Source organism: Lonchura striata, chromosome 23, assembly GCF_046129695.1.
Source record: "Lonchura striata isolate bLonStr1 chromosome 23, bLonStr1.mat, whole genome shotgun sequence".
Lineage (NCBI taxonomy): Eukaryota > Metazoa > Chordata > Aves > Passeriformes > Estrildidae > Lonchura > Lonchura striata.
In genome coordinates this window covers 8,540,686-8,645,620 of record NC_134625.1, presented here as the reverse complement: position 1 = coordinate 8,645,620, position 104,935 = coordinate 8,540,686, and the positions used below count along the sequence as shown (strand labels likewise).

Below are 104,935 nucleotides of genomic sequence, written 5' to 3'. Positions count from 1 at the left end.
CCCCCAAAAGGAAGGAGGGTCCCTCCTGCTGTTCCTGTCACGCACAGCCCCCAAACTGAGCCGAGGTTTGAGTTCATTTCACCGCAGCCCCGTGGCTGGGTGGGAGCCTTGGTTTCCCCCAGGCTCCCCACCCACTTGCTTTGCGCCTCCTGCTCCCTTTCTAAAGGTGCTTTTTGTTTTATTTTTCCTGCCTTTTTTTTTTTTTTAATTAAGTATTTTAGAGCCTTCTTATTTTTTCCTTTAAAAAAAAAACAACCAAACAACCAAAAAAAAAAATTGTCTTTTGCAAAACTCGTGTCCAGGTCTTGTTATTGCTGGAAACCTTGGGGGAAATTGTGATTTGTGTTGATTTAGTGGGACTTTTTTACTTCTTTTCCTCTCCTTTTGCGTTTTATCTTATACCAAATAATAACAAGCTATTATTGAGATGCCTTCTGGTCTTTGAGCTGTAAGGAATTAATTTTCTGTTCTCTGTTGTTGTGTTCACGTAGTATTGCTTGAGGTTGGTGTGTGCTAGTGCTTGGGAATTCCATGAGATTCCAAAGGAAAAGTCAATTTTCACAGCCTATCACCAGGAAAATTATGGTTACAAATCCACTCTTATTTTTCCTGTATTTTTAATTAATTTTGGCTGATACAGATATTTATATTTAAAGATTAGCAGATAAGGACAAATTTAAACATCAGTCTGAACCTTTGGGCCACTCTGTCTTATTTTACTTCCTGCATGACCTTGGAGAAAGGAGTTGATCCCTGATAGGCAATGGTGATGAAAATCCAATTTCCTTCTCCCAGTGCTCAATTGTGTCAAAGAGCAGAATTTAGGGGAGGATGAACATCACAGCTGATTCTCCTGCCACCCATCACCGAGGACATTTATTAACCCAAACCTCAGCACAGCTGTAGTTTCCAGCTTGTTTCAACTGTGAAAATCTCAAATTAATTCATAGATTATCAGCAATTATTCCAACAGTGAGCACTGGTTGTCTTCAGAACCTCGGCCTGCATATTTTACCCAGGAATTCCTGAATTAACTCCTGGGACCTGAGCTGCAATTTGTATTTTGCCTTCAGAGTTAAGTGACTTGGTCCAGACTTGCAGAGGTTTGTGAGACCTTTAGTCAAAAGGGATCAAAAATAAAGTTAAATCAGCTATTTCCAATAATCTATTTACAATTTACTGTACATCAATATGCTCTTAGAGCCTTGAGAAGATACATTAAAATACAAATCTGGCTTCTATTCCAAACCATTGAATTTAGTTCTAAGGAATCCCTCTAAGTAATTTGCTCCCCACCTGCACGAATTTTGGAATAATGCTTCAGAAAACTGGGAGGGAAAACCACCAATGTATTAAAAGCTGAATAACAGCACCTGCACGTGAATATTTCTGCTGAGATCAAGATGTGCCAGGCGTTGTGCAAAAACATCCTGAGGCTTCATCTCCTCCACAAAGTTTATAAACACAACGACAAATCCCCGGGATTTATTGATAAACCGGCCCTGAGTGGGAAAACAAACACCAGCAGTTTGTTTGCTCCACAAAAAGCTCCAGCTGGAAGGGAAAAATTTCCTTCCCCTGCCACCCAGGAACGCTTCCAGCCTGGCAGGAGAGCATCCCAGGGGTTGAAAATAAACACAGCAGGGAATTGCAGCTTTCCACGGAGAACTCGCTGACTCCCCAGAGCTGAGCAGCTCCTGTGCTTGCCCCTCTCCAAGGAGATCCAGCTCCAACCAGGGCCACCTCATAAATTGATATTTAGCAGTGCCCAAGTTCAAGTAAGGCCTGGGGAGGGCTGAAAAATTGACAAATTGTTGTTGGTATTTAAGTTTTAATTATTTTAATTTTTTTTTTTATTCACTCATTCATTTTTTCCTCCTCTAATTTCCACCCGTGAGGAGAGGGAGTGCAAGCTAAGGGAATTTTCCTTACATTATATTTTCCTTATATATATTTTCCTTATATTTCTTTAGTCCTTCCCAGCTTTCCCTTGTGGCCTGAAGTGACATTTTGAGCATTTCCCAGTGCCCAAATGGTGCCACCAAGTTCCCTCATCATTCCTGATGCTCACAGCCTCGGGATTTCCAGCTCTGGTAGACTCGGCGTGGATCCTAACAGTCCAATAAAATATTTTAGCTGAAATTCAGGCTCAGCTTTACAGATGCCAGCAGGGATTAATACTCAAAACTGCAGTGGGACCCCATTTCTCTGTGCTGGGGGTCCTACTTTAAAATGCCAGAAAAGGAGATAAAAATCAGCAAGTTTTAGCTCAAATATGAGAACAACCTATAATCTAGGAGCCAGTGAAAGGGATATTTGAATGTCTAACTCCCAGGAGCATCCTGTGGAGTGCAGATCTCACTGGGAAGGGCTCTTGTGCTCTCAGTTGTTTCACTCCCAGTGTAGAGCTCTGGCTGCAGGGAAGAATTTGGGTTGTTTGGGGGACGCAGTATCGGATTTTAAAGTAAACTGAGTCAGGAATGACACAGTGCTGGCAGCGAGCTGGCTGGCAGGGCTTGGAAAAGCACAGCCCTGTCCTGGTTACTCACTCCTAGCCATGAGCTTGGCCCCAGCTCAGCTCCTGGCTCACTCGTCCTGTTCTGCACGTTCTGTGTCACATCTCCCTGAGCACCGAGTGGCCGGCACCACTCCCAGCCCGGCGCGAAGCCTCTGACTCCTGCCTCAGTTTCCCCTCCTCGCAACCCGCACAAAGGTGCTCCCTGCACCCCTAGCTGGGAGAGACATCGGAACAAGACTCCAGGACACTCGGCCAAACAGAAAAGAAAAAATAACAAAAAGGAAGAAAAGAAGATAAAGAACACCAGCACCTCCCATCTTGCCTGATCCAGCTTTATTCTCCATCACCAGAGAGGAAAACGCCAGAATAAACTCCGGGCGCCTCCGGGACGGCTCCAGCCGGGCGAGCCGAGGCTGGGCGGAGGTACCGAGCGCCTGTCCCCGTTCCCCGTTCCCTATTCCCCGTTCCCCGTTCCCCGTTCCTCGTTCCCCGTCCCCTGTTCCCCGTTCCCTATTCCCCGTTCCCCATTCCCCGTTCCCCGTTCCCCATTCCCCATTCCCCGTTCCCCGTTCCCCATTCCCCGTTCCCCGTTCCCCATTCCCCATTCCCCGTTCCCCGTTCCCCATTCTCCGTTCCCCGTTCCCCATTCTCCGTTCCCCGTTCCCCGTTCCCCGTTCCCCGTTCCCTGTTCCCCATTCCCCATTCCCCGTTCCCCGTTCCCCATTCCCCATTCCCCGTTCCCCGTTCCCCATTCCCCATTCCCCGTTCCCCGTTCCCCGTTCCCCGTTCCCCATTCCCCGTTCCCCGTTCCCCGTTCCCCATTCCCCATTCCCCATTCCCCTTTCCCCATTCCCCATTCCCCGTTCCCCGTTCCCCATTCTCCGTTACCCATTCCCCGTTCCCCGTTCCCCGTTCCCCATTCCCCGTTCCCCGTTCCCCATTCTCCGTTCCCCATTCTCCGTTCCCCGTTCCCCGTTCCCCGTTCCCCGTTCCCCGCCCCGGGGCTCCGCGCATCCCCGCCCGCCTGCGGGGCAGGGAAAGCGGGGCTGAGCCAGCGGGAGCGCGGCCGAGCATCCTCGGGGGATGCAGCGGGGGCCGGGCCGAGCCGGGCCGGGCCGGGCAGGGCAGGGCAGGGACGATAAAAGGCTCCGGCAGCCCCGGCACCGCCTCCCCGCCCGGGCAGCCCAGCCGGGCGCGGTCCCGGGCGCGCAGAGCCGGAGCGGGTGAGGATTTGGGGGTCTCGGGCTCTCGGGTACCCCCAGCCCCGTGCTGGGATGGGGTCAGGTCCTCCCTAGAGCCCGAGGGCAGCGGGAGGGGCGGGGATATGGTTTTCCTGCTGGGGAAATTTGGAAACGGTGCTAAGGGGGGTCGGGACAAGGTTTGTTCTGCTCCTTTGGGTTGTTTGTGGGGTTTTCCTCCATCCTGCCCGGGATTTCCATGGATGTGCTGGGGTGGATGCAGAGGATGGTGGGGATGAGCGCGGCTTGCCGCCCCTCCTGACGCTGTCCCTCCGTGTGCAGCAGGATGGTTGCCATCGTCCTGGAGGTGAGCTGCAGCTTTGTCACCTGGCTGTGTCTCTACAGCTGCTTCTGCCGCTGGAACAGGCGGCGTTCCTGCAAGTGGAGCTGCCGCCTGGTCACCCTCCTGCACGGGCTCCTTGTCACCTGCCTCTCTGGCTATGTCATGTTCCTGGACGGCCCCTGGCCTCTGACCCATGCAGGTAGGTTTGCAGTCTCACCTGTGCTCACCTGTGGCTCTGTCACAGGTAGAGGTAGGGGCTGATTTCCTCTCCTTTTACAGCAGTGTGTTTGGGGCTAAAGTTTATTTAATTCTGTTGCTTCTTTTTCCACCACTTCTCACTGCTCATCCTTTTGTTATTTTATTTTTTTTTTTTTTTTCCTTGTCCATGTACAAATTGGAAGTTTCCAGGTTGGCAGCTTGAGTTTATTGCAGCATGAGGTGTAGCAAGGCGTGGAGAACAAAGCGCTTTCACATCTTGAAGGGTGTAATAACTCCTGAAACTCAGCTGCAGGGTTCTGCTGGCTGGTTTCTGTCGTTAAATCTCAGATAGTGCTGCTGATGGAGGTCTGGCTTTTCTAAAAGGCTGAAAGGAGAAGGGAAGCAGCAGTGGGGCAAGATGGGGAAGGGTCTGCTGGGCAGGCTGGGATGTGACGGGGAAGCAGAACCAAATACTCCTATTGGGATAAGGCTGGAAATTTAGGAGGAGAGAAGCACCTGTAGCGATCTGTAAAGTAGAAAAACATCTTAAATATGATTTGTGAACATCTTCCATTCCAGGTTCACCAAACACCCCTCTCCAGATCCACGTGCTGTCCCTGACTTTGGGCTACTTCATCTTTGACCTGGGCTGGTGCCTGTACTTCCAGACGGAGGGGGACCTGATGCTGCTCCACCACACCCTGAGCATCTGTGGCATGATCCTGGTGCTGGGGCTGGGCAAATCCGCCACGGAAGTGAACGCCGTGGTGTTTGTCAGTGAAATCACCAACCCCCTGCTCCAGACCCGCTGGTTCCTGCGGGAAACGGGCTCCTACCACACTTCCCTGGGAAAACTGGTGGATTTCCTCTTCGTGCTCCTCTTCCTGGTGCTGCGGATCGGGGCGGGAGCCTGCATCATGTATGGGATGGTGACGTCCCCTGAACCCAACTGGCTCCTCAAGGCTGGGGGCCTGGCCATGTACGTGGTGTCCTTGGGGTTCATGGTGGAAATTTGCCGCTTTGTAAGGAGGAAAATGTGGGAAACAAACCCTTCCCTGGACACGCAATCTCTTCAGGAGTAGGGGTGCACCTGTGGAAACGTCTTGGCTGCTCGTTAATGGGTTGTAGAGGATGATCCCCTGGGTTTGGGGCCTGGCTGCTGGAGCTTGTTCCTGTGAAAAAACTCTTAAAAATGACATGGAATAGACTTTGTGCTGCCCCTGGAGGAGATGGATCGGTGCTAGGAACATGGAAAAGCAGAGAGAAGAGGGATTTGAGTGGAAGCTGAGGAGCCTGGCACTGATTCCCTGAGTTCTCCAGCAATTGGTGCAGTCCCGAGGAGGGTGGCAATGCCAGAGATGATCAGTCTGCAACCAATATTTGCACAATCTTTATGTTCTGTCCTCATTTCCAGTGCAGAGTTCTATGAGAGCGTAGAGAAAATCGAATATGAAAAATCCCATTTTCCTGCCAGTTGGACTGGGTAAGGGGCGTGACCTGGCAAAGATTTCCTGAGCCTCACCTTCCTTAATAATCCTGGATTATTAATCCAATGTGCCTGGCTAAATACTCGAGTGAAAGACTCTGAACAAGACTGAAGTGCTTGCAGGGGTGTAGTGGAGTTGTCCTTGGAGAGTGTGGAGTGATGGTACTCAAGGTGAGGCAATGTTTTACCTCGTTTCTAATGACACATTTCCTTCACTTCTTTTTTAACACTTCCACTGGGGCAGGTGCTGATCTCAGAGCAGAGCGATTTCTCTGGGACTGACTCAAAAAACAAGAGTCAGGAATTAGATTTGTGCCAATAAACTCTAGGAGCAGGTGTTGGCCTAGGCTGGGATTGCTTAAAAAGAATAATCAGGCTTTTTTGTGGGAGAGGGAGGATAGTGAAGAGCCTCCCTGGACGTTCTTGCTGTTCTGGGGTTGGCTCATTTGCAAGCCACTTAAGCTGAATTCATGGTTAATAAGTCAAAAATGTGGCTCTTTCCAGGGCTGACAGAAATGTTTAGGCAGATCTCGGTGTGGCATCTGCTCCACACCAGCAGGCCTCAGAGCATGGAGCAGTTCTCTCGTTTTCTTTACCTCTCAGAATCGTGTTCTGACATTTTCCCTGGGGTTTTAATGTGAATTTCCCTCTGCTCAAGGCCACAGTTCAGTCTCCTCCAAAAGCCTCACTGAGCTGAGGAGCAAATGCAGAGGTGAGGGAGGGGAGCAGCGGGGATGCAGCTCCTCCACTGCCTTTATCTCCCTGAATTTGGCTCTGTTCAGGGCAGATACCAGCCTTTGGCTGGGGCTTCTCAAGGTGTCTGGAGAGATTAAAAAATAACCTGAAATAACCTCACTTTGGACACATCCACTGAAGGCACTGCAGCTGTGAACCTGGGCAGGTTCCTGGGCCAATATTTTTGGGAAAGCAGGAGCTGGAGTGGCACTGCTGAGGTGTGGGCACCTGCCAGGCTCGCTGTGTTCTTCCAAAACTCCTCTGAGTGATGGGACTTCTAATAAAGCCAAGTTCTCTTGTGAAAAAGAACCGACTGCTGTGATGTTCCTTTGTTCTGGGTCTTGAGGAGGCAGCTGGAGTGAGGGCTGAGGCCAAGGGGCTTGAGGGGAGGCTGGGGATGCCAAAGTGGCTGGTCCATTCCCTTTGTGCAGCTCAGGAAGCAGAGAGGTGGTGAGGAAATGAGCCCAGGCTGAGCCAGGAGCTTGAAGCAGGAGCTCTGCAGGTCGGGCTGGAGCTGTGAAGGGCAGGTGAGGCTCAGCTGCAGCTCAGGTTTGGGAGCAGTGCACCCACAATTTGCTTTGCCAATCAATCTGTGCTGCAGAGGGATGACGAGCCCCCAGACTGAGGGGTTGGCTCTTGCTGAACACAAAAATAATTTCAATTCTGGCCTCCTCCATGCCAGGCTGCTTTTATTTTCCTCTGCCTCTCTGGTTTCACTGGGGCCATGCCCAGTTCTGAAGAGTTGCAGGGTAACTTGTCTGTGGTTTCTTTGGAGAAGCAATCAAAAGCATGAGAACATCATGAGGGGTATGAGATGTCCTAGTCACCACTGAGTGCCTGGTTCTGGTTGTTTCTGCTCCTGCTGGAGTTGAGGAGAGCCTGGATTGGTTTCCAATGAGAAAAACCTCTTCCTTCAGCTGAGGGACAGAATTGGGAAGGTATCCCAGTGCACCCAGACTGCTTGTGGGCCACCAGAGTTACCTGGGGAGGTTTGGTATAAAATAAGTACCCTCAGGTTTTCATCTGCTAAATCTCACCCAAGGATAATTTTAGTGCTGAACCCTCTAATGTGATGCTAGAAAATCACCCAGCTCCACTAGCCCACTGTATTTCTTATTGCAAAGAATGTGATTTTTCATGGAGGTGTCTGCTTTTTATCTGACAAATATCCCTGAGGGCTTTTACAGCCACAAAAGCTGAGTTTTAATAACGTCCCGTCGCTCCCAGGTCTCCAGTTCTTGTTTATTCCCAGTTCAACTGTGGACAAGGAGTTTCCCAGTGCGGGTAAGATAATAAATACATTCTGTGATGCTTTTTATTGCTGTGAGCTCTGGTTAGAACAGGTTCAGGAGAGCAGAGGGAAGGCTGGGGCTGTACTAAACTTGGCAGCAGTGTGCAAACAACTGTGTGCAGAGGTTCCTGCCCTGAGCTGTTTTGCTGAACTCTGTTCATCTGCAGGCCAAACGAGGCAGAGCAACGCAGCCCATTGAAAGGGCTGACTCTGCACAAAGCAAACAGGAAAATTGGTGTATAAAGCTGCACCTCACTTCTGGTATAATCCACAGGGAGATGATTTCACTCGCTACCTTGCGCCTCACCGTGCAAAGTTTGTGCTAGAAACATAAAAACAACGCACAGCTTCTGTGTGTCCCACCTCCTGCATGAAATGCCTTGTTAAGGCTCCGAGTGCTCTTCTGTGAACATCTCTGTTTTTCTTCCTGGCTGCTCATAGAATCCCAGAGTGGTTTGGGTTGGAAGGGACCTTAAAGATCATCTCATCTTATCCCAAAAATCCTCTGCTTCTATTCCAGGTTGCTCCAAGCCCCGTCCAACCTGGCCTTGGACACTTCCAGGGCAGGCAGAGCTTCTCTGGGAATTCCATCCCAGCTCCTCATCACCCTCAGAGCCAAGAATTTTTTTTTTCTCTTAATATTCCACCTAACCATGCTCCTAATGTGATAACATCAGCCCTATAACCTCCTGTCTGTCCATGCTTTCCTTTGTCCTAAGCTAAATATTAAAGCAGCTCCATCTCAGGTGTTACTGAGGCTACTGGAGGGCCAGCAAAGGTGGAGGGAAGCAAGATGAGACCTTAGAGGCAAACGCGCTATTAATGCTCACTAGGATGTGCTGAAAGAGCAGGAGGATGAGCATTTTTTAGCAGTAGGAACCTGTACCTGGCCTGAACTGGAAAAGTAAGATCTGTATCTTGTTGAACACCCAGCTGAAAGCACTAACGATGAGTAAGAGGCAGGTCAAGCCACTCCCACCATCTGCATTTCAAAAGGTAAAACTTGACGGGATGAAGGAAAAAACCAACCCCACGTTTTTTGGGCGTGAGAGGTTGTTTTGACTGTAGCTTAGGAAAGGTGGAGGAACTTTTGTAGCTGCTGAATTTGGGATGTGGAAGGTAGGAGAGAGAATGGGCAGCGCTGAATGCCTGCAGTGAGAAGAAATTTCTGGGTTTTGTACCTGCTGCATAAGCAGGGGATGGAGGGGATCTCCAGGGCAGGGGGTGAGCTCTCCCAGCCCGCTGCAGCTGCACTGCTCCGTTCTGGGTGACAAATCCCCTCGGGGGATGTCACCTTGGGCGTGATGCTGCTCTGAGTGCTCCTCTGTGAACATCTTTTTTTTTTTTTTTTTTTTTTCTTTTTTTTTTTTCTGGCTGCTCATAGAATCCCAGAATGGTTTGGGTTGGAAGGGACCTTAAAGATCATCTCATTTTATTCCAAAAAAATCCCTGCTTCCCCTGGATTCAAAAATTCCCCGGGTGTGCATCTTTTTCATGAGTGGGTGTGGAAAAGGCCTCGGTATTTTTGCAACTCGTTGCTCTTCTTTCCACCAGCCTTCTCCAGCTGGTCAATCCCTTTTGTCACATCAGGATTCTCCCTTCCTGACCTGCTCCGAGTCTGGCCCTGGAGCAGCAGGGCTGTGACCGGAGGATGCACAGACATCCAGCCACATCCCTGGGCAGAGCTCCGGAGCTCTGCAGCAGTTCTGCTGACACCAGAACGAGGAGGGCAAACTCTGGGTGTGCTTTGTCCCGTATCTCTGGGGTGATTGCAGCGGGCGGGGTGGGTGTGGGACTGATTCCTGTGTCCCCGGGCTACCGACGGAGCACGGCCCCATACAGGGGACACGACCTGCTCCGGCAGCGGGGCTGAACGACTGAAGGGTTTGGAGAGGACACTTGGCTCGGGGACACAGTTTGGGCTCTGCAGCTTCCTCACAGGGAATAGGTGCTGCTGATCTTTGTGATCGGGACAGGCTGGAGCTGTGCCAGCGGAGATTTAGGTTGGATATCGGGAAAAGAGGATGCTGGGCGCTGCCCGGGCTCCCCAGGGAACGGGCACGGCCCTAAAGATCTCCAGGAGATTTGGGGCACCACTGTGAAGCACAGGGTGGGATTGTCGGGCTGTGGGAGCAGGAGCTGCGCTCACAATCCTGGTGGATCCCTTCCAGCTCAGGGCATGGCGCAACAGGGATGTGTGCTTTCCCAAAAATGCATACAGGATGGGATTTTTGGGCTGTAGGAGCAGAAGCTGGGCTCACAATCCTGGTGGATCCCTTCCAGCTCAGGGCATGGCGCAACAGGGATGTGTGCTTTCCCAAGGATGCGCTGCAGGACCGCGGCTCGCCTTTCCTGCCACCCTACCGCCCCTATTCCCTCCTCCCGTTCCTCCCCATCCCCATCCCTGCCGTCCCTCCTCCCCATCCCCATCCCCATCCCTGCCATTCCTCCTCCTCCCCATCCCCATCCCTGCCGTCCCTCCTCCTCCTCCCCATCCCCATCCCTCCCGTCCCTCCTCCTCCTCCCCATCCCTCCCGTCCCTCCTCCTCCTCCCCATCCCCATCCCTCCCGTCCCTCCTCCTCCTCCCCATCCCTCCCGTCCCTCCTCCTCCTCCCCATCCCCATCCCTCCCGTCCCTCCTCCTCCTCCCCATCCCTCCCGTCCCTCCTCCTCCTCCCCATCCCCATCCCTCCCGTCCCTCCTCCTCCTCCTCCTCATCCCCATCCCTCCCGTCCCTCCTCCCCATCCCCATCCCTCCCGTCCCTCCTCCTCCTCCTCCCCATCCCCATCCCTCCCGTCCCTCCTCCCCATCCCCATCCCTGCCGTCTCTCCTCCCGGCCGCCAGGCGCCCCTCGGTCGCCGCCGCTCGCTCGGTGATCGGGGGCGGCTCCGGCAGCGCGGCCCGGCAGGTGGGTGCTGGGGAAGGGTCCTGTCCGTGTCCCCGTCCCTGTCCCGGTCCCCGGGGAGCGGCAGGGATGGGCGCGGGGCCGCTGCATCCCGCGGGATGCGGGCTCTGCGCGCAGGCGGTGCCCGGGGATGCGGTTCGTGCTGCTGGCTTGGTCCGTGAGCTCCTCCATCTTCCCGCTTGGGCTAGAAAAAATGGGGATAACGGGATAACGGTGCTTTGCTGGAGGTGCTCATATGGGTTTTAATCGTTTTCTGCACCGGGTTTTTTAGGCGCGTGTGTTTATTGTAGAGGCTGCTTTCATTCGGGGCCTCCTTGCTACTGGTGATACAAATTATCATATCTATTATGTATAATAGATATATAATAATATATGCAATAACACAATATAATTTTATATATGATTACATGCTATTTGTTAATTTATTGTTTATATGTATATTACATATAATTATTTGTTGTTTATTTTATAGATTTTTTTGTTATTTATTTGTTATTTATTGTTCTGTAATTATTGCTGCTTTTTAAGTTATACTGGCCTTTCTAGTGTCAATCCCTTTTGTCACATCAGAATTCTCCCTTCTTTATCTGCTCTGAATCTGGACCTGTAGCAGCAGAGCTGTGAATGGAAATATCTGCTCAGAGCAGTTAATCCCATCCCTATTTCATCTCTCCATGTTCCCAAAGCCCATTAAAACATAATGGTTTTGTTTACCCAGCCTCCAGTCATGCCTGGGAATGCTCCAACAGGCCAAACAGGAAGGTTGGGCTTTGCAGCTCTGACTCCTCATCCTGTGAAGTCCCCCTGGTGCTCCCCAGGCCTGGGAGTGAGGCCAGAGCTGGGCAGCAGGTACCAGCTGCTTTGGCTGTTGCACAACTGGAAACTCCTGCATCCCAAAGCCTGACTCAGCTTCTGCTGCCCTGACTGCTCGGGAGCAGTGAGACACACATTTCTTGGGAAGGCATTAGATGAATGAGGTGTAGAATAGAGTAATGTGTATTTGGAGGGTTTTAGCAACATCCACAAGTGTTTATGTGCTGTAATTTTGTCCTGGCAATTTGTCTTTTGCTTGTTTGAGAGATTGTTGGACAGTGTATGTGAGGGAAAATGTGTAAAGGAAATACTGCTGAAAAAAGAAATCTTTTTGGACATATATTCTTGTTCTTTTGCATCCAAAAGATGTGGGGGTTTTGGTGCCAGTAAGGATGAAATGAAGCCTGCAGTGAGGAGAATAAAGTGGTTTTCACACAGAGAAAATGTGCCAGGAGCAAGCAGCCCCATCAAGAAGCTGCTCTGCACACTCAGGATTACGGAGCAAAGCTGTGGTGGGTTGTGCTGACACTGGCACAGGCTCCATCTCCTGCTCACTGTGTCCTTCTGTCCTGTGTCCTGCTCTTCCCAGGACAGGATGCTGTTCCCGCTGCCCCTGCGCGCAGCCTGCAGCCTGCTGGCCTGGTTCTGCCTCTACAAATGGTTCTGCCACCGCTACCGGCACCGGAGCCTCGAGTGGAGCTGCAGGCTGGTCACGCTGACCCACGGCATCCTGGCCACCTGCCTGTCTGCTTACATCGGCTTCATCGACGGCCCCTGGCCCCTGAGCCACCCAGGTCAGTGGGGAAATCCGTGCTCCCACCTCCCCCAGGGCTCCTCGCAGTCCCCAGCCCCACTGGGGGATGATGCCCGCAGTGATATCTCAGTCACTTTGTGGTGGAAAGCCCCAGAGGAACGGAGAGCCTGGTACTGTGTTTTGCTGCTGTAATGCCCCTCCCCAGCTGCAGTTTGGCAGAGCGTGTGACCCTGTGTGTGCAGCTGTCCATTACGGACCAACAGCTGTGGCATCGTGACTCGGGGGGACTTCCGTGGCCAGGCTGTCACCAGTATGAGCCGGGGTGAACACCCCTGCCCTGTCTCACATCCTGTTGCCTCCACGCTTTAAAGCTCTGTTTTTACCTTTCAGGGACACCCAACACGACCCTTCAGGTGCACGGGCTGTGCCTTAGCTTGGGCTACTTCATCTTCGACCTGTGTTGGTGCGTGTACTTCCAGACGGAGGGTGCCCTGATGCTGGCCCACCACCTGGTGAGCATCGTGGGCATCGCCGCCTCCTTGGCCCTGGGCGAGTCGGCCGCCGACGTCAACGCCGTCATCTTCGGCAGCGAGATCACCAACCCGCTGCTGCAGGCCCGCTGGTTCCTCAAGGAGCTGGGCCGCTACCACACCTTCACGGGCGACGTGGTGGATTTCCTCTTCGTGGTGCTCTTCACCGGCGTGCGCATCGGCGTGGGGGCCTGGCTGATGTACTGCGAGCTGGCCTCGCCCAGGCCCCGCTGGTACATCAAGCTGGGAGGGGTGGTCATGTACGTGGTGTCCTGGGTGTTCATGGTCAGCATCTGCCGCTTCGCCCGCAGGAAGAGCATGAGGAAGTACCAGGCCTGGAGGAGCCGCAGGAGCCGCGAGCTGGGCTTGAAAACCAACGGGCACCTCAAAAGCCACTGAGAGGATGGCGAGCAAAGAGTTCCTCGAGTTCGCGGGCTGGCGAGGAGGGGGATGGTGCCTGAAATGCCACTGTCGGGAGAGGAGCCAACGCACGTTAGCAGCTCCGGAGCCAAATTTATCCCTGGCCTAACTCCACTGAAATCCATGGAGCTATGCCATGGATTGCCTGGGTCTGCAGAGCTCGGCCTGGCAGAGCTGGCGCAGCACAGCCTGAACGAGGAGGGAAAGAAGGGCTAATTTTATAGACTAAGCATGACTAGTCCAGCAGTGCAGGTGTAAATAGTGATGTCTGTAGCCAACTCCTTCAGGATCTCAGAAGAGAGGAGGAGGTAACACTAGGTCTCCGTGTCCAGTGTCCTGTGCAGCCTAGGCAGCTAGGGCGACTCTTCATGCTGGTAGGAAGAAGTGTCCTAGTGTTGCATCCGAGCTGGGATTCCTGGCTCTTCCACCACCTCGTTGTGTGACCTTGGGCAAGTCACACGACTCAAACTCTGTGCCTAATTCCCCCTCTGTGACTTGGGGGAGGTGGAGCTGCTCCATCTGTTACGCACTTTCAGATTTTTACTTGAGAGGTGCTATGTAAATGCAAGGTGATGGTTGTTATCTGCACTTGGTTCATCACCCCTGTGTTTCCCTTGGGAGAAACAACTTTGGTGGTCAAGCTAGAGCGAGACTCTAGAAAAAATCAGTATTTTAGGTAGGTTGTTGTTTCCTACCCTTTCTAACTCCTTTTAATAACTTATTAAGTACCATATTGATAACTTATTTTCTGTAGTGTCCAGAAGCTCTAATCAGCACTGGCGCCATACAGGACTAGGTGCTCTGTGAATACACCCAAAACAGACTCAGAAGGGAAAATTTTTCCTGATTTTTCCCTCTTCTTCCCTGACTGTTAAAACTCCCCTACAAACACTGCTTTTATCTCCTTGGGTAACCAGCACATTCCACTTTGAGAAGCCCCATCAGGATTTGCCACTCAGGGGTTTTCTTGCTGATGAGCTAAGCTCTGATTTTGTCTCCAGAACATCAAAATTCCCTCTGTCGTGCCCAAAATCCAAACTGGGATTTTGGAATCTGCCCTGTGGAATCTGCCCTGTGGAAGCCACAGGCTGACCTTGGCTCTCCTTCATCTGAACTGATGCCTTGACCCCTGGGCTTTGATTTCCCTCTGACTGGCTCTGAGTCACTTTATAAAAGTGAGCATTTAGAGGGTCAGAGAGATTTATTTTACAGCTTAGTAAGTAAAGAACTGAGAGGCCCAGAATCTGGTCTTTTTAAAGCAAAAATAAACCTGACTGGGAGAAAAGTAAGCATTACTTATCCAGTCCCATTTGTAGGGAAAAGCCATGCCCAGTTGGGAGCTTCTGGAGTTTATTTCATTGCATGTCCTTAAGCTGTTCCTTTGCTGTTGCTGCAATTTTGAGCATTTCCTTTGAGCCTCCAGTGCAGCTCAGGTGCCCCCTTTTGCTTGAACCTTGCCTGCTGCAGCCAAAGACCTGAAGAAGCCCCAGAAAACCCCTTCAGATGAGCAGAGCCAACTGATGAGCTGGTCCTGGAGAGGAGACTTGACTCATCCAGAACTACCAAGCCTTGAAAGGAGACCAGAAGGGCTGGTTGGGGCTTGCTGGTTCTTTTTCCCAGCTCTGCTGCTCTGTTGAGCACATCCAGGAGCCTTTTTGCCTCACCCTAACCCACTTTGGGAAGTGGGTCCAGGCTTACCTACCTCATAGGCTGTTTCCATTTAGCACCAAGCCACATTTGATGGATTCTCAGTGGTTTGTGTCAGGCTGTGCTGTAAAAAAACTTGCTTTGAGTGAAGCACTTCTGCTATGAGCCATCAGCAGTGCTTTGTCACCTGAGCTGGGCACTTCCCAGTGTCCCAAAAACAGGAGTGAGGTGTTTTGCTGAACAGCAGGAGTCACAGGGAGTGAGCTGGACATGCACAGAAAGGTCAGCTGTGCTGCTGCCTCCTCACAGGGAGCCCCAAGCTGAGCAAAAGTTGTCTGCTGGGTTTTCCCTGGTCAGCGTTGCAGGAATCTCAGCCAAAAAAGGGTTTCAGGCACTGGCCTGAGCAGGGAATTAGGGATTTCAGCAGCAGCTCCTGCAGAAATGGTGAATACAGGTCCTGGAGGTGACAAGAGGCTGGTCCTTCCTGGTGAGCTGCTGAGCTGCCCACCACGAAGAGTTTCCAGAGCAGCCCTGGTGGTTTGGAAAGGTCAGCAGCCCTGACCTTTGCTGAGGGTTGGGGTGCAGCTTCATGGGGTTCCAGCCCTTACCTGCCCAGGTGGATGAGGCTGGCAGTGACTGCAGTATCTGTGAATCACCTGTTTGGAGATATTTTGGAATACGATGGTTTGAGTGGTCCCATTTTCTGAACAGGGGGGGAAAATTGGTTGGAAGAAGGAGAGCACTGCTCATCTCTGAGGCTCTAGAAAGTAAAGAAAACAAAAGGGCATTTAGAAATGGCTTTATGAGGCAGAGCAAGGCCTCATGGCCCATTTAGTGGGCTCCAGCATAGAACCACAGACTCAAAAGTACAAATTCCAAGCTGTGGAGCACAGGGTGGGACCTGTCCTCAGGCTAGTCCATAGTGGCTAGAGCAAACTGTGAGAGGAAACTGCAGAACTAGTGTGAAATAATAACTTGTGTCTGAATTACTGTGTAATAGCAACTAATGTTCCACCAGTGAATGGTGTAGATGCTTTGTATGAAGTTTTATAAAAATAAAGATTATTTAATTATATGAGGAATTGGGTTTCTCTGTTTGGGTGCTGCTCTTAAGTCACAGGTTGCACTTGATGGTTCTGGAGGGCTTTTCCAACCTCAAAGATTCAGTGGTTCAGTAGGATGGAGCAAAAATGTTCCCTTTGTTTTCCATGCCCTGGATGCCACGGGAGAAGGCTCTCCTGTGTTTCCACTCCGTGAGCTCTTCTCAACCATAAATCAACATTATTACCTATCAAAAATCAATATTATTGCCTATCAAAAATCAATATTATTGCCTATCATGAATCAGTATTATTGCCTAGGAAAGGCCTGTGTTGGTAAGCAGCCACTCTGCTTGCTGATGGCCACAGCCAGAGATCCAGCACGCCAAAAGTCTTGGCTTCTATAAATAGTTAAGCCAATTTAGTTGTTTGCATGTAACCCTTAAGTCCAGCTTAAAACCCTCCAGCCCTGGGAGCAGCACTGAGCCCTCTGGAGGTGTTTTTTTGTGTTTACAGAGCCCAGCCTGGGGGTGCAGGGGTCTCGGAGCCTGCAAGAATTTGTGCTGGGACTTTGCTGAACCTCGGAGGTAGTTCCAGAAGCAGAGAAGAAAGGACAGCAGAGTTCTGGAGCTTTGCTTTAGAGCTGCAAGTGTCTCCCAGGTCTTGTGTCTTCAGAAGTAACAAAATCGGGCATTGCTTTGAAGTGCTTTGTCTGTGGGAAGTGAAATCTGCCCCTCTACACCCAATTAATTTCATTTTTTATCATCCTATTATTCCTTTACAGGCAACCCTGCTGCCTGCCTTTTGCTTCTCCTGCTGGCCCTGCAGTTGAGCTTTGTAAAATTAACCTCTTCTTTCCATCCTCTGCCCTTTCTAGCTAAACTTATTTGTACTAGAGAAAAATTGCAATATGTTGAAATTCACAACTTTATTCCCTTGCAGCAGTAGTCCAGGCGCTGATGTAAAAGCAGCATTTTAAGTCTTTGAAATCTGCTATTACATTAATTCCATGGGTTTTGCTATATCCAAAAAAATCAATGCCCTATTTGCCTCAAATTCCAGGGGCACTTTGGCAGCTGATAAGTCAACAATGTAAAAGATCCTTAGAAAAATACTAAAGGAAGGAATCTAACAGATCAAGGTACATGGAAAAGTGTCTGTAAAGTAATAAAGGTTTACAGGTAGATAATTTTGTATGGGAAGAAGGAAGTTTCAGCTTCTGCAGCTTCTCAAATGTTACAAACCACAGATTTTCAGCAGAGTTGTGCTGTTTGAATTGTGCTTTGTGTCAGGAGATTGAGATCTCTCTAGTGCCACAATCCTCAAACGTGAAAAGAAATTATATTCTCCATTTCTTTAGATGTTACCTCTTTCTTTTTAATCCCCCGTCCTGCCAGAGGATGGAGAAAGAGAAGGAAACTCAGGGCACGATGTCCAGCAGATTCCTCTGCCCTTGCTGTTTTCATGATGCTGATGTGGAACAAAAGCTCAGGGCTCTAAAAATGCTGACTGCCCGTGGATTATCCAGGTTTAGGAACTGTAATAAGCTGTCACTGTAGAAGCTCTGCTAGATTAGGATCTGTGTCTCAAAATCAGCAAAACCCTGTGTCCCAATACCAACTCTGGGGAATTTTCAGCATTTCCAAAACTGCAGGACAAGCTGTAGGGAGAAAATCTGGTGCCTGTTTTAAGGTGGGAGATGAAAAAAGGTTTGGAAATAGTGCAGGAATGTGGAACACAGCACCAATGTAATTGTGTTTTCTGGGGTTAAGTCCTCTGCTCCATAGGCACATTTGGGAAATGAACTTGGGAATCATTTCCCCTGTGCTTTTCCCCTCCAAGGTGTAAAGGTTTGGCAGCTGGCTTCCAAAAGCAGCAGAAAAACAGGAGCTGGCTGAGCAATTTGTACTGAGTGTAAAGAACTGTTCAAAATACCTGAACATTCTCTCACTGGCTTGAAATTGATGATTTGTAAGGAGCAAAAGAATCTTTATTTTTGTGGTGGAGCTCAGCGAAACTCAGCCGATTATCCCATCTGAAACACAAATTGAAATTTTTTTCTGAAAGAAAAATGCATCCAGGCACTGTTTATCCACACTTAAAACCTTAAAGCATCACTTTTTGCTGATTTTCCTCGCTGTTTATGCTGAGCTGACAGCGGTGCAAACCCCCCTCGGAGCTCCACGATCCCAAAGCGCTTGGAAATGCTTTTTTTTTTTCCCAAATTCCTGAGTTTTTACCTGCCCGGCAGCTCAGGTTAGAGGAGCCATTCGAGGCTTTCCCAGCAGATGGCAACAGCTCCTCGGTGCGAGCCTGGGAAAGGGGATTTGGCCAAAGAATCCTCACACTTTATAAATTTATTTTTACAGGAGCCCCTCTAAAGCACCTCCAAGGATCTAACCGTTATTTTAAGGCAAAATAAGAATGGAATTGTACTCCTTAGGAATGAAACTCCTCAATTTTAGGGTCCTGCTTAGCTCTGCTATGGACTAAAAAAACAGATGGAGGAGGTTGATTAGAGAATCACAAAATGGTTTTGTGTTGGAAGAGACCTCAAAGGTCATCTTGCTCCAACCCTCCTGCCATGGGATGGTTCTGTGTGTAAATTCAGATCAAGTGACAGCTTCAGAGCGCCAAAAAAAAAAAAAAAAAAGTAATGGGCACACTGTAATTACTTATTGATTTCCCTACCCCATATTTCAGGCTGTAAAACAGAATTATCATAAATGGACATCTATCTTAATCTAAATATGTAACCAACTCCCTCCAAAAAAAAAAAAAAAAATCAGCATTTGCAGAGAAGAGAAGTAGAAAATCTATGTCTTAGGATTTCCTCCAGCTAATTGTTCTCGTTATGTTGTCATGCACAATAAAATATAATTAAAGTAATAAAAAAGCATTGAGGCCTAATATGCAAATGCTGGGCCTGCCAGGAATCAGATCTCCCAGGATCTTTCCCCTCTCCAGGCACAGTACTCGATGTTCCCAAAGTTAAAAGCAGGGAGGGATTTATTGCAGAGAAGATGCAATAAAGAGATATATAATAAATAAATATAGATATATGGAGGCATTCAGTCACTTCATCAGCACTGATGACTCTATTGCACACAGCTGCAGAAGGAGAGGCAGACGTGGCCGCTTGTCTCACACTCCCACACTTTATTTATTTATTTTTCCCCCCACCAAGCCTCCGTTTTCCCCAAAAGGAAACCAAAAAAGGAAGTATAAATGTCCTGCGCATATATGTGAAATATCATGTAGAAAATGATTTCATCCCACGCTTCCCCTCTTTGCTCTGAACTCCATCAAAACAACAAATTCTTCGGGCGCTCAGACTTCGGGCTGCCGGCTTCCTGATGCGCGCGGCGAGCAGGACACAGCTCCGTGTTCCAGAGGTACGGTCCCGTGTGCCCAGCCAAAACCTTTCTTTTCCAGCCTCTTTCCAAGTCCAGTGTCCCAGCTTTGAAGTCTATCCCGGCAAGATTAATTAAAGGGAAGAAGCGTGGTGTCCTAGATGATTGGGATTAGCTAATAAGGTTATTTTAGTCTGCTGGCATTTTGCTGGAGGAGGCTGATGTTCTGTAAGTTCCTTTGTGCAGAGGGGCAGGAATTACTGGCAGGGGAGATATCCTGCTTTTCATTCCACATCTGTGCTGCTCACGAGCTTTCATTTCTGGAGGAGTAGCGTGGAAGTTTCCTGAAGTCCTCAGGTGTAGATGTTATTTCCAGGTGTTTGAGAACAAGTGGCTTGTAGTGCCAGGACAAGGGGGAACGGCTTCACACTGACGGAGAGTAGCTTTAGGTGGGATATGAGGAAAAAATAATTCCTTGTGGGGGTGGTGAGGTTGCCCAGAGAAGCTGTGGTGGATCCTTGGAAGTGTTCGAAGCCAGGTTGGAGGAACCTGGGATAGTGGAAGAAGAACCGTGGCAGGGGGTTGGAACAAAATAATCTTTAAGATCCCTTCCAGCCCAAACCATTCTGGGATTCTGTGCAGACTTGAAACAGGAATTTCTCTCTCAGACCGTGTACATGAACAGCAGGGAGTTACAGCAAGGACATGTTTGTGTTCAGCCTGTGGCCGAGAGAAGGAAATCCTCACCTGCTAAAATTTAAATGCCCCAACACCCCGCGTGGCTCATCTTTTGGCACTGGAAGTTTTGAAGGGGAGCAGGAACAGGCCCTTGGCCGCAGTGTTTCTGGAATGTACGTGCAGGGAGGGATCAGTTCTTGGATTTATGCTGCCCTTAACCTCCAAGAAAAAATTCCCTTTGAAACTTGCGTGGGAAATGCGGGGAACGCGGGATGGGACAACGAAAGGCCTGGGAGTGAGCAGCACAGCCCGAGGCTCCGCGCTGCACAGCTCCTGGCACTTCTACTCTTTTAATTTGCTGCTTATTTATTTTCTTTCTGCTCCAAGTTTCGCCGGTGTCATATTTTCCATGGAGATGGAGGCGCGGGCGCTCCCTGCCCTGAGCGCTGGTGACACGGCAAAGTGTCGGATAGCAGGGGATGGGGAAAAAAAATAGGGAAAAAAGGGAAAAAGGGATAGAAGGAAAAGGGAAACCTCCTCGGGCTAGGGATGCAGGGGGATGGGGGAAAACGGAAAAAGGGAAAAAGGGGTAGAGGGAAAAGGGAAACCTCCTCGGGTTAGGGACGCAGGGGGATGGAATACTGTTGGGCAGGGGATGGGGAAATATGGAAAAATGGAAAAAGGGATAGAGGGAAAAGGGAAACCTCCTCGGGTTAAGGACGCAGGAGGATGGGGAAAAATGGAAAAACGGGTAGAGGGAAAAGGGAAACCTCCTCGGGTTAGGGACGCAGGGGGATGGAAAGCTGGGACACAGGGAGAGGGAGAAGCGGCCGCCACCGAGCGGAGACGAAAGGAAACAGCCCGCGGGTCTGGAAAACGCTTCCCGAAGGGAAAAGGCCTGGGCAGGGACCGGGAAAGGGCTGCGAGAGAGGAGGAGGAGGAGGCAGAGAAGGAGGAGAAGGAAGGGAAGGAGGAGAAGGAGGGGAAGGAGGAGGAGGAGAAGGAGAAGGAGGAGAAGGGGAAGGAGGGGAAGGAGGAGAAGGAGGAGGAGGAGAAAGAGGAGGAGAAGGGGAAGGAGGAGAAGGAGGGCAAGGAGGAGAAGGAGAAGAAGGAGGGGAAGGAGGAGGAGGAGAAGGAGGAGAAGGAGGGGAAGGAGGGGAAGGAGGGGAAGGAGGAGAAGGAGAAGGAGGGGAAGGAGAAGGAGGGGAAGGAGGGGAAGGAGGAGGAGGAGGAGAAAGAGGAGAAGGAGGGGAAGGAGGAGAAGGAGGGCAAGGAGGAGAAGGAGAAGAAGGAGGGGAAGGAGGAGGAGGAGAAGGAGGAGAAGGAGGGGAAGAAGGGGAAGGAGGAGAAGGAGGGGAAGGAGGAGAAGGAGGGGAAGGAGGAGGGGAAGGAGGGGAAGGAGGAGGGGAAGAAGGAGAAGGAGGAGAAGGAGGAGAAACAGGAGAAGGAAGAGAGAGGGAGGAGGAAGAGGAGGAAGAGGAGGGCGGGCGGCGGAGGGATCCGGCGGCGGGGCGGAGCGGCCGGAGGTACGAGCCCCCCGGAGGCGCCGGGGAGGGGCGAGCCCGGCCCGGCCCGGCTCGGCGCAGGCTCCCGGGACGCGCCGCTGCCGCCTCGCCCAGCCGCGCAGCGCCGGGGCCGCCAGCGGGCCGGGAGAGCAGCGCGGCGCAGAGCGGCGCAGGGCCGCAGCGAGAGGCCGAGCGGCGGGGCATGGAGCCCCGGGCCTAGAGGCGGCCGCCCTGCCCGAGCCCCGCGGGCGAGGCCGGGCGGGCAGCGGGGATGGGCCCGGCCGCGGGCGGGGAGCGCCGCCCGCCCCCCGAGCGCAGCCCCTGAGCCCGCACGGGCCCCCGCGCTCGGAGCATCGCCCGCCTCTTCACGAGGGTTTCTTCTTTTTTCCACCCCCCGCCCGCGTCCGCCGAGGTTGTTTTGTTGATTATTTTTGTTGTTGTTGTTGTTGGAGTTTTTTTCCTTGCTGGAGTTTTTGCTTTATCCCCCCCGCGCCCCACTTCCGTGGTTTGGATATTCTGGGTGACTGCAAAGAAGAGTTTTGGAGTTGTTTTGGATTGGGTTTGGTTTTTGTTGGTTCTTTTTTTTTTTTTTTTTTTTTTGTTCCCTTCTCCTGCCCTTGAACTGAGTTTGTCCTCTGTGCATGCCTCTTCTGGAGCAAGGCTGGATCCTGAACCTCGGTGCATGTAAGGGGCAAAGCCTCGTTCATATTCCTGCAAGAAGAGTAAAATGTAAATTGGATAATACGACTTCTTGCCAAAGGCTCCAATGAGTGGCACACAGTCCACAATCACGGACAGGTCAGTATAAAATGAGATTCCTTGATTTTTTTTTTTTTTTTTCCTTTTTTTGAAGTGTGACTACCCGCAGAGCTCACGTACTTCGTGTTCTGGCTTCAGTGACAGACGGGATCAGAAAAGCAGGATTAAATCAGAGGCTCTGGGAGCCAAGGGTGTCTTGACTGTCAAAGCGACTGGGTTGACTTTGAAAGCGGAGTATTTCAAGTCCAACAGCTTTCAGGCCTGCCAGGCTGACTTTGTAGGAGCCAGGGGTGCTAACTCAGCTCCCAGGATGGGCTGGTGCTGCGGGGAACACCGAAAGCAAGGGTTCCTGCACGGAGCTGGAGCAGCAGAAGCCACCAGAATTTAGTATCCAGCTCAAGCCTGAGCTGGGAGAGCGTGTTGAGGATGCACTTGGGTCTCCTTGGGTCAAGTACTGCGGAGAGGTCACTCCAGGTGAGGGCAGGAGGGAGAGTTGACAAGCAGGAATGTCTGCTGGTGTCTACCTTAGCAGGAACCTGCCTTCAGATACCTGCTTGAGCCTCTGGGCTGCTCTGCAGGTGCCTTTCATTACCTCTGCAGTTCTCTCGTTTGCACTGAGGTGTTTCAGAGGAAGGGATAAAAAATGTGACAAAAAAAAAAAAAAGTCAAGAAGGAAACATTTTAACGTGCTTTTGGGGCGAATGAGTGCCTTCAGATTTTTTTTGGATGGGAAGGAAAGATACCTTTTTTGACACAGTATGCTGTAAGAACCATTTAATGTGTTTTTTTGTATCTGTATAGTGTCTGGCTGGTGGTTAAGGTGTGAATGAGTGTGGCAAAGGCCTCGCTTTGGCCTTTCATGACCAAGCAGTTCTGGCACAGCAGCGAAGCTGGGGCTGGGATGGAGCAGTGATGCTTTTGGGGGCTTGAGCTCACCAATTTTAGGCTCCAGGTGCAGGCAGGAGAGAGTCTGAGTGTGGTTCTCACTTAAACCCGGCCTTTTCGTGACTCCACAAGTCAGCCCAGTCCAAAGGGCTCTGGGACAGCTCAGACTTGTGTACAATCTGTGTTTACAACTGTTCACAGAGTATTCAATCTTGGCAATTAATTCTGTAGTTTGTACGAGTGGAGTTTTCTCTTTTGCAGTGCATGAATGATTCTTGGGTTGCAGGATGTTTTTCTCTGTAGCAGGCGAGGCAATGACAGTAAAAAGGCATTTCAGTGGATTTGTGAGGATTTTGTTACATACTTCAGGCCATATGTCTTGTGGCAGTTGCATGATATCAAAAAGAACGACAGGATTTTCATCCCGAGGAGCAGCTGAGTGATGCACGGAAAGGAAAAACACGAGAACAGGGAATTTAATTTACTTGTTAGTAAAACAAAATACTTTCCATTATTGAATTGGAGCAGCCAAATAAAAAATGTCTCATTTCCTTTTGCTCTCAGTCATGTCAGGAGGATGTTTCTGTTTGGTGTTCCATTAAGGTTTTGGATCAAAAGGCTTTTAATGTCAGGTGAGGAGCTGTGCCCACAACCCTTGGATTTCTGGGATGGCTGGGGGAATGTGGAGAAACTGGATCTCTTCTTGTCACTATTTTCCACCTCTGGCCTGAAGCAGCCCCAGCTCTGGGGTACAAAGTCATGGTCGTGGTTCTGCCAGGAGAAGAGAAGCTTTGGGGTGGCCTGCCAGGACCTGAAGGAGCCTACAGGGAAGATGGAGAGAGACTATTTTAAAAGGTCTGGAGTGACAGGACAAGGGGGAACGGTGGAAAACTCAGAGGAGGGTTAGATTGATGGTGAGGATGGTGACAGGGTGCCCCTGGATCCCTGGAAGTGTCCAAGGCTGGAGCACCCTGGGGCAGTGGAAGGTGTCCCTGCCCATGGCAGGGGGATGGGAAAGAGATGGGATTTAAGGTCCCTCCCAGCCCAAACCATTCTGGGATTCTCTGATGATTTCTGATTTATTCCCTGGCTGAACCTTTCAGCAGAACCCCAGATGTGGTGGTCGTGTTTGTCCCGATCTCTGCCGTTCCTTTTCATCCCCAGCATTGTGCAGGATTTGATCACTCTTGTCCCTGCAGAACATTCCCCTTTCCCTTCAGGCCCAGGGACTTTCTGTGTTGCCTTTTTCAATCTGCCTCTAGAGCTTAGAATGTAAAGCAGGTGCAATATAAATAATGATGCTTCCACTGTCATTAGATCCATAAATCATCTGACATGTTCAATTCTCTTTGTGTTTGTCAATCACCTTCCTTGGTGGGATTGAGATGGGAATTGCCTTAAACCAGGAAAACCCAGTTTGCATCCGTGCCAGATGGTATTAGGAATATAATAGGGTAGCTTGGGCCTAGATTTTTCTCCATATTAGCTTTACATATTTGTATTTAGCATATATAGAGCTGCCTAAATCCACATTACAGACAGCAGATATTTCCTTTGCTATCCCTGCAATTTAAGGCAGTAATGATTTGACAGCTGTCACATTTCCCTTGTGCAGGTTGCACTTGTCTAATCCTTGACATATTTTATATCTCTTGATATAAATGATCACCATTAAATATAGAAATTAGGAGTGTATGAATGGCCATTTCTAATGCTGTTCTGGAGCCAGGATGATAAATGATGTTTTTATTAAGTCCCTTACTTTTTTTCTTTATTTTTTTTTTCCCTTCTTTTATTTTTGTTCTCTTTCCCAGGAAAGTTGAATGGATTTTAGTGTCTGGCACTGCTGAAACACAGTCAGGCCAATTCATATCTGAGTGTGTCTGGGCTCATTCTCTCTGTGCATTAAACCTTAACCCAGTTAGTTTTGGTGGTGGTTATGCTCAGATTCTGTTACCAGAATTCCCAAAGCAGCATCGATTTCTGGTGTCTTTTTCTTCAAGTGCCTTCAGTCTGGAGGGAAGTGAGTGCCTGGGGAGTGGGGGAACATCAGGCATTAAACAAAAAGGGCAGAGCAGATGTTAAGGCTCCTGAGAGTGTAATGTCTCTTCTGAGTTGGTGGAGGAGCTCCTGACACTGCTCCCCCTCAGCATTTGGGGGAGCACCTAAAGGGTGCAGGCAGACAAAAAATTATCTCCTAAAGAGCACTTGAGGCTTAAAAACACACGTTCTCCCGGGTAGCCGTGGTGCCTTGCACGGCTGCTGATGATTTGAGAGAGTTAAACACTGATTTAACTTCCCCTTCTTCCTCTCAGGATGTTCTTTCACTTTGTCAGCTGCTTTTTTTCCCCATAGTCCTGGTGCCCATTGGACCATATCACACTCTTCATCTCCAGCCTTATTGCTCTGCTCCTTTATGTTTGTAAACATTTACACCCTCTTAATTTAATCCTCCCTTAGCTATGCTGTGTTTTCAGAGGCCTCCTAAGGTGGCATTTATCTTGCTGAGCTTAGTAAGTCTTTGAGGTAGACATCCCTGAGCTGCTCATCTGGCTCGACTCGATCGTTAGTGGAAGGAAATCTGCACATCCAGGGGACCTTTCTTATCCTAAAGGTATCTAAAATCAGTCAGGTGACTGAGCTTCATCCAGCTCTGCATTTAGGTGAGATTTCCCATATCTTTTAACCTGGAAAAAAAAAAAAAAATTTTGGCTCCTCATTGGTGCTGGGTTGGATTTTTGTTGCTGGATGCTGTTTTTGGGCAGGGGTGGGTGGGGGGTAGTAGATTTGAGATCCAGCTGAGGGGTGGCAGGCAGCTGGGCAGGGTTTTTGGTTTTTGGAGGAGGTTTCCTGTTCCTGCTGGAGTGTGCCCACATTCCCTGCCTCTGGAGCTCTGCTGGCCGGACACTGGCCAGCTCTGGGCGTTGCTGTGAGCTGTGCATGGCCGGCCACACATGGCTGGCTGAGATAAGGCCTTTATTCTTCCCAAGGCCACGCTGGGGCCAGCCTGAAAAGTTGAATTTCGGCCATTTCCAGCCTCTGCTTGGCCACCAAAGGCCGGCCCGAGCTCGGCTGTATCCTGTTATGACACTAAAGAAACATTTGTGTGCCATTAATTTTTTTTCACTCCCGGAGTTAACTGTATTTTTCTTCCTGTCACCGTTCCAAACACACTTCAGGGTTGAGCAATTGCACGGCTGCAGGACTTGCTTTATGTTTCTTTCTGTTTATTAAAGGCCAATAAAAGAAAGGAGGCTCTTGCTTTTGCAGGACCTCGCTGAGGAACTGGTGACTCTTCTCTGCAGTTGCTTGCAAATGAGTTTTATTTATAACCCTGCTGTAGTTTCTGTTGCTATGATTGGAAAACAGCAGAGGTAGAATTTACACATAATTACCCTTGAGAAGTTTTAATTGGTGATTTGCTCCTGACTTGGTATTAAAATAGACTCTAATTGTTTCTTATCTGCTTTAGATGCACTTTCCCTGTCTCTGGCTCTTTGGAAGTCCCTGTGGTAATTGGGAATTCTTTGAATGTATGGTGGTAATTGGGAATTCTTTGACTGTATGGGGAAAACAGGGTTTTATTTCTTGCAGCAGGGTAAGAACTGCACAGTAAGTCACACCTTTGTTACTGACTAGTTTGGTGTCATTATCATGCATTTTTTAAATTAGTAGAGTCAGTAAAATCCAGTATTTATGGAAAATGGGCTGCAGCATGGCATCTGAGGATTAAAAAGAATAATAGTCTTTGAGTGGGGCTTTTCATCATTGTGCCTTCGCAATGTTTGGAAATTAGCAGTGGACAGAGTCTGTGCATAAATTCATGTTTTATTCTGCTGTTCTTGAGGCTGGCAGAAGAGAGGACTGTCTGGCGTGTTCACTGCTGCCTGGGACACAAATGCTACCACTTCATGTTGCATAGTTTATTACAGCTTTTACTGGAGACAGGAGCTGAGGTGAGCTTGATTTTCTAGTTTTGAGTAGAGCTGTGGGCGTTGTGATTATTTGGGTGGAGGCAGGAATGATATTTCATCTGTGAGCCCAATTGTATAATTCTCCCTGTGCACAGAACTCTGTTAGTGGCATTTTAACATTTCAAATGGATGGATTAGGGAAGGTACCGAGATGTTGGCTCCTTCTGTTTTAGATTTTGAAAATTCTGGTCAACATCTACAGGAATTAAACAGCAAAAAAAAAAAAAAAAAAAAAAAAAAAAAAAAAAAATTACTCAGTGCTGTCCTAGCTTGAGAAGGAAAGTGCAGCTTGCCCCTGGAGCAGGAGTTTGCTGAGGTCACTGGTGGGATTTGTGGGTGTTCACTGGTGTCCTTTGACTTCCATGACCTGTGTGGGAGGAGAGTTCTTGGTCCTGGAGGGTGACAGCAGTGGGCACAGTCGTCCTGCTGGAAATCAAAGAGTCCTCTGTTCACTCTCACAACTGCTCTGGACCTTGTTGTGCAAGTGTTGACTTGGCAGAAGCAGTGGTTCATGTAGAAGTGGTGTTTCATTGTAGAAGTAGTGATTTAGGCACTGGAGATTTCGGCAGTTCATCCTGAGGCTGCAGAGAGCAGTGATGAATTTGCCTGGGGAAGAGGGTACACACACCTGCACCAGTTATTTTCCATATCTCATGGCTAGACACCAGGATTATTTGGTTATTTCCTGCAGCGGGGTCTCCCAGTGAATTTGTGTTTAAACAATTTGAATAGCTTCAGTGACAGCTTCTGTTTTCCCAAGAAGCTTTTGGAGTATAACCAGCAGGAATTTTGACATTAACTGTTGCTTTCCCCTTTTTCCTGTAGTATTTTGAGCAGTCTCCTTTACCTCTCTTGGTTAAAATTCTCCCCCCCCACCTGGGCAGCCCTGTGCTGTAGTTTGCAGTTGTGCAGAGCAGTGTTTGCTTTGGTCTGGAGACTTGAATTCTCCACTCCTCCTCGAGGTGGTCCTTGGGGTCACCAGGGAGATTCCTTGGCTGTGCTGCTTGAAAGATAAGCTCAGCCTCTTGCCTTGAGCCTTTATCCTCCAGGTTTCTCCCTGAATTCCTCTTCCTTCCCTCTGAAAATTAGCATTTGGAGATTTATTAATGAATCCCATTTGTATTATCCTTGAGTTTCTAGTGGTTGAATTGCTGTAAAAGTGCTTCTTGTAGCATTCCAGATATTCCTCTGCCTAAGCACTCCCCCTGATATTTTATCTGCTTTGAGATAAGCAGATTTTCCTGTTTAAGAGATATCAATAGCACTAAGAGAAAATAGATTTAAATGCATATTTTCATGTAGGTGATGCTGTGTTCTTGTGGCCCTGCTCTGGGTAATTATTAGGTTTAAAGAATAAAAGTCTTAGTTCATGTCTCAGCTTGATTAAACTAAAGGTCAGGAGCCTGGATGTTGGTAGTATCTCGACATCAGAAGAGAGGGCTTAAAATAAGGACAGGAGAAGCAGCAGCAAGGGAATTAGTAAAATGAAAAGGGATGTTAAACGTGCAGTGTTTGATTAAGAATGCAAAAGGGATAAAATACAAGACAGGATACATACAAAATAGTAACGGCACACTTAGAAAAAGACAGGAAGAAGCAACGTTTACTCATTTTTCTTTGAAAAGAAAACATGTAAAAATAAATACATTAAAACGACAGGAAAAAACAGCGTCCTTATGTTTCAAATGTAAGCATAAGTATAAATAGTAAAAGCCAAACAAACAGTGTTCAGCCTGTGACATTCACAAATCGTCTGGATGTTTTGTTATCACCCTGCATCCTTTCCTTGAGGATTTTCAGTGTTGTGTCTGTTTGACTTCTGAGGCCCATGGGCAGGAACCCTTTCTTGCAGGCTGATGGTAAATAAGAAACATTGCTGTTTACATTTGTTGGCAAACACTTCAATGTGTTCCTGTGGGGCTATTTTAAGCTGTGTTTTGACAACGCTGAAAGGTCTGGCCTGGGATGTTCGGTGGCAAAAGCATTTCATGGAATTGCTGTGGCACTGGGAAAGCAGATGAGAGGTGGGAAAGATCACAGCACAGGTTTGTGAACTTGGAATAATTCTGGTGTGATGTGGTTCATTGTCCTGTCAGTCCCTGGGATGCTGGCAGCTGTCCTGGCAGGAGGGGCATGGTCACAAGTGGCACTGGGGCTAGGTTCTTCAAAAAAAATCAACCTTTTATGGCAGGGAGCAGAGTGGGGTAAAAGTTAAACTGTGTGAATTAAGCAGCAGGGCTTCTCTTGGTGCTACAGAGAAGTTGAAATGTTCAAAACCTAAGAGAGAATCTCCATGTTCTGGCACCTCTTGTTTGCTCTCAGTTGGCACAAGAACTGTGGCTGCAAGGGCAAAACTCAAACTGGTTTTACTCCTCAGCTCTTGAGATGTGTTTTGGAAATTTTCAGGGATATTGGTGGGAATTCCTTATTGAATCTGTGAGTAGCAGCACAGTTTGACTCTTGCTGTGTGTGAGAAGCTGCTCCTGAATTTATTTGCAGGCGGTGAATCCTGGTTTGTGGCACCACGTGCAGTCCTGGGTGACTTCCCAAGTGGAATCAGTAACCTAAGAAGAGTTCAACACTCTTTTCTAGAGGGAGCTGCAGTGCTGGAGAGGGGCTGGAAAACTTAGGTGGGACCTGGATTGACCTGAGCAAGCATTTCCCAGTGTGGAGGAAAAGCCCCATGTGTTTAATAAAGCAGCAGACTGATGTGAGACAGGGGGAAGGACTGGGAGTCCACCACTCCCACAAACATACAAGCTTCGACCTGCAGGCTCACCTGAAGCATCTGATGGCTGCTTGAAAGTCTTTTTTAGCCTGTTATGATAGTGGCTGTTGGTGCAGCTTCTTGGCAGCACTTCAGACAAGGCGTCTCCTCTCAGTGCTCCATGCCACAGAGGCACTGCTGCCTTTCTGCTGTGCCCAGATGCAAAAGAGGGCTCTGCCCAGATCAAAGCTGCCAGAAAAGTGATGGAGAACGTGGAAAGGCAGAGAATTAAAGGAGGGAAGCCACAACGAGCCAGCAGAGAAAGGAAATAGGAAAAAGCTGCAGTGCAAGACAGGAGAAATCAATAGGAAGTGAGTGAGAGGGAGAGAAATGGGAGAGCTGGTGGTGGCTGCCAGATAGGAGAGAGGTTTCCTGCCTGCCCCGTGCTCATGGCAGCTCCCAGGGCCAGGAGCTGCTGCTGGGGTGCAGGAAGGCTTGAGGAGGCAGGGATGCAGCTCTGTGTGCTGGGCAGGGCTGCAACTCACTGTGCTGGGCAGGACAGAAGGCAGGGCTGCAGCTGAGTGTGCTGGGCAGGGCTGCAGCTCTGTGTGCTGGGCAGGATAGGAGGCAGAGCTGCAAGACAGGAGGCAGAGCTGCAGCTGAGTGTGCTGGGCAGGACAGAAGGCAGGGCTGCAACTCTGTGCTGGGCAGGACAGGAGGCAGGGCTGCAGGACAGGAGGCAGGGCTGCAGCTCGCTGTGCTGGGCAGGGCTGCAGCTCCTGGGCTGCCCAGCACAGGAGCAGTACCTTCACATTCCGGGGGTGCCTGTCTGCCTCTTGAGGAGGCTGCTCTGGGTGACAGCATGTGGCAGTGTTTGAGCTGTATCCTGATAATTCCTGTTCTTCTGGGAAGTGCCTTTCAAAGCTGGTGCTCACAGTGTTGTCTTGCTGTTGTCTGCTCTCTGTTGATAGGATTCTTTACCCCCCGCTTTTGAAAAATTATAATTATGGTGGTGTCCTGAATGAGGCAGTGGTGTCCTAAATGAGGCAGTGACCTCAGCCAAAAGCGAGCTGCTGTCCTGGGGATTTAAAAGAGGGATTTTCCCTGCTGCTGCAGACTCCATCCTGCCAAGGCAGCAGCACCAGCTCTGGCAAATATCCAGGGGGAACTGCAGCAGAGGAGCGTGAATTTATATCCCGTGGACTTCCTAAATGCAAGGATGGGGGGAATCCTCGTGTGCCAAGGATGAAGGCGATCTCGTGGTGCTGAAGTGCAGCTCTGCAGCTGGCAGTTTGTTCCTGCAGCCTGTCGGGAGGCAGCAGAGGCTGGCTTGTGGTTTGCCCTGCGCAGGCCCTGCGGTCTGGGCAGCGGAAGCGGTTCCTGCGGGCACAGATCTGATCTGGGCAAACCCAACACCCACGGTGGCACCGCCTGGGGAAGGTGCTCTGGGCATCCTGCAGAGCCCTCTGCACTTCTCGTGGGCTTTGCTTTGGTGGGAGGATGTGTTGAAGGCTGGAGGGTGCCCAAACGAGCACCTGCGCAGGTGCTGCTCTGCCCTGAACCGCCAGCAGTAAAGGCAAATATCTTTGCAATAATTTGGAAACTATCTAAAAGAGCAGAGCCCTCTAGATCATTGCTCCCTGGTGATATCTAGATTATCTATCTAGACATCTGATTTAGATATCTCAGTGCTGGGTTATAATGCTGGGAGTTGGTAAATATTGTTTGCCAAGCACAGCAGCCCCTTTGAGTACAGCTGAAAGCCCCAAGTTTTACACTCAGGCCACTCACATTATGGAAATTGCTGTGAGGATGAAATAGTGAAGGAAAAAGGGGGGAAAATAAAAGGCCAGCACATGTTTCTTGCAGTCTGGAACGATGTAGGAATGTTGGTGCTGGCTGTAAATGCTGCAGTGGTGTTTACTTTGGCTGTTAACCAGTGCAACTTCAGCCGAATGTATGGCACAGCAAGCCTGACCTCCTCTCCCTTTCCCTTCTAGCAGGCTCATTATCAGCTCTCACACTCACCAGTGACACTCCAGCAGTGGTTTTTTGGTGTCTGCACCTGCTCACCCCCTGCCTTGGTTTCCCTTTTGTCACTGGGGCACCTGGTAACACAGGCAGAACCCAGGGTTAGGGCAGAAAACCCAGGCACATCCCAGGGTCAGGGCAGAAAACCCAGGCACATCCCAGGGTCAGGGCAGAAAACCCAGGCACATCCCAGGGTCAGGGCAGAAAACCCAGGCACAACCCAGGATTAGGGCAGAAAACCCAGGCACATCCCAGGGTTAGGGCAGAAAACCAAGGGTTAGGGCAGGAAAATCCAGGCACATCCCAGGGTTAGGGCAGAAAACCAAGGGTTAGGGCAGGAAAATCCAGGCACAACCCAGGGTTAGGGCAGAAAACCAAGGGTTAGGGCAGGAAAATCCAGGCACATCCCAGGGTTAGGGCAGGAAAACCCAGGCACAACCCAGGGTTAGGGCAGAAAACCCAGAGTTAGGGCAGGAAAACCCAGGCACATCCCAGGGTTAGGGCAGAAAACCCAGAGTTAGGGCAGGAAAACCCAGGCACAACCTAGGGTTAGGGCAGAAAACCAAGGGTTAGGGCAGGAAAATCCAGGCACAACCCAGGGTTAGGGCAGAAAACCAAGGGTTAGGGCAGGAAAACCCAGGCACAACCCAGTGTTAGGACAGAAAACCAAGGGTTAGGGCAGGAAAATCCAGGCACAACCCAGGGTTAGGGCAGGAAAACCCAGGGTTAGGGCAGGAAAATCCAGGCACATCCCAGGGTTAGGGCAGAAAACCCAGGCACAACCCAGGGTTAGGGCAGAAAACCAAGGGTTAGGGCAGGAAATCCCTTTTTTCCTGGCAGGGTGGGTGGCATTGCCTGGCTGGGGGCTCAGGAGGAGGGCACAGCCCCTGGGTGCTGCCCAGGCATTCTGGAGGAGGCTCTTCCCTCTCTCCCACAAGCACAGAATTAAACTTAGCTGGGAGGGGGAGAAAAAACAGCTTTGCAGCAGTTTTGGGCTGCCTGGAAAACTCTAAATCCTCTTGCTGGAATTCATCCAGATGAAAAAATCCTGTCCCTTCCCACTTCCTTTTTTTGTTTTAATTTTTTTTTTTTTAATAATTTTTTAAAATTTATACCTGATTTTTATAATCATCCTGGCCCTGCAGCTCCTGGAGGTAGCTCAGCACGTGAGAATCTGCTGAAAATTTTTGCTCCATCTGTCGCTCTCTATATCCAGAGAAAATGGCTCCTTCACATCTCCAGATTGATTCTTGGAATACTGATGGGATTTGAGCAGCAAAGGTCTCCAAAACTTAAAGTTTACAGTTGAAATAAATTGGTTTCTCTGTTGTTTTGTGGGTTTTTTGTTTGGTTTTTTTTTTTTTTTTTTTTTTTTAACTGGGGACTCTGGGTGTGTTCTAGTAATCAGGCACAATCCCTGGGAATATACTTATAATTCCCCCCAAATATATTCCCCTCAAATAAATATTGCTGTAGAGTGTATACAGGGATTTAAGGTTTTCCTTTTTTTTTTTTTTGTTTAATTAAATGCCTTTTAGATCAAAAAGCTCGCCCCAAAAGAGCTTTTCAAAGACAGAGAAAAATAACAAAGAACATGCAAATAATGAGGTGGGGTTTGTTGTTCTTTTTTTTTTTTTTTTTTTTTTTTCTTTTTGCTAAATAAAAAAGGTAGTTTGTAATTGGTTGTGGGGATGAGCACAAAGGGACTCTGGACACTTCAAACAAGGACTATGATTTGTTTATTTAAATTGTAAATTTCAATGTGAAATCTCTTCATCTTCTCCTCCGAGTTCTATTTTGATCGCTTTGCCTTGGCATTAAATTAGAATAAATATCAAATAGAATTAGAATAAATATCGAATCCAAGGAGGAGCTGGATGGCAGTGAGGAGCCCTCTCATATCTGTGGGATTTTAGGGAATTCTCTCTCAGCTGAGCTGAGGTTGGAAGCAGCATTCCTGGATCTGTTTGCCAATTCCATGAAAAAGTGCAGGAAGAAATGCCCAGTAGCAAATGAATTCTGTAGGATCAGGAGCTGCCCGGGCTCTCCCCCTCTCCCTCTGTTCCATCACGAGGAGATGTTTGCTTTAGATTAAAACCCATCCCTGCATCCTGGTGCTTTCCCTGCTGCAGCAAATACCTTGGGAGGAGTTGTCTTCCTGAACTGAGAGAAAACTGCATTTCCCTTTGCTTTAACGCTCTCAGCACTCACATTCTGTAATGTAAAAATGGAAATTTTTACATTTATGGGGTTTTTTTTGCATATATGGTAGCTTGGACCATCTCCATTCCTTAAGCTCAGCTGTTGGTTCTGCTGCTAAAACAACATTTTAGAGAGATGTGGACAGCTGATGGGTGATGAATGCAACTGGTTGATAGAGGAATTTGGAAAGGAAGGGTTATTTGTGCATTTCGAGTTTGCCAGGAGAGCAGGGAGAGAGTTGTGGTTTCTTTCAGGCATGGGTGACTCTGATCTAGCTGATAACAGCCAGCATAATTCAGTTTTCTGTAGGTGAGCCTTGTGCATGCTCTGCTTCAACAGATTATTACACCTCATGTTGTCTGTTTGATGATCAAATATTACCTTGAAAGCAGTCACTGGGTTAAAATTTGCCTGATTTCTGCCCTGCCGAGGAGCAGGAAGTGTTGCCTTCATTTTTAAGTGTTAAGTTTTTTTTTATAGTTTTTTTTTTTGAAAGTTTAAAAGTTCTTTTAAAGCTTCTTTAGCCTTCTGATAATGTTTATATATTTTTACTGGAGTTTTCACTCACTGTTCATGTCAATAATGATTGTTTTGCATTCTTCTTTGTGGGAGGAGAGAATTGATGGGCTGTTGGTTTGACCAGTGTGGTTGGAGAGATGGCAATTCCATCCTCCAATCCACTGTCACTTTTAAAATTCTATATATTGAGAGATCAGAAATAAAATTGGATCTTTTTCTCTCTTGAACTCACCAAGCTGTGTACTCACTTTGTGTCTGATAGGGACAAGGAAGCACCTCATGTCCAGCACAGTACAAATATATGATGAGTAAATAATAAAATATTCTGGTGAGTCAGCTGCCAGGCCTCTCGGAGGAGCTTTGTGAACGCTCCTGCTTTGGAATCTCAAAGCAGGGGCAAATGCAGGAGTTAAACAATAAAATTGGAGTTAAACAATAAAACTTCCTGGCAAGGTTTGAAACCTTCCTTTCCTCCCCGGGTGTGCCTTTGGTGCTGGGCTTTAGGGGAAGGGGAGTTGGAGAATCCTGGAAAAGGCTGTGGGTTATGAGCTGGAGGACAGAGTCAGAAATAAAGTGAATTCTGGGGGACATAAACTGGTGTTTGGCTCATTTACAGTACCTGGAAACACTGGCAACTCAAAATTTGTGTGTTCTTTGTTGCACTGCAGCAGTGGGGACATGAAAGTGTGTTTTAATGCATTTAAAATAAATGGATTTCTGCCTTTTTAGAGGCTGGGACTGAGTAGAGGTATTGCTGCCTTGCATTTTTAGCTGTTTTTTCTTCCCTGCTTTTTGAATTTGGGACTGCAGGTGGGGAATAGAATAATGATAAAGCCAGTCCTGACTTGCTTCTGGGGTCAACATTTTAGTGTTGATCCTGTCCTTGAGTCTGTTTATGTTTTGTACTGTAAAACTGGGGTAGGATGAAGTTTATAGTGAATTAAAAAGGACCTGAAAAATTCTTTGGAAAGAATAAATGAAGCTCTGCCCCTCCCTCCCTGCTTCTTGACAAATAGTGAGCAGTTCATAGAGTTTTATAGGCCTGGAAATATTTATTGCTGACAATTCCCAGCCCTGGAGTGAACCAGAACAAGGTATTGAGTGCTAAATCCATGGAATTGGTCCTGTGTTTTTTATCTCTCTGAATTATGACACAGATTTAACAACTGTGGTCAGTTTGCTGTGAACGAAATAGATTTTGTCTTAGTAAATGGAGTTTCCCAGCTCTCACTGCTCTCTTTTCAAATTGTCAGCTATAGAATAATTACTTTTTCTAATTTATGCTGTTTTGGCACGGACTCAAGTTTGCATTTAGTGGCTGGCATAAAGATTATATTTTAGAGCTGCTTTGGGGGGGCTTTTTTTTTTTATTTTTTGTCAGGCTTACTGGAATTGGTTGAACTTAATTCAATGACAGGATAAGCAAAAATTTGTTTAGATAGGCTGTTCTGAAATGTTTAATGCCTTCTAAAATTGTTCATGGTAAAAGATCAAGGAAGGAAACTCCGTGACCTTTTAAATGCAGCTCCATAGAACTCATTTTCCTATGCCAGAAGTCAGGCCAGACAATGAAACTGAAAGAGGGCTCTCTTTCATAAAGGATCTTTCATGTTTTCCTTTTGCAGATTTATTTTTTTTTAATCGCAGATTTAGCAGACTTCACAGCTGTCTTTTAATCAGTTTCCATATTTGTACCAGAACTTTCTTATTTTAATTACTGTCTGTAGAAACCATTCAGCTGCTTGTTGTGTGACACATTAGAAAATGATAATTTTCTGTAATTCTCTCCTTGGCTTAGATCACTCCAGTAATATCTATTAGCAGCAAATGGGCAGAGTTAAAATTTTGTGCTGAAAGTTTTAATGATTCCGTGGGTTTATTTTTTTTTTAGGACTGATTTTTAAATCACTAAGCTGGGTTGTCAATCTAATCCTAACTTGTGCTGATCCGGGCTTTTTGCTCAGCAGCCCAGGAGTGGGTTTTGTCCAGAGCACAGCATTTGGGAGCTGAATCATCCTAAATAATAAATTGAGCTGTATCTCCAGCAAGAAAGTTGGTTTTCCCACCCACTCACTCGATCAGTTTCTCCCCTGTCAAAATCGCCTTTGCTTTTTCCTTTGTGGGTAGTACTTCTGCATGTGATTTAATCTTTTATTTCTTCTGTGCCAGCTTTAATTTGAATTTTCCCTGGCATGATGCAGATGCTGTCCTTGGGTTTCACTCTGGCTGCTACAGCCCATGATTATACTTGAAAAATTGAGGTTTTTTTTTTTCTTAAGGCGTTCTCATCTCCATCCTAAAGACATTTGCTTAACTCTTATATAGCAAAATTCTATGAAAATTGAAAGTTTGCAGGAATTCTGGCCTGTGCATTGCCTTCCCAAATAAGCTGAATGTGCCAAATATCTGTGATATTTTCTGTACATCACGAGGTGCCACAGACTTCTGTCACATTTTTTAAAAGAGGGGTTCTGGTACTGCTGGAAGGCAGAATGACTGATCTGAGCAGCATTCCCACTTTGATTGTTGATCTCCTTTTTTACTGCAAAAACAATTTCCTGCTTCTGTACCTCAGTTTGTTTGTTCTCCCAGCTAAGTTCCAGTAATTGAAAGAACTGAAGTAATGAAGGGTTTGGAAAATGATTGCTTTATCTGCTCTAAGCTGTCCTTTCGTTGTCTCCTCTGACTTGCAGAAATTCCTGACAGGAAGCTGCTGTGTCTTTAACTTCCACTGCCTCTTATGTAACCCAGCATGGCTGGGATACTCAAATGAAATATTAACTCATTTGTTCATCAGGTTGTCTCCTGCTTCCCATAAAACGTATAGAATCAGCAAAAAAAAAAAAAAAAAATATTCTGAGTCCTTTGCTGCTTGTGAGTGTCTGAGAGCAATAAAAGCTTTTGAGACAATACACAGACTCTTTTTTGATGGAGAAAGGAAAATATAAAATTCCCCATGCTTGATTAAAGTGCAGTTCAGTGCCTCTAACACCTTTATGGCTTTTTGTGGGATGCACTGATGGAGCAGGCCATGATTTTTGTGCCTGAAAAAACTCAGGTGTTTCTCAGATGTGTCTAAAAGGTGTAGGTCATTGGGTGGACTCTGAGTCCTTGCTGAAATACGTCAGATTTCTTACATTTCTTCTTGTCTGTACTTTTATATTTACATATTCTCTCAAAAAAAAAAACCCCAAAAAAACCCATAGCAGTCTTCTGCTAGTTCCTGTTTATTTAGCATGGTGTGGGATGGACTTTGTTCCTTGATGTGAAACAGGAGAAATGAACATTCTGAGCCCAAAGAAAAGGGAGAGAATGAAGGTCAGTGCTGATATAAAGCTCTGTGGAATATTTGGATATTCTGATGGGGGAACTGGGCAGTTGTTCTCTCACTGGTAACTTTTGGGGCTAATAAAAAGTGTTGGCAAGGTTTTTATTTGTTGATGTGATGTGGTATAATGTTAGGGATTCACTGCTTAAAAATGCCCATGTCCATCTCTCCCTCATCCTGGTGATGCCTGTATGGAATTCTTTGTCAATAATTGATTTTTTTCATCCATATCTGATTGAGCTGCCCAAAAATTCTGAGCAAGGTTTGGCCTCTCCAGCTAAGCTGCAAATGCCACATGGAATCCCAGCCTGGGGTGGTTTGGAGTGACCTCTGAAATTATTTTGTCCCGTGGGCAGGGACACCTTCCACTGTCCCAGCATGGCCTTGGGTGTGTCCAGGGGCAGTTCCCACATCCCAGACAGGATCCTGAGAGTTTGGGGGGTTGAAGGCTGAGGATTTCCTGGCAGGGCTCCCCCAGCCCTGCAGGATGGGATGCTGAATCCTCCTGGATCCTTTCCACAGGGGTGGGGACTCCTTGGGGAGCGCTGGGCTGCTGCCCTGTGCAGCTCTGGGAAGTTCTGCTTTTCCCAGGCCTGCTCCTTGCTGGGGTAAAGGTCTGGAAATTCTGTGTAAATATTTACCAAAGCCCAGCCTGACCAGCACAGAGCTGGGATTGAATGAGGAGAAGAGCTTTGCAAAGAGGAGAGAATTCCTTAATAAATATTGGGGACCACAATTGCTGTTCCTTGAAAAGGATGGAGCACAGAGATTGCAAAATTCTGGGATATTCAGGCTTGGAATTTATGTGATGTTTTAAAAGCACTTAATTTTAATTCATTTAAAATTTTATTATTTTTCATTCTGAATAGGCAGAGACAACTCTCTAAATAGAGTTGTTACCATAGCCCAGCCTGACCAGCACAGAGCTGGGATTGAACAAGGAGAGGAGCTTTGCAAGAAGAGAATTCCTTAATCAATATTTGGGACCAGAATTGCTGTTCCTTGAAAAGAAGGATGGAGCACAGAGGTTTCGGAATTCTGGGATATCGATTAGAATTTGTGTGATGTTTTAAAAGCACTTATTTAACTTAATTTTCATTCATTTTACTATTCTTTACTCTAAATAGGCAGGCAACTCTCTAAACAGGGTTGTTCACTACTTATTTCTACTCCATCTTTCCTATGTTCTTAGTAGATATTTCTTTTTTAATGATGTATTTTTTCCATACTTTTTCCTGATCTTCCTTTCCTGCTGTTGTCCAGGACTGTAGAAATCCCTGTGGATTTAAAACAGTGATATTCCATTTCCAGTCCTGGCCGTTTCTTGGCTATCTCTAATTTCTCCTAAAAACCTGATTGCATCAGACTTTCTTGCTTTTTATGGTCATTTTTTTTTTCCCCTCCTCCAAATTGTTTTCTTATTGTGTCCTGTGACTGAGCGTGCTGGGGGAAGGAAATCTGGGAAATCAGAGTAGGAAGCAAGATAGAAGCTTCCATTCCTGAATCTTTCTTGTTTTTACACCATTTCCTGGCAGCTGCGTTGCTTTGCACTTGAAAGGGATGTATTGTGTTGCTTTCTCCTAAAAACTATCGATAAAATAGAAATAAAAATTAATCCTGTAATTTTTTAAAGTTAATTATTTCCATAATCAAAAAAAAATAATTGCAGACAACAGTTAAGTCTTCCATGACGGGGCCCTAAAATCCTTTTTTTTAATACTGAATGTTTTTCCTGATGGACTGAAATTTCATTTGGATTCTTCAAAGTCTGTTTAACTTCTTTGTAAAGAGGAGCTGCAATATCCATTTCTGACCCTTTTAAGCTTGTTTTATAGTACAAATGCATTTATTTTCTCAAGTGCTCATGCCAGCAACAGAATTGTTATGTTTCAGGGAATTGAAAATGTCCCTTCTCAGTTAAAAGCCTTGAAGCATATTCCTTTTGTATTCCTGGTTCCTGCTCACTGACTTTAATGACTTCAAGTTAAATAGTTTGTGTGAAAATTTAAAGTGGATGAATTTGAGGGTTTTTTTTTTGCAAGGATATTTTTTATATATATATATATATATATATATATATTTTATATATATATATCTATCTAAACTGCAAATACATATGTCAAAGACATTAATATGTAAAATACATAAATAAATAGATAAAATAATACACAATACTCTATAATGTTTTATGTATTTTTATGGTTGTAAAGCAACCTGCAAACTTAAATTGGTGGTAAGGGTAAACTGAGGCAGGCCGCTGGGAAATGTGAATTTGCTCTGTACAGTGAAGGAAATGGGAAATATCAATGTTTTAACCAAAATATCCTTTAGTAAATTAAGGTTTATTGGTCTGTCAGATTGTCGCATCTGTGTTTCACTTGATGATGAGGAGCATTAGGGAGAAAAATGTGGAAATGCTTGATTGTAGACTGTAACCCAAGTTTAAAAATACCTCTGTTTTGACACCCTCAGCAGAGGCTGTTTGGTGCATGTGATTCTCACTCAGGCATGAATAATAAACTGGATCTGCAGCCCTGCTCTGGGATTTGCAGCCCCTTTTCCCTGCCTCCCTTAACTCTGTGATTGCACATGGGTGGAAAAGCCCAATATTGATCATTTTTCCCCCTTGTGCTTCCCAAGGATTGTGACAGAAATGTTCCTGTGAGGATCTGAGCTGATCCTGGCCTGGCTTCCTCCTGCCCTCTGGTTACCATTTTCTTCTGGACAGCTGACATTTTCTGATTTGTGAAATTCCTAGAAAATTGAGGAGCTGGGCAAACGTTTCAAAATAGGAACCAATGAGACCAAGCCTTCTGCTATTTCAAAAATGATAATGCATGCCACTGGGAAAGGGAGAAGCATGGAAAATACAAGTTCTGCCTGGGAAATTATTACATGGAGCAGGGAGATGGAGGGGTAGGAGTTGATTTCTTTGGCTTCCTGTCTTCTGGGTAATTGCAGCCTTGCTGCAGTTGTGGCTTGGAGATGATGTTTGCTACCAGCATCCATTGGACAGGCTTAAAAATTTGGTCATGAGAACCGAGGAAATGCAAAAAGATAACTCTTATTAATATATTACAGTGGTTTGCTTCAGTTCCATTTTTTAATAGGCCTGGTGATTTGGGAAAGGGGGGAAAAAAGAAGCGGCATTGAATGAGGAGTTGGGTAATTCAAGTCAAATCACCAAAAAATGAGTTTGGTGGAGTTCTCTGAGTTTATGGCGAGGACCAAAATAGAGATCTTGGTTTGTCTGTACGTGGCACTTTGGCTTGTTAATGGAGAGCTGGAGCCCAGGGCATGCTTGCAGCACTGGGAAGATTTACATTAATCAAACACAAACAGACACTGTAGGACAGGCTAAAAGATTTGGTCATGAGAACCGAAGAAATGCAAAAAGATAATAACTCTCATTAATATATTAAAGTTGTTTGCTGTAGTTCCATTTTTTAATAGGCCTGGTGATTTGGGAAAGGGGGGAAAAAAGAAGCGGCATTGAATGAGGAGTTGGGTAATTCAAGTCAAATCACCAAAAAATGAGTTTGGTGGAGTTATCTGAGTTTATGGCGAGGACCAAAATAGAGATGTTGGTTTTGCCCTGCTCTGTCTGTACGTGGCACTTTGGCTTGTTAATGGAGAGCCGTGCTCGCAGCACTGGGAAGATTTACATTAATCAAACACAAACAGACAGTGTAGCGTGAAGAAATTTCTCTCCCGCCAGCACTGCTCCCAAACTTCATTAGGTTATTGGGGCAGAAAAAGAAAACAGCCCCTTCACCCTGCAATCCTTCCCCGGGGCTTCGCCGCTGAAAACTCCGAGCCCCCCTGGTCTGACCTCTGAGTTTGGCTCTGTGCGTGGCGGAGAGGGGCAGAGCTGCTCCTCCCTGGAGCAATCCAGAGGTTTCCAGCTGTTCTCCAGCTGCCGGGCGCTGCAGAAGGCCCGGGGAGCCAGCGGTGCCCAGCGGGGCACAGCCTGACCCTGGCAAGGCTGGGAGTGGATGGAGGGGAAATCTCCGTGCCCTCTGCCAAGCCTTTGTTCTGTGCCTCGTGATGCAGCTCCTGGGATCAGTGTTGGGATTTGGTGGCGGGAATGCACACAAATCTGTATTTGTATAGGTATTTGTAGATTAAATATATGCTTTTATGTGTATTCATATATTAAAATAGATTTTAAATATCTATTTTAATATAGTCATTTATTAATATATATTTTAATATATATGCTATATAGTATATACTTTACATATATAATATATATTATATATTATATACTTTATATATAATATAATATATTATAGATACTTTATATATATACTATATACTTTATATTATGTATACTATATATATTATATATTTTATATATAGTATATAATATATACTTTATATATAATAGATACTATATACTATATATAATATATACTATGTAGTATATATACTATGTATACTATATATACTATATAGAATATATTATATACTATATACTACATATACTATATAGAATATATACTTTATAAATATTATATATAACATATATAGCAGACACTATCTATATTACATATAAAATGCATATATATTTTTATATAAAAGTTCATATATAATTCTATATTTATAATAGTACATACAATTAATATTTATAATATTGTATATTACATTTATAACTTTATATCTAACCTTATATATTTTAATATAATTTTTATATAATAGGTATAAAATATATATTGTATATGTAGTATATATAGTATATATTTTATATAAAATATTTCTTTATATATACATACATTTGTATGCACGCTAATAGATGCACACAAAACAAACCTAACCATCCACCACATGCACATAAATATATAAATGTATACTTTATATATAATTTATAATATATATTCTTTATCGCTATTGCTATTAGGTATATAATATATATTTTATATGATATATAATATATATAATATATATAATGTAGTCTATATATTATATATATGTATCTCATATACGATATATTATAGATCTCATATATGTATCATATATATCATATATTCTATATATTTTTATATATATGTATCTCATATCATATATATAATATATATATTTTTGGGCTGCCAGGAGAGCTGGAAATGGTGACTATAACATATATAATATATATATTTTTGGGCCGCCAGGAGAGCTGGAAATGCTGAATATAACATATATAATATATTTATTTTTGGGCCACAAGGAGAGCTGGAAATGGTGACTATAACATATATAATATAGATATTTTTGGGCCGCCAGGAGAGCTGGAAATGGTGACTCTAACATATATAATATATATATTTTTGGGCCGCCAGGAGAGCTGGAAATGGTGCATTTGACCCCCCAGCTGTGTCCCCGTGGCTGTGGGCTGGCCGTGGCTGCCGCTGTGCCCGTGCCCAGCCCCGGCTGGGAGGAGGTGGGAGGGGGAGGTGGAGTTTCCTCCCTCCCGGCCCAGGATCCGCAGATGCCTCCCCGGGATACCCCAGGAGAAGCCTGGAAGCACCAGCATCAGGAGGGTCCCTGGGGAGGATTTGGGATCAGCTTCCCCTGCTCTGGCTTTTGGGATGTCCCTGCTCAGCTGACAGGTAACACACAGCCTTTGTTCCTGTTCCCTTCCTTGCATGCAGAGCAGAGAGAAAGGATTTTTCCTTTAATATCTACTGGGAAAAAAGGGTGGGAGGATAGGTTTGTCTCATTTTTTTTTTTTTTTCTTTTAATCTTTTAATAGCTACTACGTGAACCTGAGTTACTCCTTTATATTTTCACGGTGAAAATGGCCAGTTTAACGTGTTTGCTGTGAAAATCTGTGTCTTGGTGTGTGAGCTGAGGAACAAAGGTTTTGACAGCCTGGAAAGATGCTTTAGATGTAGATGCTGGCAGCACTCCCTTCTTTCCATTTCCCAGGAATTCCATACCAGACCCTCCTCACCAGCCACAGGGAATGTGATTTTTGATAAGTTGATATTTTATGCATGTTGATGTTAAATTAGCTGCTGGTGCTCGAGCAACCATCTCTGAGTGTTTTGGGTGGGGTTTATTTATCTGAATACATTTTCACTGCTTTATTTGTTTTTATTATTTTATTTTATTGCAAAGTGTTCTAAAATGTAAACAAATTGTATCAGTTGCAGTGATGGTGTGGACAGATTTGAGGCAGTGCTGGTACAGTGACAGCCATCAGCACTGAGGAAAAATGCAGTGTTTTGTACTAATATATGAGGTTGTGATGTAGAAGGGCTGTGAGATGCTGAGGGAATTTGTTGGTTTTTAAAAATATAAATATAAATACAGGCAGTGAGGGCTGGCAGTTGTCATCATCCTGCGTGATGAGGGGGAGGCACCAAGAGCTGAAGGTGTCACTGAACCCAGTGGGGAAACAACTCCAATCTGGCATTGCTGTTTCTGCTACCTTGGTTATCTCCATCCCCCTTCCACAAATCTTGGGGAATTTGCTGCAGTCACCTTGTAGCAGCTGGGAGCTTTCCTGAGTAAATATTTGTTTGGTTTTTTTTTTCCTCTTTTGCTTGTATTTTTATTTATTTTACGAGACCCAAGAGGCAAATACTAATACAAACACATCCAGAGGCCTATTAATAGCTCTGGGTTTGACTCACAGGCTGTTCTCAGGATCTTGAGCCATTTTACAAGGAGCTTCACTCCTGGATTTTTATCTTCCATTTTACAGTGGAAGAAACAGGGCTTGATGTTGCTGAGAAATCCTAATCCTGTGTTCTCCAGTCCTTCCCAGTTGGTATTTCTGGATTTGTGCTGTAGTTTAGATGGAGGGGAGATGAAATGGGAAGGAGCAAAGCATGCCACAAATGCCTGTGTACATTTTTCCCCTCCTCATGCAATGTGTGCTATGTGCATCTTTCCTCTTGTGTTTCCTGGGCCAGAGCTGCATTTATGGCAGAAATAATAGGTTTGCATATCCCAGAAGCCTCTTTCTTTTTCTTAGGGCCGTTGAAACAACTGAGGTAGCTTCAACTCCACTATACAGCACTGCTGATCTCTTTATAGCTCAGCTGCCATCACATTTTCTGGTTTTGGAAAACTGCAATGTATGGTGGAGAAACTTCCCATGGATGCTTCTAAAATTTGAGTGAATGCTGGGACAGAAACCCTGCTGAGAGGTGTGGAAGCCAGCAAGGTGAAATGCTCATTTAGTTGCATACTTGGAATTTAGGCTCCAATAGTTTGGTTGCCCTTGGTGTTTGTATCTACAGGAGTAAAACTTGAGCAGAATTAGCTGTGAAGGACTAAGAGCTAAAAATACACTGTACAGGTTAAGCAACACTGTGGTAATGATTTCTTGATTCTCTCCGTGCTGCAGCTTTCCTTTTTAAAATTGTGGATCCAATTTTTCCCTTGGTGTAAATTAAGCCACTGGGAGCACTTTGCCTTTGGGTGGTTTTAGACATATTAACTGTAAATTAGTTTATGGCAGCTGGGAAATATTTAGAAGCTCTGCAGAGGTCAGAGGGGTGATTGCTGTCTGCACATCCCATGCAGAATGGGTGTAATTTGGCCAAAGGTTCATCAGTGAGTGGGAGTAGGGAAGGCAGGGCTGGAAATGCTTTTGGGTTGAGTGTCTGCTTAGCTTTGAACTCCTAAACTGCTGGTTCTGATGAGCAGGCAAGTCTTGGTTTACATTTCCAGAGCACTAAAGGCACGTGAACCTTTAAAACAACCTAAAGAGGGCTGAAGGAACATTTAAATTGAGACAAGGTGCCTGCTGACCTCGTTTATCACAGGAGTAAATGAAACTTTGGGGTTCTGCAGTAGGTCAGACAAACTGGTAATGCCTTTGGAATGTGTAAATCCATGGGGGACGGTGCTGCTGATGTTGTCAGGTTGTAGCTACATCTGTGTCAGGGGAAATCACAGAATCCCAGGGAGGTTTGGGTTGGAAAGGACCTTAAAAGTTATCCACCTTCCACTGTCCCAGGGTGTTCCAGCCTGGCCTTGGTGCATCCAGGGATGCACCACAGCTTCTCTGGGCACGCAGTGCCAGGGCCTGCCCACCCTCCCAGGGAACAATTTCTTCCCAAAACCCCATCTAACCTTGCTCTCTGTCAGTTAGAAGCAATTTCTCCTTGCCCTGTCACCCCAGCCCTTGTAAAGAGTCTCTCTCCATGTTTCCTTCAGCTCCTGGAAGGCCACAGTGAGGTCACCCCAAAGCCAGGCTGGACAATCCCAATTCTCCCAGCCTTTCCCAGTTTTGAAGAATCCCATTTCTTCTCCAGGCTGGACAATCCAAATTCTCCCAACCTTTCCCAGTTTTGAAGAATCCAAATTCTTCTCCAGCCTGGACAATCCCAATTCTCCCAGCCTTTTCTAATTTTGAAGAATCCCAATTCTTCTCCAGGCTGGACAATCCCAATTCTCCCATCCTTTCCTCTGCTCACCTTGGTGGCCAGTGACACATTAAACCAGGCAAAGCTGACGATGCTGAAGAGCACAACAACATCTCGGCCTTGTCACTTCTTTAAAGCATCTTTAGAAAGGCACATAGGAGGAATAATAAATAATAATACATTGCAGGTTCTTTAGTGCACTCTCAGTAGTTCCAAGCCATGGAGGTGTGGTGTTCCTGTGCCAGGCAACTGCACTCACTCCCCAGAAATGTGAACTCTGGGCCAAATACTCCTCTGTGCTCTGAACCTTGTACATATATTTGCAAAACTTCAAGCTGCCTAATTGGAGGCAGCATTAGGCTATTTTGAAAGCTACATTTCCAGTTGTATTACGTGCACTTTGTGTTGGGGATGGTTTGTTGTTTTTTTTTTTTTTTTTTCCTCTCCTCCCTTTCTAATTGCTGTCTTTTGCTGTTTTTAAGGACTGTTTCCACACCAGGCTCGTTGCTGGTTCATAACAACCACAAGCTGGGTATGGCATTAATAAGGAACTAGGCTTGGTGCCTAATGAAATGCAAAAACTGCACGAGTGATCCCAGCCCTGGGTGTGTGTGTGTGTGTGTGTGTGTGTGTGTGTCAGGTGAAAGCAAATCCCGTGGCACTCCACAGCTTTGTGTCTCTCTGGTCTGCTTAGGAAAATAAAATTGGTTAATTCCTTTGATTTTTTGGGGCAGTTCACTGGGAAGCTGTTGCAGACGCTGTGGAGGAGGAGCGGCGCTGCTGCCACCGAGCCAGCTCTGCATTGCAATTATTGGCAAGCAAAGCAAACATTTCATTTCCCTGTAATTAGCTGCAGTTTGGGGAGGGCAGGTTAATTTGGACTCCACGCCCTGTCTGCACAAGAAACCCCCATGCTCGATTTGATTCTTTCAGGCTCTGGGCAAAGGGGTTTAAAAGGATTTTTCAGAAGTGAAAGCTGGAGGAATGAATCACAACAAATGTGTTCTACCCCTCTTCCTTCCCTTCTTCCAAATAGCAAAAGCTCAGCATGCAAAGATGATATGAAAATGGGGAGAAAATTGGATATTTTGGGGCTTTTCTAGTATGGCCAAACCACATATTTCAGCTTTTTCTTGCTACAGGGAAGCTTGAGCTCTCTAGGCCTGGGAACAGTCAAAATAATATTCAAAAATAAATACTACTACTACTAAAATAAATAAAACAAAATACTACTACTTCAAAATAAATAAATGAGTGAGAAAACTGGGTTATAACTTCTGAAATCACAAGCTTGAACTTTCTCCTGTACCTGGTCACTTGTAAATGGGTCATGCAGTTAAAGCTTGGAAAGGAACAAATCCTGAATGGTTTTTTTGCTCGTTTCGTGTAAATTTTTGTGATGATAACATTTTCTGGAAGCCTTTTTAGAAACACACTTGGCCTCTTTCACCGTTTGTGCTGTTTAATTTTTTCCGTTGCGAAGCTGTCGATTTTTTCTTCTTTCCCAGAGGTGAAAACTGAGAAATTCAGTAATTTGTAAGCAGTCACATTGGGAAACCAGTAGGAAATCACCTGGGATTTGCCAACCTCCGTTCCCCACCAATTTCTGAGCGGGTTTTGTGCTGGCTCTGAGCTACGTTCAGTAGCCAAACCTTATCCCTATTACTCAAATCTTGCATTTTAGGCTGAATCTAAAGGCAGCATTAAGGAAACATGAGCCCCCAGGTTTATTTATGTTTCCTCCAGTGCCCCCTCCCCAGTTTTCATTCGTTTGGCTGCTCCCAGCCTGTTGTGGGGATATTAAACAATAAATGGCCTTGTGTGACAACTTCAGGGCCTGCAGGGGAAAGCTGCTGCTGCTGAGCCTTGGAAGTCAGTCAGGAGTGGAAGAACGTGGCAAGCACGTTTCTGTCCCTCTCAGGATTTTTCATAGAGGTGCACAGAGACAAATTAAAGAGAAAACAATTTCTGTTTCTGCTCCTTGTTTTTCCCATGTGGAATGTGTTTGGAAAATTGTTTCCCTGGGGTGATGCTTGGTTGGATTCTGGTGAGGATTGTTTGAGCCTGGTGGCCAATCCAACCTGCCTGGGGCTGAACTCTTAGAGAGAGCCATGAGTTGTGTTAGAGCTAAAGAAAGCAGTATGTAGTTTGAGTATCCTCCTTTTATATAGTATATTAATGTATTTTAGCATAGTTCTAATAAAGAAATAATTCAGCCTTCTGAATTGAGTCAGACATCGGGTTCGCCTGCATTTACAATAGAAGAACAGCTCTGGCTGCTGGAAATGTCCCTGTGGCCTCCCTTTGGAGAGTTCCTGCAGGGACTCGGAGTTCTTGCAGGGTGCTGGCCTGAGCAGCAGAGCTGCACAAAGGCCACATTGAGAATGGCTGCTGGGGAAGCCCTCCTTCCTTGCCTGCCCAGTAAATGCAGCTCTTTCTCCATGAAAAAGCCCTGACATCAGCTCTTGGAAAAATCCAAGTGCTTGTGTCATGGAAAATAGCTGAGGCACTTGCTTGGGCTGTGAGTGAATGACTGAACTGTGGATGAAACTTCTCTGGAGATGCTTTTCTTCTTCCTTTTCTGAGAGACTGAAACCTTTCCCATCTCAGGGTTTTGCAGGGAAGGACACTGAGGAAAGAGCTACAGCTGGCTGTAGTAAACCCAGAGTAGCCTGCTTGTCATTTTACAGGACATGCTATGATGATACATTCCTGTATCATCAGGAAATTCCATGTGTGGAAGCAAGTCTCCCAAATTCTTGCTGTTTGTTTCATGGAGAAGATTTATCTTTGCCTTCTGTTTTTCTTTCATCATTTTAAGCTGCTTTCTTTTTTCTTTTTTCCTGCTTCCTTCTCATGCTGCCACCTTCTCTTCACCCCTCAATCAAAAGAATGAAAGAGAAATGTGCATAGAGATATTTAATTTTTTAAAGCTCAAAGAGGAAGCATCCTGTGAAGGGTAAAAATTCTCCTTTCCTCTTGGAGCCCTGACCCTCCCCATCTTACAGATGGAACTTGCCAGCCTTCCAGACTTTGCTTTTTATCAGATTCATCTTAACCTAGTTTAAGTGTTTTGCTCAGCACGCTGGTTGCCATAGCACCAGTCCCTCGCATTGATCCATCTCCTGATCCATCAGGAAATATGCTGATGGGCTCTATTGGCTACTCTGCATTTCCTCTCCTAAAGGGAAAATGGAATGGCATATTCTGGTTATGGCTAGACATTAGTGGCCTGAAAAATGATAGAATATTGAGTGGGAGGCATTTGCAGATGCTTTATCAAGGCAAGTGCAGCACTGAGGCTGCTGGGGGTGTTCAGGGGGGTTTGACACAGAAAGTTGTTGGCTCTGTGGGCTCTCCAGTCCCTTCCCTAAACTTCCCATGTTCCTTCTCTGAAGGCAGCACTGCTGTCCATGAGCTGCCAGCAGTGCAGGGTTAATCATGCCAGGGAGGATTCCTCCATGAGTCACTGCGTCAGCTGCGCTGCCTGCCTGGGACTGCCACCAAAATAACTCAGTGCTCCCCCTCTGCCTCCTTGCAAGTCCCAAAAATCCATCCCTAGGCTCTGACATCTCCTGGGAATCCCCCCCACTTGGATCCCTGTTTCCCTGCTCCCTGTGTCCAGTCCGTTGTGTCAGTATGCAGTGGTTTTTTGGATTTTTTTTTTTTAATTTATTTAGGAAAAAAACCTCAGTGGTTTCCTGAGCTCCTGTGCTTTGATCCGTGGAAAAGATGACCCAGCAGAAAGCTGCTGTTCCCGTGGGTTGCTGCTGGGGTGAAAGGAGTGGATGTGCTGGATCAGAGCTGGCTGATGTGGTTCCTGTGTTTTCTCCTGCCTGCTGCATCCCTGTTTTCCCTGGATCTGCTCCTCTGCCTCTCCCACTGCCCGTGCCCTTCTCCTTGGGACACAAAACTGCCTTCAGCTCCACAGAAAGGCCCTCTTGGTGCTGCACTCTGCCCTGAAACCTTTGTCAGGGTATTTAAAATCCTGATGGAACTGTGCCTCTACAACCCTGGAAAACAGATTCCTTGTTTTTCTTTCATTCTGTCTCTTCCAAGATGAAATTCTGGGAGTTAGTTGCAGAAGAGCATTTATGGCAATGCTTACTGTGCTTTCAGGGCACTTAAAACCTCCTAGTTTTAGACAAAAAAATGCACAATTTCTCTGAGTGCTGTCGGTGAGGTCCAATCAGGGTGTTGAAAATTAAGTTTAATAGATATTAAACGAGCTGGATGCACCAGGAATAGTCCTGGAATTGTTCAGTGATTTACACCTGTCACCCAGGAACAGACTTTGGTTTTTCCAGGATCTGTTTGGAAATGTATGAACAAGAGGAGAGAACAATCCTGCTCAGCATTCCCAAAATCTTCAACACCCATCCCTGGCAGTGTCCAAGGCCAGTTGGATGGGGCTTGGAGCAGCCTGGGATAGTGGAAGGTGTCCCTGCCATGGCAGGATGAGCTCTAAGGTCCCTCCAACCCAAACCATTCTGGGATTCTAAGTGAGTTTAAAATCACTTTTCACCAAATTCCATGGAACTGATGGTGGCCAAAGGCTTCACATTGACTCATGACTTATCCTGAATTAGGATGAGATTTTTAAAAGCCAGAATTTGGGGTTTTTATTGGAGGGACTTTGAGATAACTTTTGGTTTTCCTGTTCTCCTTCTAAATATGTCCCTAAAAAAGATCAATTATCACCTCTGGACTGTTTCTCCTCCCAAATTTGGCATGTTCAGTTGTGTTGGCTGCTTTTCTTTCAAATACAAAATTCATTCAGAGGGTTTTTCTGCAACAAGCAACATCTTATTTAAATGAAACTAATAAAGCACTGAAGCAGCTTCTATTGCAACTGTTCATCTCCTAATTAAAGATTAGTTCTGTCAAGCAAGCAGTTTTTGGCTGTTCTCTTCTGCACGGGTTTCACAACAATTCTTACTCATCTGGGCACAAGTTGGAGTAATTTCTCCTTGCACAGTGCACACACAAACTTCACTTCAGGCATGTGAGCAGTCCTGGAACTAAAGTTAGGCGCATGAATAAATATTTCCAAGGTTGAGGCCCTTGTCTGAATCTAAATATTTTTTCTCTTTGATCAGCTTTGGAGATAGCAGATACTTGAATTCTGGTAATATTTTAGCAGGGGAAGGGAAAAAAAAAAAACCCAACATGGTGATCTGGATGCTGTGCTATTTATGGTCAGCTATATTTTCATCCTCCCGGGCTAGAATGGAATGCTTTGTACTGCTGGAAGCTGGGAATCCTCCCTGCTCTCCTATTTTTTGACACATTGAGTCTTCAAATCACCTTTTTCTGCTTGGCTTCAAGGTGGTTATTAGGCACTGGTGGTGCATAAGTGTGAGCTAACCTGAAATACAATGTTTAATCCACGGTGTTACTACTTGCAGGTGTATTTTCCTCACTTAAATAGATTTTCCTAATGCAGCATGACTAAGAAGACACACTTCTAGTCATTTGCTGCATTTAAATGACTCAAATTATTCGGACCCAGCGTTTTAAAAACAAAATCTGACTTGGCTTTTAATTGGTGCTGGTATTTGGGAGAGTGGAACAACTCGTTTGAAAATGTGCTGATGTTCATCAGTTATCAGACAAAATGTCTACAGGGTTTTTATCGTGGAGCCTAAACTTGCCAGCTCCATTTGGAATTAAGGCTCCAGCTGTTCACCACACCCTGCTCTGCCTTCTTGCTGCTGTTTACAGTAGGAGGTGAAATATATTTTAATTTGAATGATGTTGTGCTGGGTGCTGTACCACGGTGAGGGGATTTTCAGGGCTGCTTTCAAATTTAATATAATTTCTAAATGAAGATCAGTTGCACTGAAAAACAGATAAACTCCCAGGAGCTCTTCTGTGGTCTTTGATTGGGTTTTATCCATTTTTACTCTGCTTTTCCTGCTGTAGTGTTTGGGAAATGAGGAATGTCTTCCAGGTGGTGTTCAGGCAGGGAAATGGGAGAAGGAAGGAATGTGGTACTGGTACAAGGATTGGTGGTGTAGCCTCAGCTCAGCTGAGCCTTCCACCTAAAACTTCTGGGATTCCATAGCTGGTACCCAGGAATGATTTCAGATCCAGGAGGGGAGGTTTTTTGGGGGGTGGGGAGCTTCACCTCAGCCTGGCTGGACAAAGCCCATCCTTTTCCTCCTGCACTGATATTGGGGAATACCTGTGAAGCAAGGGAAAGTCAGGAGAGGGTGGGGAGTGGTGGTTGTGCAGCACCCAGAGACTCTGCTGGGATGATTTACTGCTTCCATCCCTGCTCCCATCCTGTCCCTGCCTCCATCCTTGGTCCCACAGTGTCCCTGCTTCCATCCCTGCTCCCAACTTCTCCCTGTCTCCATCCCTGCTCCCACCGTGTTCTTGCCTCCCTCTCTGCTCCCCAGCCTCTCCCTGCCTCAATCCCTGCTCCCAATCTCTCCCTGCCTCCATCCCTGCTCCCAACCTCTCCCTGCCTCCATCCCTGCTCCCATCCTGTCCCTGCCTCCATCCCTGCTCCCATCCTGTCCCTGCCTCCATCCCTGCTCCCATCCTCTCCCCGCCTCCATCCCTGCTCCCATCCTCTCCCCGCCTCCATCCCTGCTCCCAACCTCTCTCTGCCTCCATCCCTGCTCCCATCCTGTCCCTGCCTCCATCCCTGCTCCCAACCTCTCCCTGCCTCCATCCCTGCTCCCATCCTGTCCCTGCTTCCATCCCAGCTTGCCTGGGACAAGCAGGAACCTCAGGAGGCTGAGCCAAGGGGCTCCAGCGCTGCCTGGGGTGGGGGGCACAGCCCTGGAATGGGATCTCTTCCCAGGAAGGATTCCCCAGAGCCAGCTGGATCCTGACCCCTTGTACCATCCAGCTGTGAGCACAGCTGTGGATTAGGAACAGGGGGTTTTGGCTCCCACCCCACAGGAATTTGATATTCACTGGTAACGTCAAAGCACTGAAAAAAAAAATTCCGGTGTTTTCAGCGCTGCTTTGTTTACAAAAACTTTAAAGTTCCTTCCTAAATAATTTATCACCAGCCTAGTGTAATAAGCAGAAAGGTTTTACACAACTTCTAGAGCTGGAAAATAGGACATTACACAGATGATAAAGAGCTCTGAACCAGCCCAAAAGGTCCAGCAGTGAACTCAGCTTTGTGTTGTCCACAAACTCTGCCTGGTGCTGCAGCAGCAGAACCTGCAGTTCTGGGTGCTGGTAAGAACCTCTGTAGGATAAAGTTTGCCACTAAAATGCTTCATTAAAATATTTACCAGTGGTGTTAGGGTTTTTTATACAGCTCAAAAGTTCAAATGCATCAGATATAAAAATGGGTGTCATTCATCTTAAGCATATTTTCCTATCTTTCCCTGGATTCCTTTTTTTTTTTTTTTCCTCTTTTCTGCTTTTCAGTGAAACACTTGATTGCTGCTGCATCTGTTGGCTGCTCAGGGTTCAGGCAGGGTTAGATTGGCCTGAGATGACTTTTATTGGCTTTCCTTTGGGATTCAGGCTGTCTGTCCTGCACCGAGTCCTCCTTCCCTGGCTGAATTTGTAAATAGGAGGATGGGATGCTAAAGAGATGTGGCTTTGCAGGTAGAGCAGAACGAGGAGAGGATGTTTCTTACTCGAATCAGAGTGGATTTCCCAAGCTTTAAAGATTAAAATAGAGCTTTTGGGGGCAGGAGGAAGGAGGATTACCACTTCTTGCCTTCAGTTAATTAACTTTTTTTCTGTTTATGCAATCACAGGCCCTATCTACCCCCTTAATTTGGAAGCTGCTGTTGTAGTTCAGCTAAACTCCATGCTGTTATCTGAAAGATGGCAAGTGTCTTGCTGTGGATAATTATTTTCAGGAACAGGCAGACAACATTTTAATTCCCCTTGCCTAATGTGTCATCAGATGCTCGTTCTGGAGTTCCATATTAGTGCATGTTTGCACAGGGGATTGGCATGTGGGAGCTGGCCAGTTTTGGGTGGATCCACACTTGATGGCACAGCTCTGCTCCAGGAGAGGGCTTAGGCTCTGTGCAGCCACTTAGGGTTTTCAGGGAAGTGCTGCAAAACCACTCAGGTTTCTCAGGTAACCCTAAAACTTAGGGTTTTCAGGTGAACTTTTCAAGGAGGGAGTTACTGGAATTTTAGGACTGGGCATTTCCTGCCTGGGCCACTCCAGGTGGAATTATGGAAGGAAGAAGAGGAGAGGAAGAGACAGGAGGAGCATTTGGGGCAGTTTTGTGCTGCCAGCCAAGGAATTTTGGTTGTAATGGTCTGGAAAACCCCAGGAGAATGGTTTGGTTGTGGGAGAGGGCCTTGCACAGCTCAGGATCACAGCAATGCCACCTCCAGGGATTGGGGACTGGGCAGCAGTGTCCAACAACTTTTCCATGGAGAAATTCCTGCTGCTGCCCAGCCTGAGGCTGCTCCCTCTCATCCTTTCACTCATTTGGGAGAAGATTCCAAACCCCCACTTGGCTCCAACCTCCTTTCACCTGAGCCTGGCTTTGGAGCTGTTCACAGAATTCACAAATTCACAAATCACAAATTCACAAATCAAAAAATTCAGAAATCACAGAATCACCAGGTTGGAAGAGACCTTCAGGGTCATCCAGTCCAACCCAGCCCCAGCACCTCAACTCAACCCTGGCACCCAGTGCCACATCCAGGCTTGTTTTAAACACACCCAGGGGTGGGGACTCCACCACCTCCCTGGGCAGCCACTCCAGAACTTTATCTCCCTTTCTGTAAAAAAAAGTTTTTTCCTAATTTCCAACCTAAATTTCCCTTGGTGTAGCTCGAGGCTGTGTCCTCTGGTTCTGTCAGTGCTGCCTGTCCCTAAGTAGAGCTGCTGTTCTTGTCCCTCTTCTGTTGTCCTTTTATTAATCCAGACTTGGGGACCGTTGGTCATGAACAAATGGATGTGTTTCAACTAAAAACATCAAATAAAATTGAAAAATAAAAGGTCATTTCCTGCCCCAGTCACCTCTGTGGTGGTCGAGTCGTGTGGGCTTCAATTTCTTCCCTCTAATCCCTCACCCCAGCACTTCCTGAAAAATGTATATAAATAGGAGAAAATGCATTAAGAATAACTGTTATATATAGAGGGGAAAATTATCAGCTATAATCCATCTGTAGAACCTTTATTTAGAACAAAAAGTGATTTAAGTTACCTGTTCTTGCCTCACACAGCTCTAAATGTGTGTTTTGCCTTCCTGCTGAAGGATCTAAAACATAAACGGAGCAGGAATGGAGCTGAGTAAAGGAAATAATTGTGTTTTATGAGAGGAGAAGTTTGGAGCTGGATGGCACCCACCTTGTTCTGTCAGGATTTCAAAGGAAAAAAAAATCCTGAATTCATAAATCCCATGTTTTCCTCAGTTAAAAATACAAATATACTTCGTTCTCCCTTCAGCTTTGGATTTGTTGCTTTTGTTATCTGTACTTTTAGTATTACTTGGAATAGGTAATTTAATTTCAACTTCATTGCACTTGTCTCAAACATGGTAAGTTTTTGGAGTTCCATGAAAACAGAGATTGTTTTTTGTGAAGGTACTACAGAAGTGTAAAATAGCTGTTTGTACTTAAGCACTAATAAAAGTTCATTAAACTTTTTTTTTTCTTTTCAGGTTTCCTCTCAAAAAACCTTCGAGGTGAGTTCCTGAAATCTGCTTTTTTTGTCTGTATTGTCAATTATGCTGCAGCATTTTTGTAGGGGCAATGCTTTTAGAAGTTTTATAAACATATATATATATGCAAACTCAGCTTGTAGTACTCATTACAGATGTGAGGAAATCAATATCCAGATGGAGATAAGGTGCCAAAAATAGGTTTATTGGTGATAAATGGGGTGACTATTTTCATTCTATGACATGGCTGGGGCTCATCTTACCTGAGATTTGAGATGGTCAGGGAAGGCAGGGGACACTGTTGGTACAGGTGCTTCCCTTCTGGCGAGATTCTAAATCTTTAATTTTGCCCTGCTGAAATATTTAACGTTTGCTGGGAGAGTTAAGATTTCAGGAGGGTTTTTTTCCATTAAATTTATTTGGCTTTTAAGATAAAATATGGGCTGATGCTGAGTGATAAAGAGAATGCACTTGCTGTTACCAATTGTGGAGGTTTCCAAGACTGTTCCTGGAGCCTTGGATCCACTCCCAGAGATTGCAAGGGAGATCATTTCCCACTTTGAATTCAGCCTGGGAATAAATTTTTTAAGGCAACTCGATGCCTGTGCTTTAATCTGAATTTCTGGGTAGCAGGCAGAGCTGGGTGAGGTCTGTGTGGGCTCTCAGGCAGCTCCTGTGGGCTCTGGTGTGAGGATATTTTGCTTTTCTGTGCCCCAGACACGGCAGCATTCTGAGCAGAGAGTCTCCAGCAGACAAGAAGCAGAAGGTCGAGCGCTGCAGCAGCACCCACGACTTCGATCCCACAGGTAAAGTCCTGAAATTCAAGGGGAAAAAAAACAACAAACCCAAACAAAAGCCCTGGGAAGTCGATTAAAAATGATCTGAATGTGGTTTTCAGCGCTGTGTTGTTCTGCAAAGGCAATGTGGGCACTGAAATGAATGTGGGCTTGGTTTTAAACACCCTCATAATCAACCTGGATTAGTGTATCAGTAAATAATTATAACAACTTCCACTTTCAGCAAAGTCAGGAGGCAAAGGCTGTAATTAGCTGTGAGGAGTTCTGCAGTGAAATCTGAAATTGGACATTTGATTGGCCCAGCCAGGGCTGGGGTTTTAATTTTGGGGGATTTGTTTTGTTATTTAGTTGATTTTGATCCCTCAGTGCCCCTTGCAAAGTGAATTTGTGCTTCCCAAGGTGACACATTTGAAGATCAACTCCTCATTTTAAAGGATTTGCTGTCCTACTCCTGTTTAGTCTGCTTTTATTTTAGTTAAATTAGGGAAATGAAGGTGCACACAGGATTTTTGTCTCTCTGGAACACTTCCCCAGTGCCTGCTCATGAAATTCCTGCCGGGCTCCTGGCTGAGCCTCCTGGCCCCATGCAAGGTGCATTTTTCCTATCTGTGCATTCAGGATTTTCCCTGGGGCTTGGGGAGCACAGGGAAGGTGAATGGAAGGGGGGCACAACTTGTACAATGTGGGTTTTTTTGTGCACAAGGCTGATGTTTATAAACCACCCTGGTAATGGTTTCTGCCACTGGCTGCATGAGTCCTTCTAGTGTGCACAAAATAAATGAAAATGGACTTTAAATGGCCATTTAATGGGAAAAAAAAAACTGGTTTAGTGCTAGTCTTCTCTTCCTTTGGGATAGGTAATGTGGAATTATTTCAGGTTGGGGGAGTTCTCAGGCTGTGAACTCATTTTGTGGAAGGAATTTAATTTCTCCAGAAACAAACTTGAGGAATCCTGTAATCTCAATTTGCAGCAAGTGACTCCAGAGTTGAGAGCTGTGCTTGTGCTTTGATAGAGCAGCTCTGCACTGCAGCCTGGAGAAAACCCTTTTCTTTTATTGAAGGGGTGAATTCAGGATGCTGAAGTGCTGTGCCTGTGCTGATTATTGACTCTGGGGAGGAACATTGCCAGAGTCTCCGTGCTTGGACTGGTTTTTATCTGTAGTTACTGCAGAGAACTCCTCTGGTCGTGTCCCAGCTCCTGTACCAGATTCTGTGTGCTGTTCCCTGTGTCTCCCTGTATTATTCACCCTTATTCCAAGTGCTCCACCTGTGTTTTGTTCACATCTTATTTGTGTTTTGCACGACTTAACCCGATAAATCCAAGTCTGTGTTGTTTTTTTTTTTTTTTTCATGAAGTTTTTTTTTTTTCCTCATGTTTGGTCTCCATATTTTCTATATCTCTCTCTCCTTTTCTCCTGCTCTCGTGCAGATAGCTCCTCCAAGAAGACAAAGTCTAGTTCTGAGGAGAGTAGATCCGAGACGTATGGTAAGCCAAAGCTGCAGCCTCCCCCTGGGCAGCTCCTGCTTTTCCTGTCTGTGAATCCCAGGCTTTTCCCCCTCCCCTGATCTGCATGGTTGGCTCTGCAGCAGGGACTGCCCTTCCACCCTGCTTCAGTTCTCAGCTTGTAGCGTGCTAGTGGCTGGAAAATTTATTAGATTTGTAATACATTTAAATTTATTTATGCCAGTTAAATCTGGCACCTGTGGAGGTGTCACTGCTGTCACCCTTGTGTCACCCAGTGGCATCTGAGCTGCTCCTGCTGTGGGAGCACCAGGCCAGGGTGGCTGTGCTGCCCCCGGGCTCTGGGTGACAAGCAGGAACAGGGTTTGGAGCTTTGGAGCTGTTTTTGAGGTGTTCAGGCACTCAGCTCCTAAGCCAGGCAGGGTTTTTGGAAAGGTTCTGCAGCCCAGGAGCAGCAGGAGCAGCCAGAGCTGCTCTTCCACCCTGCTTCAGTTCTCAGCTTGGGGCATGCTAGTGGCTGGAAAATATATTAGATTTTTAATAAATTTAAATTTATTAGATTTTTAATAAATTTAAATTTATTTATGCCTATCAAATCTGGCACCTGTGGAGGTGTCACTGCTGTCACCCTTGTGTCACCCAGTGACATCTGAGCTGCTCCTGCTGTGGGAGCACCAGGCCAGGGTGGCTGTGCTGCCCTTGGGCTCTGGGGACCAGCAGGGACAGGGTTTGGAGCTGTTTTTGAGGTGTTCAGGCACTCAGCTCCTAAGCCAGGCAGGTTTTTGGAAAGGTTCTGCAGCCCAGGAGCAGCAGGAGCAGCCAGAGCTGCCCTTCCACCCTGCTTCAGTTCTCAGCTTGGAGCGTGCTAGTGGCTGGAAAATGTTAAATTTTCCACCTGTGGAGGTGTCACTGCTGGGCTGAGCCCCAGTGACTGTATTTGAAATGTATTTGAACAAGTTAAGCCTCATTGTGCACCAGCCATACTGTCTGCAAGTGTTTCTATCAGAATTTTCTCAGAGAGCAATTTCAACTGTTTTGGAGAGAATTTTCAACTGTTTTTTATCAGAATTCTCTGTGGAATTTATGAAGGTTACTAAAACATAAACTGTACTAAAATAAGAACAAAGAAACTAAGAAAACACATACCAAGATCACAGGAACTAGATAAGAGAAAACTATAGAACACCTACACAATAATCAATCCCAGACACTGAGAAATGGAAGCAGAGAATGAGGAAACAACACAAAGGCACCAATCCAGGAATTTGTAGAATCAATAAAAGTGTATCTAATGGAAATAATAAACAGCTTCTGATAATCATATTAGCCAGTTATTCAGGAGTTCTGGCCAGGCAGGGTTTTTGGAAAGGCTCTGCAGCCCAGGAGCAGCAGGAGCAGCCAGAGCTGCCCTTCCACCCTGCTTCAGTTCTCAGCTTGGAGCGTGCTAGTGGCTGGAAAATTTATTAAATTTGTAATAAATTTAAATGTATTTATGCCAGTTAAATCTGGCACCTGTGGAGGTGTCACTGGGTGCTGCTGGCAGTGAGGACACAGCTCCCAAAGGGGTTTGTGCTTGGAGGAAAGTGTCTGCCATATTCTCACTCGTGTTCACCTTCCTGCACTGTTTGTAGGTGTTCTCTGACAAGAATGGAAAAATGCGTCTGCGAATAATTTAAATAAGTGGAGGGATGTGAACTTCTCTGTCCCAGAGAGAGGGAGTGACCCTGCTCTCCTGGGCTTGTTGGCTGCAGTAAATAACAAGTTTGGGATGGGAATATCCCACACATCCTGGTGCTGTCCCCTCACCTGTGTGCCCCCTCAGCTTTGCCAGCTGTGTCAGTCTGGGGGCTGTGACACTCCCCCTGCTCTAGGGATTTTTCCACTTCCAGTTTCTGGAGATATTTGCATTCAAACCTTAGAATTAGAAGGCAACAAGTATTCACAAGTTGTTTTTTGGATCCTATCAGCATCCTCAGCCCCATGGACTTGAGCTGAATCTGGCTGTGTTTATTAACAAGTGTGCATGTCTTGGCTGCAGCCATGGGTTACCTTTCTTTTCCTTTACTGTTTTTTTTTTAAATTCATGTTTAAAGCAGTCTGTGTCACTTTCTGATTTTAATCTGTTCAGAAAATTGCTGCTGCTAAACCTGCTGTGGGATTTTGGGTGCAGTGACTCTTCCAGAATCATCAGCTTTATCATTCCACTGGAATTAGACTGCCAGGTGTTCCTGGCTGTGCTCCAGCTTCTTAACCCACCTCTGGAATACAAAGTGATGCTGTCAGAGTAAGGAACACTAAAAAATAACCAAACAACACCAACCCTGAAGAGTTTAAGCCAACACAGGCATGTTAGGAAAAGCTGGTGCAGTCTGGGGAGGCGTGTCCTGTTCTTTCTGTGAGATCTCTTCGTTTCCCCTGGAATTTTGAATCACGCACTTGGTCTTTTTTTTTTTTTTTTTACAATAAAAAAAGCAAAGTAATATGATAGCCACGTTCCTCAGGGTGTGAGAGTGTTCCTTCAGGAGCTGTAAACACCTTTGGAGGGTGCCTTGATGGGAACCTGTCTCGGGGAGAGCTGGCTTGCTGCAGCTTGTCACTGCTCCTGCCACCCTCCCAGGGAGCAGCAGGGCGAGGGCTGGAACAGCAGCAGGGGTTTGGGGCTGATCTGGTGGGCTTTGAACCGTGGAGGAAAAATTCAACTTTATAATTTGAATAAAGATCTGTAGGGAATGGGTATGTTTATTTATAGTGCTGTGGGCGCATGGTGGGACTTACTGCTTTTTGATGCGTATTTTTGAGAACTTTTGGTTTTTTTATTACTCTTATTAATTTCTATATGCATAGAATTTTGCAATAGGTTAATGCATATTTATTCTGCTGATTTTACATTACACTTACAGCTAGTTATACTTGTATTTAGTTTTTGTTAGAAAGTATAGAAAGGATTCTTGGGTCACTCAACCCTGTTTGTTTTGAGGATTGAGGAGTTTTTTTTTTTTTTTTTTTAGTTGTGGAATTTTTTTTTTTTTTTTTTAGCTGGGGTAGTTTTGCTAGGCTTGTAGTTACTAGACTAAATAGTATATTTAGTAAGCTTAAAGTGGTACATTTTACCTAAATCCAAATGGATTTTTACTCTCTTAAATTTTTACTCTGTTTCATTCCCCCTTTTTCCCATTTCAGTTTGTGTGGGAATCCAGAGCTTCCCTCTGGCTGCCCTGGCAGGGGTCAGGAACCCCCTGGACAGAGCCCCCAGAGACACTGGCTGTGATCTCTGCCCATGGAAAAGAGTTTTCAATCTTACAGGATCAATTACCAGCTCTGAGTGTTTGATATCAGTAATAATTAAGCGTGGCACGGGTGCAAAAGTAAAATTTTAGGATTCTAGATGAGGGGTCCAAAGGGCACAAGATGGAGGAAATTGGGTGTGCCTTGTCCTTTTTCTCCTTCTTCATGCCCTCCATGTCTCACTGTGGTGTTGGCATTTTTCTGTTGGTTCAGGCTGGGGACACACTGTCCAACGTAGGTGACAGATATTGGCACGTTCTTGTAAATGCAGCCCAGGGAGTTTCTGGTATTTAATGTTTGTCACATCCCACTGAGGGCAGAGCCCCACACGCTGCCCTGCAGGACAGAGCTGGGCAGGGCAGCAGAACATGTGAGAGATAAACAGAATAAACAACCTGGAAACCAGCACAGACCAATTATGGCTTCTGCTTTGGCAGGGGGCTGACAGACAGAGACTTTCTACAATCTCAGAATCATCAATACCACAGATTCTGACAAATTTGAAGCCAGGTTAGTCAGGATAACCAAACCCCTGTGCTCATTTTTTTTGCCTGCTGCTGCTTCCCCACGGAGGTGCTGTGGGTTAATGACAGGAAACATTTGCTGGGACATCTCCGTGTCTGTGCCCCAGCCTGGCTTTCCTGGTGTTCCAGACACAAACAGAATTTCCTAACGTGAGCTCTGACTCCCCCCAGGCTTCCTGCAGATGCTGTGCCCGTGTCCAGGATCCCTGGGAGCAGCTCCCACTCATCCTTCCTTCCCAGTGGCCTTGCCCTGCCTTTGCTCTGCTTTTCCCAGGTTTCTCTGGAATGTGTGCAGAGCTCGGCTGTTTGCTTTGGAAGGGACCAAACTATTCCAAAAGCTCCAAGTAGAAATGCTGTACTGATATTTTCCTCTCTGCTGACTGGATGGGGGCTGGCCACTGCCAAGGGAATTGCAGGGAGGGCTGCAGTGACAGCAGGAAGAGGAGGAGTGGCTTTGGTGGGTGTTTGCTCTCACCTCTTGAAATTTTTCATTCAGGAGCCAGAATTTCATCAAGTGTGTGAGTGGCTTGTGGAGAGGCAGAGTGGTCGGGGGGGCAAATTGTTCTGATGTACAGGCATCAATTTCAAATGTAAAAAATGTCATTTTCTAAGTTCGTCTCGCTTTGAAAATGACAAAATGTTTAATATTGTTTGAGTTTTCTTGTTTAATAGATAGTTTTTTTTCTACTTTTCTCCAAAAAAAGTATTTTTCCCAAACCAGTTAAAAAAGAGAGGCCAATTAAATCTACTTTCTAGAAAAACCCCTTTAAAGGTTCTCTCCCAAATTTACCCTAAACCAAAACATTAATTTAAAATAAAATGTACAGAAATACCTCTCAGTGACACATTTTCATTCATAAACCAAACCATCTCACCTTTGTATATTCAACAAAATTCAGATTATCAGGAGAGAGAATGAGTGTAGTTTGTTATGCTGTAATGTGCCAATTAGTGCCGTGGCCTCCCATGATGTTAAATATCTTTTTCTCAAAGTAGCATTTTCATCTCTTAAATGAACTTAAAGCTGAAATTACCTTTCAGGGTGGTAGGTGAGGTATCAGTTTCTCTTTCCTTTTCCTCACAACTTGGTTGCTCTTCAAAAATATCTTCCTTTATATTCAGCAATCATCAATTTCTAGCCTCAATATTAGCCTGGACTTGACACAAACTCTTTCACATATTTTCTCCAACTTTGTGATAAGTTTTTGGGTTTTGTTTTGAAACCCCACATTTGAGATGTTTTGAAATTGAAACTTACTATTCTTTTTTTTTGCAGTCCTTATCAGCTTGATGTCTTTATTTTTCTACCATTTTTCCATGGAAATTTGCCTGTATAAAAGTTCTGTTTGTATTTGTGGAGCAGCATTTCTGACAATATTTTATAGACAGAAAGCTTCCCAAATGAAGTGAAACGTTTGGCCACTCTCAAAAGCCCAAGGGCTTTGGTTTTTTTGTTTATGGAATGATTCATTTCAAGTCCCTCTATTAAACTGCATTTTCCTATCGTGGCCTCATGCTCCCAGGGGAGGTTTTCATTCCCAAATCTCAGCTCCTAGGCTTGGGAGATGGAATTCACATCCCCATGGAATCCCAGGCTGGTTTGGGGTGGGAGAATCCTTAAAAATTATTTTGTTCCAACCATTCCATGGGCAGGGACACGTTTCCAGCCTCCTCCATCCTCATCTCTGCATTCTCTCAGTCAGGTTTTTAGGGCGAACCCCTGCTCTGTTTGTTGCCAAAAAAATTCCTATATTGTTAAATAACTTCCAGATAGGATGTAGAGAAGAGAAAAAGAAAAATGAGCTCCCAGAGCAGCTGTTGGGCAGCCCAGATGAGTCTGGCCAGGCTGTTTGAGAAAATTGTTTTGGCCCTGGGGTGTCAGTGACCTTGAGAAGTCCAGACTTTGTCCTTCCACCATCCCAAAGACGCTCTTGGAGCAGGGCTGGAGAAGGGAGAGGGACGAGTGCCACCTACTGAGGCTCCTCTCAGCTTTCCTTGCAGTTTCTCTCTCTGCTTTCACTTTTAATTTTAACCTCTTTAACTCCAGCACGGGTTTGGCTGCTTTGTTGCCCTCCTGGCTTGAGGAATTTTGGGGGGGGGGGGGGATTTTCATCTCCATGAGGACAAAAAAACATTAAAATGGATTATTTTTTTCCTCCAGAATTTTAGGAATCCACTCCAGACACAAACAGAGACTGATTTTAAAGCATAGTTAAGTGGTGTCTCTTCACTTCATAATGTAAAGATAATCTTAAGGAAAGCAAAAAGGGGAATTAGATAATGAATAATTTTATTTTGAGTACTATCAATGACAAAATCTGTTGACTTTGTAATACTTACTGAGTTTCAGCTGGAAAAAAATGAAATATCATGGTGGGATGTTTCAAAATGAACAGAGTAAAAGCACTTGAAAGTTGCTTCAGGCAGGGAGTGCTATCAGAGCTGATCTAGTTCTGCAGGTCACAGTGTTATCTCCAGAAAACTTCCAGATAACTTCATTAAAATCACTATAAAGTGTATCCCTGTCAGGTGTACTATCTCCTCTACCTCATTATAGCCTTTTATATTGGATTTGGTGAGGGGTTAAGTGCTTGTCCCTTATCTGAAGAAAACAAAACAGGAAAAAAGCAATAACGGATTAATTTCAGGTCGAGTTGTCCTGCTTCCAATTGTTTCTCCATTCTAAATTTATAAGGTGGTCTTGGGTGATATTGAAGCGTGTGGACTGAAAGAATTTAATTTGAATTAAATTCAGTTATACTCTGCCAGGCCAGTTTATGTTGCGTGGGCACTGCTTTGGCACCAGGAGGAAGCTTCTCAGTGAATCCAAGGATTTACCTCTGGAGGAAAACCCAGTGGCAGAGCAGACTCGGGGCTCTCGTGTGTCTTTAAGCCAGGCCAGTCCTTGTGAGTCAAAAGCTGAGTTTGGTGCCTGACTCAGGGAGCAGAGGGGCTGGCAGGGAGCTGCAGAGGAGCTGTTCCTCTGAAACAGCCCCAATTCCCACACCCCAGCCCCGGGCAGCATTCTTGGGAAGTGAGACTCCCAGAAGCTCACAGAAAAGCAGGGGAGGTGCAGGAGGGAGAGGCACCTTCCTCACTTCTCCCTGTGCACAGGGGGTGAAAGGTGGGGGGATTTTCCTTCCCATCCACTCCCCAGCCCTGCAGCTGCCAGGAATCCCCGTGCTTTGCTCCTGCTTCGTTGGCAGGAGGGGAATTCCTGGGATGTGATGTGGGAGTCCAGAGCTTCCCTCTGGCTGCCCTGGCAGGGGTCAGGAACCCCCCTGGACAGAGCCCCCAGAGACACTGGCTGTGATCTCTGCCCGTGGAAAAGAGTTTTCAATCTTACAGGATCAATTACCAGCTCTGAGGGTTTGATATCAGTAATAATTAAGTGTGGCACGGGTGCAAAAGTAAATTTTAGGATTCTAGATGAGGGGTCCAAAGGGGACAAGATGGAGGAAATTGGGTGTGCCTTGTCCTTTTTCTCCTTCTTCATGCCCTCCATGTCTCACTGTGGTGTTGGCATTTTTCTGTTGGTTCAGGCTGGGGACACACTGTCCAACGTGGGTGACAGATATTGGCACGTTCTTGTAAATGCAGCCCAGGGAGTTTCTGGTATTGAATGTTTGTCACATCCCACTGAGGGCAGAGCCCCACACGCTGCCCTGCAGGACAGAGCTGGGCAGGGCAGCAGAACATGTGAGAGATAAACAGAATAAACAACCTGGAAACCAGCACAGAACAATTATGGCTTCTGCTTTGGCAGGGGGCTGACAGAGACTTTCTACAATCTCAGGATCATCAATAGCTCAGATTCTGACAATGTGAAAATGCTGCAGAAGTCCTGGAATCCTTTTTCCACTGCTCCCAGCCTTTTTCCAGCTCTGTGCCACGCTGGGGGGAGCAGGGCTGGCTGGGCAGGCAGTGTTGGCTCTCGGGGCTGCTCATTTCCATGGGGAGTTGCTGCAGAGCCGTGGTGGTTTGGGAGCAGTGTGAGACTCCCTGCTCTGGTACCTTAAAGGCCATTCCAGAAAAGCCAGTCTGGCTGGGACAGCATCTTCCCAATTCCCTGTGTTCCCTCCATACCAAACAAATCTGCTGCAGTTCTGGAATCCGATTTGGGACAGCTCTCATATCTTTCTCAAGGTGCCAATGTAGAAATTTTACCTGCTGTGCCTTTAGAAATGGAAATGGAAAAGCAAAGCAAGCTGTTAGAAATAAGGGTGATGGAAATCACCCTGGAAAGCATTTCCAGAGTTCCTGAAGTCACTTTTCAGAATGAGGGCTCTGCTGTGGGAGGATTTCTGCAGCTGCTCCTAGGAAAGTTCTTGGCAAGGAATATGCCAGGGCTGCTGCTTGCTTGTGCTTTTTCTTTCTCTTGTCCCATTTCCAGGTGAACAAAAGACATCCCCAGCATTCCACCTGGTCCAAATGCTGCACCTACTAAATGAATTTATCTCAGCAGCAGCATTTGTGTTCACATTATTCTGAGTATACCAGGAAACAAAACAAGTTGTCTTTGATGTCTCACAGCAAATTAAAGGAGGGCCACATTCAAACTCCTCTCCTGGGATTTTGGCCCTAGACTGGCCTTTATTTCAGAAAGTTCAGGACAGTTAAATGTGGCTTGTACTTCTTCACCTCTGCTGTTCTGGTTCTGTGCAGTATTTCACCTGGAGCAGAAGGTGCCCCAGGAGGAGATTTTGGCTGAGAATTGGGAGAACTTTTCCTGATCAATAAATCTGGTTTAGCCCAACCCCCTCATATTACTCTGAGGGATTTGTACTTCTGTTTTAGAGCAGCTTGTAGAAGCTGTGAGGTGTTTCTGGTGGTGCAGCAGCACCTGACAGCCCTCTGAACTATTAATACAGACAAAAGAAATCCTGCTCATTGGTGTGGGTACTGCTGCTCTTCTTTAAAAGCTGCTTTTCCCTCAGGTTGTGTCTGATGTGCCAGAGCTGTCTGCATCTCTGTTTTGTGTAGCTGGAGCAATAAGCTTGACCTGTCTTGACATCCCTCTCCATTTCTGGACTGCTGCCCTGTTCCTGTCTCTCCTCTATATTTTCCCTGTGCCGTGTTGTCCCCGTTCCTTTGAGTACTGTGTGATTATCTGGGAGGATAAGATTTTGGACTGATGCCTGGCTCGTGTCTCTTTGTGTTGCCCTCCCTGTGCTGCCCCTGTGTCCCCAGGCCTGGTGCAGAGGTGTGTGGTGATCCAGCGGGATGAGAACGGCTTCGGGCTGACGGTCAGCGGGGACAACCCCGTCTTCGTGCAGTCTGTCAAGGAAGGTGAGAGCACCCCCCAAACTGCCAGCTTTCCATGGGCAGCATCAGGGAAGGTACAGGTTGGATATTAGGAAATCAGCTTTTCACCAAAAGAATCATAAAGCACTGGGATTGTCTTCCCAGGGAGGTGGTAGAATCACCATCTCTGGATGTGTTTAAAAAAAGGCTGGACTTGGCACTTGGTGCTGTAGTCTAGTGAAGTGTCAGGGCATGGGTTGGACTTGATGATCTCAGAGGTTTCTTCCAGCCTCATTATTCTGTGATTCTGTGATTCTGGAAATATCTGGGAGCTGGAGCAGAAGACTCCCAAATCATGCCAGGTGGGGTGGCTGCAGCTTGGGAAGGGATGTGCAAGGTGAGGGTTGAGCAGTGAATTTTTTGCTCTGTACCTACTCCCAGGCAGAATGAGGACACAGCCTCAAGCTGTGCCAGGGGAAGTTTAGGTTGGACATCAGGGAAAAATTCTTCACTGGAAGAGGGATTGGGCACTGGAATCCCCTGCCCTGGGAGGGGATGGAGTCACCATCCCTGGAGGTGTTTAAAACAAGTCTGGATGTGGCACTCAGCGCCGTGGTTTAGGTGATGAGGAGGTGTCAGGTCACAGGTTGGACTTGGTGATCTCAAAGGTCTTTTCCAGCCTGGTTCTTTCTGTGATCTGGTGGGTTTGGAGCTGACCTCTTGCATCCCAGGGGGAGGAAATGATTCCTTAGGATGTGGGTGGATCATGTCCTGGTGCATCCAGTGCCAGGTGAAAGCAAAACTGCTCTAGACTCGATACCTAGGAGTTGTACTGATAGAGGAAGCTTGGCTGAGTGCAGGAGTATTTTGCACATTTTACAGAAGTCTTAAAACCACTTTTGCTATAAATGATTGTATTGAAATGGGAACTGAGTGATTTCTTGCCTCCCCAGATGGAGCAGCCATGCGGGCTGGAGTGCAGACAGGTGATAGAATTATCAAGGTAAGGGTGTTGAAACTGGGAGAGGAATGGGTCCTTTGTCTTAAATGAGCTCTTTTGTCTTAAATGAGCTCTTTCTCTGAAAAAAAAAAAAGGCACTGATGTGTCTGCTGTGGTGTTTGCATTAGGAATGGTCTAAGCTTCAGTGTTCTGGGGCTGACTCTCCTCCAGATCCTCATTTCAGAATTTTATGGACAAGTTCAGCATCCTGCCAGGTTCAAGTGTCACAAATACAATAAAACCAGAAATGGCAGGGAAGAGAAGGGAAGCAGAGTTGTTAATAATGATCTGTAAATAAACAGCCTGCCTGAATTACTGTTCTCCCCCTAACTGCTCCCACATTCATGTTCTTTTTTAGTCCCAAGCAAGTAAGAAATCAAGTCAGTAACTTAAAAGACTCTGTAAACTATTGCTGCAAAATGCTACAGCAGCTCCTGACACAGATGGAGCTGGATTTCAACCAGGCATTGAAATTAATGAATTAAATTAGCTACCCTGTTGTTTTTCTGTCCAGGCAGAGATGGATTGCCTTTTTTTTTTGTTTGTTTGTCTGCCTGCTTGAGTTCTTTTGGTGTGTGCACAGTTTTCTTATTACAGAGCTCTGCTCACTGAGATAAACTGTTAGAAGGATAAATAATTTATCTGGTAATGTCTTGAAAGAGGCAGTAATGGAGGTGGGGGAGAGGAAAATGCTGCTGTTCTTCTGGAATGTGTGGAATTGCTTGGAAATCAGGAGCCAGACACAGAATTTTCTCTCCTCCCTGCCAGGTGAACGGGACTCTGGTAACACACTCGAACCATTTGGAGGTGGTCAAGCTGATCAAGTGTAAGTAAAGGCAGGTGGCTCTTCTGTCACCTTGAAAGTGTCACAGGCATCATTTCCAGGGCCCTGCCAAGTGAGAAGGGGGAGGTCATTGCTGAGAGATAGAGTGTGTGAAACAGGGAAGTGAAATTAAAATTATTTTGACGTCCTGAATTTAAGCTGATACATTCTCCTGTAGCTTCTCCTTAACTTAATGTTTGAATTACCACCAAGACTTGCCTGGGTGCTTCCCCATCTTTTATTTCCACCTTAAATACCACAGCTGGGCAGGCACTTAATGTGCATTTCTGTGTGATGCCTGCACAGCACTACAGGAAACACGTTCCTGGTGGATTTTCTTGTGTGAGGAAGGAGGTGGCGATGGTTTATTTTGTGTGTGTGGTGTGTGTGCACTGCCAATGCAACCTGCTGGGCTGGAAGTTGGGACTGCTTGCTTTTATCCAGGCTGGTTCTCATGGAAATTTTGGGAATATGTGACATTTCAGCAGGGTTTTACACCAGGCAGTGAAGTCAGAGAAGCACAGCAGTGTCCCCGTGCGTGTGACCTGAGCCTGTCCTTGTGTCCCCACAGCGGGTTCCTATGTAGCTCTCACTGTCCAGGGGCGCCCTCCAGGCTCGCCCCAGATTCCCTTGGCGGATTCCGACGTGGATCTGGCAGCTTTTGGGCATATGTCTCCCATCATGGCATCCCCCCACTCGCCTGGCACGTCAGGGAATGCAGAAAGGATCACCAGCCCAGTGCTCATGGGGGTAAGGTTTGGAGCTCTCTTCCCAAAAGGAGAAATGGACTCGGGTGGTTTTGGCCTGAATTTTCCTTGACTTTTTGAATTTTTCAGATGGGCATTGGGGTATTTATATAATAAATATTTATTATATTTAATTATTGCGGGTATTTATTAACTTATGAAAGAGCATTTTGCAAGTAAAAATATGCAGTCCTATCTGAGACAATAGAAATATTGCTTTTATACTGTTACAGCTGTTATAATAGCTGTTTGTACTGTTACAGCTGTTCAAAATTAAGAAAGAATACACAGGATAGGGTTGGAAATTTGAATTGCTTCTGACAGGGCTTTTCAGAGCCTGTTTTGAGGAAGTAGGTGAAAAATGTGCATGTCCATTTCCCTTATTTGCCCAACAAACCCAACCCTAATCTCTCTGTGCTTCCTAGGAGGAGAATAACATTGTCCACAACCAGAAGGTGGAGATTCTGAGGAAGATGCTCCAGAAGGAGCAGGAGAGGCTGCAGGTACTGGAGTTGTGCAGGTTGGAGAGAGCTGGGGGAAGCAATGCAAAGAGGGGTTGTTAATTTAATTTAGTAGCAGAGCTGTGTAAAACAGACTTCGTGTAGCAGCTCCTTGGGTGTGCAGGTGTTAATTTAAAAGGCACAATTCCTTTGCAGGTCCTGCAGGAGGAGTACAGCCGAGCCCCCTCCACCCGCCTGCTCAAGGAGATCCAGGAGGCAAAGAAACACATTCCTCAGCTGCAGGAGCAGCTGTCCAAGGCCACGGGCTGCACTCAGGTGACACGGGCTCATCCTGCTCTGGGGAGTGCTCCCAGGCTCAGTCCAGGGGCTGGGTGATGCCTCAGGTTTAGATTTTCTATTTTTGACATTCTGTGCTGATTCAGTGTGTAATTCTGAGCTTCACGTGAGGGGATGCTGAGCCCTCTGCACAGAGCAGGGACACAAAACAATTCCTGCTCCAGCTGGGCACCAAGGACAAATGATCCAAACCTCAGCCCAGGAGCACAAACACCGTGGGCTGGAGAGAGAAAAACAAGCAGGATGGGACTGATGGGCTGGAGCTGGAATGGGACAATGAACTCCAAGGTGCCAATGGAGCAGAACTGATCCCAGGGAGAGCCCCGGGAGCGCTCGTGCATTTTGGGACCATTTTGGGACCACTTTGGGACCATTTTGGTTCATCTTTGGTGCAGTCCTGGCTGAGCTCTGGTGCTGCCCAAGGTGGATCCATTGAGGAGATCCTTTAATAAATCCCTGCTTTATTCTGTAACTCTGTCCAGCTCTGCTCTAGCTCAGCCTGCACAAGGCATCATGAGCAAGCTGCAGTTGCTTGCACTGGCAGGCTGCACCCTCTGCAGCTGAGATTTGAATTTGGCACTGTCTTCTTAATCTTAATTCATTTAGCAGTGGGCTCTCATCTCCTAAAACCTGCTTTTTAGAACAAGTGTAAGCAGTGATGTGTTTATTATCTGTCAGTACAACTTAAAATACACCCATGAAGTCATTCTTGGAAGCTTTAAACAATCTTGTTTTCACTTTTGAAAAAAAAAAAACAACTAATTTAGGCTGTGTCATTTTTCCCTTTTCCCTTGTGTTAAAAGTGCTGAAAATTTGGTGTGGTTGTTTTCTCTTAGAAAAGCACTGCAGCCTTTTCTAGATAAATTAAGGTTTTATGAGTAATGTCAGCTGCCTGGCTCTTCAAAGAGTTGATTTTTAAGGATGGTCTCTTGAAATATTCTGCTTTCATCTTTGCAGGATGGAGTCCTGTCCTCCAGGTCTGTGTCAGAGTCACTGCAGATCAGCGAGGGGGAGGCAGAGAGTGGGGACAGCGGCAGCAAACTGGATTTCAGTGGTGACAGCCCCTCCAGACCCAACAGTGACATTGCTGATGTGAGTCTGGGGCAGCCCCAGGGCTTTGCTTCTCTCCCTCTTGCTTTGGGTTTCCTTGGCAGATTCTGTCTGGGTGTTGTCCTGTGCATTACTGCACCAGGCACCTCAGTGCCCACCAAAACCTTTCCCCTGTGAAAACCTCTTCTACTGGACTGGTGTTAGAGACTGGGAGAGAATAAATTCTGGGGGTTTTATCCAGGATTAGATTGTCCTGGCATTAATCCCTGTACCCAGGCAAAGATGGATGCCAGCACGTTTCTTAAAACTCACTTTGCCAATTAGAGCATCTTTGAGGGGAATATTCCAACTGCAGCACCGTGACTCAGATCCAGGCAGCTTGCCCTAAAAGTGGGAAAGATCTTTCCCTCCACCAAATCAGCTTCAGTTCCTGCCACCAGCAAAGGCTCTTGGTGTGTTCACTCATTAGTTATCAATCTGTGTCTCCTGTGCTCTCCTTTGGTGCCTAATCCTTAATTAAGCCACTGTCTGATTAGTGCAGGGGAGCTGAGACTCTCTGCTTGGATTTAGCCTAAGTTTGTTGATTAACTTAAGGAGCTAAATTTGTCCCAGCAGTTGGAAGTGAAAGGGAGGTGGGTGAGATGGAAGCATCCACGACTCTGTTTTGAAACATTCCAACTCCAAATCTGACCAGATCCCACTCAGCGTTTGTGTTTAATAAATGCACAACAAAATTCATCATTATCTTCCTAATAATCATCATGCTGTCACTGCTGGGGATGGTATTTTATCACTGCAGGTGATTGGCATTTCAGCTTTTCAATCCAGCTCTGAGGAATTTATGGAGCAGGGGTGAAAGAAACCCTTGGAAGTGGAAAGAGTTCTGCAGCTGGGAAAAAGCCAGGCTGGAAAGCAGCAGCCTGAGCAGTGGCCTGGCTGGGAAAACCTTTGGACACACTGAAGATGAGCCAGCAGCACGTGGGTTTTGCAAATAAGGCTCTGCTGGGTTTCCTGAGCAAGGGGATTGCTGGCAGATGGGAGGAGAGAGCTGAACTGTGAGAAAAGGTGGAGAGAACAAGGAAAAAGCCAAGGGCTGGGGATTTTACAGCTCTGCCGTTGCTCACTGCCACCAGATTTCTCACCAAAACTTCTGCATTCGCTTGAGTTTTGGGGTTTTTTTTTGTTTAACTGCGCATGTAGGACACAGATTTTACTCTGGTTTTTCACACCTCCTTTTCCTGTGAGAAAGGAGAAGTTTTTTGGCTGTTGTGGCTGACAAACTGCACTGTGCAGTTCTCCCTTCCCTGGATTTGCTGGTACTTACCAGAACTGAACTTCCCTCTTTCCCAGAGCCCTCGCAGTGGCCTGAAGGAGAGGATTTATCCAGATGAGAGCCCAGAAAAGGCTGAGCTTCAAGACACTGTGAGTACACAACATCGAGTGTCACAACAGCACCTCCTCTAACAGGCCCATTAAAATCTTGCTGCTTTCCCCCACTTTCTAAATGGAGCATGCCTGAACTTTGCTTTAGAAAATAAAATGCAATTAAAGTGGTGCAGGGAAAGTTAATTAGCAGAGTAAATGTTTATGGAGCTTAAGAGCAGGGCCATTTAGAGGCAAGAAATACCTGATCAGCAGTAAAACAGCTGGGCCTGGAATAAGGAGAGCAGTTGCACATGTTTTATTCCTTGAGTCCAGCCCTTTTTTTAGGATGTTCACTCATTTGGGAGCTGCCATTTCCAGCAGGGCTACAAGTGGAGCTCAGCAGGAAGTGCAGAGCTGTGTGAGCACATCATCATCCTTGGGGTGACTCCTGGATTCTCCTCCCCCTCCTCTGCTTCTCCTCCCAAAGCCCCATTTCCCAAGGAGTTTTGGTCCATAGCCACGTGCCCAAAAGCATCCCTGCTTGTCCTCCCAAAGCCCCATTTTCCCACTTTGGTCCCCATTGAAATCTCAGGATTTCGTTTCCTTTTGGGAAAAGAAATTAAATCTTGCAAAGCAGAAAAGAAAGGCTCCCAAAGACTCTGGGAAGGTGATATGATCAAGTGAAATGCCATTGAGAAGAAAAAAAAAAAAAAGGGAAATTTGGAAATGCAGTGAGCACAAGAAAATGGTCCGGGAGCAAATGAGTTGCAGTGGGAAGGGGCAAAAGATGCCAAAAGGAAGCTCAGAGATGCTGCAAAACCAGGGGGAAAATCAAGGAGGAAGAGAGAACGCTGAGGGCAAGACAGATGTGAAGTGGCATGGAGAGGGAAAATAAAATTCAAAACCCTCTGGCCAAGCCAAAGCCTGGCTGCAAGTGATGCAGGAGGACAAGTGCAGGGGTGCTTGGTGTGCTCCTGGCTGCAGGTGATGCAGCTGCCCTCCATCCCCCTGCTTTGCTGTTTGGGAATGTTTGGATCCCGGGATGGGGGATCCAAGGTGGAGGTTTTGAAGAGTTGAAATGATCAGAACATCTCCAGGTTTTACTGTGAGGGACAATCCCAGATTTGTGCTTTTCTTCCTTCTCTTCCCAGGACTCCCAGTCCAGTGTTGGCAGTCCCCTGTCCCGAGTGGGGACTCAGATCATTGGGGCAGAGGATGATGATTTTGACACGGAGCAGGAGCAGGTGGGAATGACTTTTTCACCTTTTTTCCCCACTCACCAGAATTCTCTTCCCCTCTTCCTAAACTGCTGAGTACTTCTTGTATGGTGAAATAAGAATTTAGGAGTGGCATTCCTGTTGTTGCTGATCTTTCCAAATAGAAATATTTGGGGAATTTATGCCAATATCCATCTTTGAGTCTGTTATTTTTCCTTTTTCCCCAAACTTCAAGCTTTCTAGGAATGAATTTATTTCCTTTTCTGTAGTTTTTTGTTAAATCCCGAATTCTTGTCACAGCAGCACAGCTACCACATATTTACTCTGAATTATTTCAGCTGTCCTTTCTTTTATTCCTGAATAATTCAGATGTAATTCCCTGTGTCCTTGCAGATTAATGGGCAGTGCAGCTGCTTCCAGAACATCGAGCTCCTGAAATCCCGTCCTGCTCACCTGGCTGTCCTCCTGCACCACGTGGTGTCCCAGTTTGATCCTGCAGCACTGGTGAGAAGCTCTGGAATTTTTTCCCTGGCTCACATTTGGGAATGTTCACCAGAATTTACCTGACCTTGTGTAGCACTCACTGCCATGACCTGGCAAGGAGGGAAATGCAGACTCTATGCAGGCCTGAGGGTGATAAATCCTCAGTTATTTATTCAGATAAAGGGAGAAACACAAAAAGAACTGTTCCCTTTACGTTTGGCTGCTTATAAATAATTATTTATCACCTGAAAGTCTCTCATTCCACCCCAAGGTGTGGGATTAGTTGTCTGCAGAGAAGGTTTGACCTCTCTGTGCTCCTCTTCCAGCCCCTTCCCTCACCCCCTGTTGCCAGGGCACCTCCCCGAGGAGCAGGGAAAGCTTTCCACCCAGCACTGCTGAATTCCTTGAAATACTGGAAAGAAAACTTGGAGTTTTCATGGTTTTCACCTCATTTCTTGCCCTCCTGTTGCCCACAGCTGTGCTACCTTTACACAGACCTGTACAAACAGACCAACTCCAAAGAGACCCGGCGTGTTTTCCTGGAGTTTTACCAGTTTTTCCTGGACAGAGCTGCAGTAGGTTCCTCTTGTCTTCCTCATTTTTACACATCCAGCAAGCTGACTTTGACCTTTCTCCACTCACCTGAACCAAGAAAAACTGAGAGGGTTAAAGCCCTCCAAAAAAAATAGTTTTAAAAAAATCAAAATCAGAATAATGTTCGATAAATAACTTCCTAAAATGTAAAAATCTAATAAAAGTTTAAGTTTTTTTTGTTGAAATGTTACCAAGGAATGAATGGCCTCAGATGCCTGGTAACAAAGTAAATCCCAGGGGATTTGTTGTTGATAGGAGAAATAATTCTGTGGTAAGAAAGCAAGTTCTGGCTCTTCCACATTGCTTTTTTACTTAATAATTGCTGTGGGTATTGATGTGGCTGTTCCAAGGATTGGGAAGTTTTATGGAAGTTTTATGTCTCTGTTGGAAAGCTGAGAAAATTCTTTGCTGTCATGAATTAAACTCCCAGAAACTGCAGCAGAGCTTATATACCACATTTTCATCTTATATAGAATATATACATGGGAGTCTCCCCTTTTCAAACCAGTGGATGCTCAGATTGGATGATTTTGGCTTTTGAGGGAATTTCCTGGGGTGATTTGTGTGTTTTATTGGGGTGCTGTTTCTCTGTGGGTTCTCCCAGCCTTTCTTTCCTTTTGCAGAACCTGAAAGTCCCAGTTCCAGAGGAAATCTCCTTGGAATTAGGTAGGATGGGTGAAGGGTGGGTTAATTCAGGGAAATTATTTTGTTTAAGTCATTTATTGAAGGTGAGGACTGTTCCCAGAGGAATAATTGGTGAATTTTCTGCCTCCCAGACAGGAGAAGGCCAGAGCTCCTCCCTGAAGAGCTGCACCGCCAGTTCATCCAAACCATGCAGGATAAAGTCTGTCCAGAGGTTCAGAGGAACCTGGAAGATTTCAGGTACCAAAAGCTCTCTGTGGAGCTTCCTTTCAATTCATATTTTATTTCAGTCAACATTCCAGCACAGGGAAACCTGAGGGAGACATAATTCCTCTTGGATTGGATAGGAATATACCAAGAATATACCCTCTGGCCAATCCTTAAATCAAATCATCAATTGCAATCCTAGGGCTTGGATTCTTCATTCCTGGAAGCTGTGTGAGGAAATGCCACAGTATTTTTTTAGGTTTTGTTGTATAAATCTCTCCTACTGATTGTGTTTATAATCAGATTATATATTTTTTTTCCTGTCCCTATTTTCCTTCCTTCTCCCCTTTGGGCAGGGAATAATCCCCTTTACAGAGCTCAGTCTCAAGCTACACCGAGGGAAATTTAGGCTGGATATCAGGAAAAAGTTTTACAGAAAGGGAGATAAAATTCTGGAATGTTCTGCCCGGGGAGGTGGTGCAGTCACCACCCCTGGGTGTGTTTAAAACAAGCCTGGATGTGACACTGGGTGCCAGGGTTTGGTTGAGGTGTTGGGGCTGGGTTGGACTCGATGATCCTGGAGGTCTCTTCCAGCCTGGTGAATCTGTGAATTCTGTGAGCTGTCACAGGCATGCAGTACAAGTTGATAATTAATTTGCTTTTTCCTGTGGAGTACTAAGAGCTCCTTGCCAAGCTCAGCAATTATTTTAAATGCAGCTGAACTCGGTGGGAAGAAATGCTGATGTCTGACTCCAGTTCAGAAGGCTGAATGATTTCTTTATTATAACTATACTATAATACATTAATATACTATTTAAAGCAGATACCAAAACTACATACTTACTTTTCTTACTATTATATTTAACTCCCTAACAACTCGTGACCCTCTCTGGAGTGTTTAGACATGGGTGGATCTGATTGGCCATGAGGCTCAAACAATCCTCACTAGAATTTAATTAAGCAATTCCCTTAGGTAAACAATTTCCTAAACACATTCTAGATGGGAAAAACAAGGAACAGGAACAGAAATTGTTTTGTCTTTCTTTTTTCTATACTCTGTGAAAAAATCCTAAAAGAGAAAAGAATGTACCTGCCACAAGCAACGAACTATTTCATATTTAAAATCCTCACTTTCAACACCCCAAAAACTCCTGTGTGATGACACCCTGAGTGCCCCAGGGTGCAGGTGATGCTCCCTGTGCCCTTCTGCAGGCAGAAGAGGAGCATGGGGCTGACCCTGGCCGAGGGGGAGCTGAGCAGGCTGGACGCGGAGCGGCTCCGCGACCGCAACGCCGTGGAGAAGGAGAGGAGCTGTGCGGAGCAGATCCTGGCCAAAATCGAGGAGGTCCTGTAAGTGACACCAACAGGGAGGTGGGGGAGAAAATAAAAAAGCGTTGGAGGTGCTGCCTCAGATGTGGAAAAAGCGGGATGGGTGGAATTTGGCATGGCTGTGTTTAGATTTCTGCCCTGAGTGCCCTGCCCTCAGCCAGGGAAGCGAAGGCTGTTTTGTCCAGGAGACTGCTGTGAAATAGTGCAGGGAATGCTGCCTTTGTCAACTTGTGCTTTATTAGATCAGAGCCCTTTTCCTGTAGAAACAACGGCTTCACAACCCATTTTCTCCTTTTTAATGTGGGCTGAATCCAATTGCCACAGCTGAACCTTCACTTTGGATTCTTGATTTTATTTTTTTCCCCCCCCTGCTGGGACTGCTAAACATTCTAAAGGACACTTCAACACAGCTACTGATGCTCTGGGTGCATGGGACCGGGTGTTAATTGAGTTTTGAGTTTCATTTTGAAACGCTTTCTTGTTTTTAGGATGACATCTCAGCCTCTGGAAGAAGACAAGAGGTAATGGGAGCTGGGAGCTCGGGCTGCGTTGTGCTGATGGAACAAGACAGCCCTCTCCCGGCTGTTCTCCAAACTCCTGAATCCCCTGGCATAAATCATTGCAATTCACAGCATCAGCCTCTTCTTTGCTGATGTTTTTTGCCTGTGTTGCACATCTTAAAAATTACTGTCACTGCGAGTTTGTATTTATTTTTGTTTTGTGTTGTAACTGCTTCAATCTGCTCTAACATTTATTTTCTCTGTGTGCCCTGTCCTGTTCAGTTTTTATCCGAGCAGCTTTTCCTCCTTTTTGCAGTAACGTTTTACTGCTGCTTATTTTTGCCATAACTCAAAGCCATAATGTGACATCAAATATGGTTTTAGTGTTGAATTTTAGGACCTTCTGTGTAATTCTCAGAATTGTATTTTCACCTCCTGGGCTTCTGGGTGTTTTATCATGGAATTATTTGGGTTGGAAAGGACCTTAAAGATGATTTAATTCCAACCCCTTCCACTGTCCCAGGTGCTCCAGCCTGGCCTTGGGCACTTCCAGGGCTCCAGGGGCAGCCACAGCTTCTCTGGGCACCATGTGCCAGAGCCTCCCCATCCATATATTCCACCTTTATTTACTCCATAATTTACAAATCAATCAATTCTGATGTTGGCTGAGCCTTCCCATTATCTGTGGGAATTTATTTCCTTTCATTTAATCACCTTTATTTAAACATGAACTTCTCAACAGAACCTCGACCTGAATTTTATTGACTCAGTGTATCTTCCCCAATATCTTTCCCTTAAACCTCAGTGTTTTTTCTGTGTTTGGCAGCTCCACGATGCAATATGTGATCCTCACCTACATGAAACACCTGGGAGTGAAAGTCAAAGAGCCTCGGAACCTGGAGCAGAAGCGGGGCCGGATTGGTTTCCTGCCAAAAATCAAGGTAGTGCTGCCGTGGCCACAGAGGATTTGTGTGCAAACCCCATTTGTGCAGGAAAAAAAATTAAAAATCGCTGTGATTTTTATGTTTCAAGAGGATCTAGGGTTGCTGAGCCGCACAGCAAACCTAAGAGCTGAACTTGGGTTCTGCATCTGTTGGAAATAATTGGAATTATTTCCTTTTCTCTGAATAAATTCAGAGATTTCATCTTGTTTTTGGCAGTTATTAAAACTTTGGGTGAGGAATATTTCAGAGGACACAACCTTGAACCACAGGAGGGTCTCATTAAAGCTGTTGCCTTGTTTACTTCAGTTTTTTTCTGGAGAAACTTAACCCAAACCCTCTTGGTTTGTGATGCAGAAGAGCTCTTCTCCCTGCCACTTTCCACTCCCCCACCTTTCCACTTATATAATGAATATTTCCACCAAAACTTCATCCCTGTGGGTGTCATCCCTTGTCTCCCACAGCATGGGGGTGTATCTGGTCACAGTAGCTGCTTATTTTCATCAACATTTCATCCTCCTTTGAAATATTAAGAGAGTTTCCAGCAGTTCTGCACTAACCAAAAAGGTGAAACAGTGCAAAACCTTTTTGAGCTTTGTGTCCTCTCCCTTCTGCAGCTTTAAAGAACTAATTAAAATCTCAGTAAACAGCTGGATTTGAAGCAGTGAGCGATGAGTTTGCCTTTCTTTACCTGCAGCAAAGCATCAAGAAAGAGAAAGAAGGAGAGGAGAAAGGGAAGAGGAGAGGCTTCCCCAACATCCTGGGCCCCCCAAGGAGACCAAGCCGACATGACAGCAGTGCAAGTATGTCAGCCCAGGAAAGCCCTGTGCCCTGCTGGCCTGGGGGCCACAGGAAATCCCTGCTGCCTCCAAAAATGCATGCCAGGAACCCTATTTCCCCCACCCCCCTGCTCCTGAACCTCATCCCACCCATCCTGCTTCACCCAATCCCAGTCCTCACAATTTAGATCCCTCTGCTGCCAATTCCCTTCCTAGCCTTTCTCACCCTGAGGGGCTGTGGAATGGGATTTTGGGCTGTGGAATGGGATTTTTGGCTGTGGAATGGGATTTTTGGCTGTGGAATGGAATTTTGGGCTGTGGAATGGAATTTTGGGCTGTGGAATGGAATTTGGGGGTGTGGAATGGGATTTTGGGCTGTGGAATGGGATTTTGGGCTGTGGAATCAGATTTTTGGACTGTGGAATGGGATTTTTGGCTGTGGAATGGAATTTTGGGCTGTGGAATGGAATTTAGGGGTGTGGAATGGGATTTTGGGCTGTGACTGAGGCATTTTGGGGCCGGATGGAGTGATTGTCAGTAGAGCTGAGTGATTTGAAACCTCCTGTTGTGAGCACCCAGCTTTGGAGGCGCACGGACCTGGTTTGGTCCTGCAGTGCCGCTCCTCTCAGCGTTGCAGCAGGGTGATGATTCTCTCTGTCCAGTTGGCAGGGCCATGGAGATGCAGAAGCCCAGGCACCCCAAGCACTCGCCCACAGCCTCTTCTGTGAGCCCAGAGCCCCCCGAGTCCAGCAAGATGCGCCAGAGCGGCTCCTCCAGCGATGGCACAGATGCCCCTTACCCCCCTGCCAACCCCATGTCCCCCCTGGCCACGGGGCCCTTCGCCTCTCCAGAGGGCAGCAAGGACAGTGACACAGGTAGGGTTGAAGGCTGTGATTTATTAAAAATATGCATATTGATCTAGTACCGATATCCAGCTGTGACGGACAGAAACTCTCCAACAGTTTAAAGTTAGAAAGTGAGTGTTTATTGTGTGTGGGATCACTCCCAAGTCCACACCGCAGCTTCCAGGTGATTACAGAGCCCTTTTATCCATACAATTATTGAATAACCAAAATACAAATCCATATTCATCATTTTGGTACATCCCATTCCTCACTTCCCATGCTGATCACTCCAAAAGCCATTCGGCATGCGTGGTTTGTTCCTTGGAATGGGTCGGTGTCCCTTCCATGGGGAGGGGTCCCAAAATGAGGAAGTCAATGAAGTCTTCCTCCTTCTGACCTTTCCACCTTTTCAATGCCAACATGACAAATGAACTCTTGGTAGAACTCCCATTCCTTGTCTTCAGTTGGTTTCAGAACAGAGGAGCCCCACAATTGTCTGATGTTCCTAAAAGCAATTTATCAGTTTATATTCTTCATTATAAACCCAGCTAACTCAACGTTGTGCTGACAAGCAATCAGTTATTAGTTAACTACTAACTCTTAACTTCATCAAGGCCTACTCATTTATTTTAATTAACTCTAGTAAGGCTTATTTCTAACTAAATTCTTAGCTCCTCTAAAATCTCTAAATCCCTTAAAATTTACGTTTCACTGTGCTGTGGACAGGATGTGCATGATAGTAAAAAGGTTTTCAAATCATGGGGATTTAGGGTTATAAGGAAAATTCAGCTTAGTAGGCCCTGGAAAAAAAAATACCCCGGGTACATGAAGGCCTTGTACCTTGCTAGAACTGCACCTGTGTAGCTGGTACATGATAAATGATATAATTGTTAGATGTGATGATTGTCTAGTAATTAAATATAATTACTGTTGAAACTGTGGTCAGGGGCCTAAGAAGGATCACGAGAAACTCATGTTTGAATGAAGTCAATGTATACAATAGAACAATATAAGTTTAATAATTAATATGTAAGTTATATAACGATAGAATATAAAATACGTTCAGCTCGAGAGCCCTGTCAGATTTGAGAGTCAGATTTGGGTCTGTACTCCTGATTCCCAGAGCTCTCAATAAAAGCACCTGCAGATAATCATATCCTGTGGTTCTGTGTGCTCCTGAACGCTGGCATGCAGAGCACTGATGCAACAAGCTGGGCCAATGAGGCAATGCTTTGATGTCATTCGAGCTGCTCTTCCTCAGCTTAATCAGCTGTCCTCAATTAGGGAATCTTGCCACGAGCAGCAGTGGTTGTTAGTGGGTTCTGGCGCCGTTGGATCATCCAACAGGAAAAACCCACCAGGTGCCACCTGAAGCTTTTGTCACTGAGATTTGTTGGTAGCAGCCTGGGAATCGAGTTCCTCCAGCTCTGAAGCTGGAATCAAGAGGCTCTGGAGAGGCTGGGAGGTTCTCTGATGTGCTCTATCTTGGTTCCTCACCTGTCACATTTATCCTGTGCCCAGGTGTGAAGCAGCCTGGGGAAGCCCCACCTGCCAGTGACTCCATGGATGGCACCCCCCGCACACCCAACAACACCTTTGAGTTCCCATCTCCTCTGGAAAACCTGCAGGAGGAGGAGGGAGAGTCTGAGAGGTAACTCTGGGAGCCTTGAGAGAGGGTCAGGAGATGTTGGAACGGGTTGGAAAAGATCATGGTAGAGATTCCTTTGTCAGCGTGACTGGCTGCTGAAATTCAGTACATAAAGTGACAGTGATGTTGTTTGTGTTAAATGTTGTTGGTAGAATTAGGAAACTTTGGCTTGTGTCTCTGCTGTGATAGAAAAGTGTCAGGAGAGGGGACAAAATACTCTGCTTTGGAGCTCAGCCCACCATTCTGAAGTCGTTGTGAGCAAGGAGAAATTCAGGCACAAGCTTCCCTAACGATTCCTTTTCTTCCTTGCAGGATGGTTGACATGGGAACGCCGAAACCTTTTCGCAAGTGAGTGTGCTTAGAAATGCTTGAACTCGACTGAATTTGTTTGGATTTCAAGCAGTTATGAAGCAGAATGCAGCAGTGCTCATTGTTCTGAGCCAGCAGAGTTGTCTGCATGATCCCTTTTCTTTAAGAACACATGAAATCAGACACTGGCAGCCATTTGTAGGGCAGGTGGAGCGAGTCATATACAAAAATACCCCTTTGATCTGAGAGTGAGGTGGAATGATTGCTGTGTCCACTGATTTGAGTGGATGGGAGCTGGGTTAAGGAGTAGAGAGATCCCCATTTTCCTTTTCAACCTGTGTTGCTGTTGGTTCTGTACCTGCAGATAGAGGCAAGAAACTGTAACCTGCCCTTTTCACTGCCTCGATATCTGACTGCAAATGATTTCATCTGTGCCATTAAAAGGAGGGTTATGAAAACACTGTCAGAACAGTCAATCTGGAAAGGGCAAAATTAGAGAATGTGCCCAGAGGTTCAGGCACCAAACAGCCTCCAGCTGGCAGGGACAGTGTGTTCATAAAGCTGATTGATGTACTCAGCTTTTCGCTGAAATGGGAATTAACTCACTTTTTTTCCTCCTCCCATCAGGATGGACAGTGTTGGCTTTGCTGATGTGCAGAGTGAGGATGAGCTCTATGACTTCGACATGGACATGGACCCTCCCAACTGGCAGCAGCTTGTGAGCAGGGAGGTGCTGATGGGGCTCAAACCCTACGAAATCAAACGTCAGGAAGTGATAAATGGTGAGATGGAGGTTCTGTCCTGCCTGGCCAAGCTCGGAGTTGAAACCTTCCCCTGCAGCTTTGAAGTTGTTAAAAATTTACAATTAGGTTTCTCCTCAGTGATTTTGTGAAGTAGTGGCTGGAGAATTGTAGAACTTTTGCTTTGAAGAGTTCTTAGCTGTGAAACTCATGCTTGTTACTGGGAAATAACCTGAGGCGAGATTGATCCAGTCCTTAGAGGAGAAATAAACAATATCAAGTGGTTATTAAATATTAAGGCGCTGAAAGGCCAGTTTTTTAATATGTTCTATGAAATAAAAACAAGAAAAGCTCATTTTTCTGGGAAGCAGGTGATGGAAACGCTCCTCCCAAACCCTCAGCAGGTTTGAGCTGCAGCTCCTGCAGAAACCTCTGCGTGGATTTGCAAGCTCAGATCAGTTGGTTTGGGGTAAACGATGGAATTTTACAAACAATTCAAACATGGAATTACAGCAGGGCCTGGAATGGGGACCAGGGAGGGAAATGCTGCTGAGGGAGCTGCTCTGAGCTGACCTGTGCTGCTCTCGCTGTCTCCCCAGAGCTGTTCTACACCGAGCGAGCCCACGTGCGCACGCTGAAGGTCCTGCACAACGTCTTCTACCAGAGGGTCACCAGGGAGGGCATCCTCAGCTCCAGTGACAAGCGGAAAATCTTCTCCAACCTGGAGGACATCCTTGGGCTGCACGGTAGGAGCAGCTGCATGCTGCAATTTTGGCATCCAGTGGCTGAAAAATTGAAGCAAACACGAGACAGTTTCACCCAATTCTTGATGTAGAGCAGAATTCTTCAGGACACTGCCCTGGGCTTGCTTTTGCTCACACTTGTTCCATTTCTGATTCCCAAAGATATTTTGATGAGGAATCGTGTGTCCAGTGTTCCTTTCCCTTATCTGTGTTGATTCATGCTTGATGAAAGGAGCAGAGAGCTTTATGAGCCAGGATTTGAGATTCTTCCTGAAGAGAGCAGAAAAGAGATTTATGGAGATTGATCTTTTTGTTTCTGAAGGGTGGTTTAGGGAAAGGACTGCTCACAGCAGGAATTTCAGCCACTGAATAATCAGTTGTGTGGCTTTTTGGTTTCTGCATTATTCCTGTTTATAGAAAAATGATACTGAGCCTCAGTAAACATAAGTTTGGAATGGTTCTTAGGGGTCATTTGAAGCCAGGTGAGACACAAGTGCTAAGGATACTTATTAGATATTCTAAATTTATTAAGTTGCAGGATATTGTTTGTTAGCTAATTAAAATTATTTCGAATCTGATCTTCTCCTAGAATAGCTTTTATGTTAAATGCTGAAAATGAAGCCAGCATTTTGATCATTATTAATAAAATTTACTTTTTTTCATTGTTTTTAAGTTGCACTGAACGATCAGATGAAATCTGTCCGAAAAAGGAACGAGACTTCTGTCATTGGCCAAATTGGGGAAGATTTGCTCTCCTGGGTAAAATTCTTTTAATATTTCTTATATTTGAAAATAATGTCTCATGGAATGACCAATAGAGCCAGAGGTTGGAGGAGGTAATTCCCAGCAATGGGAACTGAAGGGCTGCGAGTTCTGGAGCCAGAACAGAGCTGGAGGATGAGGGGGGAAGGAAAGGAGGAAGAGCTCAGAGGATTTTCATCTGACTGGAGATGAGAGTCATTTAAGGTACAAGAATAATATCCTTAGGATGTGTGGGTAGAATAGACAGGTACTTTTGGGTACATAAAGGTGAGAGTGGGATTTTGAAAAATGCAGTGGCACGATTTATTTTAGTAACACTGAAATGTGAGCCTGGTGTTGCCTGCGGTGCAGTGAAAAGATGATTAAAAATACTGTTTTCTAATCTTAGAGTGTATAAATTTGGAGTTTATAGTGCTGTTGCAGGCTTCACTTTTGAGATCTTTATGGAGAGATTTGGCTGCCCCATCCCTGGAATGGTTCAAGGGTGTTTTGGGGTAGTGGAAAGTGTCCCTGCTCATGATGGGGGGATGAGCTTTAAAATCCCTTTCAACCCAAACCAGTCTGGGTTTCTGTGATGTTGGAGGGCTGGTTTGAGGGGAACTGAATTGAGATGTAAAGGTCTCCTCTGGGAAGACAAAGCCTTAAACCAGGGCAGAAATACCTCCTCATTTTTGTCAATAATTCCTTTGTTCCTCGTGATCCCAGTCCTGTGTGCCTCTGCCTGCTGAGGGTGGCTCGTGCTGAGCTCCAGCCTGTCTAAACTTGACTTTTTTGGCTTTCTGGCACAGTTTAGTGGAGCAGCAGAGGAGAAGCTGAAACTTGCCACTGCCACCTTCTGCAGCAACCAGCCCTTCGCTCTCGAGGTCATCAAGTCCCGCCAGAAGAAGGACTCGCGCTTCCAGACCTTCGTGCAGGTGAGCTTGCCACAGGGCTTTGGGTTTTCTCCTCCATGCTTTGAGTTTTCTCCTCCATGCTTTGAGTTTTCTCCTCCATGCTTTGAGTTTTCTCCTCCATGCTTTGAGTTTTCTCCACCAGGCTTTCAGTTTTCTCCTCCATGCTTTGAGTTTTCTCCACCAGCCTTTGAGTTTTCTCCTCCATGCTTTGAGTTTTCTCCACCAGACTTTTGAGTTCTTTCCCCTAAGCTCTGAGTTTAACCCCCTAAGCTCTGCGTTGCTTCAGCACAGCCCAATGAATCCTCCTAGATAAAGCTCTGATAATTAATGGCAATTATCAGTGACATCATGGCTAAGGCTGCCTTCAGCTGGGGACCATTTCCAGCCCTGTATTTATCTCTCCTGGTGGTTTCTGGAGGGAGGAGCCCTGAGTTCTGGGGAGCACAGAGTGTCCTGATGGAATGCAGGCCAGCACAGTGTCCCAGGCAGGAGATGCCATCTCCCTGGAGGTGGCTGCTGCCCAGGGATGCCAGGTTCTGTGGGGCAGAGTGCCAGGAGCAGGAGACAGATGCTGCACAGCTGCTGTGCCTGCCAGGAGTGGGCTTTGCCTCCACGTGGCATTTGCAGGAGAGCATTATCTCCATTAGCACGGGCTGGGAGGAGCTCTGGGAGTACAAGGGGAGATTATCTTGACAAATATCCTGTGTTTGGCTGTGAAAGCCCAAACTGATGTGTTCCCTGGGTGCTGCTGACTGAGATGGATTGGGGATGGGCCCGTGCCCATGGGGAGTAATGAGGGGAGGAAGGCACTGCTGCTGTGATGAGCTTTTCCTCTGCCTAATTGCAGCTGGAGAGGGGATGTGTTGTCTGGGTGATAGATCTTGGCATCTCTTGTCTTGTATTTAATTACTGGAAAGTGAAGTAATAGATGTTTAAGTGATGAATAGATGTTGTGCATTCAGGTAATTATGGCCTTAATAAAAATGACAAATGCAGATATTGTGCTGTTGAAATTTAGGATGCTGAGAGCAATCCCCTGTGCCGGCGGCTGCAGCTGAAGGATATCATCCCCACGGAGATGCAGAGGTTGACTAAATACCCCCTTCTGCTGGATAACATTGCTAAATACACAGGTAAAGCCTTTCCACTGGATTTTGGGCACCCATCTCAGCAGGTTTTTTAGGTAAATGTTTTAAATAACACTTCAATTTTATGTGTCTCTCTGTTTTCATTGCGACCTCACTGCTGCCTCCTGCACAGGAGGTGTAAAAAAGAATCATAAAGAGAAAAATCCAGTGTTAGTTCCTCCTTAGGAAAATAAAAAGGAAATTCAGTGTGAAATAAGTGAATCTATCAAACCTCTGAAGCAGCACAGACTGTCCTCATGCTCTTGCAGAGGGTGGGGTTTAATTAGGATTTGTTACACTGAAAGATACTTCCAGCACAACAGGTAGAAATGTGATAAATAATAGCACAAAATGCCTTCCCAGCTTTACTATCTGATACCTGCTGCTGGGTAATTTCATTACTCATAAAAATAGACTGCAGCTACAAGTTCCCTCTAATCCTAATTAGGAAAGCATGTGATACTCCATTATCTTTGATGTACTGGTTGATGTTCCTGTTAAGTGAATTCTCAGTGTGGCTGCTGGTGAGAATTGATGGGTTCACCTGTGCATGTACTCTTAGTAAGGATTTTAGGACTTTAATAAGGATTTTAGGTTTCCCACATTATTGTCAAGAACTGTCACAAGGCCCTAAAAAAAGGGGGAGTAACAATTGCATTATGTGTTGATGATGTGCATCAGAACCCATCAGAATCTTAGCTATGGTCCAGTAGTTTGTGAGGATGAATGTAGCTTCAGATTTTCAATGAATATGAATATTTCAATGAGGATAATATTTTTATCAAGACTATCTTAAAATTCTGTTATGAAGTGGCAAAAATAATGTCTGCAGTACTTATTAGGAAATTCCTTCCAATAGGCAATGTCTCACCTTTCCTTTCTCTTCAAATCCCAATGGTTTATTCTATTTACAAGTGTTCCTAGTCTCCTTCATTTTTCCTTTAGAAGCTTCAGGTTTAGATATTATGGACAGAGAGTAATGGGGTTTTTGGGGAAAAAAAAAAGCAAAATCTCCTTCTGAAAACATCACTATACCATTCAAAGCCCTAACTTCCTCCTGTAACAGCAATCAGGTGACATACTTTAACATTATAATATATATTCTAGGGCCTGCAGCTGCCTCATGGTCAGGATATTTTCATATGTATAGACACCTAGCATAGTTAACTGTCAGATTTTTTTCTTCAATCAGTTCTCTCCCATCACAAATCTCATTTTTATCCCTACTGCAGTGCTTCTGTTGATAGACTTCTCTGTGAGTTTAACCCCTCTTTGTCCAATTTGAGGCTGGCAAACTGCAGCGCAGGGCTGGCTGGTGAAACCTTTGCTGGGAAGCACTGCCCCACTCAGTTTTATTCTTGCAGAGCTGCCTGAGGAGAAGGAGAAAGTCAAGAAAGCAGCAGATCACTGTCGCCAGATCCTCAACCACGTGAACCAGGCTGTCAAAGAGTCGGAGAACAAGCAGGTGGGAGGGCCAGAGTGAACACCCAGGGCTTTTGGGACAGCAATAAAGCTGCACTCGGGGCAGTTTTGCTGCTCCAAGTGACCAATTCCTTACATTTCCTGCAGCATTTGGAGGATTATCAGCGGAGACTCGACCTCTCCTACTTGAAGCAGTCAGAGGATCCCATGATGGATGAGTTCAGGGTGAGTGAGAGCATCAAAACCAGCCCTGGGTGAATGGAGTTTGCAGCCCTGTCGTTCACTTTGTGCTTCTTCTGATGCACAGTCAAGTGGTCTTTGGAGATAAATATTTCTGAATGAAAATGAAAACAGTTAGTCTCAGAAATGTGAGTTTTGCCACCTTCCTGAAGATTTCTGTGGCTCTAACAGCCCAGTTCTGCACATCATGGTGCTGATGAAGCTTGTCAGCTCTGTGCAACAAGCCTTTATGGCCTGCAAGCTCAAGCACTGTATCCCAGAAGAGATATCTGGCAGATAATTAGATTTTTGTGGATATTTATCTCATGTGAGTGCATGTCTTAGTGATGCTGTTGGAAATGGGGAGGCCTTGGAGAGCCCTGAGGTGTAACAGTGGAATTGGCTTTAAAAAGAGAGCTTGTACAGAAACCTGGCAGATCCACACAGCTAAATAAAACCTGAAGTCCAGTGTTCAAAATATTCTGTTTCATGGCTCCTATAAATCCCTGCAGTTTTGTTGGAAGCTGGTTACCTGCTGGTTTCTTCCCCATCTCCCCCAAAGTCAGTGTGAATCAAAAAAAAAACCCAACTTTTCTATAAAACTGTATCATGTATCCTTCCCCAAATAAACTTGCAAGCATTTAGCAAGGGAAGGAAGAACTTCTGGCAGCTACGAAATCTCGCTGTCACTGATTGTAGACTCTGAGACTTGGAAGGGATGAATTGTGAAAACTGTCACTTCTGCTTGCCTGCAGATCTAAATGTCAAAAGCACTGAAGTGCCTGAAGAATCCATTGACATTACAAAACCTGTCAGATCATTGGGATGATTTGTAAATAATTTGTAGGCACACTTGACTTGCAAATCAAGTGCTGCAGCATTCATCAGTTGCAATGCTGGAGCTGAATATGGGGTATTGGAAAAACCCCTCCTAGGAAACAGGGTGACATCCTAATGCCCCAGGAGCTTGACTTGGTGGGAGAATTCCTCACTCTGTGGCACTTGGCATGTGGAAAACAGCAGTGGAAGAGGGAAAGTGATAAACAGCATCTCTGACACGATTTTGGGTTCCCTGCTCCATGTTTTCTTTTCCCAGCCTGGGTTTAGCTGCTTGGCTCCAAACTGGAGTCCCTCTGGCATTCCTGTGTTTTCTCATGACTTGCTTCCATGGAAATTTCACTTTTTTTTTTTCCCTGGTGACAGAACCTGGATCTAACAAAGAGAAAGATGCTCCATGAAGGGCCCCTGACCTGGAAGGTGAATCGTGACAAAACCATCGGTGAGTCTGGGCCATCCCCTCATCCCCTGGCTCTAGGTGGGTTTGCTGGGAAGGAGAGGTGGGAAAAGCTCTGCTGCAGCTCCCAATTATGCTTCTTACTGCCACCTCTAATAATGCCTGTGTGCTTCTCTGAGCTGATTAAATTATTCTTGTCAATTCTGAGATGTGCTGGAGCATCATTAGGGCCACGCAGGGACACAGCAGTCACTCATGAGCTGATCCAGTTCCATCTGTAGCTTTCTGCTGGAGTTTTCACCAGGAAGATTTGCAAGCTTTGCCTGGAATGGCACAGCACTGATTGCTGCCTCTGCATGAGTAATCAGAAATGCAGCTTTCTGCTTTCTGATGGGAATCTTTTAACTCATCCTGGGGCTTTTTTTGCATTCTGGGCAGATCTGTACACTCTGCTGCTGGAGGACATCCTGGTGCTGCTGCAGAAACAAGATGACAAACTGGTGCTGAAGTGCCACAGCAAGATCCTGGCATCCACAGCTGACAGCAAACACACCTTCAGCCCCATCATCAAACTCAACACTGTGCTGGTTCGCCAGGTGGCCACAGGTCAGTGCAACCCACTGAGAAAGCAAGAAGAGAAGCCAAAAATAAAGATTAGCTCAGTTGAGGAAGATGATTTTGTGTAGATTTTCAGAGTAGAACATGGAAAACTGCGTAGGCTTAATTCTTGGTTGTCCAACATCGTGCTTAGTATGGATGAGCTGTTTAACTTCTTTGCATCAGTAATAGGCATTTGCTTGAGTTTTAAATAGACCTTTAAATGAAAGTACTTTGATTGTGTTAGAGGAAAAGCACTCTGGAAATTATTAGAAGGGAAAAGAGGAGAAATGGAGCTTTTTCAAAATGGGTTGAAATGGGTTTTTTCCTTTGAGGGCACATTTCTTTGCTAAGACAAGGTCAGTGTTTCTGTATGAGTGTTGGAGAGTTATCTCATGGACTTTTCCCTTGCTTTGGGCTGGGTTATGTAGGAATTTTTGGGAAGCTGTGTGGGGGCTGGCAGCTGTTTCAGTCCCCTTCCCTGTGTTGGTGCAGATAACAAAGCTTTCTTCGTCATCTCCATGTCGGCGACGGGGGCTCACATCTACGAGCTGGTGGCACAGACTGTCTCAGAGAAGAATGTGTAAGTGCTGGGGTCAATTCCCCCTGCTGCTGGCTTTGCTGGACCTGAGAGACCTTTTACCCCATGAATTCCCTGATTCCTTCTCCAAACTGAGCTGGAAACCTGGTGGTCTCTGTAGGAAGCATCTATGGAAAATCCCTCCCAGCTGGCTCACTCCAAACTCTTTCCTGACCTCCAAAATGCTTTTATTTACTCTTAAAATTCTGAATGTTTTGGGCCTGACTGCCTGATCAGACACAGAAATAATCCTGCATCTTCATGCAGCACCAGAGATGTTTGCAGATTTGCATTCTGGCATCATAAACACCCCACTGCAGGAATTGGATTCCATGGCTAAAAGCTTTACTGGGAGAAACTCTTTTCTCCTAAAGACTACACAGAGATAAATGTGTTTATGGGATACATGTTGCATGTATTACACTTCAGTGATGTGTGAAATAATGCTTTTTTATGTATTTATATATATCAATTAACTGGTTGGTCTGACAAGTGATAAGGTCCTGTCTGTCATTTCTATCTGCTGAAGAGCATCCAGGTGAGCTGAGCTTTATGCTGTGGTGATTTCAGGGTGTTCCTGGGGGGACTGAATGTAACAGAACTTAATAAAAAAAGACATTTATTTTTGTTAAAAGAAGCAGTAATTCTATCAACTGTGTTTAAGAGGATTAAATAGAGAAATGCTTATTTTGCTTCACTTGCTGCATGGTTTTATTTGCTGTTTCTGCTGCAGCTGGCAGGACCTTATAGCTCAGATGGCAGGAACTGTAAAAATGGGGAGCAGCAGAAGAGTGATCCCACTGCCTCAGTCAGGCCCTGGCGAGTAAGTCAAACCTGCAGGAATTAAAAAAAAGCTGATTTTTCTTTCTCCAGCACCCCTTTTCCTGCTTACAAATTGTCCTCCAAAGCATGGATTCCCCTGCAGATGAAGCTGACTGAAAGGATGTGTTTGTTCTTTCCTCCCTGCAGAGAGGAGCGTGAGGAAGAGGAGCAGCAGAAGCTCAAAGAGCAGCATGACATTCCTGCCAGCAGCCTGCAGAGTCCAGGTAAAGCAGGGATTCAGGGAAGTGGGAGCAGGAGATTTGCTCCACAGAGTACAGGTGTGCCCAGCCATAATCCTGGGGGATTGAGGATCCTAAGGCAGCTTTGAGATTTTTCTGGAAAGGGGTGATTTCTTTACAAGTAATTCAGAGAAGTGATGCTGAACCTCTTGGAAATGCACCTTGTCCTCTTCCCATCTGATTTATAAACTGCTAGAGAGTTATTTTTAACCCTGGAAAGAGCTGGCCTTGTAGCAAAGCCACGCTCAAGAACATTAGTGTTTTCCAGAGTGCAATTTCCTGCAGTTTTATCCTTGTTGTTTCACCTGAATTTTTGTTTTTTGTCCTCTAGATAAAGATTTGGGCCTGGAGTCTCCCTTGATACTGAACCCTCAGTCCTCTTCACCCATCATGTCCGAAAAGGCCAAGGTGGAAGGGCTGCTGGGGGCTGAGGCACAGTTTGAGAAGGTGCAGCAGGCAGAGCTGGCACTGAAGGACTCCTCTGCCTGCTATGAGCACCCAGCCAGCAGCTCAGCCTCGGTGCCCGAGGGGCAGTGGGCACGGGATGCCCTGAGGAACTGTGAGTACCACCCTGGCCTGGGCTTTGCAGGGGCAATTTGGTCCAACAGCCCATTTCCATTCATTATCCATCCCCCTGGGCTGGCTTTCACATGGGAAGGGTGTGACAGCAAAGAGTTCTGGATCTGTGCACTGCCCCTTCCCTGGGCTTTAGGCATTTCTGGGGTTTTATGTATCAAATGAGGGTGATAACGAAATTCTAGCATCCATGAGTGCTTTGATGGCAGAATTACATTGCAGAACGTAGTGCCCAGTGCCATTGCTGCTCAGCAGTTTTTAAAGACAAGGCAGTCAGCCCTGGCCTTATTTCCCTAGCACTGGAGCAGAACTGGAGATGTTGCTTGTGTTGCAGAATACAATTTTATTTTTTTTTTTTCTGTAAAATCCTACAAACTCTTAAGCTCACTTACATCCAAAGCCCAGGCTCAGATTTTCCTGAGTACCTGGGAGGTGGTTGGGTCTAATTAGATCAACACTTGTGTGTAGAGAAGTTTTCCTGAAGGTGAAATCACTGTTTGAAATTGTTTTTAAGAAGTTTTCCTGATGAACAAATCACTGTTTGAAATTACTTTTAAGGTTTTTTATCACTTCCTCTGCTCTCCTTTCACAGGAGGGATGAAGGGCTATGCTGGGTCAGCTCTGGCGGTGCAGCTCTTAAATATAACTCCCTAAAATTTGAATGAATTCATTAATCCACAGATCTCTCCTTGGCAACTCTGGAAGGGACACAAAGTCCCTCAGCTGTACTTGGAGGGAAGAGTCTGTGGAATATTTGCTTTTACCAAAATGCAGAACTTTTACATCCCTGGCCCCAGTTGCCTTTTCCATCTCTCTGTCCAAGCAATGACAGTTCTCTGCAGTCTCAGAGTTATCTCAGACCTTTAATTCCATTTATTCTCCTTCTCAGAGGATTTAAAGTTCTTTTCTAGTTTTGAATATTGGACAGATATTCTTGGTACTTGTTTTTAGAGACCACAGCTAAAATAATCTTAGTCTGGGGGTGTGTAAGGAGAATTTTAGTGACCCTACAGCATCTCCTGAGTGTTGAGAGTTAAAAGAGCAGCTCTCCAACATTGTGACAAGAGCCTGAGCTGAGTGACAGTTCTGCTGTGTGACATCCCAGCTTTTTTTGGGTGTTGCAAGAGCATTTTGTGGTGAGGAGGAACAATCTGAGGCTCTTGACAGCAGCACGTTTTTGTTTGGAACAATATGTCCCTATTATGAAGTGTTTGGTTGGGATAATTTGGGAACTAAAGGAATGTGGGTTGAAGTTCAACCAGGCATAAATTTGCATTGAATTTTAGAGAAAATGTTTCTTAGATTTTTTTTTCTTTTTTTTTTACTGTCATTTCAAACCTGAGCAGAATATTCCCAATTTCCTTGAGGTGGGAATCCCCTGCTCTAACCACAGCTGTGAGCTCCTGTGAAGGGTAAAACCTAGGCACTCAGGATAATCTCTGGAGACAATTTCTTTGCTTTTCTCCAAGGAGATGCAGCTTGTCCTGACATATTATAAGGTAAAACAGGGGAGTGAGGCTGGAGCCTTTCATACATTTATTTTTATCCCTGTTTTTCCAACCAAGAGCAAGGAGTCACACCTCTGTCAGAGGGTGACCTTTGTGTCTGCTTTAATCCCTTCTGTGCTCTGTGAGCATTGCCTGCATTTGTCAGGTGCCATTAGTGCAAGAGCAGGATTTTGAGATATTATCATAGAAACAGAGATTTTGGGCAAGCAGGAAGGGAGGTGATGAGCTCACAGAATACCCTGAGCTGGAGAGGAGCCAGAAGGAATTTTAGGGAAAATGCTTCTGGGCAAGCAGGAAGGGAGGTGATGAGCTCACAGAATACCCTGAGCTGGAGAGGAGCCAGAAGGAATTTTTTGGAAAATGCTTCTTAAAATTTTTTTGCTGTCATTTCAAACCTGAGCGGAATATTCCCAGTTTCCTTGAGGTGGGAATCCCACAGCTCCTTGGCAGGGTGAAAGTTGAAGTAGTTTTGTCATTTTGTCACCTGCCCATCTCACCTGAGCCTTGCCTGTCCTTGCAGTGGGGCTGCTGAGGCAGCTCCTGGTGCAGCAGCTGGGCCTGGCCGAGAAGGGACCCCTGGAGGACAGACAGCGCTTGCCCAGGTTCAGGACCGTGTCCCAGGAAGCCCAGACAGAGAGTGGCAACGAGCTGCAGCCTCCAGAGAGCAAATCCCAGCAGCCTGGAGAGGACGGGAGCCTCGGCAGAACTGGAGCGGCCGCGGGCGGGCACGGCGCCCGGGCTGCCGCCGAGTGCCCGGAGCCCGCTGCCAGGGGCGCTTTGCCCATGGACAGCACGAACCTGGAGGGCTCCAGCTCCGAGCTGGAGGGGCTGGGGGCTGAGGAGAGCGGGGAGCGTTTCTTCGATGCCCGGGAAGCTCACAGCGACGAGAACCCCGGCGAGAGCGAGCTGCTGGGCAGGAAGGACGAGGAGGAGGATGAGGAGGAGGAGGAGGAGGAGGTGCAAATTCGGATCTCAGGTGAGCCTGGGGCACTCCTGCAGGGGGTGATGATGGCCAGGTCCTGCTTCAGGGGGTGATGGCATGGCCAGGGGCATTTAACACTTCATCTTTTGTTTATCTGGGGTAGGACAGTCGGCCCCCAGATGTCACCAAGACATTTAATGGAGTTGAGCCTCCTGGCTCATTCTTCATGTGCTGGAGGAGAAGCTGAATGGGGTGATGGCATGGCCAGGGGCATTTAACATTTCATCTTTTGTTTATCTGGGGTAGGACAGTCAGCCCCCAGCTCTCACCAAGGCATTTCATGGACCTGGCTCATTCTTTATGTGCTGGAGAAGCTGAATGGGGTGATGGCATGGCCAGGGGCATTTAACATTTCACATTTTGTTTATCTGGGGTAGGACAGTCGGCCCCCAGATGTCACCAGGATATTTAATGGAGCTGAGCCTCCTGGCTCATTCTTCATGTGCTGGAGGAGAAGCTGAAGTTGTATGGAGAAGCCTGGGGACTCAGGACAAGCCTGTGACAGGAATTGCACAGGCACCAAGCACAGCTCAGCTGTGGCTGGCCTGGATCACTTCATCTCTCTGTTGCCTCAGGGATCTGTAGGGAAAAGGTTTTCCCTGCAGGCAAAGCACTTTTTAAAGCCCTTTTCCTGATCAAGCTTCGGGAAAGAAACTCAAGGCTTCAATTTGACACTGTAATAGTCTCCTGTAACCTTGCCACACTCCAAACCCCTGAAAAGTTTATTATTTTATTATTGTTATTGCTGCACATGGGCTATTTGACAGCTACCTGAGCACACCAAACTTAGCACAGAACCTGAGGTTTATTTCATGTGCATTTTGTAGTAGAAGCAGCTGCTACCAGGTGGATTCAACACTAACAGCCCCACAGAAGTCTCTTATCCATAAATATGCTCTTATTTAAAAATTGGATTATATCCACGTGGATAAGCCAATTTATGACTGCCCCAATGCTGCTTTCCAACTGCATAGTGCAAATAATTTTTCTCACTGAGACATTTTAAATTATTCAAACTGAGCCAACAACTCGAAGCATCTAATTTATTTGTCACCTCTTCCACTGTTTACTTTTTTAACTGGGGACATCAAAATGAGACTGATCTGTTTTTAGTCAATTCTGAGTCCCCTCTGCTGGCTTTGCTTGTGGTGTTTTAGAGATATTCATTAAATAGACTCCTGTTTCTGGGTGCAGGGTGTGAAAGCATTTTCTGTGTGTAATTACTTTATCTTCTAGCATATCAGCAAGCTCTGCTTTAAACCTCACCCATCTAAAAGCATCCTAAGTGCCAGGGCTGGGGAGTGGAGTTTGGGAATCCAGCAGCTGCATTTGTCAGGTGCCATTAGTGCAAGAGCAGGATTTTGAGATATTATCATAGAAACAGAGATTTTGGGCAAGCAGGAAGGGAGGTGGTGAGCTCACAGAATATCCTGAGCTGGAGAGGAGCCAGAAGGATCATTGAGTCCAAGTGCTGTCCATTTAATTATGGGCTTTTTTTAATGCACAGTGTAAAAACCATCCCTGATCTCTGAACCTGTTCAGAACCAGCTGAGTCTGACAGCACCACTAATCTTTGGAGTGTTCACAAATTATTTTTCTCAGGAGATGGGCTGTGGGACTTCTTTTCTCAGGAGATGGGCTGTGGGACACCCCCACTTCTGTCTCCTAGAATCTGCTCAAACCCTCTTTGAGTCCTGAAGCCTTTTGGGGATAGTTTGAGTCAAACCCCATTGTCTCTGCAGGAAACTATTTGATTTTTGTCAGGAGATGGGCCGTGGGACTTCTCTCAGGAGATGGGCTGTGGGACACCCCCACTTCTGCCTCTTAGAATCTTCTCAAACCCCCCTGAGCCCTGAAGCTTCTTCAGAGTGGTCAAGTCAAACCCCATTGTCTCTGCAAGAAATTATTTGATTATTCTCACAAGATGGGCTGTGAGACACCCCCACTTCAGTCTCTTAAAATCTTCTCAAATCCCCTTGAGCCCTGAAGCTTTTTGGGGATGGTTGAGTCAAATCCCATTGTCTCTGCAGGAAATCATTTTACTTTTCTCAGGCTGTGGGACAGCCCCACTTCTGTCTCATAGAATCTGATCAAACCCTCTTGAGTATTGAAGCTTCTTGGGGGTGGTCAAGTCAAGCTTCATTGTCTGTGCAGGAAATTATTTGATTTTTCTCAGGAGATGGGCTGTGGGACTTCTTTTCTCAGGAGATGGGCTGTGGGACACCCCTACTTCTGTCTCTTAGATTCTTCTCAAACCCTCTTGAGTCTTGAAGCTTTTTGGGGATCGTTTGAGTCAAACCCCATTGTCTCTGCAGGAAACTATTTCATTTTTGTCAGGAGATGGGCTGTGGGACACCCCCACTTCTGTCTCTTAGAATCTGCTCAAACTCCCCTGAGCCCTGAAGCTTTTTGAGTATGGTTGAATCAAACTCAATTGTCTGTGCAGGAAATAATTTAATTTTTCTCAGGAGACGAGCTGTGGGACATCTTTTCTCAGGAGATGGGCTGTGGGACTTCTTCTCTCAGGAGATGGTCTGTGGGACACCCCTACTTCTGTCTCTTAGATTCTTCTCAAACCCTCTTGAGTCCTGAAGCTTTTTGGGGATAGTTTGAGTCAAACCCCATTTTCTCCGCAGGAAATAATTTTATTTTTCTCAGGAGATGGGCTGTGGGACTTCTTCTCTCAGGAGATGAGCTGTGGGACTTCTTCTTTCAGGAGATGGGCTGTGGGACATTTTTCCCAGGAGATGGGCTGTGGGACATCTTTTCCCAGGAGATGGGCTGTGAGACATCTTCTCTCAGGAGATGGGCTGTGAGACATCTTCTCTCAGGAGATGGGCTGTGGGACATTTTTCCCAGGAGATGGGCTGTGGGACATTTTTCCCAGGAGATGGGCTGTGGGACACCCCCACTTCTGCCTCTCAGAATCTTCTCACCCCCTCTGAGCCCCGAAGCTTCAAACGCCGTTGTCTCCGCAGGAAATTACTTGATCCTCGATGGCTACGGAGCCGTGCAGGAGAGCTCCACGGACGAGGAGGTGTCCGCCCTGGTCCTGCAGTGCACCTCCCACCAGCAGCCCGCCCTGGGCTGTCCCCAGCAGCAGCAGCAGCAGCCCCTGTCCCCCCGGGACGCGCGCTCAGACGGGGGCAGCTCGCCCTTCCCCGAGGAGCTGCGCTGGCCAGGGCTGGAGGAGCCCTGCCCCTTCCTGGGCAGCCCCCAGCTCCCGCTGCAGATCCGAGTGCAGCTCATGCAGTACATCCACAACATCGAGGATGCCCTGGAGAAGCTGAAGGTGCGTTGCTTTTTTGTTCTTTTTATTGGTGGTGGTATATTAGTTGGATGGTCGCCTGAGTGTGTGAGCATTTCCACGCCCGTTCAGGTTTTTTTGGGTTGGAAAAAAGCTTTAAAATAATTCTGATGGGCAAAAGCACAGCCACATTTCTCTCCATCTCTGGTTCTAACTCCTGGAAGACTTTACAGCAGAATCTTTGGCTTTTTTTGCTGTTTTGTGTGCATTGAGTTGTGGATCACGACAGGCCAGTAGTTATGCTGGAGCTAGAGGGCTCTTCATTGCTTTGATTTTGATCTGGAGAAATTTCTGAGGGGTGGGAAGCCTGCAGAAGTGGAGTTTTCAACAGGACACTTGGCCTGAGCAATGTGGATTCCTGGCATGAAAATTAGGGAAAAGTTCTCCACAGAGAGGTGGGATTCATGGCGTGAAGATTAGGGAGAAGTTCTCCAAAATGAGGTGGGATTCATGGCATGAAAATTAGGGAGAAGTTCTCCACAGACAGGTGGGATTGCTGGCATGAAAATTAGGGAAAAGTTCTCCACAGAGAGGTGGGATTCCTGGCATGAAGATTAGGGAGAAGTTCTCCACAGAGAGGTGGGAGTGTTGAATCCCCATCCCTGCAGGTATTCAAGGACACACTGGATGTGGCACTTGGTGACAGGGTGGTCTTAGGGCAGAGGTTGGACTCAAAGATCTCAAAGGTCTTTTCCAGCCGTGGTAATTCTGTGAAATCTCTCCTGTGCTGCTGCTCGTGGTGTCAGATGAAGACTCTGAGTTGCACCAATATTGAGGTTTTCAGGGTCTGTATTTTCCATATAATTTTTGCATGGGATGGGGATTCTCTTTATAGAGTAACTACAGAAGGTTTGATGTGTGAAACATCCAGTAGCCAGCCTTTAATTTCCCTGAAATCAGAATTTTGCATGCAAATGAAGCTGCTGATGAAGGAGTTGAGGGGGTTCACTCCAACCTGGCTGTTTGCAGCAGTGAAACTTCCCTTTTTCCTGATGGTAAATGCTTGGTAAATGGAGAGGCAGTTGAGTTTTGGGGCTGTTGTTGTTTTGCAGGAGGTTGAGGAGGATTACAGCGTTCTGCGGCGCCAGGGGCTGGCTGGCTCAGCCTCCACAGGAGAGCACTCAGGTAGGAGCCCCAGAATCAAACCCAGAGCACAAAGTCGAGTGTTTGGGACACCTGAAAACAGAGGCCAGACAGAATTAAGAGAATAAAAAGCACTTATATTCATTGAAGGGCCTTCAGGTACATTTAGAGCAGACAAAACCCACCCAAAATGAAGATTGGGTCATGGGTTTCACACTTTTATAAGTTTGTTCCATTTGCATTTTGGGGGTTAATCTGCCAATTAGAGCTTCAGCTAATGAAGTCATTTGTCCCAAATTTGCTCCCCCGACTCACTTTTGTTTCCATCTCTCAGGGCTGAGGCAGTGAGGTGTCCTCGATTGCCAGGCCTGGAGAGGAATTGTTGTGTCTGCCCAAATGGGGAAGCAGCAGCTCACACTGTGTGTGGAGTTTGGAGTTACACACTAAAGAATTGTTACAAATAGATGAAAAATATAAAATCCTGAGGTACCAGAGCTCCAACTGGCCTTTCTCACATGCCCAGAAAGGTTTCACCTCCCTGAGCAGCTCTGGCAGTGCTGCCTGCAGGAAAGGTCAGCTCATCCTGGAGGCTCAGCTGAGCTCGTTCCTCCTGCTCTGGCAAGTTCTGTTCCAGCTGCCCCACGCCTCCATCCCAGGCTGCAGCTTCTCCTCCAGGCAGGCCAGAGTGGTGGGAGCTTCCTGAAATTCCCTGGGGCCCTCCAGGAGGAATTGCTGAGCTCCTGAGCCAGGTTTGAGGGTGAGATGGGTGTGAGGCTGCCACTGAGCACAACTCTGCCCCTGGGACTGTCAGAGGTGCCACACACTCACCTCCTGCCACAAAATAACTCACACATTCCCTTAAGATACAAAAGAGGGGAAAGAGGAAGCTTTATTTCTGACCTCACAATATATAGATTTCTAAAAGTGACAGTGGATTGGAGGATGGAATTTCCACCTCTCCAACCACACTGGTCAAACCAACAGCCCATCAATTCTCTCCTCCCACAAAGAAGAATGCAAAACAATAATTAATTATTTACATGAACACTGGTGAGAACTCCACTAGAAACATGTAAACATCAGAAGGCACCGAAAACTTTTAGAACTTTACAACTTTTGAAAGAACAGGGCGCCAATCTCCCAGCACATCCCTGTCCCTCACCACCTTTTTCCCTTTTTTTTTTCCCCCTTTTCAGACAAAAGCTAGTCGTGTTTCCAGGAGTGGCTGAGGACTGGATGAAGAGAATCAGGACACAGCACCCGCTGTCTCCCCTGTGGACTCTGGGATGAGGGTTTGGAGCATCCAAACAGGAACCATTCTCTAGCAAAGTGGGCATGGGGTGCTTTTCCTGTGGGGCATCTGCACTATCTTGTCAGTGAGGGAGTCTATTCTATTCTGCTCCTCTCCTTCCTACCAGAAATTCAATTTTTTTTTTTTCAGAACAGAAAAAAAAAAAAGCCAAACCAAATGTACAGAGCTTTGGGTGTAGGATATAAAAAAATTGTATTTAGACATTTAAAAGAAAAAAAAAAAATCAATGTATTTATTTGACTTCATTCCGTGTATCAAAAGCACATTTTAATTTTTTTAATCTGCCTTTTTTTGTTGTTCTATTTTTGGGTAGTGACAGTTCTGGCCCCCTGCATGTGGCCCACCCTGCCTGGTGAGGGGACAGGGGGGGACCTGTGTGCAGGTGTTTCCTCACTGGACTGGACTCTGCACTCCCTGCTGGCACTCAGACTACCAGGAGCTACTCATGAAGGTGTTAGGATGGAATTTATGGCTGGAATTTGTCTGTATCCAACCAACTGCATGGGAATTGCTCATGTCACCACGTGTGGAGCAGGAATTTTCCATGCACTAAACAGCCAGGCACTTGAGATGGGCAAATTTTCCTTCTCCCCTTTCCCATTCCTCTGCTGGGAGAGGAGAAAGAGGTTTCATTTTGGTTTTTTTTTTCCTTGACTTTGTTGGCTTTGATCATTGTCTCCTTTGTAAAGTGATAAAAAAATTTACTTGGACCTGCAGCACTTTTGTAACTCTTCTCTGGATCAAAAAAAAAAAAAAAAAAAAGAAAAAAAAAAGAAAAAAAAAGAGGAAAAAATGCAAACCCAGAAGTGTTTCAAAGATGTGGGGCAGCTCTGCCCCCGATTCACTACTGAATGAAAAAGGGCTGCCATGGAGTTAGCCACAGGTACTGCTGATTATAGGGCCAGTAAGTTTTAGTACCTGAAGTATGTCTTGCTGAGGGCTTGGGGTGGGCTTTGGGGTTGTTTTTTTGGGGTGGGCTTGGTTTTTTGTTGAATTTTGCCGGGTTTTTTTTTTGTTTGTTTGTTTTGGTTTTTTTTGATTTTGAAATCATTCGTGCCAATGTGTTCTCACCCAGAGGGAGAGCGGTGACCTGGGGAGGCTGAAGCAGCTCTTGGGCACTTCCTCAGGCCTGTCCTGGTGGGATTTGCAGCTGGAATTCCTGCCAGGATGGGAATTCGGGTAACCCTGAGCCCGTTTCCATTCATTATCCACCCCCCCATGCTGGGTTTCACACAGGATGGGTCTGACAGCAAGGAATTCTGCATTCACTGCCCTTTAGGCACCTCCTTGTTTTTCTGGGGGGTTTTCCCTAGCAAATGAGGGTGATCAGGAATTTTTGCTGCCCTGCTTGGCACAGCGTGGTTCCAGCCTGGGCTGGGCTGCTCCTGCCAGGTGTGTGAGGAGCACAGCCTCTTCCCAAGATTTCAGCTCTTCAAGGGAGCATCCTGCACATCCCACGGACAGCCAGAGCTTTGCTCAGCACCAGGATCCTCCTGCTCCTCTAAACCAAACGTTTTCCCTTTAGCTGCTGGCAAGAAATCACCTCTGTCCCTTGTCAGAGCAATCCCAGCTCTTCCTCTTCCCCCAGGAACCTGTGGGGGATGAGCTCAGGTGGCAGGAGAGGGAGCAGAGGTGGATTTGGTGTGGGAGTTGGAGCCAGGAGCCCTTTTTGGAGGGTAGGGAGGAATTCCTGTTGTTGCCAGCAGCAGCCAGGAGCTCCTGGATTTTTGGGATGCACCAAATGTGTGGGATTACTGTCAGTATTAACCCAGCACTTCATCCTCATGGATGGGCTCTCCCCTGCTCACCTCAGCCCCACAATTCCCAGGTTATAAACACCCAAATTTCCTCTGAGAACCGCCCAGCCTGGAACAGCCACAGCTGGGCTGGGACCCCTTTTCCCCGGACACTCCAAAACCAGGAGCAGTTCTTGTGACCTCAGTGATCTGAAGGGTTCCCAGAGGCTTCCATGGAATTCCAGAACAGAGGGAGCTCAGTCTGGCTCTGGGAGAATGTTCTGGAAGAGCAGCCAAGGTGGGGTTTGGGGAGGCCTGGGTGGTTCCTGTGGTTGAGCACAAAATCCTCGCTGGGGGCTCTCCAGGTTGCCAGAATTCCAAGGTCTCTGGTGGTTCCTGGATTTACCCTCTGTGAAAAGCTGGGAATGCAGCGAGTTTGTGAATTCACGTTTTTGCCTGCTGGAGTGGAGTGGATTCCCCCCACATCCCCTCATTCTGCCTCGGGGTGACCCACAGGGTGAGGGGCAGTGTGTCCCTTCCCTGTCAGGGTGGGTAAGGGGGAATTCCCCCTCAGGGCCAGGCTGGGGTGGCAGAAATTCGGGAATGCTGGAGGAGCCCAGTTCTGTGGGGACAGAAATCCCACTCTGGGCTCCTGCTGGCTCTGCTTCCAGCTCATCCTCACAAACAGGGATGGTGGTGGGCAGGGATCCCTCCCCTGGAGGGACAGGGAATTCCTTTTTGCCAGGGAATTCCTTTGTTCCAGGGAACTCCTTTTGCCCAGGGAATTCCTTTTTCCCAGAGAACTCCTTTCCCCAAGGAATTCCCTTTTCCAAGGAATTCCTTTTTCCAGGGAATTCCTTTCCCCAGGGAACTCCTTTTTTCCTCCCTGGCACAGCTGCAGCAGCACAGACCTCGGGCTGGGGCTCAAATGCACTATTCAGGATTCCCACAGATTTTTTTCCCTCCTTTAAGCCATAAGATTTCCCCTTCATTTAAAATTAAATTTTCATTTTACTTTCCCCCCCGTTGGTTGGCATTCCCTTATCCAAACAGTTCTCTGGAGTTTTGTTTTTTGGTTTTTTTTTTGTCCCAGCCCCTCACCCCAAAAATATTTTTCCCCCCTTTTCCCCACAAGAAGAACAAGGATTTCTTATTTTGGGAACAAGGATGTAAGAACATCTTCTGAGAGGTCATTTCCCTTCTGCTGTCACACAGCTGGTGGAAAAGCCAAAAGCTCAAGATGGAATTTCCTTGGAATGGGAATTCCCTTCTCCTGCAGAAGATCCCTGACTGCCCTGGTGTGTAGGGGTGGGATCACAGGGTGAGGAGTGCCAAGCTCAGGAGCTCTCAGACACTGTTCCAGTGCTCTCAGATTGGATATTCTGATTTTTATCTCCCTGCTGTTCAATTCCATTCTCCTGGATCCAGTATTTTCTCCCAAAGCAATCCCTGGATTCCCTCCCCTTCCCCAAAGGTGCCAACTGACAAGCAGATGTACTGCAAAAGGGATACTGCAGCCAAAACACTGCTGTTTTATTTTGAATTAAGTCTTGTGGAGCTCTCTTCATACTAGAATATTTTTATTTTCTTTGTACAACATACAATCATGTACTCTTAACAGAGATTTACTTTAAAGAGAAGAAAAAAAAAATCTGGAGGTATTCTTTAAAAAAAAATACACAAAAATCTTTATTAATAATCCTGTATTTTTACTGATCATGTTTGAATGTCTAAAAAGACTTTATTGTTCTAATTATCCAGATGTATGTTTGTAAAATAGCTCTTTTATGACTTAGCTGATCGGGTTGTATGTTTCTGGAATTAAATATTGGTCACTTAAAAGAAAAAAAAAAAGAAATCTGTTTTCAGGACCTGGGAAATAGAAAATTTAAGCGTTTCAAATATCATTAAATAAGCTTAAAGGAAAATGAGCTTTGTCTGGTGGATTTTTTGGGGTAGTTTGGCTGTAATTGCCTGAGTGTTTAAAGGACAAATGATGGCTAAGGAAAGTTTCCTTGGGGCTGATGAATTTTTTTCCAGAGATTGAAGTACCTTGATTGTATTTTTGCTGCTCATACTTTATGAATTATTAATTACTTAATTAATTAATTGACAGAGCACCAACTACAGGAAAGGAAACCCCCCCTTGCTCCCAGCTGAGCTGACCCTTCAGGAGATTCCCTGCAGGAACGAAGCCTTGGTGTGTCCTGCACCCCCAGGGCCCTCCTGGGTGCTCCTGCAGGTGAGATTATAAAGGGAATTTCTGCCTTTTTTAAGGAATTTCTGCTTGCCTTGGTCACAGACAGCAATTTAATGAATTCTGGAGAAGCTCAGAGCTGATGCAGCCAGAGCATGGAGTTCTGCTTTCAATCCCAAATCATTTCTGGCTTCTTTGTCCTTTTAAATCCAACCAGAACCATTGTTCAGCTAAATTAATGAATTGATCCTATTAATTGATTGCTATTTTTAAAAGGGGATTTGTTTTGAAGGTTGGGAATCATTGCTGTGCAACCCTTCCGTGTGAAATTTCACCTCAGCATCTTGCAAATATTTATTTGCACTCCCATTTTGCTGCTGGATCTTTTTCCCTCCGCTGGGACCGACCCAGAACTGTAAAAGAGAAGTGAAATTAAAACTCAGCTGTTGAGGGAACCTGTGAATTTTTGAACAGGGAACATCTGTGCTGAGGGTTTGG

At 46.1% G+C, this 104,935-nt stretch overlaps 3 protein-coding genes across 5 annotated transcripts; all 3 read left to right on the top strand.

The window, feature by feature from the left end:
- The first annotated feature begins 3,938 nt into the window (after nt 1–3,938).
- On the top strand, nt 3,939–5,319 carry LOC110477540 (TLC domain-containing protein 5). Its single transcript, XM_021543385.2, has 2 exons — nt 3,939–4,238; nt 4,817–5,319. Exons 1-2 carry the CDS (start codon nt 4,043–4,045, stop codon nt 5,317–5,319), a joined length of 699 nt encoding a protein of 232 aa, XP_021399060.2. The 5' UTR covers nt 3,939–4,042.
- Nucleotides 5,320–10,638: 5,319 nt separating this feature from the next.
- TLCD5 (TLC domain containing 5) lies at nt 10,639–15,901 on the top strand. Its single transcript, XM_077788010.1, has 3 exons — nt 10,639–10,658; nt 12,058–12,262; nt 12,613–15,901. Exons 2-3 carry the CDS (start codon nt 12,064–12,066, stop codon nt 13,149–13,151), a joined length of 738 nt encoding a protein of 245 aa, XP_077644136.1. The 5' UTR covers nt 10,639–10,658; nt 12,058–12,063; the 3' UTR covers nt 13,152–15,901.
- A 5,809-nt stretch (nt 15,902–21,710) lies between these two features.
- ARHGEF12 (Rho guanine nucleotide exchange factor 12) lies at nt 21,711–104,168 on the top strand. Of its 3 annotated transcripts, none has more exons than XM_077788008.1 (41): nt 21,711–22,193; nt 55,772–55,795; nt 56,489–56,577; nt 57,998–58,054; nt 67,030–67,128; nt 68,037–68,086; nt 68,852–68,909; nt 69,478–69,656; nt 70,078–70,155; nt 70,309–70,428; nt 71,407–71,541; nt 72,850–72,921; nt 74,016–74,108; nt 74,475–74,585; nt 75,041–75,139; nt 75,782–75,824; nt 75,935–76,040; nt 77,220–77,357; nt 77,825–77,857; nt 78,663–78,777; nt 79,475–79,580; nt 80,219–80,431; nt 81,923–82,052; nt 82,362–82,397; nt 82,986–83,140; nt 83,698–83,844; nt 84,515–84,600; nt 85,392–85,517; nt 86,515–86,629; nt 87,988–88,088; nt 88,193–88,270; nt 89,468–89,543; nt 89,937–90,104; nt 90,591–90,678; nt 91,409–91,498; nt 91,645–91,721; nt 92,068–92,295; nt 94,341–94,796; nt 97,781–98,094; nt 99,162–99,234; nt 100,389–104,168. In XM_077788008.1, exons 1-41 carry the CDS (start codon nt 22,162–22,164, stop codon nt 100,397–100,399), a joined length of 4,605 nt encoding a protein of 1,534 aa, XP_077644134.1. In that variant the 5' UTR covers nt 21,711–22,161; the 3' UTR covers nt 100,400–104,168. The 3 variants fall into 3 exon arrangements, with proteins under 3 accessions (XP_077644134.1, XP_021399061.2, XP_077644135.1); XM_077788009.1 differs by lacking the exon at nt 21,711–22,193 and adding an exon at nt 43,227–43,388; XM_021543386.3 differs by lacking the exon at nt 57,998–58,054.
- The last annotated feature ends 767 nt before the right edge of the window (nt 104,169–104,935 follow it).

What these genes read in the sequence shown, in the direction of transcription:
- TLCD5 (XM_077788010.1), top strand. Translation starts at nt 12,064, where the DNA reads ATGCTGTTCCCGCTGCCCCTGCGCGCAGCCTGCAGCCTGCTGGCCTGG. An exon ending in CTGGCCCCTGAGCCACCCAG is followed by an intron (nt 12,263 to 12,612) that starts GTCAGTGGGGAA and finishes TTTACCTTTCAG; the next exon opens with GGACACCCAACACGACCCTT.
- LOC110477540 (XM_021543385.2), top strand. Translation starts at nt 4,043, where the DNA reads ATGGTTGCCATCGTCCTGGAGGTGAGCTGCAGCTTTGTCACCTGGCTG. An exon ending in CTGGCCTCTGACCCATGCAG is followed by an intron (nt 4,239 to 4,816) that starts GTAGGTTTGCAG and finishes CTTCCATTCCAG; the next exon opens with GTTCACCAAACACCCCTCTC.
- ARHGEF12 (XM_077788008.1), top strand. Translation starts at nt 22,162, where the DNA reads ATGAGTGGCACACAGTCCACAATCACGGACAG. An exon ending in GCCAAAATCGAGGAGGTCCT is followed by an intron (nt 77,358 to 77,824) that starts GTAAGTGACACC and finishes TCTTGTTTTTAG; the next exon opens with GATGACATCTCAGCCTCTGG. An exon ending in ACGCCGAAACCTTTTCGCAA is followed by an intron (nt 82,398 to 82,985) that starts GTGAGTGTGCTT and finishes TCCTCCCATCAG; the next exon opens with GATGGACAGTGTTGGCTTTG.